Genomic DNA, 144,179 nt, shown 5'->3' on the forward strand with positions numbered 1-144,179 from the left:
GGATACAGGACTTGTCTGATCTGACCAAGATGACGAAATAAGAATGAGACGTTTGCAGCATGCTCGTCACCCCTGAATTGTCACCATGCATTTTCCACCTGCCTGTATTAGATACAAAACCGATCACTTTAATTCTAGCTTTAGCAGTGTCAACAAAAAATTGTTTTCAGCCTTCCATGTTAACATTCGTAGCATGAAAAACAAGCGAGACGAGGTTGATTTATTACTTGGGTCACTGTCGGTTGAGTTCGACGATATGCTTTTCTCAGAAACATGGTTTGGCACTGACAGCGATGTGTGCTCCTTCGATAACTATGTTTACAATGGTTTATCCAGGCCCCATGGAAGAGGGGGTGGGCTTGCTGTATATGTTAAAAAATGTCACTCACATTCTGTGATCGGCGATGTTACAATCACAAATTCCAATGTTGAATGTTTAGCTATATCTCTCAAGAATATAATCGTTGTTGCTATGTACAGACCCCCTCAGGGTAACAAATCACAATTCTTCGATTTTTTGGAAAGCCTCTTCCTTTTCCTCGACTCCACTAAGCTACCTTTCATTTTAATGGGTGACCTAAACATTGACCTATTATCGGACGCCGCTCATGCAAGGGAATTGCAGAGTCTCCTCTCTTCGTATGCATGTATTAATTATATCAGTTTACCGACTAGAATAACTTGCAACACGGCCACATTATTAGACATTTGTATCTCCAATGTACAGCTTCCGCACACTGAGTCTGGCGTAATATCTTCTGATATTAGTGACCATTTGCCGATATTTTGCTTCATACCCCTCAAAATAAATGCCATAACAAACACTGTTACCCACATGATCAGAGATTTCAATGATCTTGCGCTCAACGACTTTCACAAACGAATCGAAGATACTAATTGGGAGCCCGTATACAAGATCACGGAAGTCAATGCAGCATATTCTGCTTTCATAGATATGTTCATAACCCAATATAACACCGCCTTCCCACAAATACAAAGAAAAATTATTCCTAAGAAGTTTAAGAAGCCTTGGATGAACCAATCACTTTACTCAAGGATCAAGAAGAAAAATAGCATGTATCATGATTTTCTCAGCAGCAGAAATCTCACTCTACTTGCTGAGTATAAAAAATATCGAAATAAACTCAACAAAGATCTAAAAAACGCGAAATCGGACTATATGTAAGAAATTTCTCCCGCATTCAAAATGATAGTCGTAAAGTTTGGCGAGAGGTCAACAGCTTGACCAATAAAACCAAATCTATGCAACTTGATGAAATAATCACAGAAAATGGTAAATTAACTGGTCACGAGCTATCAAATGCCCTGAATGACTACTTTATTAATGTCGCTTCTCCAAATTCTGTCACGCAAACTCCTGTAAATAGCTCACTGAGCCTCACCACTCCCTTACTCAATTCTATAGTACTCGCGCCCACAACTCCTCAAGAAGTAGCTACATTGATCCTTTCTTTAAAAAATGACGTATCTGCAGGGTACGATGATATAAAGGTGATCCCGTTAAAGCACGTTTGCGCCGTTATAGGCGATGTCTTGTCACACATTGCAAATCTAATGCTGTCAACTGGTGTTTTTCCTGAAGATCTCAAATTGGCCCGAGTCGTTCCAGTACATAAAGGAGGCAATATAAATGAACTGTCGAATTACCGACCAATTTCTGTTCTGCCTGTGTTGTCAAAAATTTTTGAAGGTATTATCAATTCTAGGATAGCCGATTTTCTGCACAAATATAATGTGATTGTTGATTCACAATATGGGTTCACGAAAAATAAGACCACAGAGCAAGCACTGTTAGTTGTTAAAGACAAAATAATAGATAATATTGAAAACAAAAAATGTACCCTTGGCCTATTTTTAGATTTTCGCAAGGCATTTGATTGCGTACACCATGAGACCCTTCTTAAGAAACTTTGTAACTATGGGGTTAGAGGTATTGCGTTGAACCTATTGCGGAGTTATCTGAGCAATAGGTCCCAATATGTTCGAACAAATAACATATCCTCTGATATACAGGTGGTTAAGCATGGTGTCCCACAGGGATCAGTACTAGGGCCGTTATTATTCATTACATATATCAATGACCTAGCCGGCATACATAACTCTCCCGATCTGGTGATGTACGCTGATGACACTAATCTTTTCTTCTCTTCCTGTTCATTACCGGCGCTTCAAAATATGGTCAATGCTTATTTAATCAACCTTCGTGATTGGTTACTGAGGAATAAGCTTAGTTTAAATATAAGCAAAACGAAATATATTATTTTCAAGCGCATCAACACCGTGGAAAATAATTGTATACATATTCATTATGACAGTATAACAATCAATCAAGTTTCTTCCCAAAAATTTCTTGGTGTGTGGTTTAATGAAAATCTTTCGTGGTCTGTTCATGTTTCCAAACTTACTTCTGAACTAAGTAAAATTGTTGGCCTATTTTATAGGATTTCTAATCTACTGCCTGCTTGGTTAAAAGTGTCTATGTATAATGCCCTGTTTTTTTCAAGACTTTCTTATTGTAATCTTGTTTGGGGGACGACCACGTCTTCCAATTACCAAAAATTACTTGTCCTGCAAAAAAGAGCCTTGCGGGCTATTGAGGGATATTATGGTGCACCACGAAACTTACGCACGCAACCATTGTTTGTAAAACACTCCATATCAAAAGTCGACCAAGTGTATTATCTGCGGCTTCTTCAATACATTCACCAGAATCGCTTGTACTCTGTTCCTGATAGCAACATAGGTTACAATCTTCGCGTAGTAAAACTAAGAGTTCCGCGAACGCGAACAAATTACGGTGAACAAAAACTGAGTTGTCAGGTACCCAATGCGCTAAACAAATTCCCCTTTCCTGATGAGTTTTTTCTATCTAGAAACATGTTCAAAAAAAAGACCAAACAGCATCTGATTGAAGGTGAAATTCTAATGTAAAAATGCAGCTTACCGTCTTTGATATATATGCGTATGTGTATGTATGTGTGTACATGGATGTAAGTGTATATATCTATTGTTCTATCTTTTTCACACAAGTACTTAAGTCGAATGATTTACTTTATTTCATCCGTTTGTACGAAATTGAACTCGTACAAGTATCAATTTGTATTTGCCCATGATTGTGCACATGTTTTGTATTCTAGTAAGTGTTACTGCTTATATATTACTTTTGTATTTTGATTGCTGCCCATTCTATGTATTAAGTGTTTTTGCTTTTGCATCTGTACTACTTACAGGCTTAGGGTACCGAGGCCTCGTCAGGCTTAACCGCCTTTTGCCTCGGTCCCCTCTTTTCTATGAAAAGGAAATAAACTTCACTTCACTTCACTTGTGGCAACTGCTGACGAGAGAGCGCGGCGATGAGTGCGTTCCAGCCTCGCCGACACCCGCTTTTATCACGCCACGATCGCGCCACGCGCGCGCGATGCTGACGTCACGATCACGCCACAGATGTTGTTGATCCCGCGACGCGCGCGCCCCCACCTGCTGGGCGCGAACCGACCGCGGAGAGAGCGCGCGATGTGAGCGGAGAGTAGGCGAGGAGGAGCGGGGCTGACGAGAGAGCGCGGCGATGAGTGCGTTCCAGCCTCGCCGACACCCGCCTTTATCACGCCACGATCGCGTCGAGAGGGCGCACCTGCGAGCGATGCGGGCTACTACGGACGCCTAGAACGGGTGACATCGTGAGTTAAAGAAATGCTCTGCATTTATAAATAATAACGTCAACATTCAGAGTACGCAAAACGCATTAAAGGAGTCGAGCAACGCGTGTGATTTCCACCTTGCTATTGATATCTTGCCACGCTCTCTCTTGGAATGCGGGGAAACAAAGTAGGGCAGTAGGCGGGATGTGTCTTGACATTGCTTTTGACACTACCCGCGAAGTGCTTTGAGAATACTTGTGCTTCCTTTTGGCGTCCATTCGGGGCCGTGAACTTCGCTGAAAAAACAAGTTACTGCTGAATTGTGGCGGAAAATTTTTTTTTTGATTGATGTGGTGTTTAACGCGCCGACGCAAAGCAGGCGATGAGGCGCGCCGTAGTAGAGGGCTCCGGATTAATTTTGACCACCTGGGGATCTTTAACGTGCGCCGAAATCTCGAACACACGGGCGTTTTTGCTTTTCGCCTCCATCAGAAAAGCGGCCGCCGCGGCCGGGAATCGAACCCGCGACCTCGTGCGTGGCGGAAAACTTAATACCATGTTTATGCAAAACTACGGCATGCGATTCACAAATTTAATAATATCGCAGTCCGCGATGTGTATGAGACACTGAAAGAACGTTTTAGTTTTACGACCCTTCGCGTCTGCGCCTCACGTAAACGGTAATCGTGTACTCACAATTTTACTCCTTTCACTGAAAAAAAATGCCATGGCTTTCTTGCTTGACTATTCGTACCGTGCAGAAATCAATTTCTTGCGACGCTCCTTCTCCCACGTCTGCCCGGAAACCTGTACAAAACGATGTCGGGCTGCCCTTCGCTATCGTGGCAGTCCTTCACGCAGCAGTAGCGGGGCTGTCACAAATTATTTCGGGCAACATTTTTATCCTTTCGGACACTGCAACTTACCATTAAAACTATGCTTCTTAAAAAACTTACGCCACACAGCGGCGAACTGCACCCAGCACGAGTTTTCACGTGCGCTGAATGGCCGATCGCGACATCCACCGACCCAGAGTTACCAAGTGGGGGCGAGAGGCGGCGCTACAGTCGTGGGCAAACATCAGTGTCCAGTGCCTATAGAGGATATGACTCCTGCTGAAAGAGCAGGGAATTTCAAAGAAGCTTGAGAAAGGTGGCCTATCAGCACCATTATGAACAGGATCAGTCTAAGCTTATCCGAAAAGACGACGACATAACTCCGGCAGAATACAGAGTACAGCCTATCTCAGCATTAGGCGCGACTTCAACCATTTTTCTCCAGAACGGTGCCATCCTAATGGTGCAAGTAGTGTGCACATATGGGTGAAAATCATGAAGATGAGCCAGTTGTATGAGCAGCAGGGAAAGCAATAGAAAGACAAGTTTCAACAAAGAAAATTTTGCTTTGAAGAAAAGGTAAAGGAAATGGGTCTGGTATTGTGTGCATTGACTCTACGCATCTAACTACTGAGAACACTTTTCAGCTGCCTAATTTTTTGCCTCACAAAACTCTGCCTGTAGCTGAGTGCAGATTTAGACCACGTGGGAATACTTCCCTTGCATGAAAATCTGGATGTACAGGCATTTTGGGGTGTTTTTTGGCCTTCAATTGAAAGACTGCCCCTGCTGATGGGATATTATGCCTTTTTATTGTAAAGAATCCCTTATATTTACTTTACAAATTGTTTTGCTTCCACAGGCAGATGCATGCAGGCTCGGCTGCAAGTTCATGTGCTGTTTACACGATTGTTTCTTTCCTGCAGTTGCATGCTAGATGTCTCCAATTATCTGTCCTATACTGTTCTTAATGCAAGTTGACATTCATTATTTACATTTTTTGAAAGGACTGACCAATAAAGCATGCATGGTTGCAAGGGAAATTGATGCCTTCCAGTAGACAAGTGAGTTTTCTAGAAACCCCCTCTCGTCTGGTCGCAGCCTGACATATAGGTTTCCATAATGTTGAACCCAGTCGTAGAGGCTAATGCACTCAGGAGACTGAAAGAATGTGTGAATGTGGAGAGCTTGTTGGAATCGCCGAGCGGAAGCTGATTGCTTTTTAGATGCGACGCATCTCTTTCACCCGCCTTGTCCCTCCGGCGTAGTCCGGCGGCGTCTGCATCCCTCCCCCATTCTCCTCGCCACACCAGCTGCGCGCTAGCGCCGCTCTCACCGCAGCGCCATCTGCGTGTTAGCGCTCGGCCGCTCGGCTGCGCTCGCTCCGTCGCCGTGCCAGCTGTGCGTGGGTTCGGGTTAACGCATGCGCTGCTCTGCGCTGCTCTCTCATTCCCCTCACCGCACATATAAACGCGGTAACTGCGCCGCTCCGCTAAGTCGTTGCGCTGGCGCTCCTCCGATGACATCCTCCGGTGACCGCCGATGACTCGAAATGGAGACTAACAGGCCTGATATCGCGATTGTCGGCGCAACCGTAGCAAGCACCGGCCACCTCGATAAAATTTACACCATGTTCCCGCGAGGGGAACCATGGGGTAGATGCGACGCATCGGGGGTGAACATGCTGCGTAAATAGGCCACACAACAACAGCAATCCACACGCTAACATAACGGAAACCCAACGGCAACCCCGATGCGTCGCATCTACCCCATGGTTCCCCTCGCGGGAAGAGGGTGTAAATTTTTAACTTGTGCGTACTTTTTTTTTGTTTGGTATCGACTGCATGGCACAAATGTCATAATCAGTGGCATACCAGAGGCGACTTTACAGTTGCATGCTAAATAAGTTCCCCCCCCCTATTCAAACCTGTATGCTGCAGGCTTGCCTTTCTACTCAGTATGTATGCTGAGAATAAAGGTGTTGATATTTGTTGTAATTAAACTATTTCAGATGTTCCCTTCCCGAGTATGATCATTCTAGCTATAGTTATGCTGTTGTGCCCTGTTTGCTGACTCTTGGTTATTTTCAGCATGCTCCTAGGAATGGCAAGCCATGCAGCACCCTCACCACTTTCCTTCCGTGGTGTGAATGTAACTCAAAGGGAGTTGGACCGCACACAACTTTGGTAATGGGCCCAACTCTGTGTGTCTACTACTACAAATAAACAAGTTTTACCTGTACGTTTTGCCTCATGCTGTCTCTGCTACCTCTGTGCAATGTTAGCCAGGTTGGGAAATAGGAACAATTAGCGTAAGGTGCATGCTGAAAAATAGCACAAGATGACACGGCCAACAGGCAAAAGCACCAGTCAGTACCCCGCTTGGGCACTTGTTAATTCTTCAGGCAGTGTTTTGTGCAGCAATGCAAGGACAAGCCAACTGAACCAAAGGCATGAGGTGAACAATGCGCTTGTTTCGCAAACTATACTCGGCTAAAGGTGCATATGAACTGGAGTTACTGCTTAGCAAATTTTCTTGACGCATGTTGGTTGTCACATTTATTTTGAGCTACAATGACTGCTTGTGCACCGTCAGCCTTCGACCTTCATACTAGTATTGCCTTTGCTGGCATACTTTGAACCTTGTACAGTGTGTCTGGGGTACAATATATATGCTTTGCCCGTACTGTCTGCCATGTGATTTCACGAGTTCTCCGAAGCAAACGAGGGTCCATTCGATTTGCCAGCAACACGCGAACCAGTTCAGGTGGTGCAGCACTTCGCCATTTGTTTTAGCAGTGCAGATTGTGGCACCCGAACCGCACCATTAGATTTACTGGCTGTGCAGATGAGTGCAAGACATAGTGCATGGCTTTGTCTCCACTCCCAGACAAGCATGTGCAGAAACAGACCAAAAGTGCGCGTCTAGTCCCACTGCACATACAGGATTTTTGCAATGAATTGATTCAGAATTGGTGAAGGCTGAAGCGAAGGAACACAGAGAGCTTCAGTTTTCCGGGCACTTGCAAGTGGTGTTTCGCCCAAAATCAGGAACTAAGCTAACAGGCTGTTGGAGCAAATATATGCACAAATGAGCAAAGCCCGATTGAAAGCTCAGGTCGCTAATGACAGTTATTAGTTAGATTAGCAGGAAAGACTAGCCATGCAGGAAATAAACAATATCAACCACACACTCACGACTACGTTTTTATTACTAATGCACATATCTATAACGTTATCCAAACCGCCAGGGACAGACACGCGTAGACAGAAAAATCTCATCTTGCGCGCACTGCGTGTCCCCTACTGAAAGCGGTGCTGAGGCACGCTGCGGCTCGCCGCCCGAGTTCCCGACTTAATCCTAAACGTGAAGGCCCGACGGTCACCAGCCCTGCAGACGGCGGTCGCGACAGTAACAAATACCCGATGGCCATATGTTCGACCTCGGTCACAACTAAAGCCGCTCCATTGCGTCCTGCGTCCACGGTCGCTTTTTCCCTGGGCGGCGGCTGCCCAGAGCAGTGTATATTCATGGGCCGGAGTCACAACGGCGATATGACAGAACGGCGCAATGACAGCAGCGCCCTGGCTTTACGAAGTCCCAACTCATTTTCATTTTCTTCCCCTGACCATTGATTTATCCTTGCGTTATCCCTGCAGTCCTTTAACATTTAAAAATTCGCTTCCTAATATTTACACGATGTCACAGTACCTTTATGCCTGCGAGCCAAAAAAATTTGTATCTCGTTTCATTTCGAATGCAATATTTGCGTTTGAATTGGTTGTTGAAAGGAGCGCCAGCGATGAAGCGGATAGGTAACTGAACGAGGGAAAACGTAAATTCAACTCGTATCCGCCTGAATATCCATGATGCACAAAGTTGGCGAGGGTTACTCAGGGACAGCTTTACGTACATGAAGAGTTACCGCTGTCCATGAAGTACACGAAGAGTTAAAGTACATGAAGAGTTAAAATACATATTTGTTCTCGCTGCAGTTCAAGTAGTTTGCTTCATTTACAGGCATGCGACTCCATGTAACGTAGCCGCTGTTGCATGGTGTGCCCGTCATCGCGACTTTTGTTGCCCCGTTACATACCGACGCGTGCATCCATTGCTACACCCAATTTTAAAATCATCATAGCAGTGTGCGCAAGTGAAGGGCCTTCGTACGGGTGGCGAAGAAACGAACGTGCCTTTCTAGAAGAATTTTCCTTGCCCTCTTTCTGGCCTTTCTTTGAAGTTTTGTGGGCTCAAGAGTATCGTTAATTCAATGCTCAATCGATTTGGCATGACGGACGGATGTATAGTTATTTAAAAAAAACAGGCTACAGACCACAAGAACACCCGCAAACTTCCGCGCTCCCCCCCCCCCCCCCCCCCCTTACCCCACATACGGGTGCGCGCTGATGTGATTCTGCCTGGATTTTGAGCAACAGTCAGCATTACTTAAGTAACCAAAATGACCGAGGAATCATCACCGTAAACAGGAATTATCTCCTTAAACTTTGCAATTTTTTTGCCAATATATTATGCCGTAGCCTGAAACCATGCTTCAGTTTGAACATCACGGTCGCTGTCAGCCAAGCGATCGAGTGCCTAACGCTAATATTACGGTCCGTTTCGGGCTGAAACACGGTAGTCTGTAGCATTTATGTACGCGGGGCCATGCCCTTACGCATGTTTTCTTGGTGCACTGCAGGCAACAAAATGCTAACTTGTTTCGAGCATCGACCCACGCCCGAAGGTCATGCTGGCTCTGTACAACATGCTCCGTTTTTTGGTGGACCAAGGAGCTTCCCAACATAGTTTCCATTTCCCGTGTCGCTAACGAAAACTACAAAATTCCTATGCACCATACATTCCCACCCATGCTGTTTTATCGTTTAGCTTTAGAACCGACAGTGTGTACTCGGATGAACAAAGCAGCGTACGCATCCTCTAAAAAGTATGTTCTTTCATTCATGTTTCAAACCAGAATGGTAGGACCTCATTATAATTCTTTCCTCAGATCTCGCAACGAAATTTCACACGCAGCAAGATCTTGCTCAACTTGCGTAGAACATGACCAACGGCAACACTATGTTCAGACAACGCCGCCTTTGCATTAATATTTGTTCTTGCTATATTTAAAGTTCTATATAGCATTGAATAGTGAAATTTGCCGGGACTTGCTCTGCCTTATCCAGGAGTGGTACCTACAACTAAAGGGGATGGCCGCCGCAGAAAAGTTGCTGGATAGCAACCGCCTTCAGGAAGACTATAGGGCATTTATGCACGAAGCATTGAAAACTTGACAGAGAATAATGCAAGCATTTTAAAACACCAAGGGGGAGCTCATTACAGCAGAGTCTACAGTTGGGCTGTACGGAGGAGGAGGAGGAGGAGGTAAACTTTATTTAGTCAAGCTCTGTTACGGGGACGTGGTGGCCGCTGGCTTTAGCCTGGCGGCGACAATGGCAGCCCGATTCGTAAGGGAGGCTTGAACCTCCGGATCAGAGCTGCCCAGCGCCCTCTCCCAGTGCTCGTCGCAGGTGATGGAGGGAAAAGGATCATTGGGACAAGCCCACATGGTGTGGGATAAGGTGGCGGGAATGCCGCATGATGGACAGTTCGGGGAGGGAAATAAGGACGGATGAATGCGATGGAGCAGCGCGCGACAGGGGAGGCTGCCTGTCTGCAGAAGGCGCCACGTGCGTTCTTGCACGTTGTCGAGACTGACGTGAGCAGGGGGATATACACGGCGGGCGAGCCGGAAATGTGTCGCTATGTCGTGATAGCTGAGTAGGCTATCTCTAGCTGATCTGGCACCGTGCGAGGGGACGAGGCTGGGGCCGGCTCGGAAAGTGAACCCTCGAGCAGCAGAATGGGCCGCCTCATTACCTCCTAGCCCGGCGTGAGCAGGGGTCCAGATCAGTTCTACTGAGGTGGAGGGGGGATTTTGAGAGAGAATTGGGCTGTACGGAAATGTTAACCAGATTGATGTTGTTACAAAGCACCAGATTCTCATGTCCGCGCAGCGTCTCTGGAAGCTACGAGGTGGACTGCGTCACAGAATCAAAACAGAAGCGAAAATTTCAACTGACAAGGCTTGACAATACCGATGGCTGAATTATTCCGCTTTGCGTGAGGTCTTAATCCTACCATGTTCGTGCAATCAGACCAGCGCTACACATAACGTAAGTGCATAGATTCGATGTGGGCTGCACAAAATGAGCTCCATTGGCCTTACATTGAAAGCACTGAAAGCTTCTGTACGGGCGTAAAATGCTCATATATATATATATATATATATATATATATATATATATATATATATATATATATATATATATATATATATATATATATATATATATATATATACAAAAAATTTTCTTCCGCATTTTGGACAACAGCAGCTAAAAAAACTCAGTCTTAAGGCCTAGCCGCTTTATACCACACACTTTGATATAAAGCAAGTAATCACATGAAACTATGGTCATTCAATGCAATATGTCTGCACAAGGTGCCCGTGCGTGCAGTATACGTCCCTTATCACTGGCGCAGATTTGCACCACGTGGTCTGCGGATTTTTTCCCCGTTTACAACTTCACCTGGCACTAAAATACCATCATAATCAACACCAATATCTGAGCGAGACCTTACACAGCCCATTTGAAGACAGAATACAACCTTGTTAAATTTAAAGAACTAGCCTTTGGGGACTGAGTTCCATTACAGTCACAGAAGACTTTTTTCAACCGAAGCAAAGCAACACATATAAAAACTTTGCAAATTTCGCGCTGCAGCGACATAATATCGGCCGCAGTGATGTAGTTTAGGCCAGCACTAAGACGTAGTTATGAGTGTGTTAGCAGCAAGTTAAAATTCAAATGATAGGATCAATTGGACTAGAGGCCCTTCAACATTCGTGTGATCATGTTTTGTGGCGTTGGTTTAGGTCGTTGGGCGCCAATCGTACCAACAGGATCCTGTGACGTCATAGAGAAATTGCCGGAAAGTGGCTGGGGATTCGCCACTGCTTCTTAGGTTTTCTTTAATATCTCGACTATCCCTTTGAAGCTTGCGATAAGATTGGCATCATTGCTGTCCGGACAATGGAGTCTATTTAATGAACCAACCATGTATTTTGTCTTAGCCTTTAGGTACGCTTACAAACTACCGCGATTTTTGTTCTGTCGGGGGGGGGGGGCTTGAGAACAACTTCAACCCCCCCAGAAAAAAAATCCTGGCTACGCGCCTGCGCGAATGAGTGCCTTGTGGTCCGTAAAGTGCACAGTTAGGGGCTCGAAGCAATCGTCGAGTATTGCGAGAGAGTGCAAGCGTAACGCGGACGACCGTCGACTGAGACCGTCGGAGGGCGGCATGCCGCTTTATATTCACAGCGCCCGAAGGAGAGGAGAGCGCGGAGAGAGAAAGTACTGCACATGCGCAGCGCCGCCCACCGGCGCCTAGCAACGGAGTGAGAGCGCGCTGCGCCAACCCGCAGCTGTTTGGGAGAGAGTGTTCGCTATCGGAGAGAGGAGAGGAGGAGAGGCGCAGCTGTGCGGACAACGCCGGACAGACGCAGGAAGGACTGAGGAGCGAGCATGAGATGCGTTGCATCTAAAAGTTACGGGCTCTTACTAGTATTCTACTGTACACATACGAGCGCTCCTTGGTTACCTCTGTGTTCAGTTTGCGAAGGTCTGCGCTTCAGCGTGTATACTTCTTGCTGAGAGGACGGCGCTTCGAACACGCATTTGAAGAGTCGACGTAACGGGCAGCAACTTGAACCTAAGAACCACGCCGCCCTAAAGCTAATGAGCAGGGCAAATTATTCTGCGGGCGCAACTCGTCATTCGCCAGCCGTGATGGGTCCTCGAAAGCAAACTGTGGCCATGCTAACAAATCGCAACAAGCGGGATTCATACTAACACAATTTTCAGCAGGGCATCGCCGACTAAGGTACCCCACAATGAAAATTTTCGAGACAAGAGCAACACGTGCGCCTGATCATTCACCAACGCTCCACCGCCATGAGAGATCTGAACGCAAAAAAAAAGCAACATGACATCCGGTTTTCTGCTACGTGACGTCATTTAAACCGGCCAATCATGTTGCCGCGCCTTCTGTCCCGATATGCTTGTATCAGACAAACCAGAAAACGACAGCGAGGGAGCAGCATGCGCCCAGAAAAAGAAGACGTCATAATTAAGAATGGAATGTTAACTATCCGCGAGAAAGATAGCTGTTCTAAGCTGTTCTAAACTAACTGCGAGAAAGCTAGCTGCTGTCTATCAAATGGAGGATAGAGTGTCTGTCGGCATACGAAAGAGTCAATACCGGCTAATCTATAGTGTATAGCAATGTGAAACTCTATGATTGTCACTTGTATGGCGGTTTCGATGACGTCACATAATTAGTATCTGCCCATTGTTAGCATGGGATAGAAATAATTCTGGATCCTGAAACCGACAGAAAATGAATGAAAAATTCAGTGCCCTTGTGCCCTCTGAAGAAGGGTGATCAGCGAAGCTGTGGACCAAGGAGTGGATGAAATAAACTATACGTTTATTTGTGCGTTGCGATTGAGCATACTTCCTAGCCGGTTAGCTGAATGAAACTTCCAAGGACTTCATTGTAGCGGACAAGGGGATGCCCATTTTCCTCCCGCAGGGGCAGATGTGCTGATAGCAAGCGGTAATTATTAATAATTAAAACTTCACTGTGAACTCAGTAATCATGAAAATTAATGAAACTCAGAGTACGGTACATCTTAGCGGCTAGTTACTATATATTGTGTTTTGTGATAGTTTTGATCAAACAGGGGTCACAGCTGTTATCTAGTAACTATTCTATCGGAATATTGGTTCTTAATCGGTCAGCACGTGAAGCCTGGCCGCGCGTACAAACCACCCCCTCCTCCTCCCTTGCGCGCATAAATGGGTTATCGGGGATGTGAGCGTCCTCGGACTGTAAAAAACACCGGTCAAAACGTCGCTACGGAAGCCCCTCAAGGTGCATGTGTCTGCACCGCACGAACACCGACCAAAACGTACTTCCAGGAACCCTTCAAGAAGCGACACAAAGAACTAGCTCTGGAGAAAAAAAAAATTCATGGAAGCTTGCACTCGCGCGCAAGACTCGAATTGGCGCAGCTGTTGTAGGTGAGCGTTGCCGGACACATAGTTTAGTTTCAGTATCATTGTTTATTTGCATAGTTGCGGTGCTAGTAATCGCCATATATGCATCAAAGAGGTCGTCGTCTTCTTCGCGGCGAGTGGTGGATGCAAAGCCATCCTCGGAATTGTAGACTTCCACCAGCTCTTCGTCATTGACTCGAGGAAGCGGTGGCGGGATCTGCAAGTCGCCTCGGGAAGAATTGGCACACCCGTAGCCATGTCTCCAATTATCCATAACGGATTGTCGATAATTATGTGGCCTCGGTGACCTCTACCAAGCAGGCTGTCTTTTCAGCTTTAGCATTAGTGCCGGAGCTTTTTTTTTTTTTTTTACATGCACGGTAGGGCTTGATGACAGCGCTGGAGGTTTTTTTGCTCCTCCATACTGCGCAAGCCGGGGATTCGGAGGTCGAGGCAGCGCTCTCGAGCGCTCGCCGGCCACTTTCTCGCTCCTCGGCGTTTCTTCCAGATTTTTTCTTTTTTTGCTAAATCCACTGCGCGTTCCGAGGACGCTCGGCGGTCGCCGCGAGGCATGCGCTAACAAGCGCTCAGCATTTTCTTGGTATTTGTTCCCGCAAAGGCGAACTTACGGTCTGTATACAAAAGCTCCGCTGTTAAAAAAATGGCCGCATAGTGGTGCAAGCTGCTGGAGAAACAGCAGAGCTGGCGGCCCCTCTTCCTTCGTCGGAGACCCGGCTTTTGCACATCACATCGATTTCAAAACTTGCCCCTAAAATTTAGTTCTCTATGGCTGCCAGACTCGGATCGTCCTGTGTGCTGCAGTTTTCACATCTTTCCCACAGTGGGCCGCGTTATCACGCGCTAGAATTCTCGCGGAAATGTGCTTTGTGAACTCGGCCGGCCTGCAGCGCGAAGTCGGCGTCTGTGCTCCCCACTTCAGGCGCAAACGCACGTGAACTGACAGCAAGTGGGTATGCGCCCTTTTTTCGGCCACCACCACCACGCGAGAGATCATGCCATGAACGCTGGGCAGAGTGTTGGCCATCCCTGAGGTCGAGACATACAGATAACCGGGCGCTCCTCACGAGGCGCACGCTCACGTGCGCTCGGTATTCTTTCTTGTCGTTTTTGTTTGGTAACGCTGAAAGCTGAGTGCTGGTTTGGGCGTGTTTGCAGATTATGCCAGACAACCGTGACACGCGAGTGGGCACACGCAGGGCGCTAAGGGGATAAGCGCAACCAGGGCCTTGTGTGTGTCAATGAGCTTGTCCCTGTTGTCCTAGCGCTCACTTCTTGGTAAACGCTTAAACAGCGCTGACGTTAAAAATTCCGTTTTACGCCGATTTGTCCGCGCACGCTGCATTGTAAAAGCGAGACCTACTCAGGTTCGCTGTAAAAGTACTAAAACAAACCAACAAAAACGACATAAATAACTAAAACAAAGGCGTAAAAATTCAAGCACATTGACAGATTTGCCGCGAAAGTAATTTTTTAGCTTAGGGCAGAACGTAGGGCGCAGTAGGGCCAGGTAGGGCCTTTTCACCTTTTCAGGCCCGGTACGGGGCGTTGCGGTCAAAAGCGGTTGGCAACACTGCGCGCCTTCATTTTCAAAGCTCGGTCGTGTCACGCGTCTAGTGGAATTCTGCTTATCGAGGGACCTGCCTATTCCTAGTGCCAAAGGGTGAGTTTATACCGCTTAATACCGAACAGGTGAACCCATTCGCTGCGAGCGCACCTCTCGCCCCAATGTAATGACGCTTTTGGCCGTTTTTCACGTCAGTTCGCAAGGCGGTCTACGTTCCTCCCACGACCCCACTGTTTCACTACACGGTACCTTAGGGGTTGCTATCACAATTAAAAAAATGCTTCGCTAACACCCCTCTAGCATTGATTTAAAAACGCTGTTCAGGAGCCACGCTTCAAATTTAAAGGCTATTTTGCCCGCATAGCCTTTGGTGGCGCTTTTGCCGTTGCCGCCGCTTGCTACCCTCGTTTGGCGGTCTGCCTGTTCGTTGATAGGGCTAGTTTTAAGGGGGCTTTAAATTCCCCACTATCTACTAGTGCGTCTCATTGACGTGGCGTAGTCGCGATCAATTCGAAGGTGATCGCGGGAGCATTGAACGGCGGGCCTTCGTAGCTGCATAGCGGCCGATTTCAGAATTGGAAATGCAGAATAGCGCCGCCTTCTTTCCCTCGTAGTCTCTTGCATGATACAACCATGCTACAACCCGTAACATAGCGCTACTGCTTCTTTCTTCGCCACTCGAGTGATCAGCTTCAAATTGATCGCGACCATACGTTCGTGGGCACCGCCGAAACGAGGGTTTTTGCTGTGCTAGCGGTGGTTGGGGTGGACGGGGTTTTCAAAGGAGGAATGCGACACCGATACGCTCAGCTCTAGGTTCAATTCACGGATCTTCCCACTTTCTTTTTTGACCGGACAGTTCTTTTTGAGCAGTTATTCAGTATGCCCAAGCTTTATTTTGGAACCTGTAGCCTAGTGGTACGCTTGACGTTTCAACGCGAAGAGCAGCGCCCTTCTGTTCGGAGACTCTCATTTTTCTGGGCAATCACTCGTTGCTATATACCTGTATGAATAAGTGTTAGGAACTGGTGTGGAGTTGACACTGGTGCATGAATAAACTTTTTAAATTTCTGAAAATGCAGCTGGGGTACACCATATCACGTGTGTATACTCGGTGACGACTTAAGAACGGCACCGATTATGATGATGATGATTGCTATTGGTTTCCCCTTTGTATCGGGGTGATGACATGTCATCTTACAAAAAAGGACCATTATACCCATGTTTTACACTCTTGGTTTAATACTAGCGCTGCTTAGGGCAGGCACAAGAAGCTTATTAGGCACAAAATACTTTTTTTTTCCTGTTATAGGTGGTAACTGTCCTAGGCAATATTCCCCTCTCTGCTTTTCGTCCACCAACAACGATGATGATTGATGATGATTGCTATTGGTTTCTCCTTTGAAGCGGGGTGATGATATGTCATCTTACCAAAAAGGACTAATATAACCATGTTTTACACTCTTGGTTTAATACTAGCGCTGCTTAGGGCAGGCACTAAAGTTTATTAGGCCCGAAATACTTTCTTTTCCCTGTTACAGGTGGTAACTGTCCTAGGCAATATTCCCCTCTCTGCTTTTCGTCCACCAGCATTCTAATCTTCTTTTCGTCCCCTCGACAGCCTTGAAGTTAACTTCCTCTCTGATACCCTTAAATCCTAGGGCTTCTGGAAGCCCAATATTCCCTTCATGTAGATTTGGATGGATACCCTCACTTCTAACACTATGTGCCGCATAGTTTCTGTTTCTTTTCCGCAGACCACACATACCCCATCATTTTGTGAATACTTCCCCACAAAACTCTTAGTTCGCAGGCAACCTGCTCTAGCCTCAAAAAGCAAAGCACTGCCCTGGCAATTATCGTAGAAATTTTCCTTTCTGATGTTCATTTTCTCAGCCCTGTACATCTCTAACGACGTTTTAGCTTCCATTTTTTCCCTCCATTTATTCGTTTCAATCTGCCTTGCCTCTTTTTTGGTTACCTTGGCTGTTTTGGATTCTCCACTGTTCTCTCCGTATTTCATCGTTAGCCTTCTAGTCTTTCTTAACCACTGCGTGTCCACGCTTTTCAAGTATAGGTACCTAAAAAGTATAGGTACCTAACCGGAATATGCCGCTGTGCCTTATCACCGTTGCCGGATGTTTCTCCGCGCGGCGCAAGTAGGGCGTTACTGGGAATACTTTGAACATGGCGTGAGCCGTTCCCGTGATTTTTTGGACCTAACATGCTTATAAACGACTCCAGTGACGACAAACAAACTGCGTGAGACAAGGCAGACGATATCACGCATTCATAGCAAACCCCTTTCAAAACGCGCGCGCACTGACGTCACGGGTCCGGCGCTTTGGCGGAGTGATACACTACATGAGGTGGTGCCTTTCTTTTGTTGTAACCAAGTATAACATCACCCTTTTGAAAAGGAAACTTAGCTAATGACTGCAATGACACGCGGAGCGTGTAGCAGTGTTGCAAAATTTTCTTCCGCACCTGGTCTTGCGATGAAAGCTTAGAGAGCCGGCTTCTATGCTTTGCGCTCCATTCGTAGACATCGATTGCCGAGCTAATCTTGCTCGGAACGAAAATGTGTAGATGGTCTCAACACTTGTGAGTTTTGTCCCCACGGTCTTGTCTTGCTGTCTAATGGTGTGCTGTATGGGAATTCGCTTTATCTCGGCCATTAAGATTGTTTATTCAATACTACAGGATTGAGAGCTGTTCTGCTCGACGGTAGTGCTGGCACGAAAACTCCAAAAATGCAGACGTGGCCAAACTAGGGGAAGTGAATGAATTTGAAGGCAGCGGAATCGCATTAGCACGCACCTGCTTAAGCCGCTTAATTATGAAGGCAAACTGCAGTCACGCCCTACCCTAACCCACCATCCTACTATTGCTTTTCGAACTAGTTCAGTGGTTTACATGTATTTTTATTGCTTTATGGTAAAATGCCGCTTTACGTGTATTTTTTTCCTTGCCCGTGAGGGGGTCAGTGAGGATGTGCCCCTCCACGGCTGCCCGAGAACGGGGTGGAGGAGCTCCGTGATGTACGGTTTAGTAATGTGGCAGCGTATGTTGTGTAGCTTCACACTGCACGTCTTGTAGTGTCTTCAGTCACTTCTGCTAAGGGATCCACGCAACATCTGTGGTTGCGGACTACGGTAGGACTTGCATTACGAGGTAGTGACCAATGTTTGTCAGGGAATGTGATATGTGGCCGGCTTCCTCTGAAGGTTCGTCTGCTTGTTGGTGGGTGCGTACGCCACCATGCATCGGCATCCGTGTTTGCCGAGTTCTCACCGCTGCTGTTTGCTGTTAGTATGCATAGAGGAGGATGGGCTGGTGGATTTCCAAGACGCTTCCCTAGACAACTCCTTGACGCTGCTGACATTAATCAGTGAATGAGAGCTTTGACTGTGGTCTTTTTATCCAACATCGAAGTTCGTGGGTAGCCCCTATACTCTGTAACATTTTTTCTTTCACACACTCATCGAGAGCTGGAACTGAGACTCGGAGCAAAGCTGTGGTAACTTAAATACATTCACTATTTGGTAGACAATGCTTTATCAACATTTGGACGATTGGGTGATTCAGACAATCATTCACCGAGTTACCTGACCAAGAGCACTTACAGGTATTAGATATTGGAATCACCACCTTGCACACTGATGTCTGCTGTTCCTACCGCCCTAGAACAGAAAAGTGTTTATCCTACAAATAAGCCCATTCAAAGACCATTCGACACTCTCTACGGAACACAGTTGAGTGCCAGTCCTTTGTTTTTCGCACGTCGTGTTAAAGGGATCCAAGTGGTGAGCTGAGCAATGAGGGGAAGTGCTTGAGTGTGCTTACGAGTACATGTGCCATCTGTCGTGTTTGGCGTTGCTGACATCGCTTTGCACGCGGTGATTAACCCCGAGTCTTCTTCAGAGGTGTCCCGATGGAGCTGGGGAAGACGATTCCCGTTCGGGTGGCTGTTCGCTGCCGACCTCTCGTGACCAAGGAGCTCATCGAAGGCTGCCAGGTGCGCACGCGTGCTCTCCCCAATGAGCAGACCATCGTGCTAGGCAGCGACAAGGCCTTCAAATTCGACTACGTCTTTGACGAGGAGACTCGCCAAACATCGGTCTACGACACTTGCGTCTCCGGTCTGATACCGAAGCTGTTTGAAGGTGAGCCGCTTCTTCGTTGGAACCCAGGCGTTGTGCTGCTACGCTCAGGGATGCGGGATCGATCCCAGTTGCGGGGGCTGGTATTCTGATGGAGGCGAAAAGTGAAAACGCCAATGTGTTCAGATTTTGGCGCAAGTTAAAGACCCCCTGTAGGTGGTCAAAATTAATTCTGAGCCCTCCACTAAGGTGCGCCTCATCGTTTGTAGTGTCGGCGCGTTAAACCCCACAATCAATCAAAATCATGCTGCCACAGCTCAGCGCTCTTATTTAAAGACGAAGGGAACCTAACGCGACAGGGATTTGTGGCGGGTTTTTGCACCACTGTGCAGCGTTACAGCTACAGCAGCAACAGGAGGCACCCTTTTCTTAGCATTCCACTCTCTGCCTGAAGCACCATTTCTAAGTCGTCCAAAGCCAGCTTTGTGAGGCGGTGTCATTGGCATCTTGGCAGAGCAGTGTTTCCACACGTTTCCTTGCCTGTTGGCAAGTCTTGGATGTTTGCGTGTCGTGCCGCAGGCTTCAACGTCACCATCCTTGCCTATGGCCAGACGGGGTCGGGCAAGACCTTCACAATGGGAACAGCCTGCTCCTCGTCCAGTGCCGCATCTGAGGAAGTGGGCATCATCCCCAGGGCTGTGCAGGACATCTTCCAGCGCATTGCCCAGGCCAGGGACAAGGTCTTCCGTGTCCGAGCCTCCTTCCTCGAGGTGAGCGTGTGTGCGTGTCATCTGCATGTGTCCTGCCAGAGGCATTGCTTGTCATGGTTCGCACAGGTCCCTGAAAACCCTCGATTATTCTGGGGAGAATCAATGACCCTGTCTTTTCACAAGAATTTAAAGTGTTTGTCGTGGATTTTAGGTGTTAACAAATGTAAAGAAACATTGTAACAATCAATTTTCAGTGTATTGCGTGAAGTTACTAGTTTTGTGGATTTTCATCATTACGAGGCAACATTGGGAGCAGGCACTTCTCAATCCAATCCGTATCACGATACAATCCAGTGAAAGCCGGCTTCCGTTCTCTATCTTGCATCTTCCGTCTAGTCTGTGGACGCTCGCTCATTGCATGTTTGCTGTGCCTCATGCACTCCACCTGCGTCTGCTTTCATGTGCAAATTGTGCTACATAGTTCGCCCTGCATTGCAGCAACACTTGCGGATTTAGTTTCAGCTGATACTCTTGCTGACAAAGCAGGAGATGCAGGCAACATTAACTAAGTCTTGAAATCAAACAACGTGAGCAAATCACCCAGGAGGAAAAAAAGCTCTGAATACCAACCATGAAATAAAAAAATGAAGCTGGGGGAGCATTCACGAATCCGTTAGCGCCTATCTAAATGTGCACTAATGCACTTAGGTATTGTGCAATGAAGAACTTTTGCATTGTGTTGAAAGATAATCGCAGATAAAACATTAGGTGGGGACCTTGAAAATGTCTTTTCTGGTCCTTGAAAGTCCTTGAAAACCCTTGAATTTTTGCTTTTAAAGCCTGTACGAACCCTGCAATTGTGTTTCTTTCATCTCGCACCATTAAAAAAAGCTGGGAGGGTTGCTAAACCACCTGACGCTTCCTTTTTCTTGTAGGTACGTGTTTGCTATTTGTTTTTTTAGCTGTAATCTAGTTCTTGTGATTCTCCAAATGAACTTATGCAGCAAACAGGTCTAATGGGAGCTTTACTGTGGCATCAATGCAAGCATGCATCTCCCCTCCCCCCACTGTGTCTCTAGGCAACCGGTGGACTCTGTGCAGTGTGATTCTGTACTGGAATTTAAAATATGTGGGTCTTAGCTTTCAACGTGGTGTTACCAATGCTGCACATCTGTTGTTGTTTCCTCACAGTGACAAATGGAAAAGGAAATGTACAAAGGTGTGCAGTTGTTTGCTGCACAGCTGGTAATCGCGTTTTTCCAACTCTGTCGTGCTAAGAGGGAGCCGCTTGTTCAAGCGTCAACACATGGTGGCTGGAATTTATGGAAGTGCAATTTTTCTCTGGATGGCTTTCACCTAAGCGTATGCTACTTTCTTGGCACGAATGTTTCCCTCCATTTTTGCAGTGTTTGAGATTCAAACGTTAGTCATGTGCTGCCTATGTGGCTAACTGTGTCGCACCTGCTGGGAATAGTCAACGTGTGGGCTCTCCCTTCAGAAAATCTTCAGTGTTCAGATCGGTGCTTCTGCTAGCTACACTGCCTCTTCACAAACTGTGCAGTACCCAAACAAACGAGCATGTGCTAAATGTGTTGTTGAGCTCTCTTATTGAAAAGTTCTTTCCCACAAACTCCTCGCACAGATCTACAAGGAGGACGTCTTTGACCTGTTCTCGAGGAGCCAGGAAAGGGAAGCGCTCGCCATCCGAGAGGACACTGGCGGGGCAATCAAGGTCAGGTCTGCACACCAGCGGCCAGTGCCCTGGCACCCAAGGGGTTTCGTCTGTAGTGCTCACTTTGCTGGTGGCCCCTCATTGCTGCATGAAGAAATGGGGCCTTGCATGCACGTGCAGATTCCCAATTTGACAGAGTTGGCTGTGACTGCCTGCGACGAGACGATCAGGCTGCTCGAGGTGGGATCTGCCTCCCGGAGCACGGCGTCGACCGAGATGAACCTGCGCTCCTCCCGGTCGCACGCCATCTTCACGCTGACGGTGGAGCAGCAGGACCAGGGCAGCGCTGCGGCTGCCACAGTGGCCAAGTTCCACCTGGTCGACCTGGCAGGCTCGGAGCGGGCCGGAAAAACCAAGGCCGTTGGCGAGCGGCTGAGAGAGGGTCAGTGGACTCATTCTGCGGGCGCCTCTTCTTTCTTGAGCACGTGGATGCCGAGCTTGTGCTCTTCTCAATCCTTCTTTCACAGGAATCAACATCAACAGAGGCCTGCTGTCTCTGGGAAACGTGATCAGTGCTCTCTGTGATGGGAGCTCCCACGTGCCGTACAGGGACTCCAAGCTCACCCGCTTGCTCAAAGGCTAGTGTTGGCACGATGTTGCGCTATTGCATGCCAATTGGTTCTTGCCAGGGACGGCCGTGCAAGAAATGCTGCAGGACGCTGCCACGTCATTAGCTAAGGTCCTACTTGTGCCACGAGTCCAAGTGTGAGACATGCTTATCAATGCTGGGCCTAGAGATCAGAACACTTAATGCTGATTTCGTTCGTGGTACCAACACTCGTGTTAAACAGCAGGGGCAACCAGGTGGCTTTCATGATTTCCCTGGGAGAATCCTCTAGGGACCCAACAACTCCTCTAACAATTTTGGACGGATTTTGTTCTTCTCTTTTCTAGATTACACAAACAATTTCCTATCGGTACTCGTTAAACTCAAGCACAAAAAAAAACTATTGCTGCAGCATTTTAATTGTTTTCCCTTACGAAGTTTAGGGTGCACCCATTGCACGCGCTTGTGCTGTTTGTATCTCTTGGAGGTGTGACCGTTCGGAGCTTGCTACTGAGCTCATTCCTCTGCAACGCGCTCAGTTTCTCAATTTCCCTCTCCCCCCATTTTCTCGCAGACTCACTGGGTGGCAACAGCCACACAGTCATGATCGCATGCGTGAGTCCCGCAGACAGCAACCTGGAGGAGACGCTGAACACGCTGCGGTACGCAGACCGGGCACGCAAGATCAAGAACAAGCCCGTGGTCAACATTGACCCGACTCAGGCAGAAGTGGCCCAGCTTCGCCAACAGGCAAGTCTGTCTTGCTGACTGCATCAACCTGTCCTTGCTCATCGGAAAAAAATGTGCGCTAATTCACCCTATGGAGGCGGTCAGAAAACGAGGCTTTAAACGACACCCACAGCGATTACCCATGCGATGTCGCTTAAATTCACACATGTTACTGTGAAACGAATGAAAACAGACAATTACAAGCACTTTACACCCTTTATTACGTAAAGAGATATTCTTTGCTAAGGTTAAATGAATGCGTGATTCATAAATGGTGGTTGGTTGAGTTGTATTGGTGAAGCACATAAGTGGAAATTCTTCTTTCATAAAATGAAAGGAAGCTCAAATCCGGTGTCAGACGATTGCACTTCTCCTCCGTCTCTGCCGCCACCGCCGTGTGTGCGATGCCATGCGTCGCTGTGAGCTTCCTTTAATTTTGATAACTCCTAGCTCATGCGCAAGGCGCGCACGCGGCGGCTACACGTGCCGTGGGCGGAGTGCACAGTGGCGCAGTAGGTCGTGTGACGCTATCACGTGGCATTCAGCGGGAACGCACGGGGGTACCCGCAGATGTGCTTGGTGAGTGCATTGTCTGTCTCCCCCGTCTCCGCGTGGGCTCCTAGTTCAATTGGTAAGACAACGGGCCCTCGCTCTGTTTTTCTATTCGTTGCAGGTTCGATTCCTGATGGTGCCAGTAGCTTCTTTTATTTGTTGCTGGGAGTTTTCTGTGGACACCAGCGGCAAAGGCAAAAAGCTTTGCTTCCGAAACTCCTGCCCCTTGCAGCTGCAAGAGGCCCTGATGCAGCTGAAGAAGTGCGGGGCAGCCCAGGGCGACAGCGGGGAGGAGTCTTCGAGTTTGTCCGGAGACGACATGACCCGGAAGGAGCTTTCGCTGGTGCTCTCGCGCAGCGCGGAGCTTGAGTCGGAGAACCAGCGCCTGACCGGGGAGCTGCACGGTGCCCTCGACCGACTGGGCGAGCTGTCCGAACGGCTGGTTGTGGTGAGTGCCCGGCTTACCCTGCAAGTCTACGGGCCGGGCTTGCGAGGGTTGTGGCTGGCGGGACACTAGATCAGGCGTGTCGCACGCCTGTTGTTTGGAAGGGACCGTCGGTATGACTGGTGTGACATTTATGGCGACGAGCTTTGGCAGTGAGTGGTGAACGTATTCGGGGGCTCTCTTGCATTCAGGAGGGAATTGTGGAACGTTTGCGCGGTTGATAATGTTGCTTTTGCTCTTGTGGCTGTGAAGTTGCGGATATCAGTGTGAGAAACTCTCGACCTTGTGACCATGTCCCGTGCACCATGGCGACTGTAAGTTGTATCTTACTTGCCATGTGTTACCCAGAAAACTTCTTCACACAGCTTTTGTGGATCCAGACTCAAGCTTGGAAGTTAGAAAAAACACCCCATGCAGTTGTGGCCCGTCCTTTGCCCGTGTCCCAGCATCCTCCACAAAGTAATTGGAGTCTTCATTCAGCCAAAAAACAAAACGCCAGTGAGGGCTCGCCTTGAACTCTAGGGAGGGGCAAGTGCGGAACTTATGCCCACGCGGGAATACAGTTCTTTCTGATAGGTCCTGCGGTCAATAAGAGCTTACGCTTTCGCATCAGAGGGAACTCGCAGGATTTCCCAAGGAAAGGCAAGGCTCTCCTCCTCAAGGGGCCATGCTGGAAGCGAAGAGGCTCAACTGATCTGATTTGAGGTAGCGGCACATAGGAGAGGCTGAGGAATGTGCTACCGCCTGCCCGGCACTCCTTTGTGCTTCAACTAGTCTTTATAAATGGAGCATACCCCATCTTTTACTTCACCTGTACACTTCCCAGCTTTGTTGCTAGCCTTGTGGGAGCATTTCGTGTTGCCTTTTTTCCAGAAAACCCTAGAATTGGAGAAGCTGAACCAAGTGGTCGCTCAGGTGCAGCTGAAGATAGAGTGAGTGCACTGGTCTGCCCTTCTTTCTCCTTCTCTCACAAGCAAAGTGCATTAAGGGGGGACGCAGGGATCAGATTGTGAAAAGTGACCAAAAAATCATTTTTTCGGAAGTCACATTTTCGGACTGCACGTGTTATATTCTATGCGTTCACAAAGTTTCCCCGCCGCAAACGATCGCGAAGTGCCAAAGAAAAATATTTATATCGGCTGAGGTGGCAAAATATTTCCTCAAAATGACAAAAACACGACAATTTTCGCAGCGCTGTATCTCCGGAACGACGCCACCGGGCGCCGCCATCTTGGTCGCGTTAGATCGGCCGACTCTTCAACTTTCATTTTACAGTCGCTCCTTTTGTTATCGCTGGCTCATAAACGCACAAACGGCAGAAAGAGAAAGGTAGTGAAATGAAGAAACCGATAGATTGTAACACGCAATTGGCTGTCCGGCCGCCTTTTTTGATACGGCTCTCTTGATTGGGCGTCGCCATGACAGCAAAAACATGGCCGCGGCGCTGCTGCGCATTTTACGCTGAGTGCGCTCCGCCGATGTTTTCAAAGTTTTCCGGTCGACTCGGTTGCAGTTTACTCGTTTTATCTGTTGCAGTACTGATTACAGTTATTGCGGCGATAATGCTTCAGGTCGTGTGCCAGATAGGGAAGTGTGCGGCTCGAAAGATGCATCGAAAACGTGCCGTGACGTCGCCGTGGTCTGTCCTTGAGTGGGAAGCGCGGTCCGTGCGTCTACAATTGCGGTTCGTGAAGCGAACTTTTGGTTGCATTGCGGTGTTAGAAAACGCTGAGTTATTGCTGTATTTCACAACAAGCTCGCGAGCTTCGAGAATGGAATGACCGACTCGCCAGAAGTGGCAGTGCACGCTGCAGACGCTAGGCACGACGTGTTCGGGCAGCGGCCGATAGCGGGATCGGTTGCTATTGCACGCGAGTAATAATAATTGATGTACGCGAAGTGGCCAACCATAGTAAGGTTACCTAAATTACGATTGTGGGGAACAGGTGCGTAGGGGATTGATTGGAAGAGGGGGTGGGGGGGGGGGGCGGGGGGGGGGTGCAATGAACTGTCACCCAGCTTATTTGAAAAACTTTTGCCGTGGCTCTAAACTAGTTCGTACAACGAAGTCTGGGATTACAAAATTATATTTTCAGTGTTAAATTAGAAAAGATGCCGTAAGGCTGCAGCGTTTTACACTTCGATATTTTGATTGGGTTTTCTATTTTTGCAATGTTTGCAATTCTGTTGTCTATTTTGCAATGATTGAACAGCATGGTGAACAGCATGGTAGGTGAACAGCATGGTATGCTAATAATAATCAGTGTTGTAATTGTGTAAAAGAACTATATTCTGCTTTCAAATAGCTCATCTTATGCTTGTGATGCCCAGATATAACTTTTTGACTCTGAACACCCTCATGTACTAAGCTGTAGCTTCAGCAAGATTATGACACCCAGAAATCTGCTGAAAGTCTGCTGGCACATTCATATAAAACGAAACCATGCCTTACTCTTCATTTTGGAGACAGCTAGGCATTAGGCATACATCAAGCAAAGTTTAGGTACCCTAGTAGCCCATAGTGAACTTTGTGGTACACTAGGTGTAAAACTGGTGCTTCTGCCATCTGAAGGCCTGCACATAAAAACCTTCAATTGGCCAGGAAGGCCTCCCAGATGCACCAAATCGAAGGGCAAAGGTCTTTGACGTTGTCCCCAAGCAAGGACAGCAAGGACTATACTGCTGGTGCCGTTTGAAAAATCGTGAAGTCTTCGTAAACTTTAAGAGCCGTTTTCTCAAAAGTGCGTTTTATGAGTTCTTCGTTGCTCGTGGAAAGGATAACATGGCAACCACTGGGCGGATTTTGACACTGTCTGTTTTATTTTGATCCTTGAAGAGTTCTGCAGGGTATGACTTTCTCAGATTTTCATTTTAGGGACTAGTTATTTTTTTTATGTGACATTTACAGCTGAGTCAGATGTATACTACTGGGTACAGGAGAAAATAATGTTCTCTGTAAAAAAAATTCGAAGAATGTCATACCCTGTAGTGTTCTTTTGACTACAATTGAAAAGTATTCTGAACTTCCTACCATATGTCCATACCTTGCTAGGCTTTCCACGAGCAGGCAACATGTACACTTCTGTAACACAAAAACTACTGAAGGTATCATCCTGAAATTTCAAATTTCACCATTTGGAGCGTTTTTCAATGCACCTACCAAATTTCATTACTCTATGTCAAAAAATAAAAAAAGTTTGCTCCGATCCCCACCTCCCCCCTTAAACAGTGAACTCGTAATTGCTTCTGAATGTGTTGAGGAACTGTGTAGCACTTGCTTTGTAGTAGCTGTTGTTGATGTTGTCACTTTCTTTCACCTCAAGCATTTCTGTCTCTGCATGCTACCTGGGTGCAGAAATTACAAGCACAGGGGAAGCTGTGTTAGATGGCCACGTTTGCGTTTCAGGAGCAGCACGTTGGCAGATGCCAACGGCGACCACGCTGCCGTTCTCCTCCACGATCTTCAGACCTCCATAATGGAGTTCTCTGTGAGTACTGCTTCCGTTTCCTTTGGGTGTTGTTCCGTAGCTGTGTCACTGAATGGACTTGTATTTCCCCTGACAGAAAAATTCTGCCTGGGGAGGGGCGAAGCACGCAGTGCATAAGTGTATTCTTGGCGCCTCGGCGTTTTTGCCAACGGAGATCGAACCGTTGGGGCTGGAGGTATACAGATTTGCTATCAAAAGTCTCTTGTCTTTGAAGCCCGAAGCTCTCTAGCGCGAGGTGTAAACGAGTGTCCGGGTGTTGTTTCAGTACGCATTACGTTTTAGTGCGAGGCATGTTAGTACGCATTACATTCTAGTGCCAGGCGTCGACGATTTCTCCAGTGTCTTAGTACCGTGACTACATTACGACGACAGAAGACCCCAACAGCCCCTGCCCCTCAGGGGCTTGGCCCCTAAAGAATTTTCTGCTCATTTGGGAACTGCATCGAAAATGGCTAAAACTCCCAATAAGTCAATGCCCATGGGTCATGTCCTGGGTTTACTCATTCTTCAGCTGTCAGTCAGATATGTCAGCCTTGCTTGCACCAATGCTTTACGATGGGTTTTTCAGAAGAATGCTGTGCTTTTTTTCCAGCCTGGCAGCATAAAGTGAACCTTTTTTTGTTTTGTCTGAAAGTGTTCTGTATATGTACATGCAAAACATTTTTCATTGTTTTAAAGGCCTCTGAAGAGAAAAGGCGCAAGCAGCATGAATCGCTCTTCAGGGTGAGTGCCTGCATCACCTCTGCTTTGTTCGTTTGCCACACATAAAAACTTTTTCTACCTATGGACGCTGCTGGAGGACAGTGCATGGCCAGACTAAGGCTTTTTCAAAGGCGAGAAGGTACCTTCATTGTAATTTTTATTTCTTTGCTTTTCAGTAAAATGTGTGTGTGTGTGAATAAAGCTAATGCCTTCCCCAAGCTGTGCACACCGCTGCTTGTTGCTTGTTGTTGTTGCTCTCTGGAGCTTGAGGCTAAAAAAGGGAACTGAAACATCCATAAGTTGTCTCTGGCGTCTTGTTTCTCTATTTCACACTCTTGAGGCTCTGCTCGACGCTCGCAGCTTGTTCCGGCTTTGGAAGTCGGCAGCACAGCATTTCTCACATGTGCCTTGTATGCAGTGCCAACTGTGCTTTCCGCTCTATATCCTTCTTGCTGGTCATGTTTGTGGGCTTTAGCAGCGGTGTGGGCTGCCAGATGCTATTTTTCTGCTGACCAGTATCGGTGTTTCTTTGATGCTTCCTCTGCATTATGTAGGCAGCTAGCCGTCTACTTGTCGTCTATATGGCAAGGTAGCCCTTCCGTTCTGTCATTCTGTGCTCTGCAGTCGCTTGCTCTATTGACAAGAGCGTGGCAAGGATTTTGCTGACACGCCCCATCTCTTGCTCGTGTATTATTTATAGTATGGTAGCTGACTGACCTATTCGGGGAATCGTAATCAAATCTCCCAGTGTACACGGTGAACACTGTCAGCTGCAACAGGTGGCTACAGTCATCCTCCCACAAGCAACAGAAGGGCTGCATAGGGAGTGAGCGACATGTACCGGTAAACGATCAGTGGAAGTGTGGGGGAAAAAGGGGATTTTGAGGGCACAGGATTGGAGCGGTTACGGCCGACAGGAGATGCCTTTGTCTTTCGATCGGCGGCATCAGGGTGATAGATGCTAACAAGGTGTAGGCGAGCACACTATTCTGCCTTTGGTACCCCCCGGTGAACACCTTCAGTTTCGCCTGGCAGGTTGACCAAGAGATGCCCACCATCGAGGAGGAAGGGGACGAGGGGGCCACTTCGAGCGCGAGGTGTGTGTGGACGGACGCCACCATGCGCCGTGCCGCCCTGAGCAAGGAGCTCGAGGAGCTGAGCCAGGTGCTGCAGGCCAAGGAGAAGCTGGCCAGCAAGATCTCCGGCAACGACAGCCACCTCGAGGTCATCAAGAACCAGTGTCAGGTAGGGCTCCGCCTCCTCGCACATGCGCTCTTGCAGAGGGGCTGTTTGCCGTCCACGGGGGGCGGTCTTTCAGCGGTAGTGGGAAGAGCATCTGCTAATGCCACTCAATCCAACCGCCGGTGTCAGGAGCAGTTGAAGATATGGCTTTGTGAGGGCGGTTTTTCTCAAGAGGTGAGGAGGCACGAGGTTGGCGAGTGTTGAGTACTGCGAGTGACTGGGACTGCCCAACATGGTCACCGTGCCCAGTGTCGTGGCACGATGCACTAGCCACGGGATGGTCCCGCACAAGGTGCTCGCTGGGGACGTGGCGCCACCCATCACCGTCGCCCATCCATGTTATCGAGTCATGGACACAACAGTAAGGAGCAGGGTAATTGTCACCGCCGTTTATGGCTCGCCCAATCGGTCTCTCTCTCTCTCTTTTCTAAAATTTTTTTTTCCCTATGTAGTTTTCTTTTTGACATGTTGCTAGGAAGTCTCACTTGGAATTGGGGAATTTTTGGAATTATTGTACCTTCAAGCACCTGCCTTCAAAATATCAACGCGAAATTCCATCGGGAAATACTCTAAAATCATGTTTTGAAACACCTCGGGGGCGACGAAATGCCCCGAATTGGGCAAAAGTTGCTTCAAATTCCCGCGCGCCCCGCAGGCGAAGCAGCCGACCGATTGCCGCCATCTTGGTCTTGTTTTGAAGCTTGTTTCTTTGTGCGCATTTTGCGATATCTTAAAATGGCATCGCTTGAGTAGAACGACCGCCCTTGCCAGTTTTCCAAAGGCACCTTCTCGGCCGCCGATTGGCTTGAGCGGGCGCGCGTGGTTTGAGTTCGCCATACGACCCCTCCCACTGGTCAGCGCGACTGCTGTCATGGCAGTCGCCATCATGGCGTCTGCTACGCACGTCTGACGGAATCCGCTCTTCTGGCGCAGCACTCGCTTAGAGCAGTTTTTTTTACAGTTTCTAGTTCTTCCATCGCGTACTTTCGTGACTGATGCCAGGAGACGCACGTTTGAAGAAGACGACCCGTCATGCGCACAGGAAGCGAAAGCGTCGTCCGCCTTTCCCAAAGTCGCGTGGTGCGACTTCGGGCCGCTCGACTCCGCTGGATGAAAATCGTTCGCCGCCTCGTATTGCCTCGCCTGCCCCATCGCCTGACCAACCACCTCCGGAATCCATACCCGGTCCAAGCACGTCTTGCCGGCTTGACACGAGGTGTTACACGGCGGAGGAGATCGCCGCACTTAGGAACACGCAGATGAGGTCAAGCGCGGAATGGAGACCAAGTCAGCAATGCAGCGGAAATTCGACCTCCTTGAAGTGGATTTGGCGCACTCAGAGGAAGAATCCGGCACAGATTTTGTCTTAGTGGATTTTGCAATGCTGAAGGACCTTTTTGCGCACGTCAGGTGCGGCAAGTGCGGGCTGGCGGCGCCGGATTTGAGGAAGGCTGACCGGCAGTACGGCCTCGCCGTGAAGCTCGAGGTGACGTGCTCGGTTTGTGAACACCGTGTGGAACGTTTTTCCTTACCAAGGACCGAAGGATCTGGCAATATCACTCCTTTTGAAGTGAATATGAGGGCTTTGAAAAGTATTCAAAGCATCGGGAAGGGGGTGACTGCTCTGTCAGATTTTTGTGCTGGTGTGAACTTGTCCCACAGAGGCCTGCACCACAAGACATTCCAAGCGCACTTGAGGAAAGTGGTTCAGGTTTGCGAGGACACTGCAGCAGCCTCTGAAGCTGATAGCGTGCGTGCCGTCAAGGACTTGTACTCGGACCTTGGTCAGCTGCCAAACAACATAGATGTGATGTTTGATGGCACGTGGATGACAAGGGGACGGTCGTCACACATTGGAGTGGGCTGCATCATTAAAGTGTACACCGGCTTGGTGATTGATCATGTAGTCCTCTCTAACTTTTGCTTAGGTTGCACCATTTGCTTAGGTTGCGCCATCGGACCCAAAGCTTCAGATGAGGGCTTTGAAGATTGGCTGGCAGACCACGAGTGCCAGCAAAGCATTGACTGTGGTGCAGGACGCATGGAGGTAGAGGCAGCCCTGATAATGTTCAAGCGCTCGCTCTCCAAGAATGGGCTGCGGTACACAACCGTGATGTCCAATGGAGATAGCCGCCCCATGCACGGCTTGAAGGAAGAAGGCGTCTATGGGTTAATCCCCATAGGCCAAGAACGTTTGCCTTTCGGCTACATTTATTTTCCCCAAAAGGCTCTTTTGAGGGCCAACAACATGATGCATTTGCGGAAAATGCACTGCGCAGTGTCCCACCCCTGTATTCTCTCAAACTTCCAGCATAAAAACCGCGAATGAAATAGCCTCACCAAAGAACAAAAAAAGGGGGGCACCTAAAGCAAGTTTCACCCTCACACTTTTGCCGTACCCAATATTCTGGGTACCACAGTGCACTGTAATAGATGATGGCACTTTACGAAGGACTGTTGCAGTTTTCACGACGCCAGCAAGACACCACCAGATTTCACAACGCTAGCAAAATGCCAACCGATTCGAGGTCGATAAATTTTGCTAAATTTCTGGTGGGGTCCGTTACTTGGCCTTTTGTATCTCCAGTTCTAGTTGACATTTTGGGAATCCAAAGACAGATTTGAAAATGGGAAGAACATGTCTTTGTTACTGGGAAATTTTGAAGCTACACTACTGACGGTTCATCTCATAACACATGGCTAGAGCCCCTTACTTTTTGCGGTGGAACATGTCAAATTCTGCGATTCTAGATAGGGGAATCTGCAAAATTCCGCGACAACATTGAAACGGCATAAGGTACATGCAACTGTTCATTTATTAGACACTTCATACTCCTAACATGCTAGATTTCATTTACAACTGAAGGAAGCTGTTGTGGCTGAGCATCTGGTGATGCTTTGTGCTTTCTTCACCAAAAGAATGGCGCTTGTGAGGCACGATGTCACCATAGTGACTGAATGACCGACAGGTATTTAAGGGCAATAGAAGAAAGTGTTGGAGTCAGGTGTTCCATCCCAGCCCAGAAAGCCAGGACATCAAAATCTTCACCTGGTTTTTCTTGTTTAGAAAGAAATTGTGCCAAGTCCCTGTCACTAGACTTGAGGTCTTGGGCAGACTTCAGGTACACTTGCCATTTAGTAGCTAGGGCTATAAATCCAGGAACGGCCCCAAACTCTGATCTCTTCTCTGAGAGACACCCAGCTTGCTGGGGATCCAAGCACTTCACACTCTTGAAGAACTTCCAAGTCAATGTCAGAGATCTCCAAGTATGCTAGCGCCTTGCTAGCCGCATTACTCATTGCACCCTTCATTTGTGTGCAATCTGACGGGCCTCGTCATGTGCAATGTTCTCTTTCTGTGGCTATGGCTAAGCCCCTTGATTCAGGTGGAGGCTGCGCCACCTAGCCACTTTTATTATTCGATAAGGTAGGAATACGCAGATGCAAATTTAAATTTTCAACATTAAAAACGTTTCAAACAATAGAAACCATTTTGCTATTACTTTTCAGCCATATTTCACCGAATATATCGTTTTGGGGACGTAGCGCCACACTTAAACGTTTTTTTTTTTGGAATTCCGCGAAAACACTTTAATTCCGCGATTTTTCGCGGAATTGCGGAATCGCGGAAAGCTAGGGGCTCTACACATGGCCAAGCTTCAAATGCAGTTTTCTCAGTTTCATATTTTTGGTCACTTCCCTCAGCCTTACGCAGCTTTTTGGAAACTTCTTTTTGCTTCATAAGGTCAATCTTGGTACCATTTTTTTCAGTACAGCCTGAGACAGCCGATGACATTCTTAGTTTTTCTGTTTAGGCTACGCATAAATAATGACTTGCAGTTATTTTGATGAGCCAAAATATTGAATACTGCCATCTTTTGTACTTGACATATTTTTTTAGGATGCCGTTACTTTAGAGAAAAACGAAGAATGTCATCGGGTATGGGAACTCTCTGGCTATCCATTCATGTAATTAAAAGCGACAAAATGCAATGCGAAAGTTCATTAAAGCTGCGTAAGAAATTACCTAATTGCGGTTTAGACTTTGTATGATAACTTTTGAACTAACAGCACCAGCTCAAATATAACTGCATATTTGAAATCTACAGAGAAAAGCACACCCGTGTGCAAATTTTCATAAGTTTCTACCCATAAATAAAAAAGTTAGTTTTAAGACCCTCGTCCCCCCTTAAAATGCATGTCGCGAAAATTCACTCCATGAGAGGTACCGTACCATGAACAAAACATGTACAAATCCAACCACACTGCAATCTACATTTCAATCATTCTTTGTTTATCATCACTTAAACAAAACACCACTTGAAAACAGGCACGGTCTTTTTTTTCCTCGTCAGACGCTGCTGCACAGTTCTGCAAACTGCAAGAGCAGCTGCACATTCTTTTTTGCGTTTTTAGGGAGCACATCTGCATTTCTAACCTTCTAGAAAACTTATGCTGCAAGGAGGGGGAAAGCCTGGCTTATGCTGGCAGGAAGGAATAAAAAGCAAGCGTTTTTTTTTTTTTTTTCACCCCAGCTTGCCTTCGCGGGGCTGGTGACGGTTGTGGCTTGCTAGCTCGAGATGTTCAAAATGGGGAAAGGATGGTTGCTTATTAGTACGTTTTAAGAGGAATGGGGCTCGCCACGTTACGACGTGCACCAAGAGCAAGGACAGTTGTGGTTATTACGAGACCGCAAATGAACCGCACGAACTAGAGCTCTAGGTGCCTATTTTTTTCTTTTCTCTGTCAGAGAAGAGCCGCGAGCGTGTGCTGCGTCGGATGGCTGATTTCTTTTTCTTTTTTTTTTTTTTTCCTTGCGACCCTAAAACGATGCCCCAGCTGCACCGGTGGATCAGAAGACCCGCCAAAAACCTGCCCTATAAACAGTGTTGTGCCTTGGGCTAACCACGTTTTAAGCGCTGTGCTTAAAATAGCATTGCGTTCATATGGGAAGTGAACTGGTGGTCACGAAAGCCCAAGTTACATGCAGTCCCGCACTATAAGCGGTTGCGTTATTGCCTGCATTCACTGCCGAGGCGCGCATGCAGGCAACCGTGAGTGCGCCCATGGCCTCCCAGATTCCTCCGCGCGCGTTTCGCTCCGGCCGTCCCAATCGCCGCGCACCCCAGCCAAATTTTGTAAGCGTGCGGGTTCCCCCGCGCTCTGCCAGGTGGCAGCACGCACCTGTGCATCGAATGCATCGTTCAGCCCATTGGGCCGCTGTTTATGCGGCATTTCGCGGCATGTCAATGGTATTGGCACGAGTGTACTTGCGAGTTTATTGGCCGCATTTCTGCTCGGCTCCTGCCGAGGATTCTGACACAGAACACCTGTAATGGATGTGTCCTTCATTGGAACAGGCGAGAACTCGACACCTTCGAGGTGCAGGCCTACTCCCTGGCAGGTCGAGCCCCATGATCTTCATTGATTCATAAAGGGATTCCACAACTGCTCCCTTGCGCTCTTCCGCAGAGCGAAAGCGAACATATCATTGTAACATATGTTTTATGCCATGAGGCATACAATCGCATTTAGAAAAAGAGCAGCCTATCGTTGTTGGCTGATTCTAGAGCGAACCGTCGAGTACACGTACGGCACCATATGTGCAGCCCTGCATTTAACAGAAGTGTAAATTGGCGGAGTTAATATAATTGATCGCTACAAAGCGTGTATAAAGATAATTAGTCGAACGTAATTTAGAAAGAAACAAAAATACAGAAAGTAGAAAAATAAACATAGAAGGGATATTAACAAATTCAAAAATATAAACTATATAAACCTATATTTACATAAATATAGATTTCAAAGCTCCTACACGAAACATACAAAAATAAAGGAGCAGCAAAAATAATGACAAAAACGTGAATAAAACAATGCGCGAACAGTCGAACCTTGTAATGCCTTGCATTTGCACAGAAATGCATAATAGCAAGAATACAGATAATCAATCGAACGGAATCTTAAAAACAAAAAATACGAAACCTAGAAAGAAATTTGAGTTCTATACATCTCCTGTGCTAGGCGAAGAAAATAATCAAAAGCTCAAAAATTAGTGACGGACACAAGAATAAAAAAAATGAAAACTGACCAAAGTGTAACGCCCTGCATTTGTGCAAAAAATGTATAATGGGTGGAGTTCACATGTGTAATTAATCGTTATAATAGTGTGGAGACGATTGGTTGTACGGAATATTAAAAGAACCAAAAGCAGAAAATAAATTATAAACGCTAGCTTACAAAATAAAAAAAAATTACGCCCACCTCCCCTTGCGGGAACCCTGGTGTGATGCGACGCTGAGGGGGGTTCAAGCGCAAGCGGAAAGCAACCGTCGACCGAAAGGCCGCCGGAGAGTGGCACACCGGTTATATGCGCAGCACGCTCGAAGGAGAGGAGACCGCAGAGAGAGAGAGTACTGCACACGTGCAGCACCGCGTGCAGCGTCGCCCACCGGCGGAGTGAGAGCGGGCTGGGCCGCACACCCGCAGATGTTGAGAGAGAGTGTTCGCTCTCACCTGGGCACGCGCCAGCGCCAGTGCGTCTGCCGTGGCTATGACGCAACACAATCCACTTTAACCTAATTCAAAAACCAAACCAATCCAATCCAATCCAATGCCCCTCGCGAGAGAGTGTTCACTATCGGAGAGGAGAGGGGGTGAGCGGAGGAGAGTGCGGACGCCGACGACGGACGCACGCAGGAAGGACAGGGCCGCCGACAAGAAATGCTCTCAGCGTCGCATCTAAAATGCGCATTCATACGGCTCCTCCAAAATGGGAAGACTAAAATAAAAACGCGCTGAAAAGAACTACGGAAACACGTACAAAAATATCGTGAAAACGACCAACCGTATGTGTAAACCCCTGCCTTTACATAGAAGTGCATAATTGGCACGATAAGATGTTTAATATCTTCACAATAGCGTAAATGGACCTAATTATTGAATGGAACTTGAAGACAGAAAGGACAACAAAAATAAAAAATAACAAATTTTAAAAGTGATCTTACAAAATGAAAAAATAGCGGAGTTATCACATTTAATCGTTGATTTTATATGGAACCACCAATCTAGCTGAGCCATCTGCGCGCACAGGTATACAAGCAAAAAAGCATTCTCAATTGCAAACACATTCAAATACTAAGTTGCACATCCCTCGATAATTATGCAGCTTTATGTGCTGCGATGTATGTAGTTTTTACAGACCATGGTTAGCTTTTCTTAACTGCCACACAAATGTGCTATATTAGTTCACAAAGTGCTCACTAAAACCTCGCAAATACTCACTGGCACTGAACTGCAATGGACGGTGGTGTCTGAATGCATCACGGTTGCTTTGTGTCGGACTTGCATGCTTACGATTTTCTAAGCTTGCCTTAAAAAGCCGTGGCAACAAATCTATCATGACATGCATACCATCAGAAACAATCTTAATATTCCCCACACGGGGCACCTTGAGAAATCTTGGTGACGGTGTTGGCGACACCGCAAACCCCGAGCCCCCATACTCGAGCTGTAACCGACCGTGGCAATGAGTTTTAAGGTGAAGGGTAGAAACCTCAAACGGTGGCTGTCGGAGTCGTGGTCAAGCTCCGGCGGATGGGCTCCCTGTCTGTTTACCAGGCACGGAGCTCCGGGACCTCTTTGACCATCAGGGTAAAGTCAAAGAAGAAAGTACCCCCCTTCCCTGCTTTATACTATGGCGCATGGTATTATCTAAACCCCTTCTTCCAAATGATCGCCCGCACCGAAGCAATCTTTAAACCCCTACCGAACCTCGTCTTCAATAACCCTGACAACTTTTCTCGCTTCCTAGTCATGCAGACAGTTGACAAAGCCACCCCAATAACTTCGAAATCTGTGTTCCTTATCGCCAAGTTCATTGAAGGTATAGTTGGAAAAAACTATGACGCAAAGAAACTTGCATCTGGTGACATGCTTATTGAGGTCCGAACTAAGGAACAATCTGCTAACCTTCTAAAACAAACAAGCATAGGTGACTTACAGATCACTGTAACACCTCACCGAACCCTCAACAGCTGCCAAGGTGTGCTCTCGGAAACTGAACTCATACATGAAACTGAGGCAGATATTCTTGAGGGCTTGCATGAGCAAGGAGCGACTGGTGTTAGACGCATCACAATGAGGCGCGATGGAAATGAGATCGAAACCAAACATATCATCTTGACTTTCGATCGTAGTACGCTCCCCGAATCTGTCAAAGCTGGGTTTCTCCACTGTGAGATAAGGGCGTACATCCCAAACCCGCGACGTTGCTTCAAATGTCAAAGGTACGGGCACAGTAGCAACAACTGTCGAGGGCAAAACACATGTGCAAAATGCTCGAAGCCTGACCATCAGACAGATGAGTGTAATGCAACACAATTTCACTGTGTTAACTGTGAAGGATCCCACGCGTACTCCCGTTCTTGCAAAAAATTAAAAAATGAGAAAGAAATCATAAACCTCAAAGTGACCCACAACCTGTCTTACCCAGAAGCTCGAAAAAGACATTCTATGCTTCCCTCAGGAAGTTACGCTGACACTGCTCGCCGGGGGTGGGGCGGCGTCAGGTTTCGGGGGCGACCCAGTGCAGCAACGCTGACCTGGTCCCACCCCCGCCCCCCACTGGGCTGGCTTCTACTGCCCAAAATGTTGTACCACAGCCTGTGGATTCAACTGCGGCTGTGGTGGCAACGCACACTGTAGGTGGAAACGGCTTGCCTTCCGCTCCTGCTGCGCTGTCGACCTTGGGCACAGTAGGCAGCGAGGTGGGGAGCCTTGCATCCACATCTACACGCACAACGCCGCTACAGCCGCCATTGGCCCGTGCGGCAAACACGAGTGCAACTCCCGAAGGTCCACAGCAAAAGGAGGGAGATCCTGCATTTACTCCTTTGCCGTCCGATGAAGAGATGGACGTAACACCCACGCCAGCTCGGTCAGCTGTTCAGCCAAACGAGCAGCGTGGCAACATCGGCCGCGGGAAAAAACCAGCTCCGCGCATAACTGGCCCTAATGCAGGCTCAGTAACATAGATAACACCACCCGTCTGCAACACGCAGATACACGCTGCACTCTCTCATTAAACACTTATGGTAGTACAATGCATTACACAATGGAACTGCAGGGGCTTAATGAAAAACTTGGATGACATATACGAAATTCTTCATAAAAACCAATCAACCATCTTATGTCTTCAGGAAACGCACTTACAATCGAAACAAACTTTCTGAAGCGCTATTCTGTGTTTAGGAAAGATAGGAACGACTGTTCTCACTCCTCTGGTGGTGTAGCTATAGTTATACAGCATTCTATTCCCTGTCAATTTGTCCCTTTGACCACAACCTTCGAAGTGGTTGCTGTACGTGTAATAATCGCCGACCAGTTAATAACGATAGCTTCCATATATATTCCTCCTGACTTTTGCCTTTGCAGTCCAGCATTTGAATCCTTAATTAACCAGCTACCGGATCCATTCCTACTGGTGGGCGACTTTAACGCCCACAGCAAACTGTTGGTATCTGAAGGCGAAGATGGCCGGGGCCGTTTAATTGAAAGGTTCTTACTCTCATCTGGTGCGTGCATATTTAATAAAAAGAAGTTAACATACTACAGCACAACACACAACGCCTACTCGCACATCGACTTAGCAATAGGTTCGCCTATCCTCTTCCCTTTGTTTGAGTGGAATGTGGACTCCAACCCTTATGGAAGTGACCACTTCCCTGTCACTCTTAGGTGTGTAGATACACTCCCTGACAGTTCTATTTACCATAAAAGGTTTAAAGAAACCCGTGCAGACTGGGTGGCTTTTAAGCAAAGAGCACAGCTGTCCTACAGAATCATGAAACACATATCGATGAAGCTTGTAGAATTGTCACCGCCCACATTATAGAGGCTGCCAAGAGTTCAATCCCTCAAACCTCCGGTACTCCTCAAAATCCCAGAAGGCCCTGGTGGAATGGGGAGTGTCAAAACGCACGCAAAGCGCAAAACAAGGCCTGGGGGAACCTCCGAAGGTACCCAACCGCACAGAATCTAATTGCTTTCAAGCGTGCCAAGGCAGTTGGAAGGTGTATTCGCCGCAGAGCCAAACCCACAGCTGGAGAACTTTTGTGGGTTCCATTAACTCTTACACTGACGCAAGCAAGGTGTAGAACCAAATAAGAAAGTTCAAAGGGCACAAAACAACTGTACCCCTTGTTAGCACCACTGGCAACACATTAGAAGACCAGGCAAACACACGAGCCAAACACTTTGAACTTATATCAAGCTCTTCGCATTACACAGACAGATTTATCAGGTACAAAACATCTGCTGAACGTAAATCCATTAGGGACATCAAGAAATCGTCACAAGGCTCTTACAACTGTCCATTTTCCGTCCACGAGCTTAAAGGTGTTGTGCCACCAAATTTGTTGCTTGTGCATTCTTTGTTGCAAACGTTTTATATTTCTTCAGAAAGCATGATACATGCTCTCACATGCACATATTCTGAGTAAAAAATTTATTATCGCACGATTCATGTGAACAGGATTCGGTTTCGGTTTCTGGGCGCCGATTCAAGCAGTGACGTCAGTGTTGCGAGGGCGCTCTGCCACGTGTGTCTACCATGCGGCCACAGAACAGGGAGGATTTTAGAGAAGCAAAGGTCTAGCTTTGCCTGTAGTGCCAGAAAAAGCGTAGTGGCAGCGTCGTGAACTACCGAGAAAGCCCGCTTGATGGCGCTGTAAACAAGGCTTTGTAAACATGGTGGATGCTTTTTGCACAGGCCGCTTGAGCTCCTTAATAACATGGCTGCCCTCGCACGGCGGCCGCCGGCTCGCTGCTCCTGCTGGTTCCTGGCATTCGTGGCTGGCACGCTGGCCGCGTGTTTACTTGCGCCGCGCTAGTGAAGTGATGTTACGCCAGGTGACCAGATAGCCTCGACTGGCACAGACCACAGTGAGCAGCAAGTGAGAACAAATCGTTTATTGACATCCGCAAGTTTACAGAGGCCAGGACATCATTTCATTTCGATCGCTGCAATTGTACGTCACTTTCGTGACAACATTTTTTTTGCCATAACAACTCGTTTACTTGCGCTAAGATTTCGAAAGAAGGGCACACATTGCTTCCAATATTCTGCTGCCCGTATCTTTTTTTCTTTTTGGATGTCGCAACAAGTTACGAAGGACACAGACACTTGGAAATTCTCTCGGATTAAAGCGATAGTTATTGCGAACTCCATCGCTTACTGCGAACATATCTACGTTTGAACGTAGCAATGGAACTAAAATACGTGAGCGAGTGTTTGAGGCACGGCGTTTTTTTCTCTATCTCTTTTGGGGGGTGCGACAGGCCCCAAGCACGCGCTAAGCAGCATCACAAGTTTAAAGAAAAAGAAAAAACCACCTACGGCGTTAAAAATATTTATCTGACTTTTTTACCAACACTGAAAATTTTAAAAGTACTCCGGTATGCTCTGTTGCGGGAAAATTGCTAAGTAGTTAATTGCTAACTAGTTCAATTAGAGTAATGCTTTTTGCATGCCCCATTATTATACTTGATGCTGGCATAAACAGTAGCTTTACCGTTCAACAATAGGATGTACATAACGGTGGTAACAGCTGCTTATTACGCTCTAGGGTGGTTACGAATCATGTGCGGTAATTAATACTCATGAATGAGATATTTCACTTGCTGATGACATATAGAATGTAATTAATCTAAATAATTTTATGTTCATATTTATTTACACAGTAAAAATGCGACATGAAATTTAATTTCCATAAGCAAGAAAGGATAAATATGATTTCAGAACCCAGCTGCACAAAAACGTATTACGCACCCTGTGTTGACTCGCACTTGAACGTCGAAGAGCCACATTGTTAGTTCCATTACCCTGATTAACACCGTTTGCTGCAATGAGTTGAATTTCACCTCCTTAATCTTGTATTCTTCTTGTTCTCATCGTCTTATTTTTTGTATGCGTTGCAACGCTGACTATACTTCGGCCAAGAGCCCCCGACCCCCTTATGTAATGCCCTTTCAGGTGTAAATAAATGAACTGAAATGTTGAATTTTGCCAGTAGTAATGTGGATGGCCTGATACTGTATTGACAGTAAAATTTTAAAAGCACTTTTTATGCTTCAGTGATTGATAAATGCAGGGGTGAGACAGCTGCGCATATTGCACAGATTTGATACAAATTTGTTTTCCTGCGCCAGGCTGCTCCGAAAGCTTGAAAATTGCAAAAATTGCGCCAAACTGCGCCAAAATAGTCTGAGAGCGAATGATTTTAACGCTCCCGTCAGTTTCAGCGGGGAAAAATGCTTACTAGCAGCATAATTTTCCAGCACCCTCAAGGTGATGGTGTTTGTAAAGGTGTAATTGATTGATCATTTATTAAAAAATCTGCATAAAATTCCCTGAGATAGTTCTATCGAAATTCATAATGTCGGTTGCGCATGTTATATTCTGTGCGTTTTTAAAGTTTTCCCATCGAAAATCATTGCAAAGTCCTGTAGAAAAAAATATTTAGTATGTGTACTGAGGCGTCAAACTACTTGTGCAAGTTGATGAAAAAACAGCAATTTTTGAAGCGCCGTATCTCCGGAACGACATTACTGGGCGCCGCCATCTTGTTGTGGTGAAGATTGGAAAACCAATGGGAAAACATAGCCACCAGGCAAAGCAGTTGCTTGTGGTTCAGGCAGAGTGATCTTCACTGATTTCTACCTTGGTTTTGGTTATGTGAGTGGCTGGGTTTACATTTATTCGTTTGATCTGTTCCCGCTGCGCGACTTGAAAGACGGGAGTTCATCAAAAACAACGTAGTGCCCACGAATTCGCCGTGTTTCAGGCTTGAGTGTGGGGTGTGGTTTGCACTTGAATTGAATTTCGGACTCATTTCGGTGTCATAAAACGCTGAGGTATTGCTGCCTTTCACAGCGAGCTTGGGAGCGTCGGGAATGGGACGATCGACGCCGCAGAAGTGGCGGCGCAGGCTACATCGTCGCAAAATGTTCAAGCAGTGTCCGATAGCGGGACGGGCTATTATTCCACGCCAATAATAATGGTTTATTTATCGGAAGTGAAATTTAAGGCCAAAAAGGAGGTGGCTGAACATACCAACGTTACTCAAATTACGATCGTAGTGAACGTGCACCTTGGGGATTGATATGGGAGGGCTGGTGGGGACTACGACTGTCACCTCGCTTCGCGCAACTTTTGCCGTGACTCTACACTTATGCATAAGGCCGAGTCTGGGATTACAAAAATAATAATTAGGCATTCAGATGATAATAAAACTGCCTTATGATTGCTTAGTTTTTCAATTCGATATTTTCAACAGAACTCTACGATATCTATTCATAGAGCCTAATAATTAAAAAAAATGGTTTGTAAAAAGGTTGTGCAGTTCGTACCTTGCGATCCTCTGGTAAAAAAAAACTTTATTGAAGGGCTGTTTCAGTGTTATGTACGTTCTGAACCAATTACAAAGTGCACTTTGCTCGCGTAAGTAGCGAAAATTTTGATTTTTTAAGCTCCTAAGGTGACATAATAAATATCGTTCTTCTGCTCCAAATCAAGGTTCTTCTGCTCCAAAATCGAGATTTCGCTGCTCCGAAAACTGCTCCCAAATCTGATTCAGCTGTCTCACCCTTGTAAATGTGAAAAAACCATGCACATCAGTAAGCAAGACTTGCAAATATGATTTGACGCTGCAATGCATGGACTGCACTGCACAGTTCAGTACACGACTTAAAGTTCTTAGTCTCCTTGTAGGTTCAACCAATAGTATCTACTATCTTCCATTCCTTACAATTTAGAACAAGACCTGCCTGCGTGCACTATTTTTGGGAGTGACATCATGGTGCATTGATTGAATAGTTTTCACCCACTTGTGCAACAATTTGCAGTCGGTGGCTACATGTGAAATTGCGCCCTGGAGGGAACTGGGATTTTCACACGCTTACTGAGTGTAGCAGGGGCCTCCCTTGTTATATTTGATACAAAAAGCCCTTGCGAGGTATTCGCAGGCAACCCATCCAACTCGCTAAAGCAATCTGCCCTTGAGGTACAAAGCCCCACACCTCCTCATTCTTCACTTTTGCCACAAGCTTATCCCTGTTTCTAGATGACCCGGGCTACTACATCTCCAGACCTCCAAGACAAACTCTGACCCCTCACATTTCTTTGTGTACTAAGGATTAAAGGCCACCTGCAAGGTCCACACAGCGCTATTAACAAAGGAGACACCTACTCGATCACCAGAGCATAGAATCATAGTGTCTATCAGAAATGAGCTGCTCCAATAAAGCTTACTTCCTCTCAGCTTCTTGCACGAACTTGCTTTAGGCTAACAGGAGCTGTACAGTTGGTCTTACAGCAATTTTTTTGTCCGAAGTGTTGTAAATGTACAGAGAAAGTGAAGTACTCTTGAGCAGCAGTGAAAGGGAATGGAAGAAAGTAAACTAGAACCCGCATTTGCTTTTTTACATTTGCCAATGTGTACGCATCGTGATTTATTGATAAATGTTGAATTTTGGGGCTAGAGTGAGTCCAGCGGCTAGCTACGTAACAATATCTTGTAGCACATTTTGATGCGTCTCAATATTTGCAGTACACTGAAAATTCGGCCGAAGTTAAATATTTTTAGACATCGAATATCTTGTTCTTGAATTGAACAACAACTATTCCATTCATACTCAGATATATGCATATCACATGTATGAACGCATTGAAAAATGCTGACCTTCTTTTTAACATTTGGTGAAAATACCTAGCACTTTCTAACATTTATCTCCAGGCAACATAATACATTTGCTCGTGCTGAGAACTTGTAGTCCCCTTCCGGTGTGTGCTTCTTTGTTCTTTTGTTGTATCTGCAAAAAGAAAAACAAGGAATGAATAAAAATGTAATATAAATTTGAAGAACGAATAGTTAAGAAAATCATGTCATACAAATGCAGAGAAACAACTATGAGTGTAAGTTAAACATACATAAACGCTCCAGTCGCGCGCATGGCTGTCATATCAGGCAAGCACGAAGAGTTGAAATGGCCTGCCAGTCCCTGGTGCAGTTGGTTCGTGCGCCGACAACGTTGCAAATTCAGCCAGAATGTCTAAATGAACACCTACCTCTGAAAAAAAATAACGCAGTATTTTTGAGTTCACGCGTATTAACCATGACGCAAGCATCATCTGTCACAAGGCATGCTAATATAACCTAACTCGCATTACCACGTCTCTATGAAGGCAAACTTTAGTTGTAGCAAAGCGCTGTTGACTATATGCTCACTAACGCGTCAAAGCAGAAAGGCAACAGTTAGGTAAAGCTCGGGGGAATTACTGTCTTTTGGTAGCCTCAAAAGTTCCATCCGAAATAATGCCACACCTGTTGAGGCAAATGCGCCCACAACTTTTCGGGTTCTAGATAGTCAAAAATGTTCGAGAGGGGCCAGGACAGTTGAGAGTAATAAGACAATATTCCAGCGGAAGTCATGCACAAATGAGGTATTGACGACGACAACGGTTTTGTTTGCACCGTCTTTCTAGCGTAGTGCATAACACTCACCTTCTGTTGGAAGAATCAAATATTCTGGCCTCGACAGCTGTCTTCCGATGCAGAATTTCCCGCAGTTGTCACTCCACAAGCACTCAATTCCCGTGTTTTGCCAGTCCTCTCAACAACTGATAGACGCAAAAGCACATAACAGCAATAACAGTCACGAAACCAGTGCTCCGCGCACATAGAACCGGTGGGCCGTTGCAGCGGTTTCAATTTGAATTGGCGGCTTTGTGGTTGCGAATTCAGAAACGAGGTGGTGCACCAGTCGGCTGTTCGTAAAAAGTTGCGTACATTTTTGCTCAACGAATGTTTGATGCGGAACTTGTTAATAATTTTTTTAAACAACACATTGTAAGCGAACTGTGTTGGCTCTTTGAGTCACGGAATGAATGTTTTGTATTCTATACCAAAAGTAACCTTTCGCTGGCGCCGTCTGGTGGACTTGATGATCGAAAACTACGCTGTAGGTTGGTCACGTGGGGCATCGATTTTTACGCCGCCTATAGGGAAACCAGGGAACGTCCGAGCTTGAGAGGCCTGATGCGGCGCTGCGGTACGCCGCGACTTTACTGCGGCGTGTGCTCCCGCACACACGTGCTTCACCACGGAAGTAAACACGCCGACTCGTCATGTCAAGCCGCGACAGCTCCGTCACAGACTCTTTGTCTGCATCCTCGGATGCAGACAAATGAAAACTATGGATGTGCAAACCATGGAAATTTTGCAATGGGATATGAAAACCATGCCCCTTAAAAAACAGCTAAAAAAAGAAAAAAAAAGCTTCCCCCGCCGCGAATTGAACCCGCAACGTTGACCGAACGGGCGCGACGCGCGAGACCACTGCACCACCAGACAAATAGTTCTCCGTTGCAAAATAGCCAGTGTAATAGCTGGAGACACATCCTTCGAGTCGTACGTCGGTGTTTACTAGCTAGTTTACAGAATTCCTGGCTGGTAAACTGAAATTTCTTAACTAGCGCTTGCGCATCAAGGTTCCACGAAGCCCCCCGCAATAGTTGTCACCATCAACTCTGCTCCTTCGCGAAAGTGTTCGCAAAAATAAGTGTGCCCGGCTGCCACTGCGATTTTGCACTCTAGGGGTAGTGCTTGCCGTACTTTGGTTTTACGTTTTACGTGAAAAACCCTGGCCGATATTGATCTCTTATTACCCAAATTACCCTACGTAACTCTTCTTCTGCACAAAACTGACTTTCTATTTTCTAAAGGCGAGCCGATCGCACACGCATATGCAGTTTGCAGCTCCGGGGTAGCGGCGTTTCCGAAGAGCACGGCCGAAGCGTCGAACGCCAAATACGGATCGCATTAGCGCTAGTGTTGAGTTGTATGAACTTCATGGACTTTACTGAGTTTATTACACTCCAGAAACTAACAAAATAGAGCCGAATTCATTGCGGCACGAATGTTGTTGGGGCACAGTTTTCGCTTCTCGGTCAATTCCCGGCGACGCGTTGCGTGACCAGTCGGGCGACCAGTTTTGTTGGCGTCTTCGGTCAGCGAGTCAGTCACACTACGGCGACTTTCCATTGGCCGACGTGTTTGTGTCGCCGTCGGCGTAGTGTGACAACGCGGTCTGGCAATTCGGCAGTTGGGCAATGGTTTGGCGACTCGTCGGCGTCGCCGTCGTGTCGGCCTAGTGTGTCTGATACGACTACTACTACTACTACTAGGTGATTCGGGTGAGAAGGAAAGGAAGTGCACTGGGGATATGTCTGATACGACCAAGCGACCAAACAAACTGTGGTAACTGGAGTTCACATTGACGTCGCTCGAGTCGCTAACGTGGTGTGACGTCACAAACTTTGTTATGCTGGCAATTCACTGACGTCATGGTTGGTGGCGCTGGCGATGGGTCCCGATTTCCAGAAGAGCTTTTACGTACTTTTTAGAAGCGAATTAAAATATATATTAAGCGCTTGCTGTACCCGGCACTTTGTGTTGAGGGTCCTTGCATACAGAGAAAGCCTACAGCAGGCTTTTTACAGACTTAAAATTTGGTGGCACAACACCTTTAAGTTTGCCTTGGCGACTTGTAAGACATCAGCACCAGGTGTAGACCAAATCACATACAGAATGATTCAACACCTCCCCGCAGGCACCCTCGAAACACTCCTTTATTTGTTTAACAAGATATGGAGTGCAGGACATCTTCCACGGGCTTGGAAAGAGGCAATTGTGGTACCATTGCTTAACTCTTTCGTTACCACGCCTATTCAAATCGATCACCGGTGATCGATAATTTATATTGCCTATTTCGACATGTTGTAGTCATTTCTCATACACCTAATGCAGCCAGTGATTAGTCTAGGCATTGCCCTTTTAGAATCAATTTAAAATTTCCCGCTCCGGCGACATTGAGATTTCTGGCGGCGTTTTTTGCGAGCTGAGGTGCGCGTGTTTTTGACGAAGGGGGCGTGCCTGCTGCACTTGAGAAAAAAGGATGCAGGTCGTGGTTAGTGTGCATTACCATAATATGTTTTTTGTCAAAAGGCTCCTGGCAAGTCAAATACCAAATAATGGGGTCAGCTTTGTAATCCGACAGCGTTGAGAGGTGATAATTACTTGAAAATGGCCCCAGCTATTCACTAATGATCTTTGGTTCGGACAAAGGGCAGCTTTATTCTCCCAAAGCTTATTTCTGATGGTCCCCCGCATGTCTAGCAAGTGTACCTGACATTTTCAACCAGTTTCCAGCAGTTTCGGTTTCGTTTTCGCATTGCAAAATTCATATTTGGCGCTACTACGCAGTTACCCAACTACAAGCTCATTTGCCATGGCGCCTCCGTTGCCCGCTACTGCTCCTCAAAACAAGCATGCCGCTCGCGCTTCCACTTTATCTACGCCTTGCTTCTGCGATAAGAGCTTCCGCTAAAGTCAAACGATAACACCAAGTTGTCGGGTATCAGTTCAGACGAGGAGAACGCTTCCAATTGGCCTTGTACACCGCCAGCTGTTCACCGGCCAGTTTCGGTTTCATACTAGGGTATTTCCGGAAGTCTAGTGTCGCTTCTTAGTAGTACTGCTTATTCTGACAAAGTCTCCAACAGCTTTGTATTTGTTTCTTTTCGAAATTGTTTGATGGCGCTGCAATGTAGTAGGCTCGTAGTGCTGAACTCGCTTCACAGCCCGACGGCGGCTTGGTGAAAGCTTGCTGGGCATGATTCTAGCGCATCGTACCTTATTCCTGCAAGCAGGGCTACCATAGTGAGTCAGAACATGATAATAAAACGCAAATGAAAGTTCTGACTGATGAGCGATCATCAGAACGTCAACAAGCATCCACCAAAGAGTTTGGTTCTCAACTCCAAGCGGATTTTTTCACATCGCTTGCTTGCCTTCAATATTGTGCCGGTCATAATCATTGACAAGGTGTTTTTACATCACGTGGAGGCTAATTTGGGCCTTTAATAATGTCAAACCACCAGATTTCTTCTAGAGAACTATCCAAAATAGCAAAACTTGAAATAGAGGTTGAGCTTCACCACATGGCACGGGCACCACGTGTACTAACATTTTCTTTTATATCTGACAAATTGTACTGCGCAACTCAATTTTTTTTCTAGGACGGGTTTTTGAAATGTCTACCTACAAAATGTATATTCTAAATTTTTTCTGCTACATGTGGTTTATTATACACAACTTACTTTTTTTTATTTTTTCTTCGAAGCGCGGACAAAAATTTCGAATTCGATAATTTTTTTCGGAATCATTATTTAGGAAAACCCTAATAAAACTGGTGTCGTTGGAAAGCGCGTGGAATAATCTGCATTGTATGTCACTGCAATGTGTGCCTAACCAATATGTATAGCACAAAAAAATGTTTTGTTAGACCCTTCAAAATTGGTCAATTTCCCACGGTAACGAAAGAGTTAAAGGAGCCATGAAGAGAAAATACAACTTAGTTTAATTTGAAAGAACTAGGATTCAGTATCTCACTCAGCTCCATTAGAGCCATAAAAGATGTTTTTTTAACGAAAAAAAAACAAGGAAGTATTTAAAATTTTCAAATTTTGCGCCACAGTGACGTGTTATGAGCAAGAATGACGTCGTACGGGCCAACAATAAAACATAATTTTCAGTGCGTTAACTGCATGTTAGCATTCAAGTGATGCGGTCAAATGAAACTAGAGGCCGAATTAAAGAAGTCCAGTCATGCGTCGTCGCGACAGGTCAGTTAGGCAGCCGCCAATTGCACAAACAAGGTTCCGTGACGTCATAGAAAAGTTGCGGGAAATTGGCCAGGGGGTCGCCACGGCTTCACACGTTTTCTTTGATATCTCCGTTATTTCTACGAAGATTGCGATGATATTTGTATCATTGTTATCGGGCCCAGGCAGTCTTTCTAATAAATCCAACTTGTATTTTGTCTTCATGGCTCCTTTGGGTCTTTAACCTATTTTTTTATTTCTTATCCAATTTTGGTGAAACTATGCACTCATGTACAGTGTTTTGTGCTGATTCCAAATATCCAATCAGTTTTTGCAAAAAGTCGATTAGTTTTAGAGATAATTACTAATTAGCCACCATTTTTTAAGGCCTAAATTAAAAAAAAAGTGGTCCATAAAAAAAATGTTTTGAACACATGATTGGGTAGTCAAGTGCATAAGCAATGAACTAATGGGAGCACTTTTCTCAACTTGGCTTTAGTAGCAGTTTTACAGCTCATTGAAAATCGGTGTTGAGATGGTGGTTAGTGGTGGAGGGTAAAATGCAAAGTAAGTAATTATTAAAGTTCATTTTCATAAATCTGTTCCCATTAGTGCACAGTACGCATATTTAGCTTCCTGGTGCAAAATAAATTATAGCTCTACCTGCCATACATGCAGAGATATTGAGGCCTTAAAACTGAGTGGAGTTCAAAATTTGTGTTTTGAGGAAATGGCAAAAAACAAACTACATGAGATTTAATTGACAGCAGCAATTAGTATGTACATATTTATAATGATTGAGAGTTAGTACCCTCCAGGGATGTAGTCTGTTTGCTTTCCAGCATTGGTGTGCCGCTTTTTCAGCGCTCGCTGGACATTTTCAGCCGCTGCTCGCTTTCGAGCCGATTCAGCTGCCCGGCGCCTGTCCTTTTCGGCCGTCCGTCTGGCACTTTTCTGGCCAGGAGTCAGGTTCAGCTCCTTGAGAATCCCAGCAGATGTCCCCTCGTTGCCTCCGTTGAACCTCATCACAGCTTCAGCCACGGCAGCTTCCACAGTAAAGAGGGACGCATGGCGCTCCTTCGGGGCTAGGGCCCATATCATGGAGTGCAGGCTCTCATTGTTGTTCTGCGTTTGTCCCCTCTGGCAATGCTCGAGAAGTTTCCTGTACGAGAGGCGCTCATATACTGGCGGCAGGGCTTTGCACACGTGAGGTGGCAAGTTGTAGCGGTGTTTCGGCGTGGGCTCTCCCTTTGCAACAGCAGCATTTTGGCGGCACCACGAATCCGGGCCAGTAGGGCACAGGCTGTGATCAGAGACAGCATCGTTCGAGGTCACATGGTGGTATGTTGCCATCACCGCCTTCTGAGTCCCCTCCACATTGTCCTTGTGCGATTTTAGGGCCCAGCCGTAATACCGGCTCAACTTGGTGATGAGCTCTCCTGTTAGCCGTCCTTTTCCGCCAAGGCTCTCTGCACCACCACTCTTCGACTTCAGTGTATGCAGGTTAGTTCCCATGCGTTTCTCAACATGGTTGATGCAGTCTTCTTTTACGATTTTTATGTAGCCGTAAACACCAGCTTCCGAAAGAGCGAGGTACGTGCGGCAATCCCCGTCACACAAGATTGTTGTGTACCTCAGCCCATACTTCGCGAGCGACCTCTCAAAAAGAATGAGTGCTGCCTGCACCTCCATCTCCCCTGCCTTCTTGTCGGTGTTTTTCTGACACATGTGGCTTTCCTTCCATGACTGGTAGGCAGGATCATTTTTGTCCGGCGTACGTTCACAGCCAGCACAGAAATTGCTCAGAACCACGTAGTCCAGCACGAGCCCCGTAAAAAGTTCGATCACGGTCCCGACGCTAATGTGGGACGTGTGTCCACGAGTCATCCATGAACAGTCATAGGAAACGGCGATGTTTCTCTGATTGTCGATGTCGAGCTCGCGGTAAAGTTCACGAACAAACTGCGCGGACTCGATCGTGACACTGTCGGCTGCACGAGTAGCAGCAGGGGTCAGCTTTGTTTTTACGTAGTGCTGCCACGTCTTCGTATGCAGCCCACGATGGGAAATGTTCATCTCGGCAAAGACGTCGTTTAGCGCCGTTTGACGATTTCCGCTCGACTGCATCGCGCGTGCAGCCAGTACGTTCACTACGAAGGGGTTCGCCTTCTGTTCCCCTTCAACACGCGGAGAACTCCACGTCGACGACACGACTCCGCAGTTTGCGCATTCAAGGCACAATTTTACCGCAAGGCCATATTCGCGTTCACCAGTGGAGACGCTAACGTTCCTGCCGCACGTTTACACTTTACACCATTCATCAAGCCGTTCAACGAGTCCAGGCTCGCAATGACGAAGTTCGTATCGTCGACGGGGCCGGTCGCAACGTCGGGGCTTTCAGAAGCAAAGCAATCCATCTTTCTCTTCATTGCTGGTTTTGACGCAAGGTCATGTAGGCACTTTTCAGCTTTCGCTTTTTTCTCGCGCACTTCAGACGGCTGCAGCATCGCTGTAGCTAGTCGAACGCGCTGGCTCGGTCCCGGCGGACCCGTTGGGGCTGCTAGGCCTATCTGGCTGTCGGGCACATTGGCGGCTCCGTCGGTTCCAGCATTACACTCAGGGTCGCATGCAATTTCTTCAGTTTCCACTGATGCGGAACACTTCTTGAAGTTGTTCACCTGGGTCTTCTTCCTTTTCTTGCCATACTTCTTCCGTGTATGATGTTTTTTCGCCGAACCAGGCATCGCTTTGCGTTTTCGCTGCCGTTCGCACACAAGATAGATTGCGGCGGCCCATCCAGGCAACCGATGCGCCCGCGCGCGAAGAAGGCGGCCCGCGCCGCACTCGGCCAATCCAATCGCGCCGTGGCCTCGCGTGCGCCCAACGTCCAATCAGGCCTCCAGTTTTACTTTTTTTCAATGCTTATTTTTTCTTCGCCGAGTGGGCGAAGCGGGACAGCAGTGGCAGAGAATGAAGTGGGAAGAGCCATCTTTCAAATGACACCGCGATGGCGCCTGTCGCTCCAGGGGGAAAATGGCTGCGCGCCGTGACAAAAGTACCGTTTTAGCGTTCACTTTTGCGCGCATTGGGCTCGAGCAAATGTTTTGAATTGTTATTGCGAGTGAAATACTAGTTCTCGAGGTTTGAAACTTAGCAGATTTAGGCAGGAAGACTTGAGGATTCCGAAAATGCCACTTTCAAAAAATCGATTTTTTTCGCCAATTTTTGGTCCCAAAGACCCGTGTCCCCCCTTAAACAAGGGAAAGATGCCTCTTCTCCTTCTAGCTATCGGCCAATAGCACTTACCAGTTGTTTAAGTAAACTGTTCGAGAAGATGGTCAATAGAAGGCTCATGTACTTTTTAGAATACCACGGTATCTAGATAGCTGCCAGGCAGGTTTCCGTTCGGGAAGATCTACAACCGAACAGCTTGTGGCCTTGGAATCATATGTTAAAGATGCTTTTGTCCACTGGCAGCACTGTATGTCTATTTTATTTGACTTGGAGAAGGCGTACGATACTGTATGGCGCTATTGCATCCTGCGTGACCTCAAAGCTTACGGTGTATTTGGAAATAGGCTCAACACTATAGAAAGCTACCTGTCTGAGCGAACTTTTCGCGTAAGGGTTGGAGCATCACTTTCTAGAATGCACACTCAAGAAAACGGGGTCCCACAGGGTGGAGTACTGAGTTGTACACTTTTCTTTGTCAAAATGAACTCACTCCAAAAGGCACTGTCACCCACAATTTTCTACTCAGTCTACGTTGATGATATTCAAATCAGCTATAAGTCTTGTAATCCGTCAATCTGCGAGCGGCAGTTACAACTTAGTGCTAATAAACTTCAAAAGTTGGCCGATGAAAATGGTTTTAAGATTAATCCTGGAAAGAGCACATGTGTACCGTTTTCTCGGCAGCGTGGAGTCCAACCTGACCCTGAAGTCCGTATTAATAATGTAGTGATTCCCGTCAATAATGAACACAAGTTTCTGGGTATTCTGCTGGACAAAAGGCTCACATTTATCCCCCACATTAAACAACTCAAAATTAAGTGCACTAAACCCATGAACATTATTAAAACACTATCCAACCAATCATATGGTGCAGATAAGACATGCTTGCTCCGTCTTTTCAATAGTTTAGTGCGATCGCGCATAGACTACGGCAGTGTGGTGTATGGTTCTGCTTCGAAAACAGCTTTAAAAATGCTCGACCCAGTGTTGCATTTAGGGCTCCGCTTTGTGTCTGGGGCTTTCCGGACAAGCCCTATTGGCCTCGAGGACATACCGTGGCGCCACCTACGAGTGACGTCACTTGTAGGACGCCGAATCGTGTTGTCGTCTGCTACAACACATTTCCCGTGCGTATGCGGAAGCGTGTTTTTTTGTTGTGGCCACCGTGTCGCCCGCTCCTTGTGGATTTGAAGCAAATTACCAAAAAAGTTGTCTGTAAACCAAATAATTCGGGCAAGCAATCAGCGACTCGCTTGTTCCCGGCGACACCACCGCGTTTAGGTAGTTGCTACCATCGCGACCCACAGAGCCAGCTAACGCCAAGGACGATGCAACTGATGCCGAGAAAAGTACGCTGTAAATTCATTGTGAAATACTTGTGACGGGACATGTGTGTGCAAGCAAACACCTTGTAACAGCGACGGAAACGCGTCGCTTACTTATGATCTCACCACGCGAACTGCTCGTATTGCCTGGTAAATGAATGACGCGAGAACGATGATCATATTGTTTCGCCGCTGTCACCCGTTTCCTTAAATTAGGGTGCACTGTCGGAAGATATGGGGAGTCGACTCAAGAGAGCCAACAAACCCCACCGAATCCACAGGGCACAGGTGACAAAGGGGGTGGCCGTCTGATATGCGGCTTTCGCCGACTAGAGCGGCAAGAATGAGCAAGAGCCTTGAACGAAAAACCAGCACAAAGACTTATATTCAGACAGGCAAGTTACAAACACAAGCACGAGGTAACGGATCGATAATTACAGACAACTTAGATGGAATTCAAATACAAGAAACAGTCCAATTCGACAAAATGATACAAACAGGAGCGTTAACAAATGAAGATTACGAATCGGAGCAGTTAACTAAAAAGAAACGAACAGTTCGATGCATATGAGAGACAGAGTCCCAGCATATTCACCGACCGGGCCGGACGATGCACCGCTGTCGGAGGCGAGTCGGCTACCTGGGAAGCGTGGCTTCGCTGTAGGCCAGGCCGTCCGAGACGATCACGGTCATTCGAGGCCCGGGAGCACGTTGGAGTCCTCCAGGGCGCGGGTCGCCGATGGTGTGATGTACAAACTGGCAGGTGCAGTTGTCAATCACGACGTCCAAACGTAGCTGGTTTGTTTAGGCGCGGCTTCTCTTTTTATAGGCGCGCCGGCGCGGAGAAGGAGAGCACACACACAACGCGCCCGCCGCCGTCAGCGAAATAACTTCCCTCTTCTCCATTCTAGAATGATCGACGCTCTTTAGCACTGGCAAGGCCACGCGCACCTCCTCGAAAGTACTGGAAGCTTCGACGAAACCGGAGCGGCGGAGGTCTTATTTTTGTTGTTTTCTTGCCGGCGAGTCGGCGGGAGATCGTGTTACCGCCTCTTCGTTCGAGAAACCTCCAGCCTTGTCTCGGGCGAATAGAGCCGAGTGTAAAAAGAATTAGGCGCTGTACAATAAAATGGAATATTTATACGGTACTTTTAGACGTCGTACGCTCGAGTTTGTGACAGCCGCACATGCTTAAAAGTATTGTTATGGTCTGCAGTTTGGCTTAATCAGTGCCTATTTCCCCTACGATGTTTTTATAGTAATGCCCGGATTTGATTAACGATCACTGCCGTAGCCTGTACTCTGCACGGCTGATGTTTACTTTTCGCGACCTGTCAATGTTTGAGCGCTATGAACGCGAGTTTTTAACGCCTTGGAGCGGGTTCGGACAAGACTATATTCAGTTTTCATTAGGTGCTCGGCGTGGTAATTTATAATTGCAGCGTGTTTTGTATGTTTACAGTAAGCCGGCATTTCTTAAGCATCAATTTCGAAACTCACGACTGCTCACAGAAGGCGAGGATGCGTACGAGGCGAAACACGTCGTTAATGATTTCGGGTAATGGGGATATTCAGAATAGGAGAACCGAGCGTTGGGGGCCCCCAAGAAGTTAGAGGAACCCAAACGCAACACTCGCGTGCGCGACGGGAGGGCTTTCGCCAACAGCTCGCAGCCGGCTTCGGATGCACGTAATCGGATGTTGGGAACTTGAGGCTTGGCGTCGCAGCAGATATTTCATCGCCGTTAGAGTTGCGAGTGACAGGCCCTAACAGAACTTTTCACCGTGCTGGGAACTCTGTAAGCGCGGTGATTTCCGTTGAAGCCATCGACAATCAAGATACCTGCACGGCCTCTCGGCCGCTCGCCGCACCGTGCGTGAACGGGCCGGCGCTGCCGGGACCGATCTCCGCGGCCGGTCGGCGTAAATCGCGGCAGATATTTGAGCATCGATTTGAAAACCACAGCTGATGACACTCCCTATCAGAATTTTTCATCACACTAACATCTACTTTCACCAATCTAGAACTTCTTTTCCACGACTTGTGTGATTTTAAAAAGCGGCGACAAGTTGTTGCTGCCGCGACCTGCGTCAGTTCGAACCGCACCGTCGGCTGTGCGGACAGGCACGGCGGGTGCGTGTGCTTCTGCGAGCAGTTAACGCTTCACGATTTCCTGCTTTATACATTTCTTGCAAACAAGGGAAATCTAGAAACTTCACTCGGCGATCGTTGTAGTCCACATTGTTGATCGGGGAAACAAGCCGCTGCTTACGCTTCGGTCGCATGCGTAATACATCACCACGCTCATGGTGTTTGCGGATAATCTACCACAGTTGATACGGTTATACAGTCACCATTAGGTAGAACTGTGCTTGACGCACTGAGAATTAACTTCAAACGAAGGAAATTAACACGAAAATACTTTTAGAACGCGCTTCCTAAGCGAAGTGTCACGCGCTGCAAGCCAACTACGCAGCAAGATAGGAACGGTGATCCTACAAGTGACGTCAAAACGATCGCAGCGCCGGCCTCTCCAGTGGTGGGCCTCGCGGCCAATAGAAAGCCTGTATGTTGAAACCAACCAGTGGTGCTTAGAGCACCAACGCACATACATGCCATTTTTGTACGACGTGAGAGCAACGTCTATGAGGAATCACCCGTTCAATACTATTGTTCAAAACACATTCTGACAGGTTGTTTTTGAGCCGTCCTTCACTCCCTCTGCCTTTTTCTCTCCTAGTGCAAGCAGAGGCAGAGGACCTTGGTGTCACCCTGACCGACACCTACAAAACAAACATCGCTGAGTTTATTGCTCCTTGGAATCTGCTCCCTGTCATCTGTGACGTGTCTTTCAAGGAAATTGACAAAAGACACGCACCAAAGGAACTCATTCTGCAACACTTTCTACACTTACAATACAAGTACCCATACATTTCTTTTTATACCGATGCCTCAAAGTCTTCCACTGCAGGGGCATGTGCGGCACATGGTCCCCACTTTTCCAGCACAAGAACGCTAAACAGGAACACAAGTATATTTACGGCAGAGGCACATGCTATTTTAATAACTGTAGAACACATAACATAAACAAAAACACAACAATTCATTATATTCACAGACTTCTTAAGCATTATAACAGCATTACGCTCTGGCAAAAAAAGTAGAAATGCGATATTGAACAAGGTCATTAAAGAAATCATGTCAACGTATGCTTTAAAACAGACCATAATAGTGTGCTGGGTGCCTGGACACTGCGGAATTCCTGGCAATGAGCTCGCTGACCAGAGTGCCGCCGCAGCAGCACTGTGCTGGGAAATCGATGTTCCTCAGCTGACCTATCTTGACATAAAACCGCTCATTTGTAAGGCACTACGAAAACGCTGGCAGCAACACTGGGGCACACAGACAGAAAACAAACTCCACACTATAAAACCCCAAATTGGCAGCTACTACACAGAAAAACATCACAGAACAACAGAAGTGTGCATGAGCAGACTACGTATAGGTCATACATTTGCCGCTCATTCCCATCTTTTAAATGGAGCCCCACCGCCACGATGCAACAGTTGTGGACATCGTCTGTCAGTAATGCATGCTCTCATTGAATGTCCACACTTCCACAGTGCAAGAAAGAAGCATTTCCGGGAACTGTACACTCACATGATTCCACTTCACCCATCATTATTTTTAGGCGATAAACTCTTCATTCCAAGTAAACGTCTCTTTGCTTACCTTGGAGACATTGGATTCTTAAAAGGCATCTCATACCACATATGTTTGCAAAACCCCTCAGTGGGGGTAGCTTTGATTGAACACTCATTCTTTACTCTAACGTCATAACCATCTGGCTCACTCCAGAGTTTGCTTTTTAAATAAGGGGCTATACTATACACCCCACAGTAGTCTATCACGTTTTTATTTTACTTAAAATTTTACACCAGAGACGACGCAACCATTGTGTTGGCGCTCTTTGGCCTTTGTTGCCCTTGCGCCAGAAAACAAACAATCATCATCATCATCAATCTTAATATTGCATTTATGCGACTGATGCTTATGCAAGTCGCCACTCTTGTGAATATATGTTGGGTGAGGACGTGATGGGTTTTTCAACGGCACCGTGTGTAAATACACATCGAAAAAATCTAAAAAAAAATAAAAATATGGACACGAAGCCGCGGCAGAGAGTGCCAGAATCGACTGTGTTTTGCTCGTATGATTGCTGATTAAACTTTGTACTTGTGCGCCTCATATTATTAAGTTAACCGTAATAAATTTGTTGGTTATTGTCTTGTGCCTGTCATTTTAAACCCGGCTGCTCGACTCAATTTGACTACAAGCTGCGAAGACGTGCGTTTCCTCGCTTGTGCCAATGTGCAGCGGAATAGTCGATGCATAGGTGGCGAGCGCCGCGGTGCGGCGGAAGACGCAGCCACGCCCCCTTTTCAACTTATGCTCTCTCCGCCCGACTGGGACGGCCGGAGCAAAATGTGCACGGGGTGATCGCGGAGGCCACGGTGCGCCGTCACTGGTTACGTCGGGCTCCGCGGGATGGCGGTACTTGTCCGTGCTAAGCACATGACTGTGTTGCACTCTACCGAACCGAACACAAAGTATTGCATCGAGTCCAATCTGAGTGCAATTAATAACACCTCTGTTGACCCCACTGTTGAGAATCAGGTTGAAACAGAGCAGACGATGCACGCCGGTGCTTTTTTTTTTTTCTTTGGTGTGCGGGTGCAGTGGCCCAAGCCGCGCCATGTCCGTGGCGCATCGGCCATGTCTATGGCCGCTTCCAGTGTTGCCAGGCGAAGAAATTGACTGCTGAACTTTTCAATGAATACCACCTATACATAGTGGTTTGCACTGTATAACCTTTACGGACTCCAAACGTTGTCAAAGCATTGGACTTGGGCAAACGAAGGAGAAACATGTTCTCGAACCGACTTTGAACAGATGTCGGGCAGGTGCCTTACCAAGGCATAATGCCACTCTCATGAAGGGAACTTCGCAAATGCTGGCACAGCAACAATGGAACGCGCAGGCAACAAACTGCACCTTGTGCAACCCCAAATACTCAAGGGAAAAAGAAAACAAAACGACCGAAGTATCTGCATGCAGATTGCACGTAGGTCATGCACTTGCAGCACATTCGCACCTTTCAAGGAGACACGGCACGGTGTGACGCCAGTGCGGAGGACAGCTTTGGTCCTCTGTTTCAACTAAATGCTGCGATTGTGGCAATGCTAGAAAGGCGATATCTCCCAGAACTTTGCATGTACAAAATACCGTTTAATCCTTTATTGTTTCTATGTGGTAAACCCTTGATCATACTTACCTTAGTGGCTGGGATTTTTAGAACCCGCTCCACACAACGTGCATCGCTACCTCGACTGCTCTTGCCTTGGCAAGGGGAGCGTTTTGAGGTTTCTGGCACTGTTCATGTGTCATCACTTCTCGCTGTCACCATCCTCATGTTTTAAAGGGCTCTCTACTCCTGTTACCACTTCTTGGAGCCATCACGCCCATTACACTACTGTTTTAGACCCCGCATCAACACTTATATCGACCACACGATTGTGTCGGCACTCTCTGGCCTTTGTTGCCCTTGTGCCATAAACCAAGCACCATTAAAACAAGAGCAGCATGCTGGGTGCCTGGAACACTGGCTCAGCAAGCACCTGAACTAGAGTATTTAGTTAATCTCCATTTGTAGACTTTGGTTGGCCTCTGTGCACTCAGCGGTGCACACACTCCGCCTTTCAATGCAGGTCACCACGCAAGAACTGGAGCGCGAGGTTGCAGCTCTGAAGCGAGAGCGGGACGAGCTGTCGGCCACCATTCTCGCAGCTCAAAAGGACTCGAAGGGGTACGGTATCTGGCTGCATTGCATCTGTTAGTAGCTTAAAGGGGCCATGCAGACGAAGCACAAGTTTGGTTCATTCGAAAGATTGCCTCGTTAGAATCGTACTGACGCCACTTTTAACGCAGACTTCGCTCAAATAAGCTGTATACTAATCGGAGAAAAAGAAAACGGCCATGCGACCGACTAGCTCATCTCCCGTAACAGAACCTATGATGTCGTGCCCAGCTCTGCGATTGGCTGAGGCAGGTAAAAGCGAACGCAAATTATACGGGACTTACAAGCTTGCCTAACGAGCTGTTTGCGCTTAAATGCCTGTTCACTTTACAGCAGTAAGAATGGTGGGGTAAACAGTGGAAGTTACGAAAGTATAGAGGTGCCGATGCGCACTGCTGTTGGTACCGGGCGCACTATGCTTGTTTTAGCTGCACAGCGGTCTGCTGCTTTGGAGTTGTCTTACATGGTACTGGCCAATTGGCGTAAGTTTTGTTGTCCGTCATGATTCTGTTTGTGGAGCATACCCCACCTTCCACAAAACGATTACTTTCTACTGTGACAAAAACAAGCCAGGTGCAAATACAGTTAAAAATAAAGCAACGGCGAACAACAATATGCGGCTCCGTATGGTACTGCCATCTCAGAGGACTGACGGTAAACAGGGCTGCGGAGCCTAAACACACACTGGAAGTCCGGTTGAATACCCGGCCCTGTGACTTCATGGCTGACGTCACGCAAACACGTGATTTGGCGGGAGAATCAAAATTTTAACCGAAATTAATTTTTCAGTGAATACGGCGTCGCTTGCTCCTGGACAAGTACTGGGGGCACTATAAAACACAAAATCTTTTGAATAAAACAAACTTGTATTTTGTCTGCGTGGCCCCTTTACGGTGGTTGTAGTGATGTCCACTGTCCTTTTTGTAGGGAAGCTCTGGTGCTTGCAGGCCCAAGAGTATTGGGGAAGCCTGTTTTCGAAGGTGGCTTGCTAGCGGCTGCTCTTGTTGACCCTGTCAATGTGTTCTCTCTTCCTGGCAGCTCGAGTGGCAGCAAGAAGGCAGCTGAGCAGAGGCGCACACGCATCCAGGAGCTGGAGGAGCGGGTGGCGCAGCTGCGCAAGCAGCTGAGGGAGCAGTCCCGCATCATCAGCTTGAAGGAGGATGCCGAGCGCAGCGCCAAGAAGCTGCAGGAGGAGATCGTGGTACGAACGGCAGCGCCTCTTTTCTTTGTGACCACTGAGCCACCGGCCCCGCCATTTGCCGTGCTTGTTATGCTCGGTGTGTGAAAACGAAAACGTGTTCTTCCGCTCTCCCCAATCAAGCTGCTTTAGGGGCCATGCAGACAAAATACAAGTTTGTTTGCTTTTGCCAGCCTCAGCCAATTGCACAGCTGTGCATATTACCGTATTTATTCGAATCTAGGCCGGCCCCGATTCTAAGCCGACCCCCGAAAGTCCGAAGGCGCGAAAAAAAAAAAAAAACTTGCCTCGAATGTAGGCCGAACAAAAAGGCGAGGTCAGCGTTCACAAAAAGAAAACACGTTTATTGAACATGAAGATGCGGTGCTGGAACTCAATCAGTTTCTCTTCAAAATCACCGGGCAACTTCTGGGCGATTGAGGTTCGACGACGGAGGCTAAAGCCGAAGTGCTTCATGAATTTCTGTAGCCAGCCCCGACTGGCTTTGAAGTGTGCCCGCGATAAGCCTCGTTCCCTTAAAAGCTGCCTTGCTTTTGCCTGGAGTACTTCCGTCGTTACTGGAAGGGCAGCTGCTCGCTGCGTCTGAACGAAGTCAGCCAATGCCATCTCCATTTCATGGTGACGGCATTCTCGTGGTCCGGTGATTGCCAACCTCGTTGCGGCGCACGCAAATATCCTCTCCCGTTGCGTCCTCCAACGACGGACATTTTTTTCATCTACGCCGAAGTCCCGCCCGGCTTGAACGTTCGACGACAACTCCGCAGCTAAAACAACTTTTCTTTTAAAAGCGGCACTATAACGGCACCGATTCTTTTTGCGCTGTCAAAACCAAACGCCACACCGCACGCAGGCACAGAACAGGGAGGATTTACGCAGGCCACTGTCCGCACAATTCAAAATGGCGGCCTATGGCCCTTAAGTGGCTACTGGCTCGTCTAGTAATGGCTACAATACTTCCTTTTCTGGGTGGCGCTAGCTGCGCGCCACTTCACTTGGAAATTGGCGCGTATTTCAAAATCCTCGAATCCAAGCCGACCCTGGAGTTTGATATATCAGTATTTCGAAAAAACTATCGGCTTAGATTCGAATAAATACGGTAACTCATAGGTTCTAGTGCAGCAACTGTGCTAGTGAGTCGAATGGCCATTCCCCCCCCCCCCCCCCTTTTTTTTTTTCTAGTTATATAGCTTATTTTAGCAAAGTTTACGTTGAGGGGGGACACCCCTCTTAAAACTATTTCTTTAAATTTTTAAGTAAACTCTGTGAAACTTGTAAGTCTTGCTGCTTTTCCCCCACTTATTTCAAATATGGCATTATTTTTTTAGTTAATCAATTAGGTCCCGAGATAATTAGAGGTAATTAACCATTTTTGGAGGAACAATAGACAAAACTGTGTTGGTCAGAAAACTGTAATCTTTACATTTTCCAACTCTATGAACCCTGGTGAGTGCAATAAGACTCAGTTTTTTTATGCGTCGCTTGGAACTAATTTTACAGCTCATTAAACTTCAGTGTTTGAAGTTGGCACTCAAAATGGCTCCTTGCCAGTGTTGCCACCAAGGTTTAATGAGCTGTAAAATTAGTTCGAAGCGACGCATAAAAGAACTGATTGTTTTATTGCACTCACCAGTGTTCATGGTGTTGGAAAATGTGAAGATTAAAGTTTTCTTACCAACACAGTTTTGTCTATTGTTCCTCCAAAAATGGTTAATTACCTGTAATTATCTCGGGACCTAATTGACCAACAAAAAAAATAATGCCATATTTAGAATCAGTGGAGGAAAAGCAACAAGTCTGACAAGTTTCACAGAGTTTACTCAAAAATTAAAAAAGTTTTTTTAAGAGCAGTGTCTCCCCTTAAAAGTGGTGCAAGTATTATTCTGACAAAGCAATGTTTCGAATGAACCTAACTTGTGTTTTGTCTGCATGGCCACTTTAAACTGACCCTTAACACTTTCATCACCGCGCCTATTCCCGTCGGCAGTATGTTATTGATGAATACAAATTCAAATTTTGGTGCTCTCCGAGTGCTTCTGGACAACCAGCGTCATCCAAAAGGTAAAAGAGGAAGTATTTCATCAGTTTTGCTTTCGAGTTTCTTCTCTCCACTGTGGGGGGGAATTTTTAAAGGTCCTTCGCAGTCAGACGTGTTTGGTTTCGGTTGCAATTTCAATGCTGCCGGTCGGTGCTCCACGGGAATGGCGAATTTTGTCGAATTCTGATAAATATGAGCCATAATCTGTGGATGAAGGTGGGAGCACAGACACGCCAGGTGACTTTGATTCGTCAGGCTTCAGTACGGACGGTGAAATGCATCAAACCGCCCCAGAATGTCGGCAGGTATCCTCCGGCAAGTCTCGCTTTCTCCTCGGGTTGTTCTGTCGCTACCGCGCGTCAATGTAAGCATATCCGGCCTGTTCTAAAGGTCACGGCTCTTATCTGAAGGGTGTCGGCATTGTCCAGGCAAGACCACTTGGCGCTGGCTGCACAGAGTGGGGCCAACCTTGCTTCACCACATCGAGAAACTGCTTCGCGCGGGGCCATGATAGGAACTAGTGCTTATATTTTTGTATGTATATGAATAACTTTTGTACTTACAGAGCTTGTATTTGCAGCAATATTCTATAAGGGCCTCGTATTCAAAGTGTACATTTCAATTATTTTTTTGTTTACCCTGTACAAGGTAGCATTAATCAGGGTTCGTGCGGGTCCTTAATATCTTTGAAAACCCTTGATTTTGGAGTGAAATTAAGACGACGATCACTCTGTGTATGAAGAAATGTATTCCTACTCCGTAAATTTTCTCCACGTTTTTTCAAGGAAACCTTTGCATTTCAAACAGAATACACTTGGCAGATAATTTTAAACGCCTGGCTGCGCTGAAATCAGTTTCGGTTTTGAAGGGCCGGGCTGCACTGAGATCAGTTTCAGTTTCAAAAAGTCTAGCCGGATCCATATCCAATCCATCCCTGTGTGTTTCTTTTGGGACTTGCGTTGTTCTCTCTCATAGCTGGAACGTTCGGCGTGGTTTTGCGGCGTGTAATGTGTGCCGTCGAAATTACTGCACGCAGTGACTGTGAGTTAGGATAATGCCTGGTAAATCCAAGTTTCAATGCTCGTGGCTGAACAACGACAGTTATAGGCACTGGCTTGCACCAGGTCCGGCGAATCCACATCGGGCGAAATGCAAGCCTTGCGTGAAAACGTTCGACATCGCTGCTATGGGAGAGTCGGTGCTGAAAAGGCATGCGAATAGCTCCAAACACGACGGGAGCGTGAAAGCAGCAGTGAGTAGCACCATGGTTCGATTCCCGGCCGCGGCGGCCGCTTTTCTGATGGAGGCGAAAAGCAAAAACGCCCGTGTGTACGAGATTTCGGCGCACGATAAAGATCCCCAGGTGGTCAAAATTAATCCGGAGCCCTCCACTACGGCGCGCCTCATCGCCTGCGTTGCGTCGGCGCGTTAAACCCTACAATCAATCAATCGAGTAGCACCATGGAGAACTTTTTGGTTCCCTCTCAAAGCGAGCAGTCCGTGGACCCAACACCATCACAGTCGACGGATTTGGACAGTGTGTGCAAGAAGCATGAGCTAGTGACTGATGCTGAGATTTTGTGGGCACTAAAGGTAACTACATTGCACTATTCCTACAGTTCCTGCTCACAGACAAATGACATTCAGAAGAATGTTTCCAGATAGCGAAGTTGCCCGAGCCTTCTCCTGCGGAGAGCAGAAGACTAGTAACTATGTCGTGTGCCATGGCCTCAGACCTTTCTTCTTAAGTTCCCTCCAACAAGAGATAGATTTGCGCAATTACTACGTTGTCCTCTTCGACGAGTCGCTGAATGACTTCTTGCAACAGAAGCAAATGGACATTCACATAAGGTATAGGGATGCGTCACATATGGTCGCCACGCGGTACTTCATGTCCGTGTTCATGGGCCATTCAAAGGCAGAAGACATTGAAGAGAAGCTGCTGAGTGCCTTGAAGCCTCTCCCACTAGAGATCGTTCAGCTGTCGATGGATGGACCGAATATGAACTGGAAGGCCTTCAGGCTTCTACAAGAATGCCTGCAGCAGAATTATCAAGTTCGATGATTAGATCTGGGCATTTGTGGCCTTCACACTGTTCGCAATGTGTACAAAGCAGGTGTCTCAGCTAGCAAGTGGGGACTGGATTTCCTGCTCTCAAGTCTATCCATGTTGTTTAGGATTTTGTGACTGTTAGGAGGACTTTATGACTGTTACTGGGCAGACACTGTTCCCACACAAGTTTGTTGCGCATCGGTGGGTCGACAATATCCCAGTTTTTTAACGCACTTTGCTTCTTTGGCCTGACTCGAGGAGGTACCTGGAATCTGCAAAGAAGCAAGTGAACCTTCCAAAATGTGCTTCCTTTCAATGTTTGTCTGACTTTTGTGCTGATTCGTTAGTGCTGGCAAAGCTCAACTTTCCTCTTCGGGTTGCCATTGTGGAGTCTTGGGGTTGTGGAGTACCAGACTGGCAAGCACCTGGTATTCTTTCTGTCAAAAGACCTTGAAGGTGCAGTGAGAAAGCTGGTGGCGAGATTCGTTAAGTGCTCAGTACTGTGCTCGTCAAAAGGCGTCACTGGCATACTGAAGATTGACATGTACGACCCAAACATCCACATCCCCCTTGAAAAAGTGGACGTCGGCCATGCAGCCGAGCAGATTCTGAAAAGCTCCAAAGTAAGTGCAAAAGAAGCCTTTACATTTAGGATGCAGTGTAAGCAGTTCCTTGTTGCTATAGCGAAGAAGATTCTTGAGAAGAGCCCACTATGACTTCCGCTAGTAAGAGGCCTTGGTTCACTGGACCCCAGACAAATGTGTCCAAAGCCAGATGAGTGTCTGGAAGGCTTCAAGAAAGTTTTGAACTCGCTCGCTGTGGTGAAAAGGATGGGATCACCAGAGAGATACTGTACTTGCACAATATGCCGAGCTCCTGTAAGAACAAAGGCACGATTTGCAAGTTTGAAAGGACTTTGGACTCTTTAAACAAGTTTTTCTATGACCTCCTGAAGATCAGTTCATCATACAGTGACCTCTGGAAAGTTGTTGAGCTTCTGCTTGTCCTGAGTCGTGGACAAGCTAGTGTAGAGAGAGGGTTCAGTGTCAACCGGCAGGTAGCTGTGGAAAACATGGAAGAACTTTCCTGCATCTCACAACGAATTGTATGTGATGCTGTAAACCAAGCAGGTGGCATTCCTAATGTACAACTCACAAAGGAACTCAGAGTATCTGTCGCTTCTGCCAGGCAGCACTACCAAGCTTTTTTGGAAGCCAAGAAAAAGCGGGATCTTGAAGAATCGATGCAAGTGAGGAAGCGCAGCATTGATGAGGAGGTTGAATGCTTTAAAAAGAAGAAAAAGAAACTGGAGGTAGCTGTTGCTGAATTTACAGTTTCAGCAGACAGTTATGCAGAAAAGGCAGAGATTACGAGTGACCTCACCTGGATTATCAAATCCAACAGCCTAAGGAAGTCTGCCAAAAGCAAGACGCAGGAAATCCTGAACATCGACCTCGAAGTCCAGAAAAAGCAACATGAGCAACCGTGAGCATTGAATGAGTGCTTGTTTGCTGTATATTATTCTTGTTCAAAATGCGAGACATTGAAAAGGTGATGCTAATGTACTTTTACTGTGTAAAGTGAGGAACCTCTTAATATGTTTTCTTGGGCAATAAATAATACATCTTGATGCATTGAAACTTGTGCTTTGTGGAAGCAAGGCCCTCAACATGGTCCTTGAAAATATACTGGCTGGGCCTTGAAATTCCTTGAAAACCCTTGAATTTTTTTCCTTGATACCAGCATGAACCCTGATTAATGTTTTCTGTTACTTTTTCATGGTTCGCACAGACCCTTGAAATCGTTGAATATCCTTGAATTTGATAACATTAATTCAAGGGCCCTTGAAACTCCTTAAATATAAATGAGCTCCTTGTAATCCTTGAAAATTTAGCGGACTTTGTTTCAATAAAGCAAATGAACGACGTATTTCCGTAAGTCGCACTGATTTCAAAAACGCGTTTACTGAGGAATGACCGCGAATGACTCCAAGTAGCTTTGACAGAAGAGCTGTAGCAGCAAGTTTTGGTTTCGAAACCGGCAGCGCCTGTGTCGTCTGGCAACAAATGCGAACCAGAAATCCAATCCAATCCAACGCAAGTTAATATCAACGGTCGGTCGGTTCTCGGTCCGCGCGTCGGTCTCGCGCGTCATTTCTCAGCGAAAGTTCGCGTTTGTGCTGTGTGCAATGCCTGCAACTTTACTTTGACAAGATGCCAGGCGGAAAGTGCAAGTTTCAGTCTGCGTGGCTGGAGCTCAGCGAATATCGTCACTGGGTGAGGCCGCAGACAAGCGACCCTTATCGAGCGAAGTGCGCAGTATGTCAGAGGTGGGTCGACATTGCAACAATGGGGGAGTCGGCGTTGAAGAGCCATCAGAAAAGTGCCAAGCACCGATCCAAAGTTGCGGCAAGTGAGGGCTGCTCTTCCGTCACGAGTTTTTTTGCAAGTGGCAAACGTCACAGAAACGACTTCTCAGCGGGAAAACACGGAAACATCCTCTCGAGCTGGGACCCTTGACGAAGACTGCAGAAGGCATGACTCCCCTAGCAAAAATTCTGATACAAATTCTAATACACGTATATGCTTATTGCCACTAATAGACCTATCAGTTTGTATTAGTCTATTAGGTCTATTAGTCTGTATTAGTCTATTAGGTCTATCAGTGTGTATTAGTCTGGTAGGTCTATCAGATTGTATTAGTCTGATAGGTCTACCAGAGTGTACTAGTTCTATCAGAACCAGTGGCAAGTTCGAACAAAGCAATGAAGCATGGAAACACATTTTATTATCAGGGTACACAGGCAAATTCCTCTGGCTGACAGAAATCTGGCTGAGTAATTTAATGATACCTGAATTCGTAACCTGATCAAGAACGAACGAATAAATTGCAATGTGAATCCACAAAATAGCTGCACCATGCAATCAGAAAAGCTCATCAAACATGTGCGGTCGAGCCATAGGTACACATCGAGCGCATTAATGGCCGATTGAACATCATTCCCATTTCGATGGAACTTCAAAACGGCATTCACCCTTCTGCAACACGCGATTAGAATGGAGTCTCTTCTTCGTGAGGCATTCCCTTGAGAATGAACAAAGAGTCCGAAGCGGCGAGGTGACGGGTCAAAGATGGGTCGGGCGGCGGCCCGGATCATATTTGTCAATGTTAGGCGGGCGCTAGACACATCGCCAACACTTCTGGATGACGTGATGCACACGCTTTCTTCGATGTCAGGCGTTCGTTACACAGCATAGCAGACAGAACAAAGATGACCGGAGCCGCGAGGTGACGGGTCCATGATGGATCGCGCTGCGGCCTGGTTCATACTTGCCAATGTTATACGGGTGTTAGACACATCTCTAACACTTCTCGATGACGCGATGCACACGCGTCTGATGTGAAATAACGCTAGAATCCGCTTCCTTCTAACCGTCTTCTTCCCGAATGTACACACACGCCAGCAGCACTTTGATGTTGTCGCCATATGGCTACCCAACGAATGGCATGGCTTGGCTTGACGGCTTGACTTCGTTGCGGTTTTTCGGCTTAGATAGATTTCTTGCTGCTCTTCTTGCAGTCTCTTAACACTAACACTAACACTAAAAACGTTGCGGTAAGGTCAGGTAAGGTCCCAGCTCCCATCAGCTCTCTTCATGTAGCGCATTTTTTAGGAGCGAAAATGAAAAAAAAAATGTTGACCCATTTTGCATAATACTGAGATTAGAGATTTACGTTATTAGTGAACAAAATGCTTAATAATATTATACCAAATAAAATTATTGCTCAAGGGCGATCATTTCAACCTTTTGTCTTGTGATTTTCGGGAAAAAATAAAAATTCAGGAAATCGCACTTTGCGGGTTCATTTGTATTAGTTTTTATTTAAACCAATACGTCTCTATTAGTTCGTATTAGACTCAGGTCTATCAGATATATTTGTATTTGTAAACTAATACAAACTAATAGGTGTATTTGTATTAGACTAATACAACTTGTATGTGAAACTTATAAAACTGATACAAGTTTGTATAAGACTAATACATGTCTTATACACCTAATACAAAAATGTATAAGACTAATACAAGTTTCTATCAGAATTTTTGCTAGGGTCCGTTATTGAAGCCGAAATTTTGTGGACGATGAAAGTTGTGTCTTCACACTACTCATACAGCTCCAGTGGATCAGTTTCCGAGCTGTTCCGAAAGATGTTTCCGGATAGCGAAATCACGAGAAGCTTCACTTGTTCGGAAAAAAATGCGCGTACGTCGCGTGCCATGGTCTGCGCCCATTTTTCGCTTCTCAAGTCTTGGACATGACGGAGAAATCTGACCATTTTGTTGTTCTTTTTGATGAAACGTTGAACGAATACCTTGAAAAGACACAACTTGATGTTCACGTGAGACTGTGGAACAATTCTGAGGTGACAACAAGGTATGTGACATCGGCATTCATGGGCCACAGCACAGCGGACGACCTCATGAAGAATTTGACGCAAGCGCTGGCGTCCTTTCCGATGAGCAAACTTGTTCAACTTTCCATGGATGGCCCCAATGTCAACTGGAGTCTTTTCCACAAGTTCCAGCAGCACATGAAAAGTAACTTTCAAGTTCAGTGTTTGGATATTGGATCGCGTGGACTTCACACAGTGCATAATGCCTACAAAGCTGGAATGCATGCAACGGGCTGGCCAGTTGACACATATTTGTCCAGCTTATTCTCACTCTTTCATGATGCACCGGCCAGGCGTGAAGATTTTATTCGACAGACAGGGAGCAGCGTGTTTCCACTTCCTTTTGTATCTCACCGTTGGATCGAGAACGTGCCCGTACTGGAAAGAGCCCTGGCCACATGGGAGCACCTGAAGCAATACACTGAAGCAGTGAGTGGCCGCAGGCTGCCCGTGCCAAAATGCAGAGCATATGAAAATGTCAGTGCTTTTCTAAATGACCAGCCTGCACTTGCAAAACTGAACTTTTCCCTAAATGTTGCCATGGTTGTGCAGCCTTTCCTGACTGTTTTTCAGAGTGATTCTCCCAAGATGTTTTTGCTTGCCAAAGAACTTGAAAGTGTTCTGAAAAGCCTTCTGTCAAGGTTCGTAAAGTGCTCTGTAATGACAGAAGCCACCAGCATCACGAAGCTGCTGCGAATTGATGTTGAAGATGCTGCCGTTTACACAGAACTTGAAAAGGTGGATGTTGGACGTGCAGCTGAGAAGATTTTGAAAAGCAGTAAAGCGAGCGCCAAGTGTATTCTTGAGTTTAGATACGAGTGCCGGAAGTTCCTCATGAACATGATCCTGAAAGTCATGGAAAGAAGTCCTCTGAGGTACCCTGTCGTTCGTGGGTTGTCATGTTTCGACCCCACAGAGATGTCCAAGACAGACACGTGCCATGGGAAGCTAAAAATTGTGCCTAACTGCCTAATCGACGGCAAGCTTCTCTCTGAGCACAAACGAGACGTGTGCACACAGTACATTCAGTTTTGCCTAGAAAAACGGCATGAACTACAAAACTATTGAAAAGATCATGAACGTCTTGACAGTTTTTTTGTGCGGCTGCTGAAGCACGATGCTTCTTTCTTGCAGTTATGGGCTGTGCTGAAACTTCTGCTCCTGAGCCATGGGCAGGCCTCAGTGGAAAGAGGCTTCAGCGTCAGCAAGCAGGTTGCGGTCGAGAATTTGGCAGAGCTGTCGTATATTTCTCAACGAGTTATCTGCGAGGCTGTGAAAATCCATGGCGGCCAGCTGAACGTTCCAATTTCAAGAGTTGAAGACGTCAGTGCGCCAAGCCCAGCATAGGTATGCTGCATACCTAGACGAGCAAAAGAAACAATTACTGTCACGGCAAGCAACTTCAAAGAGAAAAGAGCTCGAGCAAGAGCTCGATAAGATGCTAGGGAGGAGGTCAAAGCTTCAAAAAACTCTCAAGTGCCTGCTGGAATCCGCGGACCATTTTTCGGAAGAAGCTGAAGCGAAAAACGACCTCACCTACTTAGTCAAGGCAAACAGCTTCGGTCGAACTGCTAAAGAAAAGGAGCTGGAGATAGCTTCTGTGGAAAAAGAAATCCATGCGAAAACTGTGCTGCTTTCATAAGTCTTGTAAGCAAATAAAATTTTGCTAACACTCCTTGAATTTTGCCCATTTGCATCCTTGAAATCCTTGAAAAGTCCTTGAATTTTCAGTCAAATATTCTGAACGAACCCTGCTTTTTGCTTTGGTAATTTTTTTATATTCGTAAGAAATCTGTTGTTTGCAGATAATACTTTTGGAAAGCCCTATCCTTTCTCTATCATTTCATACCCTACACTTTATTCAGCATCAGTAATTTTCTGTAGCAGAAAAAAAAAATTTCTCAAACTACCCAAAAACAGATTTTTCCGCGGTCACAAAAGTGTAATGACCTTCAGGCACTTTGTTGTAGGCGAAACTGATCATGTTTTGCCAGTGAGGAGCTGAAGGGAAAACCAATTTAGTGATGCTGGCAGAAGTCTGTGGTGCCTGCAGTGCGAGTCCTCCACGGTGTTCCAATTTGCAGCCTCTGCACCCATATGTTGCCTGTTTGCGAGATCGTTGTGGGAGCACACAAATAGGAGGGCATAAGGAAACAACTTGCAAAACAAAAGGTGGCGTGAAATGGGCAGAGAAGAGACTATTTGATGCCCAAGATGGGCTTTGAAGGGAAAGACAAACCACAAGTTTGGTTCATTCAAAAGACTGCCTGGTTAGAATAATACTGACAGCAGTTTTAACGTAAACTGCTCTCAAATAAGCTATATCATTAGGAAAAAAAGGAATGGCCATGCGACCCACTTGCTCATTTCCCACAACAACCTATGATGTCGTACCAGCCTGCTCTGCGATTGCCGGAGGCTCGCAACAGCAAACGCAATTAGGCAGAACGAGCTATTTGTGCTTAAATTTAGGGCACATTCTTTTTAAAGCAATAAGAATGGTGGGACAAACAGTGGAAGTTACGAAAGCACATGTAAACATAGATGTACTGATGTCCACTGCTGTTGGTACTGCACGCACTATGCTTTGTTTAGCTGCACATCACTGCGGGGCTTAGGGTTGTCTCAGACGACACTGGCCAATTGACGCAAGCAACGGTGTCTTGCGTGACCATATTTGTCGAGCGAGCACTCTGCTTCACGAAACGATTTTCTCCCAGAACAAAAACTAGCCTGGTTTAAATATGGTCAAAAACAAACCAAAGGCAGAAAACGGCTTGCCACGATATGGTGGCGCCATCTAGGTTCAGTAACGTAAACAAACATGCGAACCCGGCTGTGCGCAGTCGGCTGCAGTAGAGTACCTCGATTCCAGCGCCGCCGCACAGGGTGAAGACACCTTTTGCACGGTCCCGTGCCGCTGCAAGTGGGTCGACGTGCTCAATGGGTTGTTCTTCTCGTTTCCCACGACACCCAGCAACGGTAAACAGATAAGGTGATCCAAGCTTCGCCAGTAAAGTGCGTTGCGGTGATAATTTTAGCGCGGTTTTGATACACTGGCTTGCTTCGGCGGCGAGTGACCCAAAATGGCGGTGCCAGTGTATACGTGTCTCCACCCTGTACGGCGGCTGCGTGAATCGAGGCACCCTAGGCTGCAGAGCGGTCTGTTCCTGTGATGTCATTGCAGACCACGAAAACACGATTTAGTGGGAAAATCAAAATTTTAACTTTAACTGATCAATTTCTGGGCTGATCAATAAAATCGAACTAAAGTTACATTTTTATTAATTCTTTTCTGTCACTACTTAAATTTTGACTTTATTTGCATGTTGAAAATTGTGTAACAAAAAAAATGCTGCGTGCATATTTTCAATTTTGGCACAGTAGATGTGACAACTTATGTAGATGATGGGGGGAAAAAATCAGGTGGTTATCCGTGATGATGTAGGAAATAATGGCACCTATGTAATAAAAAACATTGTTTTTAGATAATTGACTTTGAAGAAAGAAAAGAGGTGAAAAACAACTTTTTTGCCACAAACACCACGAGTCATTTATTTGGCGAGCACCAGCTTCGTAATTGCAGTCACTTTTTGGAATATAGAGTGTGAGGTACAAAGTATTGTATTCGTACAATTTTAACGCTTGTGATTGTAACCTGGAAGCAAGTTTTTTTAAGGAATTCTTTTAAGAATAAATATGTGCAGCAACTGGCAAAGATACGCGCATCAAGGAATGTGCATGCCAAAATTTACTCGTGCGATAACGGATTGTTTTGGATTGGATTGAGTTGGATGTTCGAGTCCATGGCGGTGCTACTGGACACTTTGAAGGAGATTTTGGTTGTGCGCTGAATTGTAACGTGCCCACAAATTTGAAGGCTACTTTTAGCGTAAGAAAGGTCTGTGTTAGAGTTGCGGAAATACTGTACTTGCAGAGACTGGGAGTGATTGAAAAGTTATTGGGAGACAAATCACTGGGAACTTGGGAGACTTGCAAGGGCAATTGCATGCCCTGCCTGCGGTGTGGGGAATGCAGGGCCTGCGGCAGGCGCGGGTGCAGCTGATGCGCCGGCTCAAGGAGGAGTCCGAGCGCCACCGACGGGCGCAGACTGAGCGCGACCGGGAGGTGTGGGAGCTGCGGCAGCGGGAGCGGCAGCAGGAGGCGCAGATGGCGCGTGCAGAGCGCCTGAGTGCCCAGCGCATTCAGGTCATGCAGCGCCGCATGGAGGAGGCCCTGGCCGCCAAGAACCGCCTCGAGGCGGCCGCCCGACGCCGACAGGAGAACCGCGCCCTGGCCACAAACATCGACGGGCTCGCCAGCCGCACCAGGGTGATCTGTTCAGGCTTGAGCATGCACACTTGTGCTCCTAAACCCTGCGCGGCCTTTTATTTGAGAACACAATCCACATAGGCAAGGGGGAACTTTGCATGGAAATCAGGGCTCACAGTAGCTGAGCGTGGCAACTTTAAGGGGGGACGTGGCTTTCAACTTTGAAAAATGACCAAAACATCATTTTTTTTTTTGAAAGCCACATATTCGGCTTCTATGTTTCCTATTCTGTGCGTCTGCAAAGTTTTGTGCTGAAAAGCGTCGCAAAGTGGCATACAAAAATACTTTTTCCGCTGAAAAGCGTCGCAAAGTGGCATACAAAAATACTTTTGCCAGGCGCGGTGACAAAATATTAGCGCAAAAGGGCGAAAAAAACGGCAATTTTCGGAGCGCTGTATCTCCGCAACGGTGCCACCGGGCGCGGCCATTTTGATATCGTTAGATCAGCCGAGCGATCGTCTTTCCGATTTCGCTCGTCTGTTTTATCTTCCTTCATTCACAAACACACAAACTGCACAAAAGAAACGACGCACAAACGAAGCTAGAAATTGATGCTGAAGCGCTGTAGGCCCTCCGGTCGAGGCGCGCTAAAACGACCCTCCTGATTGGGTGTCGCGGTAGCAACGCAAGATGGCGGCGGCGCGAACTCTGTACTGCGTGTGAGTTCATTTTCGCTGCTTCGCTCGGCCAAGTTTCTGTTCAGTCTGTGGTATTCAACACGGACGTTATCGCGATGGGAATGCCTGAGATCACGTGCCAGATTACGGGAAGATGTGCGGCTCGACAGGCAAAGGTCATCGAACGTTTCGTGGTGCGTGTGAGTCTAGCGTCTTCAATAAAATGTGCTGTTGGGCTTGTTGGTGCATTATGAATTACGAAAATTGCGCTAAATGGACAAACGGAGGAAGGAAGACAGGCAATGCGCATTGTCTGTCTTTTTTCCTCCGTTTGTCCATTTAGCGCAATTTTCGTAAATCATGACTCTAGCGTCGCCAGACCCCGAAAAGTGACACGCGAGGTCCGCTTGCGATAGCGGTTCGCGAAGTGAACTTTTAGTCGGAGTTGCGATGTTTACATGCTTAGTTATTGCTATGTTTGACAGTGGGCTCGCCAGCCTTGGGAAAGAAACGGACGATGCGTCAAACGCTGCGGCGCGCACGGCATAGCCGTTGCGCATTGGAGCATCACATGACTGCACAACTTCAGGTTACGATTGAACGCCAGTAGTTGTAATTAAGGCCTACGACGTTAGATTTAATCTTAGCGACCTGACCAGCCATATCAGGGATAATCAAAGTACGATATGTCGCGGCAAGCGTGCACTGTGATGCGCGCGAGCCATATCGCTTTCCTTGCGCAACGTTTCCCGTCCACTTCTAATAATGACCCGCCGCGGTGGCTCAGTGGCTAAGGCGTTGCGCTGCTGAGCACGAGGTCGCGGGTTCGATTCCCGGCCGCGGCGGCCGCTTTTCTGATGGAGGCGAAAAGCAAAAACGCCCGTGTGTACGAGATTTCGGCGCACGTTAAAGATCCCCAGGTGGTCAAAATTAATCCGGAGCCCTCCACTACGGCGCGCCTCATCGCCTGCGTTGCGTCGGCGCGTTAAACGCTACAGTCAAAGTCACTTCTAATAATCATGCAAACAGGTTTGAGTTAGGAATATAGGAATAAAAATATGTTCTCTGCGTTAAAAATTTACCATTCTGTCGCAGCATTTTACAGTGAATTTTTAAGGGAAATTATTGATACTGATGCATATAATCTGTGGCTTAGGGCATACTGGCTGTGCTGCGAGAAATATTGGATGCCTTGAATGTCAAAAGTAGTAAAAAAATGCTCTTGCATTGAAGTTGGAGTTATGCAGAATATTATACCAAGCTTCAAAATAGCTCATTTGCATCCTTGTGGTATGCAAACTTTTGGCAATGAACACCTGCACATATCAGTACTAAGTTGCTGCCCCAGGCAAGATTATAAAACATAAAAAAAGCCAAGAGTCATTTTCAAATTTAAGTAAAACAAAAAGCTTCACTTGTTGCCATGGTGACAACACTGCAAAGGGAAGTTGTCCAATGCGATACAGCCAATCAGCTAACCTACTTTGCATTGAAAACCCATTGAAAACTATCTCCCCTTCCATTTGGTCTGCAAACTGGGCTATGCACTGTTCACGGAGGAGCTGAAAATGATGTTTTGTCGAAAGAGAAAGTCTGTAAAAGGCACTCCAATTTCAATGCAAGGCCTTCCAAAAGCCCCATGTTCAAAAGGACACGAAAGGACAACCCTGACGACTTCTGATAAGGGAAACCTATGTTGCAACTTCTGAAGCCGTTTTCTCAAAACATTTTTTTTTTGCCACCTCTATCGCTTGTTCCAGGGATTTATTTGTGACCGCTGGGTCTATTATGATTCCGTTTTTTGCATTACATTTCGTGATGAAAAGTTCAGGTCGTGACACTCTTGGTTTTCCAGATTTGTTTTTTGTAATTTTTTTATTCAACTAGTCATTCACAGTCAACATGCCTGTTGTACCTTAATTTCTAAAAAACTGAAAACTAAAAAACATTGCGTTGTAAAAAAGAATTCTAAGACTGTCCCGACCTCGTCCATTCATTTGGAAATGTAAAGCACTTCGAACAAGTTTTCTATCGTGTTTTATAAGGGCTCAAGCTTGGTACAAGCGGAGCAGAAAGAAAAATTAATAAAGAAGTTTTCAAAATATTACTTTGAAATTGTTATGGTGTTATCACAGAAGCATTTCCAGCTGCTGTGTCAATGTTTATCGAAATCCACAAAGAAATAAAAATGTTGATTTTGAAAGCCACGTCCCCCCTTAAAGGAGCCATGCAGACAAAACATGTTTGTCTTATTCAAAAGTTTCATAATTTTTAGTGCCCCCAGTGCTTATCCGGCAGCAAACTATGCCGTATTCACTAAGAAATTAATCAATTTAGCAAAATAAAGAGATGGGCTAGTTGGTGAACATCCATGAGTGAAACTTAAGGGGGGACACTGGTCTTGAGGACATTTTTGTTATTTTTTAACCTATGTGCTTGAGATTTACACATTGAGTGTATTTCTACACCCTGAGCACAAATATGCAGTCAGTTTTCGTCTATGGGGTGTAAGTTTAGAGTTGTGCAACATGTTATGTCACTTCGTTTCGGGCAATTTTTTCATTACGTACCTATGAAATACTCAAATAGCTTTAATTCCTTTGTGCTCTAGAAGGACCAGGGAGTGCAACTATACCACTGCAGTAATTTTAGCATGGTTTCTGCAAACGCTGTAAAATTCGGAAATGTCAGGTCATCAATTTGCAATGTTTTTGTAATACTAACGGCATAAAATCTTGTGCCAGAAAAAAAGAAATTCTGTACTTTTGGGGGTTTTATTGCACTGTTCAGTTCATAAGCTTTCGAATGCAGCAAAAATGATGTAAATGAAACCAGTACATCCCAAGATATTGTACCCGACAGCTGACCATGTGGGAAAAAAATTGGTTCTGAGAAAACAGGGCACGAAGTTTTCAAACATAGGCAAAAATGGTCATTTAGGTGACTTCAAAGGGCGACAGCTTTGTGAATACTTATGATATAGCTATGATATTTTGCAGGTACATTCTTTGGGACCTGTAGACTGCAAATAAAATTAATACAGAAAATTGATTTTTTGGCAAATTTTCGGTCCTCAAGACCAGTGTCCCCCCTTAAGCACAAACAGACACAGGGACGAGAAAGGGAAACGACACCAGCGCTTATGTCGTTTCCCTTTCTCCTCCCTGTGTCTATTTGCGCCTAAGTTTCGCTCATTAATCAATTTAGGTTGAAAGTGTGATTCTACCGCCATATCATGTGTTTTTGTGATGTCTTCACAAGAGTGGGTATTGAAACGAACTTCCAGTGTGTCATTAGGCTTTTCAGCCATCCTTACTGTCAGTCCTCCTAGGTGGTGCTGCCATAGTGAGCCGCAGACTGTTGTACGCCGTTGCTTTATTTTTGACCGTATTTGCACCTGCATTGTTTTTGTTACGGTAGAAAGTAATCGTTTCGTGGAAGGTGGGGTATGCTCCACAAACAGAATCATGACAGACAACAAAACTTACGCCAATTGGCCAGTGCCATGTAAGACAACTCCAAAGCAGCAGACCGCTGTGCAGCTAAAACAAGCATAGTGCGCCCGGTACCAACAGCAGTGCGCATCAGTACCTCTATGTTGTGGGATATGCGAGGAGTTCCTCGGGGCGACCTAGCCAGTCCTGGCGTAAGCCACCACGCTAGCTCCCGGCGTGTCAACCACGCGGGCTCCCATGCCTACGGCAGCCCAGCGAGGTTCGCCGATACGAGAACACAGTAGACAGTAGTGCCGAAGCACAGCCGTTTATTTGGGGAATCCCAAAGCATACGAGCACAAGGCTCGACGGCGTTCACGAATCACGCCGTCTGGGTTGTGACCGCGAGCGGGAGGCAGGCACTCACAGCGCGCGACAAACAACAGTTCCCACCTGAGAGACATGGTATCCGCAACCGCCGCGGTGCTCCGCCGATCTCGCCCCGACCGGGTCTCCGACGAGACTCTCCCGACTCCCGCGCGCCTATCCCCGCACACATTGGTGGTGCCATCTCTCGGGGGACGCCGACGAACCAGCGGAGCACCGGACCGGTTTCAGCGCACAAGTCTCTCCCGAAGCGCGCGCCGGCTCGGGATCGCGGGTCGCGGTTCTCCACGTTGCACCACACTCGTCACGACGTCTCAAGTCAGCAAAACAGCCACCGAACGCCACTCCCATGCCAGTCCACACCAAGGTTTGCCACACGATGCCGTCGTCGCGATGCTCGCTTCGCAAACCCGCAAACACATTGCAATGGTTCCGAGTCTCTCGCGGTTGGGCAGCACAGCAGGTTGGCAGGCCCAGGGGTAGCCTGCAGCCGCAGCCGACGAACGCCGGGGTTGCGCCATGATGTGACCACCCCCACTCCCAGCTCGAGGCGGCAACAGGATTGGCCGTGCCCACTGTGGCTGCCCGAAGGCTCGCGCCGCTCTAGTAGGCGCCAGATCCCGCCGCCTCCTGGGTTTCGTGGCCGCTTTGGCCGCAGGTCCTCCCGAAAGGTTGGCTGCCGCCCGGCAGGCCGGAGCAACTGGCGGTAGCTCCGCGGGCCGCACTCGGCCTCGCCGGTGGTTCAGCAGGCCATCCTCGCTGTCCGTGGCAGTGGTGACTGGCCTGGCTCCCGGTGGTATCCGTTTGCTGCAGGTCTCGCTCTCATCGACTGGTGCAGACGATTCCCTTACTTGAAGGCGGGAGCAGCGGGACTCCGCAATCTCCTGTGACTGGCCGGAAAGGTGCATGCCCGAGGGTGCTCCCCCTTGCACGTTCGCTTGCTCGCGGAATCACGAGTCCGGCAACTGTGCCCCAGCAGCCACCCCCGCCTGGAGGCAGCTCGCTTGACTATTACGGGTTGTCGGCATCGAAACACCCGTCCGAGCTATTTCGGCCTGGTGAATTGGTCGGCAAAGCTGCGTCAGCATCAAACAGGCGGGGCTCCTGCAACTCACTCGCAGCAATACAAGCTGCCGTAGAGCCAGCGCCAACTGCAATACCAGCGGCTTACGGGCGCACATCACCGGTATAGGTCGCCTGAGAGTCCGTCTCTTACTAAGACTGGCGATCTCTCGCGACCAACGAGCCCGCAGCCGAGCCGCGCGAAGCTCTTACTGCCTAAACGCAATCTCGAGCGGAGATTTCACGTCATCGAGACGCACGCACTCCGGAAGCGCGGAGACAACGGTCCCATTGCTCCCGCTTCCCCCCGCAGCGAGAGGAGACTGATTCTTCAGCGATCCCCCTCGCTCTTTGTCAGGCGTCAAATCGGCAAACACTCCGCCTCGGACTCGAAGCGCAGTAGCGGTGGGCTCATCGTGCGGCTTGCGAACTCCCAAACACCGCACCCTCGCTCGGTAGTGTCCGCTGCTCCTGCGGGAAACTTCAACCGGCGCCGCCGGCCCGACTGCGCGGGGACGGCGCTACGAGAAAGGCGACCCGCCGCCATGTTGGAACAAGGCCACGCATCTCCCGTTTCGCAAGCGGGCCGTGACTGCGGTGCTTAGAGGTATCCTTATGACGCACCGCCTGGTGCGTGTAGGAAGGTTCACACATTTGCCGTCACGGCTGTATTGGGCATCCTAACTGTCTGCCTGCAAGCGACTGGCGCGAGGCATTTCGTCCGAAGTCTTCCGGACAAAGGGTAGCGGGCTACGACTGCAGCGACGCATTTCTCGGGGAGCTAGCAACCTCAAATTAGCGGGCTCCCATGCCTACGGCAGCCCAGCAAGGTTCGCCGATACGGGAACACAGTAGACAGTAGTGCCAAGCACAGCCGTTTATTTGGGGAATCCCAAAGCATGCGAGCACAAGGCTCGACGGCGTTCACGAATCACGCCGTCCGGGTCGTGGCCGCGAACGGGAGGCAGGCACTCACGGCGCGCAACAAACAACAACAGTTCCCACCTGAGAGACATGGTATCCGCAACCGCCGCGATGCTCCGCCGATCTCGCCCCGACTGGGTCTCCGACGAGACTCGCCCGACTCCCGCGTGCACACGCTCGCGCCGCCCGCGCCTGTGCGCCTATCCCTGCACACATTGGTGGTGCCATCTCTCGGGGGACGCCGACGAACCAGCGGAGCGCCGGACCGGTTTCAGCGCACAAGTCTTTCCCGCAGCGCGCACCGGCTCGGGATCGCGGCTCGCGGTTCTGCACGATTCCCACAATGTTTCCGTGTACTTTCGTAACTTCCACTGTTTATCCCAGCATTCTTATTGCTACAAATAGAATGTGCCCAAAATGTAAGGGCAAATAGCTCGTTAGGCAAGCTTACGAGCCCCGTCTAATTAGCGTTCGCTTTTACCGGCCTCAGCCAATCGCAGAGCTGGCTGGTATGACATCACAGGTTCTGTTGCGGGAAATGAGCTGGTGGGCCGCATGGCCATTCCCTTTTTTCCTGATTATACAGCTTATGTGAGTGAAGTTTATGTTAAAAGTGGTGTCGGTACGATGCTAACGAGGCAGTCTTTCGAATGTACCAAACTTGTGCTTTGTCTGCATGGCCCCTTCAGACTTCATCCCAGTGCTTTGCGCAGACCGCATAGGATGCACAAATTTCTCTTCTTTCCTCGTAATTTTCGACACATTCATCCTAATGACCCTGCAAAGTGGGGCTACTGTGTTCTGTTAAGAGGGTTCAAAGTTGCTACCCAGTGGTCTTAGAAAAGGGAGCCTAGGCTTTGCTCTGATTTGCATACAAGGCCAGTCTTGCTTTGGCTGGAAGCCTTGCGAACTTCTTTACCCCTCTTCCCTGTGCAGTGCTGGCTGGAGGAAGAGCTGACCATAGTGTGCGGCAGCAAGAAGGCCGAGCACCATCTACACTCGGTCATTGAGGACCGCAAGGCCGTCGCCGTGAAGGTCCATGACCTCAACAAGCAGCTGCAGGAAGGCGACGTGGCGGTGCGTGCCATGCTGTCGGTGCTCGCATTTCGCATCGGCTTTTTCTCCACTTGTCTGCGCGGCCAGATATGTACTGTAGTTGTATGGCTGTGAAGTCATACAAGAAATGTGCACTATATATGGATTTGATAATGCTGTAGTTTGGAAACTTAGCTATACAAGGAATACAGTTGAACCCCACTATAATGAACTCCACTTCAACAAACTTTCCCCTGCAACGAAATATTTCCAATTCCCCGTCAGGCAGCCATAAAAGTCAATGCAACAAAGTCCTCGCCATAACGAACCATTTGACTGGCTTGCTATCGTTTCAACGAAATTTGCGCTAATGGGGCTGGGTTTGAACATTTATTTTACGATAAAATAAGCATAAAGCCAGCCATCTGTAGCTTTTTATACATTCAGGGCACTTAGTTTCACCGAAAATGTGCGCCGTATGCCCACACCACCACCTATAAACAAAAACTCGTAGATGGATGCCATTGTTTGCTGGTTATAACGATATGGCTTGGTGTCTTCCCGTTACGCACAGGCCCGGTTCCCCAAGCTGGAGCTACATCCAGTCCGTGTCCAGTTGAAATTGCACAAATGTGCTCTGCTGCTGGCGCGACGGCGTCATGTATGCGTTGTGAGCAGCTGTCATTGCAGTGTTCCTTCTGCAATTCTTTAAAATCAAAAGCAAAGATAATGTTGTCATGTTCAGTCTTGAACCCGCGTCGTCCTATCTAAGTTGCTAGCGTGCGGTCACGATGAGGATAATATACGGGGCTATTTTTCGTGCCCTTCCGTGGTGTGTTGGGGCAGATTTTGCCTCAACGAATTTCCACTTCTGCGTCTTGTCAGTTTTGTTGCAGCGAGATTTGACTGTGGTAAAAAAAATGTACACAGGACAGTATAATGCTATGGAAATGATCCAAGACGTAATTTCTATTGTTGCCTGTCAAGACGGAAAAGAACTGGTCAAAAAAGCATTTATCCCTAGCATTGTAGTATGTAAGAATCTCTGGTTGATCCCGTACTCCCAAAGTACAGACCTCCTTGACTACTGCTGTCACAATTGGGTAGTTCCTTATAAATCACTCTCCCACTGAGCTAAATGTGGTGGTGGCAACTGCTTTGAATGATGTTATGGCACTGAATGCCACAGAAGCCATTTAGTCTTTATGCAGCCACCTGAAATACTTCGTAAATGCTTGTCAGGACAAACATAGGAATGACTGCATGAACAGCAGTGCCACAGCCACACGGTCTGCTTGGAGGTGGCTGCTACCTTGTAAAACTGCCTCCCACAGATTCTATCTGCATACCTGCTATCTGGTACCCTTGGACATGGCGGGCTTGCATATGGGAAACCTCCAAGTAGAGTACCAGCCCTCCATTGCTTTATTCTCGGGTGGCTCTAATGTACAGAAAATGTGTGATGCAATGAACAATCTGGTTCCGAAATTCTTTCTCTGAGGAGGGTGTCTTGTGCAACTGTCCACTATTGCATACTGGTTGCAGCATTGGTGCCGCTTAATTATACCTAGCCTCGTATTCATGAGGCAGGGTTCGTAGCGGTCCTTGAAAACCCCGTAATTTTAAAATAGCATTGTCAAGGCCTTGAAAACCCTTGAAATTTTTTAGGTCCTTAAACTTCCTTGGATTCGTCAATAGGCTTCTGTTCAGCCAGTTTGCAGTGGACGCCTCTTAAACGCCTCGCAACTATGTGCTGGAGCCAACAAGGCATCCAGTCCAATCCGCTCCTGTAGCTCCTGCGCAGTACGACAGTCTAGCGTGGTTACAGCGGCAGCGACGACCAAAGCTAAGCCTACTGGTGCGTGGATAGTCCAAGTGGTGTCTTCTGCAGCTGCAATTTGCCGGGGAAGTGTAATTTCCAGCAGTCGTGGTTGAATAGTGCTGCTTGTAAGAAGTGGATTTCACCGGATACACTGAGCTTGCATCGGGCTGAGTGCAAGGCATGTGGGAAAACATTCGGTGTGTCATCAATGGGGTCATCTGCTCTCAAAGGTCGTATGAAAAGCGCAAAACACATGAAGAATATGAAAGCAGCCAGAACGCGCAGTACTGTGCGGAGCCACTTGACGACAGCTGTTAATAAGCAACACATCGAGCCAACTCCATCAACGTCGTCGGATCTGAGCAGCCTGTGCAAAGCTCACGGGAGTGGGACCGACGCGGAGATACTGTGGATCCTGAACATGGTAACATCGCACTATTCCTACAAATCGTCAGCACATACAGGGGACTTGTTCAAAAAAATGTTCCCGGATAGCAAAATCGCTGAGGCATTTTCCCGCAGTGAAAGGAAATCTGCATACGTGGTGTGCCATGGTTGGAGACTACTTTTTCTCATGCCTAGAATGCGAATCAAAGCAGCCTGATGGTTACGCCATTCTGTGCGACGAGTCTTTGAACGACTAGCTGCAGAGGAAACAGATGGACATACATTTGCGGTACTGGAGCACAATGCCCAAGCAGGTAACCACGAAATTTTACACACTGCTGTTCATGGGACATTCGACTGCCGAAGGCCTTCAGGAGAAGCTTCTGGGGGCCCTGGCAGATTTGCCGCTTGCGAGAGCTGTCCAGCTGTGTATGAATGGTCCCAATGTAAACCTAAAGTGCTTTGTAGGAATGCAGGAATACCTGCAGCAGAACCATCAAGTTCAGTGTTTGGACCTGGGCACTTGCGGACTTCATACCATACATAACTCGTTCAGGGCGGCTGTTCTTGCCAGCAAGTGGGGCCTAGAGAATCTTCTTTCAAGCCTCAGTGCCATTTTTCATGATGCGCCAGCGCGAAGGGAAGACTTCTCTGCTGTGACAGGCCAGGTGACATTTCCCCTCAACTTCGCTGCTCATCGCTGGCTGGAAAATGTTCCCGTCATTGAACAAGCCATTATGTTGCGGGGCAACGTGCAAAAGTTTGTGGCATGTGCAAAAAAGAAAGAGGTGAACTTGCCGAAGTGTGCGTCGTTCATCCAGCTCAGTGACTTTTGCCAGGACCCACGGCTGTTGGCCAAACTGAAGTTTGCTCTGGGCATCGCGATTATTCTAAAACCATTCCTCACAGAATATCAACTGGACGAACCACTGGTGTTCTTTTTGAAAAGCGATCTCGTGTGCTTTGCGAGATTCATCCTGGGTGCTGTCCGCTTCCACAGGAATTGTCAGCATGCGCAAGATGGACCTCGTGGGCCCAAATAACCGTGTATCAGGGCGTCTACCAACCGGGAAAACTGGGAATTGTCAGGGAATTTGGGCACGTCTGGAAAAGGCAGGGAATTGTCAGGGAATTCTTCAAAAATGTCACCAAGTCATGGAAACTGAGGGAAATTTGGCTCCCTCTGTCTCCCAACTGACACCCGCTTTCAACTGCTGGCGCGTCCCTACGCGCGAGCTTCATAGTGTACAAACGCCGGTCTGGCGACGAAGGGCCACGAAAGAATGTCTCCACCCTGCAGCACTCGCACCATACCGCGGGGTGAAGTCTGCAGATGCTCGGAGGCTGCTGCGAGCAGAGTTTATTATATATAATAGAGGAAAATCTGGCACTGTAATAGTGCCCCATATTTCCCTAGACACTGTTATAGTGTCTAGACGAGCAGCGCTTCAGCAATCGTGGCGTCGTGTACCGCGGAGAAGCGTTCAACCATTATTTAGCATGGCTCGCCAACAAGCTGAAAAGGTCCCCGCGGCTGCAAAAACCTAAATATTGTTATAAAAGTTATTTGAAGGTATTGTATCAACGAAACAGTAATGCTAATATTTTTTTCTGGCATTTTTAAAAGCTTTGCGAAACTTGAACAAAACAAAAATAGTTTCCACTGTTGCCTTGATCGTCAGGGGACACAAAAGGCACGTTGCAAGGCAGGCCAAGCAAGCGAGGAATGCTTCCAGCTGAAAATTATATCATCATGGTTGCGACCATGGCCTCAGCGATCAGCTGCCTGCGTCCTGCACGCTGTAGCAGCGGCGCCCAGCAGCTGATTGCGGAGGCCATGTTGCGAGGTTGTGATAGCTCCCAGTAGCGCGGGTGGTGCGGGTCGGAGAAGCGCTGTTTGCAAGTTTTGGCCGCGGGAGGCGCTCGCTACCGCACCAAAATGAGGAGCGTACTTGGAAGTTGTTGCACGCGTTTGTAGCTCCTCCATGCATGCCTCCATGCCTCTATGCCTCCATGTTGCCGTTGGGACCGTTGTGGCGGTTGTTGTCTTTTCTTACCTTGTATGAGTTCTTTCGTCGAGTGAGGTGCTATGCCACCTTCGAAAAAGTGCTTACCGTATTACCCGATTCTAACGCGCACTTTTTTCCCAAAACAATAGGCCGAAAAATCGCATGCGCGTTAGAATCGGATATAAAACCGAAAATGCCGAAACAGCGGAAATTTCGTCCCACCCATCGCCATCGCCATCCCAAGATGGCGCCAAAACTTTTAGCAACGATTTTTCGGACGCAGCAAGTATAGTGAACTAGAATACTTATTCTAGTTCACTATAGCAGTAAGCCTAGGGGCCTAGACTTTTCTATCGGCGTGCACACAAATCGCCAAATCGTTTAACTTGCGCGCTTGATAACAGCAATGGCAGCAGCGGCTCCCACGCGTTCAAAACGAGCGGTCGGCTGTAGCCTGCACCTCTGGATGAGCTCTCGGGATGGGCGTGCGAGGCATGGGCCACGATTCCATCGACCATGGTGTAACGTTCGTTCAGAAGTGTGGTATCGCGAACGTGCTTGAAGGCACCGAGGACGAGATGTTGTGGTCAGCGGAGAGCGACGAGGAGCGAGATGCGTGAGATTACTTCGGGAAATAAATCGCCCGTTTCTCTCGCATTCGTTTGTCTGGGTCACAAAGTCCCGTGCGCGTTACAATCGGAGGTGCAAGTTTTTTCGGTTTTTTTTTCCAGGAAAATGGGTGCGCGTTAGAATCGGGGGCGCGTTAGAATCCGGTAAATACGGTATTTAACCTGGATTGGGTCAACGCCAACGTTTCTGAGTGCGCGTCATGAATTAGAGCAGTGCCGAACGACGCAGGTAGGGCTCACTGCGCAGCATGCCAGAAGACTTTCTCACTCAGCAACATGGGGAACACTGCAGTTGCCAGTCACGCTGCAAGCAAGAAACACCAAGCCGCTGTGAGCTCAACCCAAAGTGCTTCCCAGACAAACCTCCGTGCTTTTTTTAGTATCGGATCCAACTTGCCGTGTTCCGCTACTGGTGATAGTGATGGTGCCGCGGTAGTGCCAAGCCCGAACACCGAAAGTGCGCCTGCCAAGCGCGTGGTTGTTGCGCCTGATGGAAAGGCATCTTTGAGTGGTTTTCTTGTGAAAAAAGGTGTCACAAAGGCAAAAATTCTTTGGTGTCTGAACACCATAGGGACACATGGATTATTTCGTTCAGCAGTAGCGTCAGCAGCCCTTTTTCCGATCATGTTTCCTACGTGTAATATCGCAAAGAAGTTGCAACCTGGAAAGGACAAAGTCGGCTACACGATTTGTTACGGTATTGCTCCGTACTTCCGAAGCAGGCTGCTGACCAAGCTAGGTGGTGTGCCACACGTGGTCGTGGCTTTTGACGAGTCTCTGAACAAAATTGCCCAGAAAGAGCAAATGGACGTTTTGATCAGGTTTTGGGACCCTGAAGACGACGTCGTGAAAACGCGCTACCTGACGTCGTGTTTTTTGGGCCATACTCACACAGAAGATATAGCTGCTTCACTCAGAAAGGCTACAGAGAATATTGAGCAGGCCAAGGTGCTACAAATTTCTATGGACGGCCCCAACGTCAACTTGAAGCTGTTGAGATCCTTGAAGGAGGAGTTTGCTGCATCGGGTGGGAGTCAAAAAATGCTTGACATAGGAAGCTGTAGATTGCACGTTGTGAACGGTGCATTTAAATCACGCCACAATGTGACAAACTGGCACATTGTAGTGTTTCTTCGAAGCATCTACAACCTTTTCAAGAATGTTCCCGCACGTTGAGCAGATTACGTCAGCCTCACTGGAAGCACACTTTTTCCACTGAAGTTCTGCTCATTTCGTTGGCTGGAGAACAGCAAGGTAATTGCTAGGGCTCTTCAAGTTCTGCCTAACTTGGTCACATATGTTGACCACTCAGTAAACGAAAAGAAAGCACCAACCTGCAGCAGTTCTGTCGCTGTCAAGAAGGCTATGGCCGACGAGGTGCTGCCAGTGAAGCTGGGCTTTATGCTTTCAGTTTCGGAAGAACTCGAACTGTTTTTTGGCTGAGTTCGTCAGAAAAGCCAATGCTTCCTTTTCTTGCATCAGCACGGGATTGCCTGTTGCGCTCCCTGCTGAGTCGAATAGTATTGAAAGAAAAGCTGAACGCTGCTGACACGTTCTCGAAACTATTGAACATTGACCTTGACAACTCCGACAACATGATTCCTGTAGCTGCCTTCGACATTGGACTTGCTGCAGAAAGTGAGCTTAGGAAGTTGCCTAAGCCATCGCACATTGCCGTGGTGAATTTCAAGAGAGAATGTATTTCGTTTCTTAAGGCGTGTTCAAAAAAGATAATTGAAAGGTCACCTTTGAAGTACAAGCTGACTAGGGGCGCCAACTGCTTGAACCCTGCGGTTTGTGCTACATCAGTTGGAGCTGGCCAGAAGCAGATGAACATTGCACTTAAAGTGCTTATAGAGCACGGGTGGCTCTCAGGGCTACAAGCGGAGAGGGCAAGTCGCTCATACGTCCAGGTGTGCTCAACCAGCACCGCACAGCCTCTCATGCAAAACTTTGATCGCACAAGGCAGCGCCTGGAAACGCTATGGGTTGAACTAGAACTACTTCTCTTTGTTAAGATTGTGCTTTGCCTTTCGCATGGCAATTTTTCTGTGGAGCGCGGATTTTCAGTGAACAAGGATTGCCTTGTGGAAAACATGGAGGAGGAGCCGTTTGTAGCGCAGAGGTTAGTCTATGATGAAGTGTCCGCAGCAGGAGGTGTTGCAAAAGTTGATGTCACAGACGAGATGATTGAGATGGTCCGTTCTGCTAACATCAGATGGAAAGAAGAATTAGAAAGGAAGAAGCGGGAGCGGTTGCAGTTGTCAGATGTTGAAAGAAAGAAGAAAAGAACTGCTGCTCTTGTGAAGGAACTCCAACTGAAGAAGCAAAAGATCATGCAAGATGCTGAACATTGGGCTTCAATGCTGCAACAAGAAATTGAATCGCTGAAAACGTGAAAGGTGCTCAGACTCTGTTTGTAAATGCACAAAAGTTAGTCTTTTTAATGTTGCATACTATAAAATAATCCTTTCAATGTATTGTTATAAAGGAGTTTCTTTTGCAGTTGTGCAAGTGCCCTGTCTTTTCTTACCGCTAGATGTTTCACTTTCTGTGCACAGTGTCTGCTAAACAGGCCTGTTAGTCAGGGAATATGCTTAGAATAGTCAGGGAATTTTGAGAAGTAGAATTGGTAGATACCCTGGTGTATTGTCAGAGAAAGTTGATATTGGGCACGCTGTTGCCGCGAAGGTGAGCGCCAAAGGTAGATTTGCCTTTCGGATGGAATGCAGACACTTCCTTGTAAGCACAACCAAGAAGATTCTGGAGAAGAGCCCGCTGACGTAGCATCTAGTTAGGAACCTGTCATCGCTTGATCCCCGTCAAATGGCCTCAAAGTCAGATGACTGTCTTGCAGGCTTCGGAAAAGTCCTAGACGCGCTTATTGCAGTTGTTTGATTGAGTGAGCATGGGTGCGATTCTGTTCGATTGGGGAATACACAGAACTTCTGCAAGAGAAGAAACACAAACACAACCTGCGGGAGTTTGACAAACACTCCCTTGGCCTAGATGAGTTCTACCTTGAGCTGTCGAAGGGTGACTCATCCTACATGCACCTGGGGAAGGTTGTCCGACTTCTTCTCGTCTTGAGCCACGGGCAGGCAAGTGTTAGAAGAGGCTTCAGCGTCAACCGTCAGGTCTCTGTCGAAAACCTTAGGGACATCTTGTATGTGTCACAGTGAATCGTTTGCGATGCTGTAAGCAAGGCTGGTGGCGTCCTGAGCATTGAAATAACGAAGGAGTTGCGGAAGTCTGTCACAGCTGCACACAACCGCTATCGGGCCTACTTGGAGGATACAAAAAAACAAGTGATGGAACAGACAAAGGCATCAAAGAGAAGCCGTATTTAAGAAGAAGTACAGAGCATCAAGACAAAAAAGAAGAGGGTGGAAGCAGCCACTGCTGTTTTAACAGCCTGTGCCGACAACCACGCTCTGCGGGCAGAAGCCACAAGCAACATCACTTTTATTGTAAAGTCCAACAGTTTAAGAAAAAGAAAGTCCCTGAAGCTTGCACAGATGGATGAGAGCCTTCTGGAACTTGGCTCTTTCGCTACCGCCCGAAAATTGACTAATTTTAGGGGTCCAAGAAAACATTTTTTTTCCTGCTAAAAAATTGGTTAGGCACTAATTGCAGGAACACAAAATGCATATTATTTAACGGCCTTTCCAATAACACCAGTTTTTTAAAGGTTTTTATATATCATAGTTGTAATAAAAGTTTCAAAATCAAAATTTTTGTCAAGTTGTCGAAAAAAATGATAAAAAAGGAGTTGTTTTTATCAAACCACCGGTAGTAGAAAAAAATTAGGATATACATTTTGTAGGGAAACATTTCAAAAACACGCCCTAGAAAAAATGTCGACTTGCGCGGAACAGTTTGTCAGATATAAAAAAAAATGTTAGCATGCACGGTGCTCGTGGCATGCGGTGAAGCCCAACCTCCAATTCAAAATGTGCAATTTCGGGTGGTTTCCTGGAATAAACCTGGCGGTTTGTCATTATCAGAGGCACCAATTTGCCCCCACATAACGTAAAAACATCATGTCAATGGCTGACTTTTCATTTACAGCGAGCACACTATTTGGGACTAGCACGCGATGCGGAAAAAAACATGCATGAAGTTGAAAACGGAACGCCGTGGCTGATGCTTGTTGTCGTTCATGGACAGTTATCTCTCAAAACATAAAGCTGAGCTTTATTATCATCTTCTTACTCACAATTGTAGCCTTGCTCGCAAAAATGAGGTACGATGAGCTAGAATCGTGCCCTGACGATTGAAAATCGTTTGCTAGTTCCCCATTCACGCCCTGATAGCAAAAAACAAGCGCTGGTGCAGAGTAATTACGAGTTGCACGCATTCTTCGTTGGTAGCAGTGACGCGCGATAACCACGCCCCTTTTCCACACCCAGGTGATTCAAAAGCGTGTCAAAAATCACGTTTCCGTAGCAAAAATGAAAACAAAACTGATTTTGAAAGGTCATTTTCTGATCTAACTCCGAACAGCTTTACTTGTTCGAGAAATGCCTGGAACGCTATGAAAAGGCGCTCCCAAAAGTATCAATCAAATTCATCGATTTTGATAGGCGCGGAAAGCCTGAAAGCAAGCTTCGGGTACTTAAACGAGCCATGAAGACAAAACACGTTTGGTTAATTCAACAGACTGTGTCGTTAGAATCATACTGACACCACTTTTATCGTAAACTTTGCTCAAATAAGCTATATAATCAGGAAAAAAGGGGACGGCCATGCGACCCACTCGCTCATTTCCTGCAACAGAACCTATGATGTCATACCAGCCAGCTCTGCGATTGGCGGAGGCCGGCAAAGGAAACGCAAATTAGGCAGAGCTTATAAGCTTGCCGAATGAGCTATTTGCGCTTAAATTTTGGCACATTCTTTTTAAAGCTGTAAGAATGGCGGCACAAACAGTGGGCGTTACGAAAGCACACGTAAACATAGAAGTACCGATGCGTACTGCTGTTGGTACTGCGCGCACTATGCTTGGTTTAGCTGCACAGGTCTGCGGCGCTTTAGGGTAGTCTCAGATGACACTGGCTGATTGACGAAGCAACAGTGTCTTATGTGACCCTATTTGTCGAGTGGGCACTATGTTTCCCGAAACGATTATTTTTTACCTGAACAAAAACAAGCCAGGTTCAGATACGGTCAAAAACAAACCAGAGGCAGAAAACTGCTTGCCACGGTATGATGGCGCCATCTAGGCTCACTAAGGGTAAACAAGGCTTCCCAATCGGCTGCCGAACGGTCAGTTCCTGTGATGTCATTGCAGACCACGAAAACACACGATTTAGCAGGGAAATCGAAATTTTAACTTAAATTTATTAATTTCTCAGTTAATAAAGCATCGTTTGCATCAGTACAAGCGCTGGGGGCACTGTAGAACACGAAATCTTTCGAATAAAACAAACTCGTATTGTGTCTTCGTGGCTCCTTTAAAATCTCGAGTCCACTCTTTGGAAATGGGCCCCTTTTGTGTGTGTGTGCAGTACATCCAGATGGTGATGTTGAAGTCAGCAGAAAACAGTGCAGTGAAACCAGCATTAATGTGGTTGCATTTTCTTTCTTGCAGTGAAATACGTGCTTCCATGCTGTGAAAGATGGTGTCTCTTTCTACGATCTCGAAAAAATGTTCTCGTCCTTGAAAGTCCTTAAAAACCTGTGAATTTTTTTCTTCATGGTCGCTACGAACCCTGTGAGGGAAAACTGATCTTGAACTGAAATGCAATTAGTAAAGTTGTTATGAATCATAAATTAGAGGACATTTGTAGTTTTACGTTCAGGTTGTACACAAATTTTGTTTTTGTGTAATGCAGTTGTCCTTAAATTAAGGTTTCTAACATGAACCTTGTCGGCTTTTGAAACAAAACGCAGTGATGGTACCTCTGAACGACACACAACTCGAGGATTGCCATAAAATTAACATCAGTCGGTCTTGCAACAGAACTTATGTCCATTTGAATGTCTGGCTGGAAAAGTGGAGAGCAGGAAAACTGGTTCTGCTTTGTTGCGACTTGTGCTGCAACACAGTTGATGATGATGATAGTCTTATTGCTATCCTTGAGCTGTGCACAGTTCACTGATGCCATCTTCAGTAGCATCTCTGCAGCAGTTTATTTTGCAAAAGCTGTGACAAAAATTAAATCTAGATATCTGTAAATTCGAAAATACATTGTTTTGCACAAACGATTTATATCTAATGTAAAGTAAGAAAAACTAAATTTCGTGATGAAAATTCGGGGACATATGGAGTTACTGACCTAAGGCCCTGATGTGGTGAGTTATTCAAGTTACTAAAAGACCTCAAAGATCACCCACCCCCTAAGATCGCGCTAGCTGGGACGCCTGCGAATGCTCGGAGAGCTCCCTCCGCAACACGTCCCCTGGCCGCGAACACCGCCGACGCCTCCGTTTTCAACAAGAGACGCTACCTGTCCGGCTTTCTCCACAGTTTGGGTTGGCGGTGCGGCCACAGTGTATCGCACCTGACCTGAAAGTCCGACCCTCCTGTATTTTTTCACTTGAAACCTCTGTACTTTGGGTGGGTGTTCTTTCGGAACTTTACGGTAGGCGGGGGAAAAGAATTGCCTTCTATGCAAATAATTACAATCGCTTTGTTGCATGTGTAGTGGTGTTCCCTTGCAGATATATTATGCCCTCCACTATCTTTCCACCATTGTGTAGGAAGAAGAGAAGGCTGATGCTCTTGCACGTCTACAGGAGCTTCAGCGTCTGCTCCAAGATCGCAACGAGAAGATCGCCGAGCTCCAGCAGCATATTCTCGATGTAGAAGCAGGTGAGCTGAGAGTTTAGAGAAGGCCGTAGACCAGGTTATTGCATCTTTGTTTAGGTCCCCGTCAAAGCGGGCGCAAAATTGGCGGTGAAAAAAAAAAAGGCACGTTCAACGAGTCTTGAGAGTGGCTGATATTAATTTTTACTTGCACATCAGTTTACCCACCATCATCACCCGCAATAAAGAATTGATTTCGTTCTTTCTTAAGTATTTTCCTGTTTCTTGGGGCAGCACAAATACGCCGAGGGTCACCATTTGTGTGGTACGGTTCAGTAGGATCTGTAAAGAGCAGTCGTCAGTGTGATAAAACGATCCCTTGCCATGTATTTTCGTCTTTTTTTTTTTCTTCTCGGCGTGCTCATGTGCAAGCGTTTCCAACCCATTTCCAGACAAGCGCATAAAGCGCTTTGCGTCGCACGTGAATGACCTTTTCGAGGCCAAGATCGTTGCCTCATGCAGCTTCAAAAAGGTGAGCCTGGGCTTCTGTTCATGCTTTGTAACCTTCGAATGCAGTTGCCCTTGTCTGTCTCACTGAGAACATTGCATGCCTCGAGCAGATGCCCGATACATTTCTGTAATCTTAACCAAATGCACTCTGCATTGGTAGATGCCGTGTTTTCACATTTATTGTTACAGCGAAAGCAATTTCTGGGAGATCTTCACACCAAAAAAATCTGTGCAACAAAATGATCTCCCCAGCTCAAATCTCTAATTTCACTGTTCTCACCCTCAAGGAATCGCACCACACTTGTCCACAGAAAGTAAAACCGGATTAAGCTGGGTATGTCAGCAATGCCTGTGATTGTATCTTCAGTACTTCCAAACTGATTATTGTAACTGTAGCTGATTATTTTAAGTTTGAGATTTCGTTGATTGGGTCTGTATTTAAACACATTAGTATTATGTTTACCTAACAGAAGTGTTGGATTGCTGGCCAAAGACGAAGTTAGATTTCATTCCACAAGCCATTTCAACGCATGGTATAAAAATATCTCCGTCACTGCGTGGGAGGAGATCTTTCTAGGTCAGACTTGCGCTGCCTAGCCGTCCTAGTCAAAATCACTGTGCCCAAGCTCGTTTCTGATTGCTTGATGCAACCGCACAGTAGGGCAGGTATTGTAAGAGCTCCTTGATGGTGCACCTGTCCATGCCTGATGGTGGATAAAAAGGTATCGGCACAATCCTAGCTTCCCCGCTGTGCAGGTGGTGTTAACTCTTTCACGACGGCACCATAGGCAATCGGAAGCCGGCGTCTGATGATTTTAAATCTCCCGCAAAATCTGAAACCCGCGCTCCACAGACAACTATCGCCATCTGGTGTGTTCATTGGCATCTTCTCTTTCGATTTCGGTTTCGTTTGTTTATGTGTCTCGTGTTGTGGCGGCGTAGCAAGAGAAATTTGAATCGAAGGGGGAGGGGAGGAGGAGGAAAAATGGCGTCGGGTTCGCACCGCGCTCCGCACGATCGGACTGCTGTAGCAAGCACTTCGGCAGCTCCTGCTGTCGATTTTTCTGATTCCAGCAGCAGTGAGGGGTCAAGCAATGATGTGGGATCTTCAGATTTTAGTTAGGACGACGAAGCTCCGGTTCAGGTGCCTCGCACTTCAACAAGCGCTGGCAGGTAATTTCGTTGTAACTCCGCGCTGTATTTATAAACAAAACGTGCTTCTTATCTGATTACTGTGGTTTTGATTTTGTGTTTAGGGTCTCGACAACATACGGCCTGGATATTTTGCCAAATGCACCGCGCCATATCGCGCTATCACCTTCAAGATAACCTGGCGCTCGTGTCAGATTAGCGCTGCAGCGTTCAGGAGCGACGCTTGTCGAGAGCGCTGGATTTTTTTTTCTTGTTTTTTTACCACCGAACTGATAAAGATTTTGTGCGAGGACACAAAATAGTATACCGTAATTACCCGATTCTAACGCGCACCCAATTTTCCTGACAAAAAACCGAAAAAACTTGCACCTCCGATTGTAACGCACACGGAACTGTGTGAGCAAGAAAAACGAATGCAAGAGAATCGGGTGATTTATTTCCCGAAGTAATCTCACTCATCTGTCCCCTCGTCGCTCTGCGCTGACCACAACATCTCGTCCTCGGTGCCGTCAAGTACGTTCGCGATGCCACACTTCTGAGCTAACGTTCAACCATGGTCGATGGGATCGTGGCCCACGCCTCACACGCCCATCCCGCGAGCTTCTCCAGAGGCGCACGCTTCAGCCGACCACTCGTTTTGAACGCGTGAGAGCCGCTGCTGCCATTGCTGTTATCAAGCGCGCAAGTGGAACGATTTGACGATTTGTGTGAACGCCGATAGAAAAGCCTAGGCGCCTATGCTTCCTGCGTCCGAAAAATCGTTGCTAAAAGCTTTAGCGCCATCTTGACATGGTGATGGCGATGGGTGGGACGAAATTTCCGCTGTTTCAGTTTTGGTTTCGTATCCGATTCTAACCCCACATGCAATTTTTCTACCTATTTTTCCGGAAAAAAAGTGCGCGTTAGAATCGGGTAAGTACAGTACTTGGATGCACATTTTACAGAGACTCACTCACCCTGAGTGCCCTCGCGGCGTGGCACCGCCGTCAGTTGCGTTAGGTTGACGGGCCCTCAAAAATCCAAAACTTGGTGTACACTGTTGATTTATATATTGGTTCATAGCCAAGGAACGTAGGAACAATTTGTATATCTTAAAATACCTGAAATAATTTTTAGTCTCTGTAAAAGTGCCAATTTGTGTTTTTCGTATACTTTTCTTGAGGGCTTTTTTCTGATTACTTGACGAATAAACTGTAAGTAATTGTACCTTTAACAAAACTGCTGCTTTGTGTTTGGAAGAGCAATCTATAAGCTACAATTTCATGCATAGCAAGGCTACGTGTGTCCAGTAGCTCGAGAAAAAAAACGTTTTTGTGGAAGCACCTAAAATCGGCCGTTTTTCGCCGTAACGAAGGAGTTAAGGGGGCACTGCTCTTGAAACAACAACTTTTAATTTTCAAGCAAACTCTGTGAAGCTTGCCAGGCTTGCTGCTATATCCCCACTGCATCAAATATGCCATTGTTTTTTGAGCCAGTCAATTAGTTTCCAAGATTATTAGAGACAATTGGTCATTTTTGGAGGAACAATGGGCAAGACAGCGTTAGTCATAAAGCTGTAACCTTTACATCTTCCAGTGCCATGAACCCTGGTGAATGCAACAGGACAAGTGGTTTTTTGGTGCACCACTTGGAAGTAATTTTACGGCTCATTAAACTTGGGTGGCACCAGTGGCAAGGAATCGTTCCGAATGCCCCTTTCAAACACCAAAGTTTCATGAGCTGTAAAATTAGTTCCAAGCGGTGCACCAGAAAACCACTTCTCTTGTTGCATTCACCAGGGTTCATAGCACTGGAACATGTAAAGGTTACACTTTTATGACTAATTGTCTCTAATTATCTTAGGAACAAATTGACTGGCTCAAAAAAAAAGGTGGCATAGTTGAAATTAGTGGGGAAATAGCAGCAAGCCTGGCAAGTTTCACGCAGTTTGCTTTCATTGAAAATGAGCAGTTTTGAGGTTGCTGTGAACTGCGCTTGCTCCTCCCGCCCTGGCGCATGCACAGTCGGTGGAAAAAGACTTAGAGGCCTACCTGGCAGCATCCAAGCTGGAGGAGAACGCACGAGCCCTGGCGGAGCAGCAGGCCCTGGTGGAAGAGCTGCAGGGCAAGGTGCAGCGCACCGAGCGGGCCTACCAGCTGCAGTTGGCCCAGGCTGAAACACGTTACCAGGAGGAGGTCAGTAGCTCTCCTTCCCCGTCGTTGCTGGGTCTAGCCGTTTCTCTGTCCCTTGCCTAAACTTCACGCACCGCGGTGGCTCAGTGGCTAAGGCGTTGCGCTGCTGAGCACGAGGTCGCGGGTTCGATTCGCGGCTGCGGCGGCCGCTTTTTTTTGATGGAGGCGAAAAGCATGAACGCGACCGTGTACGCGATTTTGGCGCACGTTAAAGATCCCCGGTTGGTCAAAATGAATCCGGAGCCCTCCACTCCGGCGTGCCTTATCGCCTGTGTTGCGTCGGCGTGTTAAACCCTGCAATCAATCAATCAAACCAATTGTTTAAACTGCTTCACTGTGCTGAATGAAAAATTGGATGTAACTGGCGATTTAGCATTGGTTCTCATCATCGGTGTGCAAAGGGAAAATGTGACACATTTTAAGCTGTATCACGGCTCAGTTTCTCTTCTTTTTTTTTTTTTCTTTTCCTACGTACTTCTTTTGCTGCCTTTTTTTTTTTTCCTATTACATAACTACAATAGTTCTCAATATTAGGTTTCAACATCCTCTATGTGAGGCGCTGAATTCTGCTGTGCGTACTGTGATTGTCGTGTAGTATGCGCTAAATGTGCTTTCGCCTATGGCATCCTGTGTCATGCGGTGCCTTTGGACACTGGGTGCAGCATCAAAATGTGTTGCAAGGTTCCACTGGCACAATGAGGTGCCCCCTGTTCTTGCATGTGTGTGCAGCAGTGCTGTACGGCAGTGTAATTTCGTTTCTGACTGGAGTGTTGTGTTGTCGCCACCTGTGCAGAAGCTGTGCCTTTTAAAGCACACTGCACACGGGGCGATGTTGAACCCCGACCTGGACAACTCTGTACTCAAGCAGCTTCAAAAGGAGGCAAGTTCTCTTTTTTCATGTGTACACCATTTGCTTTTTTGGCGTAGTAGAAAACGTTCATATCAGTGGGGACTGGTAAAGGGGAGGTGGAGGGGATATACAATCTACCGTATTTACTCGCGTAATGAACCCCCCCCCCCCCCCCACTTTTCTTCTTGAGAATTTACTTTTTTGTCACTTTGAACAGACAATGCAGAGAGAATGTGCTTTTATCTCAGCATGGTTGCTGATGCCGTAAACTATCGCAGCAACTTGATGTCACGCTACAGTACGGGCAGAAATACTAAAAGCGCATTCGAACAAAAAGAAATCTCAATGGTAGCCGGAGACGTGAGCGCAAAGGCCGTGGCTCACAATTTAAAAATTGTGCGCTTGCGTAGCGCCACCTGCTGAACACAAAACGGACCTTCTTGCGCCATGAAAACATTGTGGTGTGCAAATAAAGCACAAAACGTACTCCGCACTCCTTCCCTGCTCTTTGCTCTAGCAGCTGGTTCTGGCGGCGTGCAAACAAAGCACTAAGCATACTCCGCACTCCTCTGCTCTTGCTGTTCTGCGATGCCTCCATTACGCTCCGTGATTTTACTGTTCAGCTGTGTTCCTACCTTTTTTTTTTGTGCTCCTGGAGCGTGCCGTACAATGGGCTAGTACGTGAGCTACACAGGCGGTTTTAAACTGAAGGTAGTGGAGCATGCGTTGACGCACATGGAAACCGCGTGGCTGGGTGGCACTTCAATGTTGACCTGCGTGCGAGACATTTTTGGGCAATGAACAGGGATCCCTGTGTGCTTCGTGGCCTCAAAGAAGAGAAGTTTCCCAGTGTGGGAAAAAAAAAGTTTTAGCGTGCCCTGAAGGCGCGGAAGATTGTGCTCTGCGCGCCGACAACGAATGTGAAGCCCTAAGCGACTTGAGTGAGGACAGCTCCACGGCGAGTAGGGGGCCACTAGCATGTTGGAAATAAAAAAGAAATTTAATTACCTACATGTTTTTACAAAAATGGTAAGGCTCTGATAGCGCCTTCTCTTAGCAGCTTTATTGTATGAAATTTCAACTTTTAAAAATCTGTTGAAATTTTTTCCCGCATAATGAATCTTTTCCCCAAATTCATGCCAAATTTTCTTGAAAAAGTGGGTTCATTACGTGAGTAAACACGGTAGTCTACTTGTAACAATATTCTAGTGCGAAGGAAATACTGTTGCTATAACCGATGATAGGTATAAGCAGCTTGTGAAAAAAAAAAAATTATTTGCATGCAAGCATAGTCGTACTACAGTTAAACTTCAATGTAACGAAGTCGTACTTGTGGGCAGAAATTTCGTTAAATCGGGAATTTCGTAAAATCGAGGTTTTGATTTTACAGTTCATTTAACCAGTTATTGACGTTTCAAAGCCTTGCCCATCGCCCAGAAACAACTGCTATGTAGTTACCTCTCGACTTAAAGCGAAATTTGTACTAAAACTGGCCGCGAAAATTGTGTGAATTAAGAGTTTCAACACTTAGGCTATGTAATTCGGATACCCGACGGTAGTTCATGTGTCGTCGTAAAACCGGTACTTTTTCTGCAACGCCCCATTAAATGTGATGGCAAACTAGGTTTCCACTTTTTATTTTTTTTTCATTTCAGTCAGTACTAAACGCTGCTGTTAGTCAATTGAACCCGCGTCCATGCCCCATGAACTTCACCCCGGCGAGGTGCTGGTTCGAAGTTACGCCTCTTTTCGTCCGTTCAGTGGTAGGCTTAGGCGTGGCGTTGAGGGGTGCGGCGGGCCAACAGCGGAAGGGTGCTATGAAACTTTCTAAAGACTTTTTTCATGTACAAAAACTCTGCAGTATGGGCGCGTGATGCAACCACGACACTCGAGATAAAGCCATGATTGAGAGTACACGGACCGCTTCACTGTGTGGAGCAGCGCTTACGTGCTCCCGCTAAAGCGGAAAGCTTACATTAAGTATCTTCTGGCAAATTTCGATTAAGCAATTACTTTTATGCCGCTGAGCCCTAAAGAAACCGATTTCTCCGCACCACAGCTGTCTAATCAACACGGGTGAAACGAAGACGACCACGTTCAAAGAGAGCAATTTATTGCCACCAGCACTTGATGTTTAAGCCGTAGTGAAGAAGTCCGTAAGCAGTGCTTAGCGTTTCTTGACGTCGTATGCTGACAGTGCTAACAAGGCTTGCTCTCACACATTCGCCTGCGCCTGCGTGCCTCCGCAGAACGTCGATGGCATCCATCACTTCGGTGGCCGTCGGTCTACCGTCGGTTTTACCGACACTTCCTCAGGCTCTTGTTCGGAACACTTTTTTTTCTCTTGGAGTGCTCACGCTGCTTACAAGACTCACCTAATGATGCACGAACAAAATATTAATGTGGTTATCGGCGAGCACAACCTAGAGCAGCAGCACCATGAGGAAGGACACGTAGAAATAAAGCTTGAAGTAGGCTTCGGCAGCCTAAGCATAGAGGGTGCTGGCGTAGGCAATGACGGAGACGTCAAAATGGTGGCTGCACTATTCAACCGTCTATGACCACTAGCGGTTTCAGCAGCTTCTTTCATCGCTTTGAATTGTTGTCAACTGCAGATTTCACCGCTTTTCTTTCATTTTAGCCGTTTAAGAGTTAATGCGAGTACTGAATGGTTTCAATGTAGGCTCTGAGAGGCAAAATAAAACGTGCCTCGACCGGAATTTCGTTTTTTCTTTCTTGCCATGACTTCGTTAAATCGGAAGTGCCGCATAAAATTACTTCGTAAAATTGAGATAAAAATACATGCATTAGCAAAATTTTGATAGAAAACTTGAAAAAATTCATTATATTGCGAATTTCGTTAAATCGAGGTTTGTTATATCGAGGTTCAACTGTACTACCTATTTGCAGAAAAGAAGCCATAGTCGGTCAGCTTTGTTGGCTTCGCGCGAAGCTGGCGCCCATATTTTTCAAGAGCATCCAGGTGTTTCACATAGCCAACTAAAAGGTCCTTGACGAAAGCAAAATCTGAGGGACTGTAACATGCGCTGGGCCTCCTGCGAAGCCACTACCTGCAGCCCTTATCTGTGCAACGATCGCCTTTTGAGTGAGGCACTTGGATGTTTCCAAAACATTGGCCCCAACATCCCATCCACACGAAAACGGAAACACTTGAGAGGCATCCACAGTGATGCTACCGCTGCGCCAATTGCGCCAAACTGCGCCCAAGTGCTCTGGCTGCTACATCCTGCTACATTTCCTCTAAATTTGGCGATTCTGCGCCCGACCTGCGCCCAAGGGTGCACGCCAACTTTCAGAAACGAAACTAACTACTGGAGGTTTCCCACTGAAAGCGACATCGCGGTACACCTGTTTTTAGGCCGCATTCCGAGCCAAGCCAAGGCAAACTGGCCCTTGTAGCGGTGACGGTAGAGTGCCTGGAATATTTCTGAAATATTCTAGGCACTTTGGTAACGGTGATGATGCGTTTTGCGCATGTAGGCGCACAACGCCAAATCTCCCCCCTTACCAGAGACCTATTGGGTTCGCGAGACCGGTTGCCGCCGTCGCGACTGTCCGCCTCGCGGTCTTCGGGCCGCGATATGCGTCGTGATATCCGTGCCGTACTCGTTAACCTCGGCAACAACGTCAGGCGTCGTGAAATTGCCGTACTCGCTCGCCAACGGGCCCCGACAGCAGCGTACGCGTAGACCGGGTGCCTGCGGAGTTGTGCTGGAAGAAAAGTAGGCAAGAGATGTGGACGCAGGAGTTGTAGTTGCAGTGGAATCTGGGTGATACGAATTTCCGATTAGTCTCGGCGAAATTACACTGTTTGAAATGGGAAAAGTTTCGGCTCCTACTAACAAACCTGCGGTGCCCGGCGGATAATAAGGACGAGTCTGCGAGGCGCCCGACTGCCGAGCGAGCAAGCTATGGCGACGTACGGGCCCTCTGCCCTCTTTGTCACTCTTTCCCCAGGAATGGCCAAGCTGTTTTCTCCTCGCGAAAACGCGCCGTGCACTCCACAGGCACGCTGACGCCGCTGCGAAACCACCCGCACGCTGCGCGGCGCACGGCCGGCCGCGGCAACATGGCGGTGGCTTCGGTCACGAAGTGGTGCGGGACGCTCAAGAGACCGCTTCTAACCGCTCTTTAAAATGCCGCTCAAAGCACACACGAAGTTCCTTGTGCGGTAAATGAGCTAACAATGTGAAGGAAAACCGTGCTATAAAACAACATCCGCGCCGCTAGTGAAACCGCCCATGAAATATCTGTCGGGGTGCTAAGCCTAAACATCTCCGGCGGAGCCAGCCGGCTGTCTCAAGCACTTCGTAACTGACGCCGTGAGGCGCACGCCTTCCCATTGGCGCAGTCGTCAGGCTCCTCCCACTGCCATGCTCGTCCGCGGGCGCCGAATCGCCGACGTGGGCGTGAGCGCGCACAACGCCGACGCGCACGAATCGCGTGCAAAAACGCCCCTGCAGTATAGAGGCTACAAGGTTACCTGCAGTGAGTGAGCTTTGGCACCGTGAGTGGAGATGAAAGTCCAGAAAGGACCGCTCGGCGACATGGAGATTAAAAAAAGTCAGAAAAACGTCACGGATTTCGTCACGCTGAAGTAAGAAAAGAAATAATCGAAAATTTGTTTTAGTGCGTAGTTTTTTGGTCTGTGTTGTTCACACGAATTTCGGATGATACGAACATTTTTCGCGGTGCCACGAGATTCATATCATCGAGATTTTACTGTAAACAGATGAGAATTTACAAAGTGCAGGGGGGAGAAAATAGTATGCAAGGGCAGGAAACGGTGACATAGTTCGGGCCGCGCGCCGGTGAGTGAGTACGGCAATTTTACGACGCCTGAATTTGTTTCAGAGCTTAACGAGTACAGCAGGCATATGACGGCGCCCGTCTTAGATTTCACGTAGAGTTCATAGAGGCATAGAATTAACATATGGGGAAATCGAAGGTGAAATGCGCGCATGTGGCCTCGCAGGGAATTAACATAGTCTTGGGGTAGGAGGGGGGTGGACTAATGGGCTACCTTGTCATTAACGGAGGCGCTTTGGTTGCTTGCGGCAAACGTGTCGTAAAGGGGCAGAGTTCAGCCTGGTGCTGCATGTTGGTTGCCAGATATGGCTGCCCGCTCAATAGCACTGCTATTGGTGGCTTGTCGTTTTAGACCCTTACAGTGGCAGCGCTGACGCTGCTAAATAGTGATGCATGTGCAACATGAGGAGGAGCGTGATGTTCAATTATGCAGTCAAAGCCGTGGCGCTACTGACGTTATTGGTCAGTGCTCCCACGATAGCCTTCCAATAGTGCTTGATTTTACATAGCATGTTTGTTGTGACGAGCAATTTTTAGTTTGTTCATATTAAATCTGCTATTGTGTAAAAATGAGAGCTTGTTTTTTTTTTAATTTTTGTTGTGCAGGCCGCTGCACAAAGTTCAATGCAGAAAAATGGGGACAAAATATTAATGTTCTGGGTTCTTTTCATTTTTATTATCGTTGTAGGGCGTGCTTTTAGCGATTATCTATCAAGAATGCAATACGCGTCTTAAAATTGCTTCTATCAACACCTGCTCCGAAAGCTGGTTTTGCTTCTCCGAAACGCATTTTTGCCTGCTCCAAAAGCTGCTCCAAAGCGGCCTAAGCCGGTAGCATCACTGCATCCAGTCACTCAATGTTGTGCGCACACAACAGGCAAATTTTCGAGCGAGCGGTTCGAGGTTGCACGGAGATGAGGCCCAAGTGGTGGCACTGGGAGGGGGTTTGGGAAGAAAAGTACTCTTCTCCTCTCCCTTCCTCATAAGCGGCACAGTCGACTCATTTTCCGATAAGTGGAAGGGGTGCGAGGCATAGGGCGGCTCGCGTGGCATGCTGTTGGCACACAGAGCCAGTGGCAGCTCGCATTTTTGGTGGAATCGGGCAACTTTTTCACTTCGGAGCTGCTTGCTTTAACTGGAGTCAATCGTTATATCCAAAAGGATGGCACTGGAGCATTGTAATAACCGGTCTATTTTGGTGTAGAATTCACACAAAAATGGACAGTGCCATAGTTGTTCATCGTCACATCTGATATATTGTTATGAACGCTATCATTATAAGTTCACTTAACTGTAATGCTAGTTTTTCTATTCGAGTTATTTGGGAAATACTAGTTATTCTGTAAAGTAACGATGTTCCGCTTGCTCACCTGTGATGAGTACATTGCGGAATGGCTTATTTAGTGTATTTAAGATGTACTAACATCAGTAACGCATTTTGTAAACCAAACAAACACTTATTGAATAAACTTTGAAACCTTGAACCTTGAAGAAGATCCAAGCCCAACACAGATTGAAGGCGGGCCAGTTGGTACATAACTTATAAAACAGAGCTGTCTGTGTGCCCTTTCTGTAGTCCTGTTTCTAGCGCTGTTTTATAAGTTAATCCAAGCCCACTTTACCCATTTCATTGCTGTGCCTGTTACCCCGTTCATGGAGATAACTGCAAGTGCCCAGCTGCCTCCGACCACAGATGTGGTCCTCACGCTCGTAAAACTGAAACGTGGGTTCTCGTCTGTGGCCTTCCCACACACTGCGCCTCGTAGCCTAGTTGCAGATTTGGCACATTGAGTGCTGCATCAAACGCGTCCCTTTGCCTACCCAGGTCCAGAACATTTCGCAGCTGCAGGTGGTGCACGACGAGCTGCGCCGGAAAACGGAGGAAGTAGAAAGTCTGGAGAGGGTACGAGTCTCGAACATTCTCAGAGCTGTGATCCTTTTATTTTCTCCTTAATCGACATAGCTGTCGTTCAGCCCTGTTAGCAAACGTTCAGTTCCTATTTCGTTGCTGCACTGCATCATCTCTAGTGGATTCCTCTCATCATGCCCTTTCAGGAGCTGGCCTGTGCAGCGATGGCGGGCCGCAAGCCGTTCTTTCCAGATTTGTCTAGCAGAAAGCCCAGGACGAAGCCAAAGAAGGTGAGATTTACTGTTGAGACTACGTGTTGCCCTAAAAGTTCTCTAGACTCAGTGGCTAAGGCGTTGCGCTGCTGAGCACGAGGTCGCGGGTTCGATTCCCGGCTGCGGCGGCCGCTTTTCTGATGGAGGCGAAAAGCAAAAACGCCCGTGTGTACGAGATTTTGGCACACGTTAAAGATCCCTAGGTGGTCAAAATTAATCCGGAGCCCTCCACTACGGCGCGCCTCATCGCCTGCGTTGCGTCGGCGTGTTAAACCCTACAATCAATCAATCAAAAGTTCTCTAGACACAGTAGGGGATGGCAGTGCATTGTGTTGATCGGTGGTCGGCCATGGCTCAGTGACCTAGAAGCTGCTGTTGCCAGACTGCACCGGTGCCTCGCTCCTACTTTGTGACGCGGTGTCACATCGCGAAAAAATGAAAGGGAAGCGGGAGAGAAAAACGCAGGTTTTTTTGTGGATTTCTCGGGAAATAATGCATCGTTGCTCGTCGAACAAAGGCTGGGAGTGCTACAAAACGTATAATCTTTCGGTCAAAACAGAATTTTATTCGGCCGTTAGTGTCCCTTAAAGAAGCTTGAGAAGCAACAGCTGTAAGAGCAAACGAAGCAAGCTGTTTGCTAAGTGTACACCCAAGTGAGACTGACACAAGCAAGACTGCATGGAGGCGAAAAGCAAAAACGCCCGTGTGTACGAGATTTCGGCGCACGATAAAGATCCCCATGTGGTCAAAATTAATCCGGAGCCCTCCACTACGGCGCGCCTCATCGCCTGCGTTGCGTCGGCGCGTTAAACCCCACAATCAATCAATCAATCAATCAATCAATCAATCAACAACCGAGACTGCAATCCGTTTCCGCAATCCATTCAGTTAGCCAGTTTGCCGGTGTAAGCGAGTGTGTGTGTAGGCGTGTGTGTGTGCTGACCTTTCGGTGTACTGCGCCTGCGCTATGCATGTTACGCTACACACGTCAGTGGTGCTGCTCAGTTTCGAGCTCCAGAAGAGTTTACAAGTCAGTGCCTGCCGTCAAAACTGCAGCGCTGACAAAATTGCCACTGTATAAGGTCTTTAAATGGACAGCTTCAACCTTCTTGCCAAAGCTTCATTGTTTAGAGCAGCGTATGGACGTGGTATACGGATGCCCATGGTACTGATACCAGTGAATGGTCATTTTTTTAGGGGGTAGCTCATGCATCACTTAGTTCAGTTGGCGAAAAAAAAAAGCGCATCCCAATATTCCTGCGGCCAGCACTTTCGCACGATAAAGAGTTTGGCGCTATAGTCCACGCTGGAACACTGCATGGGCCTGATATTAAGGCCCGAGCCCGAGCCGGGCCCGTAACACCAAGCCCGGGCCCGGCCCGGCCCGGGCCCGGTCCGGGTTTGGTTCACTGTCTTCGTAGCAGGCGCTGAGACGGAGCATTTTAGTCTGTAGAAGCACGTCATGAACTGAAGCGCGAAAAATAAGGGTTTAAAAGTGCACGTAGTGTAGCCTACACCGTCTGCAGTTCACGCCACATCGGCGTAATAATAGCTCGTATTCTTACACGAGAGACACCATCACCTTTGATGACCAGACTCTTGGCAACTTCACGTGGTTTTCTCGGCCACAAGTTGGTATTGCTGAAATCTTTTGCTCCGCATTTGAATTTACGAGTATGTACATGCGTTGAAATATTTTACCTGCAGTGGTTGCTAAGTGGTGGTATTTCTCTAGCACGCAAGTTTGATCCCCGGCCACGGCAGCCGCATTTCGATTGGTGCGACATCTTAAACACACGTGTACATAGACATAAGTGCAAAGCTCCAGGTTGTCTCAATAAATTCCTTCCCCACTGGGGCATTCCTTGTACAGAATCGTTTTGGTATATCATACATAAATATATAAAATCTTGATGAAGTGCTTGAAATGTCATTAAAGGGACACCGAAGTGAATTTGTCAAGCTCCCATTTTTGCTTGCACTGTGTAGACTGGCTCAAATTAGCACACTTTTCATCGTTTATCCGGTTGACAAATCGGTAATTATTTTACAAAGCGCGAAAGAAGAAAAACTACCATGCGCGGTTTGCGGCGGCCGCACAAACTGGTAAGCTGTGACGTTAGGAGGAGGGGGCGCCGTGATTGGACGATGCCCAAGGTTAGCAATCAAACAAGTTTCGGTTTCGGTTTCGGTCTGTAAAACAACATGTTTGACATTCGATGGCGTCGTTGGATGGGCATTCTCAATATCCCAGTTATCGTAGTACCGCGCTTCTGCCATGTTGTCGGCTGTAAAATGCATAAGATAAGCCTCCCAGGACGGCTTGAAATCGTAGCATTCACTATCTGAGGCCTACGCAGTGCATGAACGCCCTCCGCATCCCCGCAGACGCTCAAATGCATGCGCTTTTCCCCCATATTTGGAGCTTGCCTCGCTCATGCCTGTATCGTAAAAAGCGTGTTCGCACCAGGTTAAGGGTCTGTTGATTCTGGCCTGTGCCCACTGCCCGCAAGCAGTCGGTGCTTATGGCAACAGCACGCCAACGAGAACTCGCTAGCGCGGCAGTGCCAGCCTGCGCAAGTTCTGTGGACTAGTTCGTGGAGCAATGAACGTTGCGGCCCAAAAAAAGGTGAACTCAGCATAGAAAACATCGGCGAAAAACAAAAAAGTTAACTCATAAAAAAAAAAAAAAGCATGTACCCGCGGCTATTCGAACTTGTGACTGGCAAAACACTTGCGGTGACATACCTAGCGCACCAGATGACTAGGCCACAGGGGGCCGCTGGCGGCAATAGAAAATATCAGGTATATAATGTATAACCAGTTTACACTTTTATTTAGTTTTAGTATTTCAAGCAGCTTAGGTGACTATTTGTTGTATTGCGCTCGTACAGTAAGCGTCCCCCGAGTTTCCACAATAGCTCACGTCTAGCAATTGCATTTCGTAGACGGGAAAGTGTTCGCAGATGCGTAGTCGTGCTCCTGATCGCTCTGCTTGTTCGCCCAGCGCAAAAAAGTGCTTCCCGCACCCTAGTTTTACGCTGTACGGTAAAAATATCAGTTGATTTTATTTCCTTAGTACCTATATTGACTTCGCTCACTCTTCTCTCCCTTCAAGAGGCCTTATATTTTCCTACTGGCGTACCAGTCAGCGAACCGTCGCATGTGCGCTTGTGCAGCGCTTGTGTGAAGAGACCTTGACTTGGAGCTAGATACAGTGTACAAACTAACGAAGTAAAGAAAGGCGCATTCTTCTATTCCCAAACGTGTTGTGGGTTAGTTTCAACTGATCGAACGAATTGCGACGACCCGCCGGCGGACTAAACGGTGGGCCGACTGACTCGGTCGCGGAAGGTCGGTGAGCCGTGCAGTAGCGCAGCCAATTGTCAGCTCCTCTCCTGCTGACGTCACACGAAAACGCCACAGAAAATGGGCGAGCGTAAAGAGAGGAGGACAGCATTTTCGAATTGATTTTTCTACTAAATAAATTCGCGTAAACGCGCACAGAGTGGTCGAAACAGGGCCCAGGGACTCCGGACTACAGTTTGCGCTCGTAATCCCGCATTGTTTATAAATCACTTCAGTGTCTTTTTAAGGGGGGAGGCTACCCTAGAAGGCTAAGTTTTTTGTTTCTCGAGATATCTGAATGAAATTTTCAGGGTATTGTTATAGCATCAACACTAGAAAAAGTGCAAAGTTTCATCGAGCTACGGAGGTTAGTTCTCAAGTTATGAGGGTATACCACGGTGGTTTGTATGGGCTTCTTATCCCAGTCCTGGAGAATTAGCCAAGTGTGCTGCGACTATGAAATTCATTATGGTTATTCCTGAATGCGTACCTCAGGGCAAGACAGAGCCCTTTCTCTAAATTTTTCCCCAGAAAAATTTTAGCACAGCACTAAAATTAGTGTTGCTGATCAAACATGCAAACATGATTTTGTTTTGATTTTTTAAAAATCAAGAGACAAAAATTTTCAAAAAACGGGCTTGTCTTGCCTTCTCAAATTTAGTAAGGAACAAAATGAAAAAATGGGATGCAAATCTGACGAGCACTTCTTGAGATATCACTGGGATAAGCAGTCACAAAAGGGAAAAAGTTCATTTTGAGAAAACGGCCTTAAAAGTTTGTGTACACATCTTCACTTCTAAAAGGACCCCGTAGCATAGCTAGAGGGGTCTTGGCGCACTGTCTTCCTCTTCTGTTGCTTTTCCGTCTTCTCCTGCTTTCGTTTGCTGGCCTTGTTCATGCGCAGGGCGTCTTTTTCAGCAGCTCGCTGGAGGGCTAGATGGCCTGGTGTGATGAGCCCCACAGACGCGGATATTTCTCGAGTAGCCCTGTAGCAGCCCGCATTGTACCTCAGCATGGCTTCATGCAGTGCTGTCTCGACAGCAATCGATGAAACATGCTGCTCCATGGGCATCAGGGACCAAAGGACTATTTGCATTTGCGCTAAGCGAAACTTTCCACCTTCACCTGTAACGATGGCAGGCACAGGGTAGGGCTCCGTGGCTTGGAACATCCTCTGGGTCGCCGGCATAGCACCAAGTTCGTTTTGAACAGCAGCACATTGTCTGTTCGCTGCCTCGACCTCCTCGCGTGTCAGGAAATGTGTCTCCAAGTGAACTGTACGTGACACGTTCCCACTTGTCAAGTTTGATGCGAGACCGGAGACGGAGGCTGCGGTTGCCGAAGTCGATGCGCTCGAGACGCCGGACACACTCGCAGCATCGAAGTCTTGCACAGACAGGGCAGGAGATATGTCGTTGGAAGCGCGGACACCCTCGTTAGCGATGTTCTGCGCCTCCTTCTTCTTGGACATGCGAACGAGCTTCATGGAACGCTTCCGCGCACCGAACGCATGTAGCGTCCTGAACTTCGTATGTGTACGTGATCGTGTCCGATCACGTACACGATCTGACAGGCTACTCCGAACTATTGAAGTACGTCAGCGATTGTGAGCATGGCAAAAAACTACGTTGAATGAACGGACAAGCGAACGAAAAGGTGGTAAACAGTGAGGCAGAACAACAAAGGAGCGGCGAAAAGCAGACGATGGCGCAGGGAATCTGGTTTTTCCGAGCGGCGCAGGCCGCCGGACGGGAAGAAGCGCGCGTCATCACGCGCAGCAGCCAATAGCATTCGTGCGTCAGCTCGCTTGCCTGAGTAGCGCGCGCACGGTCCAATCGTAGCTTCGCACATGGGATGCGGGAAACTCGAAAGCAGTGCAAGTCCCCCAATCACAAGCGTATCACGCCTCGGCCACGCCTCGGCCGCCAGCAGTAATGGCGGGAAAAAAAAGCACAAGAATTTACAAACAAAACGAGATAAAAATGGCGGCTCTACGGAAAGCGGCATGGCGGCTGCGTTCGCGCGAAATTTGGGTCTGTTTCGCATTTGCTCGCTCCTCGGGAGATGCCACGGCTGGTTATATATCCGTTTTTTGACATTTTTACGATGAATTAGGAGCTGATAATTTCAGAAAAGCTAGTTTAGGACATATACAACCCAAATACATGGTTTTCCAAAAATCGCTTATTTCGTGATTTTTCGGTTTTCAAAGGCCGCGTCCCCCCTTAATAGTGACTATGAGACCTAGCAAAACGCGTTCTTAAAACAATGCGTACAACCAAAATCAAGAAGCGTGTAAAAATGAACTCAGAATATTCATTTTAATGCTCTTTTCTGCACTTCATGTCGGAACAATTAACGGCCGGGCCTATGAACCCAAAGCCCGGGCCCGCCAATAATTGACTTCAGGTGGTGGCCCAGCCCGGGCTTTCGGACTGGCCCGGGCCCATGCGGTGCCCTGGTCCATGCTCAGTCTGAGTCTCCAGTGTTGGCTTATGCTCCCAAACAAATGAAGCGAGGGGAAGGAGAAGTCAAAATATGCCGATGCACCGACAAGCATGCTCGGTGATCATGGTTCAGTGCACTCAACCACAGTACTCATGTGAAGAAATGAACGGTAGCAAAGGCATATCTGTAGGGGTGTGCGAATATTCGAAAATTTCGAATATTACTCGAATATTAAATGTGATATATTCGTAATCGCTTTGAAAACTATGTATTCGAATTGTTTCGAATATTCGAACGGGTTCGAATAATCGGCTATTATCGAATATTTTGGTTGAATAGTTTAAGGGGGGACGCGTCTTTCAACTTACGAAAAACGTCGCAAATTTGTGGCACAATGTCAGTGCAAATGGGCGGTGGCAAAATGTCAGGGCTAATGTACGAAAAAACGGCAATTCTCGGAGCGCTGTATCTCCGCAACGGTGCCACCGAGCGCGGTCATTGTGGTACCATTGGATCGGCCGAGCGATCCTCTTTCCGGTCCTTACCGTCTCTTTTATCTTCGTTCATTCACAAACGCACGAATGGCAGGAAAATAAAGGCACACAAACGAAGTGAGATATATATGCTGAAGCGCGGTTGGCCTTTCTGACTGCACGTGTGAAAACGGCCCTCCTGATTGGGCGTCGCTGCGGCATTTCAAGATGGCGGCCACCTGAATTGCGTAATGCGCATTTCTGGGTTCATTTGCACCGCTTCGCTCGGCCAAGTTTCTGTTCAATCATGGTGTCTGCGGTGGTATTCAACAGAGACATTATCGCGATGGGAATGCCTGAGATCACAAGCCATATTACGGGAAGTTTCGTGGCTGGAAAGGCGGATCAGTCACCCAACGCTTTTCGTGGGGCTCAATACTTTACCCTGGAGGGGGAAACGCGGTGTGCGCGCTTGTGATAGCGGTTCGCGCAGTGAACTTTTCGCCTTATTTGCGATGCTTACACGCTTAGTTATTGCTAAGCTTGGCAGTAGTCTCGCTAGCCTTGGGAAAAAACGGGCGACGCGCCAAAAGCTTCGGCGCGCACGACGTAGCCGCTGCGCGTTGGAGCATCGCCTGACTACGCAACCTGGTACGATTGAACTCCAGTAGTTGTAATTAATGCCTGTGATTTTAGATTTAATCGTAAGAGGGACCTGACGGGCCATGTCAAGGGTAAACAAAGGATGACAAGTTTCGGTGTACGAGCGCCGCGATGAGGGTGAGCCATATCGCTTTCTTGCGCAACGTTTCCCGCGCACTTCGGGTAATCATGAAAACAGGTCTGAGTTAGCAATAAGAACGTGTTGACAGCGTTAAAAATGTACCTTACAGTAGTTGAATTTTAAAAAAATTGGTTTTATTTATTTTTTAGGGAAATTATAATACCAATGCACACATCTATAGTTTAATGCATAGTGGCTGTGCTGCGAGGAATATTGGATGCCCTCGATTTTAAGAGTACCAAAAAATGTCCAAATATTGAAGTTGGAGTTATGAAAAATATTATACCAAGCTTCAAAGTAGCTCATTTGTACCCGTGTGGTATGTAAACTTTTGGCACTGAACGCCTGCACGTAAGCTGCTGCTCCAGGCAATGATATGAAGCATAAAAGAAGTCAAAGCTCAGTTTTCGAATTGAAGGAAAAGAAAAGAGTGCTTAATTTCTTGCCATGGTCACTGCAGAGGGAAGTTTTGCAGTGCAGTACAAGCAACCGGCTAACCTACTTTGCATTTCAAGATGGAGGCGAAAAGCAAAAACGCCCGGGTGTACGAGATTTCGGCGCACGATAAAGATCCCCAGGTGGTCAAAATTAATCCGGAGCCCTCCACTACGGCGCGCCTCATCGCCTGCGTTGCGTCGGCGCGTTAAACCCTACAATCAATCAATTACTTTGCATTTCAAGCCGTCTCCCCCCCTTGGTCCGCAAACTGGGCTGTGTACACTTCAAAGAGAAGCTGCAATTGATGTTTTATGGAAAAAAAAAGGATGCAAAAGGCACTCCAATTTTAAGGCAAGGCATTCCAAAAGCCCCGTGTTCAAAAATTATGAAAGGCTACAACCCTGGCGACTTTTGATGAATGAAATCTATTTTTCAACTTCGGAATCCGTTTTCTCAAAAGGTTTTTTTTGCTACCTACGTCTCTTGTTTTAGTGATTTCTTTGTGACCTGTAGGTGTATTTTTGATTTGCAAAGTGTTTTGAACAAGCTTTCTATCATGTTTTATAGGCCACTCAAGCTCGGTACAAAGTGGACAGAAAGAAAATTTTATAAATAAAGTAGTTTTCGAAATACTACTTTTAAATTTTTATGTTGTTACCAAAAAAGAATTTCCGGTTGCTGTGCAAATTTTCATCGAAATTCACAAAGAAATCAAGAGGTTGATTTCAAAAGCCACATTCGCCCTTAATTATTCGATATTCGATTCGATATTCAAAGCTAGATATTCGTATTCGATTCGAATTCGAAAAATTTGATATTCGCACACCCCTACATATCTATCACGCCGGAACTGAAACTGAAAACAGTTTACTAGGAGCTACTTTGGCTCAGTAACACAAAGTGGTTAGCTCCCCCTCCCTCCTCTTCCCATAGCTTTCTCTCCGTTGCCACAGAAAGTTCTCCTTAAGTATCGTGACAGAATTTTTTTCTTTCACTATCTTTTAAGTTTGTGGTTAAGCCCACAAGTCTTTCTGCTCCGTGTGCAGAAAGACTTTAAAGGAGCCATGAAGAGAAAACAAAAGTTTGTTTTATTCGAAAGATTAGGTGTTTCATAGTACCCCAAGCGCTTTCCCGGAAGCAAATGATGCTTTATTCACTGAGAAATAAGGCAATTTAAGCCAAAATTTTAAATCTCCCGCTAAAATTGCACTTTTCGTCACGTGAACAGTGGTGCCATACGAGCCGGTCCATGAAACAGATACTTAGTATGTCGACTTTATATAGCACCCACACGCGGGAGTCGACCGAGACGGCGGCCATTTTAAAAATACTAGTAAAACCTAGTGCACCCGCAGCCTTAGTCATGGAATCGCCTGATCCGGAGAACAAAACTCTCGCCGAGGAGCTCGGGCTTGCATTTAACAACCTCACACCACTTGAATGCTCAATGCTTCTAAGTGCACGAGCGGCAAGAGTTGTGGGATACGCGGTGGACGAGAAAGCGACCATTCCGCGATAGCCACAACAGACGAACGCCCAGCCGTCGGCACCGCTGCCTCGTCAGCCCCGTCGCGACGGACGAATACAAACTGGTACGTATGTGCCGTATACAGCACATGCGTACCAGTTTGTAGCAGTATCGCTTATGCCAGTTGGCCGGTGTCGTGTATGGAAAGCCGTTCGCTCGAGCTCTCTGCTCCGACCAGAAAGATTCGAGCGTCGATGTGCGGTGTGTACGGCAATTTTTTTCCCCAAGGTCAGAGCGCTTCACCGAGGTTCGTCGGTGGGCCGGTTGGGCAGCACATGAAAGGAGATCTCACCGGCGGGGATGTCGCACTCCCTCGACGATTTGCCCGTACTACAGTCTACGCCCGTTACAACGGACCCTCTGAATCCGGAAAAAAACGTCCGCTGTAGCCGAAGTATGCAGTATCCGTCCGACCGGGGGGGGGAGGGGGGGGGGGCTATGAACCCTACAGTGGGTACTTTGACCGATATTGCATGCATAGTACATACACTTTGTTCTTTCTACACGCCTGCAGCACCTCTGCACAGTGTTTGCGCGAGGGCAAAGAATCGCGTAAACACTGTTTCCAAAACTTAGCGCCGGCACTTCGAAAAGGCCTAGCGCATGTGGTCAAGCGTGTAAAGACGCAAGATGAGCTGAGCAAATAACGCAAGAATATAACTAGGCGCAATTATAAACCAGCTATAAAACATCAGTCGTGCCCATCAGCATTAGCTAGGCTCTTTTAAATCTCCTCACGACGAGGCAGGTTTTCCCGAAACCGTTCGTCAAACAAATCGGATCGCTGCCTGACGTTCCCTCAAGGCAGATTCCACATTTTTAGCGATTTTATTCTGGTCATTGGAACAGATGTAATGAAATAATCTGATGACAGTCAGCTGTAAAATCGAAAGTTAGACCAGTTGGACTGCGCACGGTTACCGGCAGATTGCACACAATGGATGGGGAACAACCCCTACTTGAGGCATTTCTTACCTTTTTCACCGAACGGAACGGGAACGATGCATGCGTGGGAATAATAAAAGCCGAACTTCACTGAACCCAAGTTTTTTATTACATAAAAAAACTGACGAGGGCAGACTCGCCTCCGAGTGCACCATTTCGAGTATTCGATTGCCCTGTTTTCAATCTCACCGGAGTCGCGTTTATCGGCAGCGGGCCTGTTCTTGACGGTACAGCGGACACTGTGCTTAGACAGGCCTGTACTTCTGGCGATGTCAGCCTGTTTTTCCTCGTGTTCAACAGCGTTAATTACGCTTAATTTATCCGACAGTGAAATCAGCTACCCTGCCGCTCATGCCGCTGGTCGCACAAAAAAAAAAGCCACTGGCTTGGCTTGGCTGCACCAACGACCCGGCTGCCAGCAATGTTGCCAGACATAATAGTTTTCTTGCCAAAATAAACGAAAAAGCACACCGGGCGCCGGCCCCGCGGAAGTCCGCTATAAACGTTCAGTCGAAACAATTTTCGCCTAAAATTTAGTCTGTTGTAGCCGATAGTCTGCTCTAGCCGGCTCCGTTGTGAGCGGAGTGGACTCCATTTAAAATGCATGGGTACCAGACAAACCAACAGAAATGGTCTGTTGTAACCGAAAGTCTGTTGTTGCCGGATCCGCTGTAACGAGCGTAGACTGTACATAGGCATTTCAAAACGCAGCAACGAAATTTCATTGTAAAGTACTCGAACAAACTGAAGTTTTCAGTGGTTGTAAACTGTAAACGAGCTCGTAACGACAGCAGCAAGCCAACACGACCTCCATACCGAAACCTGTGCGACGAGTGGCACTATCTCGTTGCTGCTCTGTGTTCCTTACTCCCCTTGTTTCTATTTTTACCTTTGCTGGTTGGCGATATGACGGCCAACCTCCTGTGAAGGGATTACGATACCAAGCAAGGTCGCGGCTGTGCGTGCTGGGACGGTTCGTTGGCCCCGAAGAGCCTTGTACCCTAAAATTCGTCTGCGCGACGGTGGCGACGGCGAGATGTCGAGTTCGGCTGGCGGTAGTTTCGTACGCATTGGCATACACGCTTGCGTGTTCGTTCGGAACTTCCAACCGTTTACACCACTGTTCTTTGTCATAAAAAGAATGTGCAGTGTGTTTCACGGGCATTTAGCTCACTATGCAAACTGTAAGCCCTGCCTAACATGCGTTTGCTTTTGCCGGCCTCCGCCAATCGCAGAGCATTCTCGAGTGACATCATAGGTTCTGTTGCGGAAAATGAGCTGGTGGGTCGCATGGTCATTTCCTTTTTTCCTAATTATGTAGCTTATTTGAGCGAAGTTTGCGTTATAAGTGGTGTCGTTATGGTTCTAACGAGGCAATCTTTCGAATAAACCAAACTTGTGTTTTCTCTTCATGGCTCCTTTAAGCAGTGCCGCGGAAACCATTTCAGGTGCAGCCGATAGCGGAAATGCCAGTGTGAAAGGTGCAGGACACACACTAGTGGACCCCGGGTGATCTCTATTGCAAAGTCCTTCCTTGCAGCTCCGGCGTAGCACCACCACAATAAATCGCGGCGTTTTTTCACCCTCAGCAGGTGCCGCTAGCTTATCCGCTGACGAGCACTTGTGACATTATCTGGCCACACTAGGGAGCGTCGTTTCCCCTCCTGTCTTGTTCTTGCTCCGTGGCTTTAGCGCATTAAACCCCAAGCTTAATCACGGTGAATTTGAGTACTGGGGTGCACTGTTGTCTTGACTGGTGTGGTGGGTTGCCCCTCGGCTTTGTTTCAGGGCAAGGGCAGCCAGGAGCCCATCCCCTGCTTCGCTGAACTACAGAGTAGCAGCGAAGATGAAACTGACGTGGCCAGCAGCGAGACCGACAGTGAGGTGGGCGAGGTAACCATTAGTTTGCAGTGGTGAAGGGGCGTCTGAGTGCTTAGGTCAGCTTGTTTGGGACACGTTTGTGTATCATGAAGCACAACTCAACTGACCCGCCGCGGTGGCTCAGTGGCTAAGGCGTTGCACTGCTGAGCATCAGGTCGCGGGTTCGATTCCCGGCCGCAGTAGCCACTTTTCTGATGAAGACGAAAAGCAAAAGCGCCTGTGTACGAGATTTTGGCGCACGTTAAGGGGGGAGGTGGGTCTGTAGAAATTTTTTTTATTATTAGTGCCAGCTAGATGCAGATTGGCAGTCCGGATCAGTTTTTAACGCTGATTGCAAATATGTAATTGGTTCTAACATAGCTGCATTTGTTCAAGAAATACAGCACTTTGAAATTTATTTATTCAGGCATTTCTTAGGGGGTTTAGGGCAATTTCGCTTTAGCAAACTCAGTGATGATTTATACGGACATAACGCCAAAGGTCTACTCTGGGAGGCTACGCTATTTTTATTCATTTCGAAGACTTTTGCAAAGCATGAAAAGGGTGAACATTTATATCAACAATTTATATGAAAGTGCCTCAATTTTATTAATTTTTGCAAATAGGTAAACAATGACAGAGCAATAAAAATAGCCTCACCCCCTAGATCAATTCAGTACAAATAAAATGGTACCAGTCTCTTCATCCCAGCCTAAAAGCAACATTACGAAACCCCCCCGTAAAGCAGAGCATGGTCTTGCAAAAAAAGAAACTGAGAAATATGCATCTGAAGTTTCAGATTATGGTAACTTTTGCTACAGCATAGCTAAAACAATATAAATAGCATCATTTTGTAGCTCTGTTCTTCACCAAGAATAGCACACCAAGTATATGACTGTAACACAAGAATAACTCTGGAAAGATTGACGTAAATTCACACGAATACTGTACAAATTGTGAAGGAAAATAAATTTTCTACTGTTACACTTCAGAAACTATCGATCTTCATTCACCTTTTTTCTCAGTGTCTTATCAGAATACAGAAAGGCACAAATACCATGTGCTGCTGTTATTTTTGTGCTACCAATGAGACTAAAGCACAGCAGCCACCCAGAACTAGAGATTGTCCTGCAATGCATCTCAAACCTACAGCAAGACTGTAGGTGAAATGCACTTTGGTGATCAATGCTTCAGTGAAACAAATAGCATCACCTGCTAGACCAATTCAATACAAATGAAATTATACCAGTCTTGCTTTCCTGGCTCAAGAGTAAGATAAGGAAACATCCCGCAAGGAAGAGCGTGACCTCACAAAATAAACTGTAGAGCTGCATGTGGACTTCAATTTGGCGATGGATACCAGAGTGATACAAACAACATCACCTGCTAGATCTATTTATTGCAAATTAAATTATACCAGTCTTATCATCCTAGGTCAAAAGCCTGATAGTGAAACACTCTGTAAGGCAGAGCATGACGTCGCAAAATAAGACAGAGAAAAATGCATCTTCAGTTTAACTCTTGCTACAGCATAGCCACAATATAAAAAGCACCGGGCCACTCTGTTCCTCAAGAAAAAAAAACGAAGTATGCGACCGTACCACAAACATAACCCGGAAAGCTCTATGCAAGTAATGAAAAACATCTGTAAACAGTGCTGGAAAACTGCACTTTTTGCTGAACTTCACGTATGGTAGTTCCTACTTTGCACTTCCTTCAACGTCAATCCAAACTAAAGAAAAGCACAAACATATTGTGCTGCAGACTTTTTTTTTTCACAAATAAGACCAACGCACATCAGCTAACTAAATCTGGACGTTTCTACGCGGCGCTTCTTGGACCAGGTCCGTACGTGACAGGCGATCTTGGCACCGCCGTCTAAGGCGTCTTCCATCGTGTTTTCATACGCATGCAGCGCGTAGTTCCTCGAGGTAAAGGTCTCCGGGCATTGCGGCATGAGACATGAAGACGTGACAGAATCGCGGTCAATAACGGTAGAGAAAACGCACCCTAATTGAAAATACCACGGCAGCGAACGCAAGCCTGCAAAGACAAAATGAAAAAAAAAAAAAAAAGGCAGCTCAACCGCACCGGCCAATCAGAGACGCGGAACGGGGGCTCGACTCGTGCGCGCGTGCTCCTGCCAATCAGCGGCTCAAAAACGACCTTTGGAAAATCGCCGGCAATGCTTGTTCTCCTCATGCGACGCCATTTTGAGATGGTGCAAAATACCCACAAAGAAATCAGCTACAAAGCGAGCCCAAGATGGCCGTCGCCGGCAGTCTGTTTCGAGTGTGGCACACGCGCAAAGTTCATGCTTTTTCAAGTTCCCGCTGCGTTTTCAAAGTTGATTTTGAGATTATTCCCTATCAAATTCGGTGAAACTTTTAGAGTAGGTGCTTGAAGGTATAAAGACTTCAAAAATGTGTTTTTCGCAAAATGCGTATTTTCGCGATTTTGGACCATTCTGAGACCCCGCGTCCTCCCTTAAAGATCCCCAGGTGGTCAAAATTAATCCGGAGCCCTCCACTCCGGCGTGCCTCATCGCCTGCATTGCGTCGGCGCGTTAAACCCTACAATCAATCAATGAAGCACAACTCAAAACTACGTTCTCTTTTCTTCCTCAGTGATGCAAACAAAACCTTCACCTACTGAATGGAGTCAAGGCCTTAGTTTTTGTTTTTGTTTTTCATGCCACCGCTGCCATTTCATCGGCTTGTAAACAGTTAAGCAGTTCCTTGTTAGTGATTATTTCCCCAGCATCTTTGGAATAACCTTGTTGATGGCAGAATGCCAAGAAATACCAACGGCCTTGCTAATGTGCTCTCAAAAGGTGTAGTAACAAGTGTGCTAGCATGTGTGGCTAGTATACTAAACTGCCTGCCAGATCGCTGGAGTAGGGGTGTAGTGATTTCCACCCATGCTTTTCTTCACCAGGAGTCTACCCGGAAAAGGAAGTCCAAGGATGAGGAGGGGTCGCAGCCAAAGAAGGCAAGTTCTCGCCTTGTGTTGCCGCCTTCCTATCCTGCACATCGTGCAAGGCATTTCACCTACCGTTTCTACATTTTCCCTCTCTCGCTCTCCTTCTCACTCTCCTCCTCTCTCTTTCTCTGCAGCTTTGTGGTTAGTGGCCGGACCAGTGCTGATTGTTCCATCTCTAATTTGAAAGCAAACTGATCTTGATCTTAACACATCAATAAAATGTGTGTGCTTCCCTCCCTCATTCCTTTCTTCTTCCATCTGCATTAGTAGTTATTAATGCTCAGATTGCGGGAACAGCATGCCTAAAACTCTATGGTGGTGCTTCGTGTGAGCACGCGATGAGTGCCTGAATCCTGAGCGTGTGCCTGCGGGCATCTCAAAAAGTGCTCAATTCTGCACACTTAAAGGAACCCTGCAACACTCACAATCGAGTACTAGAAATGTATTTTGGGGGAAAGTCTATTGTCCCAGCAATACCCTTCCGCAAGAATTGTGAAAATCCGTTCACTATCACCGAAACTACGCGTGATGAGAAATCGCGCATAATCGTTCCCTCTCAATTCGACCGCGGCCAATGCGACGAAAGCTGTGTGCTCTCTCCCTGCAAGGGGGTGGCTCGCGGCGTTGTCTGCGGCGGCCTTCGATATATCACAGGCGCGGGAGTTTTCTCCTTTTCTCCACAACGTGGAGGGGCCTATTTCCCGTCCAGTGCCACAAAAAAGCAGGCATGGGTACCTGCTCGCAAGCGCGCGCTCGGGCAGGTATGGCGTTTTTGAAGCAGTAAACGTTTGTTGACGAGTGTTCCTGTTGAACGGGAAGTATTGAGCTTATCACTCAAAGTATGCACGCACTCAAAACATAAAAGAAACGGCAAAACTGTGCCTACAGGTTCAGGCATAGAAGAGGCCCGTACACAGTGCTGACGACGGCGGAAATGGGAGAAATTAGCCGAGAAGTTGACCAGTGACAGCCTATCGGACAGCCATGGCCTCAGTGACGTCGCTTAGGCCATGCCAGGGTTGCATAAGGAGAACTGAAGAGAGCGCGGTTGGTTTTTCCGCGTCTTTCACGGTGATTTGCACGCTCACCGCTTCACGTGCATGTGTAATATTGGGCTCAGGTATTCCTGGCAGTGTAGTATAAACGTCGCGCAGGTTTACGTGCACTGCTCAAAGAGTGTTGCAGGGTCCCTTTTAGGATAAGATGAAGTGAGCCTCTGTGCCTCCAGTCTGCGGTTGCTGCTAAATTACAGCTTCCTCATCACTGTCACATCCTGGTGCTAGGGTACAGGCTGCGCACGGTCAGCTTTTTGCCATCTGTAATGCTATTGGGTTGCCACATGCCATTGCATAACGTCTTGAAGTGGACAGATTCAACCTTCTTGCCAAAAACAACTTTGGTACTGGTACCACTGAACGGTCATTTTGTCAAAGGGTAGCTCATGCATCACTTGCCTCAGTTGGCGAAAAAGCGCATCCCCATATTCATGTGGCCAGCACCTGTGTGTAGCCAAAAGCCTCTCGTAAAACCTTTCACTTGCCCGATGCTCGTATGTGTCGGCTGAACATCTCCGTTGTCTCTGAAGGGGGGTATGGGCTGGCCTGATGTCCCCTTTGGGCATGCGGCAGTCAGGCGTTGTGGGGATCGCGACTTGCACGCGAACCCCTTTCTGGCTAGCTTCCCATCACGGCCGGCGTTGCACAATGCGCCTCGGTCGCGCAACGGGAGCCATACGGGAGAGCGCCAGCGATCGTAGGGTTCGTTGTCGCCAGGGTGGAGGCGTTGACCCTTTTCCCCTCTGCCTTACCCGAGAACCAGTTCTTCCTCTCTACTAGCGCCACCAAATGGCGAGGTGTGGTGGGTTGTCGCATGACGAGAGGATGGGCTCTTGTCTTGGGGATGCGGTAGCGCGCAGACGTTTTGGCATGCCGTTCAGGACCTGGGGAACGCACCACAAAAAAGACGCGTCCGGGCGAGCTGAGAGGCTGCACCCGCGCTCGCACGTGCGGCGCCTCGCTGCTCCGGTATTCCATTGATGAGTCGAACCATCTCGATCTCTAGCGTTGTTTAATGCCTCGCTCCCAATGTTACTGTTATGGCCTACGATTAGTCTGTATGCAGTATACTTGATTTGCACTTTGCAATAATGCTGCCATTGGTGTTTTGTCCTTGTCGCCCCTGCCTCTGTCTGCCTCCGCAAACAACGGACCCGTCCGCAGCTGTCGCTCGCAAGCCATGTTTGCTGATCGCGATGGCTGCGGGGTGGGAAATACCTAGTTTGTGAAATGTAGAATCCCACATCTGGTGCCCCAACTTGAGGCCTTGTTTGCGGAGACGAGCAGGAGGCACGGCAGCATCCTTTGTTCTGCCATTGGACGATCCGAGCATAGACAGACTTCAGGCCTAACTGATTGGAGCGAGTTATTAGCAGAGGCGACCTTTCCTGAGAGTGAGGCAAATTATTTATTGCTGTGGCGTTTTTAATTTGTTAAGCGCCGAGTTTGCAGCAATCGTGTATATGGCAGGACATCGCTGCCAGTTAACATGTGGTCTCAAAATTTTTGTCGGGACGTTGTTGCTTATGGAAACGAGGGTTTTCGAGTTTGCATCCACGCGAGGCCAGGGAGCCCGCGCCGTTCTGTCAGCCCGAAGTGAGTGTGTACGGAAGCTGCAGTTTGGGTCCGAGTTTTCTTTTTGTTTTTTCGACTCCGGGAGTCGAGGCTCTGGGAGCCGTGTGGCTGGGCCACGTGTGCCTCAAAATGCTAGCTGGTATTGGAGCCCGGCACAGGCGCTCCGATACCGCTGATTGCGGTAGGCACCGTTCGCTCATAAGCTGCTTGTGTTGCAGCGAACGTGTAGGACCCTCAACAAAGCATATGTCTCCTCACAGCTGCACGTACGGGCACGTTCGGGGTTTCTTTCGTTTGGTCTGTTTTGTTTTGTTGTGTTTTTGGATGCGGGTCGTTTGCCAAAGTGAGTGACCCGAAGGCTTTCACAGCCGGTCCTCCCGGAGAAGGCACGACCTTGGGGACAATGCGAGGGGGGCACGGCGTGCTCCCTCTCTTTTGTTGATCGCCTCGCACGAGAGAAAGGAATCTCTCCCGCCTCAGGAAAGACTGTTGCTTTGACCCCTGCGCTGCGTGAAAAACTCCTTTTTTCCGCAGCGTAGCTGTTTTTGTTGTCGCGCCACGCGGGCGACGGGACTGACGGGGTGCCTCACCCCTCCCTGTTTTCCACTAATGGGAAGAATTACGCGGGACAATCTTTGCGCCCGCTAATTGTAACGTCGCACGAGCCCTCTTGTTCGGCTCGAGAGGCCAAGCTCTGTTCACGTGAACTATGCACCAGTGTGTTGAAATGCATTTCAGCATTTTTACACAAGCGGTGTTCATGTGTGTGAATATAGGGCTGCCGTTGGGAGCAGATACTGTTTCCGCGTTCATGTGTATGAATGAAGTGTTACTGATGCGAGCAAATACTGCTTTCGCAATTGTGTGGTTAAGGATCGCGCTGGGTGGTCGATGCGATCTTGAGTTATTTGTGCCCTGTACGATACAGGGTCAGAGCAGATTCTCTAGCTCTGTTGACATTTCCAGAGCGGTTGCATTGCTGAAAAACCTAGCAGCTGAACCATCGGATTGTGTCACACTATTGATGCAGTCGAGTTTGTATTCACCCTAACCTACACGCTGCAGGGTTAGGACAATTTGGCGTGCTTTGTTGACGCTAACAAGCTGGCAGTTATGCCGAAGCCATGGCGATTGTGATATTCGACATTGAACAACGTGATCTATGGGATCAAAGGGCTACTGCAGCCTGTTTTTTCCTGCCCTATACATTGTAGGGCTTGACATTAACAGAGTGAAGGCAATTGTCATTACGATCGCGCCACAAAGGCGGTGCGATCGGAGGGCTATTTTTCTGCCCTACGCTGAATGTAGGTGCTGTGAGTTTCGTTGTGCAGCTGAGCCACGCAGGATTGGACCACATGACTGAGCGTGTTTATGCTGCTGACTACTGTTCCGGACGACGGGTCGTCTGCAGCTAGCGAGCCTGCTGAAGCGGCACAGTGTGACATGCTGCCGCCAGCCCGGCTGAGGGAGTCGGCAGTCTCTGGTCACTTTGCGGCCACGGGCCATCACGGATGTCCCGCCACTTGAGCAACGCTTGCTTGGGCTGGCTGGTGCCAGCTGGTGACGAGCGGAAGCCGGCGCACGCAACACTATGCAGTGACGAAAGATTTAATCGGCGAACGAACTTTTTGTCGCCTCTAGTCTTGTAGACGGCTCTCGCTGGCATACGCAAGGAATTAAGGAGGGAGGGATGTGGGGATCGCGACTTGCACGCGAACCCCTTTCTAGCTAGCTTTCTGGCCGGCGTTGCACAATGCGCCTCGGTCGCGCGACGGGAGCCATACGGGAGGGCGCCAGCGACCGGAGGGTTCGTTGTCGCCAGGGTGGAGGCGTTGACCCTTTTCCCCTCTGCCTTACCCGAGAACCAGTTCTTCCTCTTTACTAGCGCCACCAAATGGCGAGGTCTGGTGGGCTGTCGCATGACAAGAGGACGGGCTCTTGTCTTGGGGATGCGGTAGCGCGCAGATGTTTTGGCGCGCCGGTCAGAACCTGGGGAACACGCCACAAAAGTGACGCATCCGGGCGAGCTGGGAGACTGCACCCGCGCTCGCACGCGCGGCGCCTCGCTGCTCCAGTATTCCATCGGTGAGTCAAACCATCTCGATCTCTAGCGTTGTTTAATGCCTCGCTCCCAATGTTACCGTTACAGCCTACGATTAGTCTGTATGCAGTATACTTGATTTGCACTTTGCAATAAATGCTGCCATTGCTGTTGTGTCCTTCTCACCCCTGCCTTTGTCTGCCTCCGCAAACAACGGACCCGTCCGCAGCCAGCGTTCGCAAGGCATGTTTGCTGAGCGCGATGGCTGCGGGGTGGGAAATACCTAGTGTGTGAAATGTAGAATCCCACATCGTTAACCCTAACATTGTGCTTGAGGTCTAACATCTTGAACTGGTACACTGGGTATGTTGCTAGGCCCACACTCAGCTTAAGGAGGGACGCGGCCTTTGAAAACCAAAAAATCGCGAAATAAGCGATTTTTGGAAAACCATGTATTTGGGTTGTATATGTCATAAACTAGCTGTTCTGAAATTATCAGCTCCTAATTCATCGTAAAAATGTCAAAAAGCGGATATATAACCAGCCGCGGCATCTCCCGAGGAGCGAGCAAACGCGAAACGGACCCAAATTTCGTGCGAACGTAGCCGCCATGCTGCTCTCCGTAGAGACGCCATTTTTATCTTGTTTTGTTTGTGAATTCTTGCGCTTTTTTTTTCCTGCCATTACTGCTGGCGGCTGAGGCGTGGCCGAGGCGTGATAAGCTTGTGATTGGGGGACTTGCAGCGCTTTTCGAGTTTCCCGCGTCCCTTTCGGGAAGCTACGATTGGACGGTGCGCGTGATGACGCGCGCTTCTTCCCGGCCGGCGAGGTCGCATCTACCAGATTACCCGCACCATCGTCTGCTTTTCGCCGCTCCTTCGTTAGTCTGTCTCACTGTTTACCACCTTTTCGTTCGCTTGTACGCTCATTTTACTTGGTTTTTTGCCGTGCTTACGATCGCTGACGTACTTCAATAGTTCAGAGTAGCCTGCCAGATTGTGTACGTGATCGGACACGATGTGCGGAGTGAAGTTCATAACGCTACACGCGTTCGGTGCGCGGAAGCGTTCCATGAAGCTTCTTCGCATGGCCAAGAAGAAGGTGGTGCAGAGCGTCGCTAACGAGGGTGTCAGCGCTTCCAACGACGTATCTCCTGCCCTGTCTGTGGAAGACTTCGATGCTGCGAGTGTGTCCGGCGTCTCGAGTGCATCGACCTCAGCGACCTCGGCGACCGCGGCCTCCGTCTCCGGTCTCACATCAACCTCGACAAGCGGGAACGTGTCGCGTACAGTTCACTTGGAGACGCATTTCCTTACATGCGAGGAGGTCGAGGCAGCGAACAGACAACGTGCTGCTGTTCAAAACGAACTTGGTGCTATGCCGGCGACCCAGAGGAAGTTCCAAGCCATGGAGCCCGACCCTGTACCTGCTATCGCTACAGGTGAAGGTGGGAAGTTTTGCATAGTGCAAATGGATGTTCTAAACGACCTGCTCGCCGGCACTGCGTGTAAACATTGCCACGCGGCTGGCTTGACAGTTCAAGAAGGCACGCAGCTCGGACTGGCAACAAAGCTTCACGTGACATGCCCTGACTGTGGAACTGTTGCAAGTTCTTGGTCCTCTGCACGCCAGAACGAAGCAATGGCCTTTGAGGTCAACATCCGAGCCATTATGGCGGCGAAGCAGATTGGAAAAGGGCAGACAGCCCTGAATGATTTTTGGGCAGCTATGAATGTGTCCCATCGTGGTCTACACCACAAAACTTTCCAGAAACACCTCAAGAAGACATTTCGCGATTCAGAAACGGAATGCGTGGATAAGTTTTATGCAGCATCGGCTGCTGCAGTCCAGAAGGTGTACAAGGAGATGGACCAAAGCTTCAGCAGAGACGTTGCTGTAGCATACGATGGGACATGACATAAGCGTGGACACGCGTCTCACATCGGAGTCGGGGCAGCCATCGAGTACCACACGGGTCTCATCCTGGATGCCGTCGTTTTGTCAGACCAGTGCCTCGGATGCCAAATGGGACCCAAGCCTGGGGAGGAAGAGTACGACAGCTGGCTCAAGAACCACGTGTGCCAGAAAAATACGGATGTCAAGTCTGGGAGGATGGCGGTCGAGGCAGCTCTCATTCTTTTCTCACGCTCTGTATCCAAGCACAACTTGCGCTACACGACGCTGGTTTCCGATGGGGACTGTGCCACCTACTCTGCCCTTGTGGAAGACAACGTCTACGGGCTCATCCCTGTTGTGAAAGAAGAGTGTCTCAACCACGTCCAGAAGAGGATGTGGAGTGGACTGAACAACTTGGTGCATAAGAGTGACAAGCCTCTTGGAGGAAATGGTAGGCTGACGAAGGTGCTCATCGAGAAGCTAACAGACTATTACGGCTGGGCACTCCGAAACAATTCGAACGATGTTGCTGCAATGCAACGTGCGGTGATGGCAACGTTTTATCATGTCACATCAACTGATCAGGAGGCTCACCATGACCTCTGCCCAGAGGGTGCAGACTCCTGGTGTCGTCATAAGGCTGCCGAGGCAAAGGGTGAACCCCAGCCTAAGCACAGGTACAATCTCCCGGGCTATGTTGCTGCAGCTATGCTGCCTGTTTACAAGCGCCTCTCGCAAGCTTCTCTGCTTCAACGCTGCTTGGGAGCAAAGACACAGAATGCCTCCGAGTCATTTCACTCTGTCCTGTGGTCCCTGATGCCCAAGGAGCAGCATGCTTCATTGATAGCTGTTGAGACAGCACTGCATGAAGCCGTGCTGAGGTACAATGCGGGCTGCTACAGGGCCACTAGAGAAATATCCCCGTCTGTGGGGCTCACACCAGGTAATCTAGCTTTCCAGCGAGCTGCTTAAAAAGACGCCTTGCGCATGCACAAGGCCAGGAAACGAAAGCAGGAGAAGATGGAAAAGCGACAGAGGAGGAAGACAGTGCGCCAAGACACCCCTAGCTATACTGTGGGGTCATTTTAGAAGTGAAAATGTGTCAACAAACTTTGAAGGCCGTTTTCTCAAAATGAACTTTTTCCCTTTTGTGACTGCTTATCCCAGTGATATCTCAAGAAGTGCTTGTCAGATTTTCATCCCGTTTTTTTTTTATTCCTGAGGGCAAGACAAGCCCGTTTTTTGAAATTTTTGTCTCTTGATTTTGTAAAAAATCAAAACAAAATCATGTTTGCATGTTTGATCAGCAACACTAAATTTAATGCTGTGCTAAAATTTTTCTGGTGAAAAATTTCAAAAAAGGGCTCTGTCTTGCCCTCAGGCACATATTCTGGAATAACCATAATAAATTTCATAGTTGCAGCACGCTTGGCTAATTCTCCAGGACTACCCGCCGCGGTGGCTCAGTGGCTAAGGCGTTGCGCTGCTGAGCACAAGGTCGCGAGTTCGATTCCCGGCCGCGGCGGCCGCTTTTCTGATGGAGGCGAAAAGCAAAAACGCCCGTGTGTACGAGATTTCGGCGCACGTTAAAGATCCCCAGGTGGTCAAAATTAATCCGGAGCCCTCCACTACGGCGCGCCTCATCGCCTGCGTTGCGTCGGCGCGTTAAACCCTACAATCAATCAATCAATAATTCTCCAGGACTGGGATAAGAAACCCATAAAGACCACCGTGGTATACCCTCATAACTTGAGAACTAACCTCCGTAGCTCGATGAAACTTTGCACTCCTAATGTTGATGCTATAACAATACCCTGAAAATTTCATTCAGATATCTCAAGAAACAAAAAACTTAGTCTCCAAGGAGCCATGAAGAGAAAACAAAAGTTTGTTTTATTCGAAAGATTAGGTGTTTCATAGTACCCCAAGCGCTTTCCCGGAAGCAAATGATGCTTTATTCACTGAGAAATAAGGCAATTTAAGCCAAAATTTTAAATCTCCCGCTAAAATTGCACATTTGGTGACGTGAGGAATGGCGTCACACGGGCCGGTCCATGAAACAGATACTTAGTATGTCAACTCCATATAGCACCCACACGCGGGAGTCGACCGAGACGGTGGCCATTTTAAAAATACTAGTAAAACCTAGTGCACCCGCAGCCCTAGTCATGGAATCGCCTGATCCAGAGAACAAAACTCTCGCCGTGGAGCTCGCGCTTGCATTTAACAACCTCACACCACTTGAACGCTCAATGCTTCTAAGTGCACGAGCGGCAAGAGTTGTGGGATACGCGGATGGACCGGAAAGCGACCATTCTGTGATAGCCACAACATTCGAACGCCCAGCCGTCGGCACCGCTGCCTCGTCAGCCCCGTCGCGACGGACGAATGCAGACTGGTACGTATGTGCCGTATTTTTATTACGGTTAATAATAGTTCAACTTCAGTAGCAGTATCGCTTATGCCAGTTGGCCGGTGTCGTGTATGGAAAGCCGTTCGCGCGAGCTCTCTGCTTCGACCAGAAAGATACGAGCGTCAATGCGCGGTGTTTACGGCATTTTTTCCCCCAAGGTCAGAGCGCCTCGAACCCGAAAATTCGTCTGCGCGACGGCGAGATGTCGAGCTCGGCCAGGCGGTAGTTTCGTACGCATTGGCGCACACGCTTGCGTGTTCGTTCGGAACTTCAACCGTTTACTCCACCGTTCTTTGTCATAAAAAGAACGTGCAGTATGTTTCACGGGCATTTAGCTCGCTATGCAAACTGTGAGCCCTGCCTAACATGCGTTTGCTTTTGCCGGCCTCCACCAATCGCAGAGCTTAGCTCATGTGACATCACAGGTTCTGTTGCGGAAAATGAGCTGGTGGGTCGCATGGTCATTTCCTTTTTTCCTAATTATGTAGCTTATTTGAGCGAAGTTTGCGTTATAAGTGTTGTCGTTATGGTTCTAACGAGGCAATCTTTCGAATGAACCAAACTTGTGTTTTCTCTTCATGGCTCCTTTAAGAAATCCGATTGTGGGCCTAGCAGCATACCCATTCGGGTGGATTGGCCACTGACGATAACAGCCTTCAGGGGCTTGCAGCTTGTTTGCCAACTCCCATGTGGCAGCAATTTCAACATACCCACCTTTGATTCTCACGTACCCACTGAAGGGAATCGGCCAGTGGCAATGTCAGCTGCGGTGAGAAGCTTGTGGCCATTCCACCACTTACCATTGGGCTATGACGTCAACGTAACCCGCCACAGGCGCGTACCCATTCAGAGGGACTGGCCAGTGACAGCAGTTGGAGCCTTATGGCCGATTCACCAGTTCCCAACTGGGAGCGACGCCAACACACACCTACCCACCTACACACATGCTTTCACGGCTCAACAAGACAGTGATGCTGACACATTCTCGGATCGTAACAGAAGGCTTGGGTGCCCCGTAACGTTTTTGACTTTTGGTATACTTGTCTCGCCATGTCCGGCATTGCTGCTGGCATATAACAATGTACAGTAAAACCTCATTACAAGAGACACTGAAGGGATCCAGAAAACACGTCTCTTGTAACCAAGGTCTCTTGTATGCAATGTTGCTAACATGGTGAACATAGGGAATCTGACCAAACAGACCTCATTCAAATGTCTCTTGTAACCAAGTGTCTCTTGTAACAGTGTCTCTTGTAACGAGGGTTTACTGTACATAGACCATATCTGGGTGAGTGATTCGGTACCAGTACCCAAGCGGTTAGCTAACTTTCTGTGCCTGACTTATGCCATGAGGTGCAGTCAGCTTGGGAGCGAGTGATAGGTGCGTTACCGGTAAAATTTAGCATTGTTACAGCTACAGTTACCTAAGCCAAAAAGTAACTGTTACAGTTACCGAATTTCCAGCAAGTTGTGAAAAAGTAATGTCGTTACTTTAAAGTTAAAGTATAAAACTAAGTAATAGATCACAAACAAAATGAGTTTATTAATAGAAATATACGAAGTCATGCAGGTAGTCGCAATTGCACGTGGTAAAACCCTACACAAATAGAAACTCTCAAGCCCATTGCAACTCCACCATTCGTGTACACCTCATTTTGTTGCTCTGTGTACCTTTTAAAGTCCATAGCCTTTCTTGGGCTACTTAAGCGTGAAATATTTGGTCTCTCTGTCAGTCCATCAGTCCTTTGATTTAGCCGCCCAGCCAAAAGCTACAAGAATTCTTGAGACGTTTAAATGGGCGAAACATTCCCAGGCCGATTCATCTTTTAGGAGCATAAGAAATCTGGTGGCAATGTTCATACTTGTCAACATTGTTGAGCATAAAAAACTCTTAGGCCTATTTGAGGCAAAGCATCTATACATCAGTGATATTTGCAGTTATTTTGATGAAAAATATATGGCTGCTTGAGTTTTGCGAGAGCGGATAAAAATAAACGCCTTGAAAAAAATGATTGGACCTGCTCACGGCGCCTTGTCGTGGCGGCATTGCAAGAAGTCCAACAGTAGTAAAAGGTTCCACTAGATGGTGCGTGAGCAGTGTAGTGCAGCCAAATTGAATTGAACTGAACTGAATTGACTTACGCTAACCTCCACTATGTTTATCGTGTGAGGCGGAAGAGAACATGATGTGAGACAGAGAGCAATTGCGCGGCAAAATTTTGTTTGTGCGCTCGGTTTCGGGGATTTCGTGCAAAAATCATTTTAACTTAGGATGAGCTGTTTCTCAAATCTGGCACCCAAGAGCTTCTTTCTTTTCAGAGTTTAGTAGTCTTTTTTTTTTTCTTGTTTCTGTTCGACTCCAGATGAACGAAAAGTTTTTAGAAATCACTCTTAAAACCGACCTTAGACCTCAGTCTTTTGTTAAGAAGAAAATCCTCTTAGTGACTTCCTCTCCTAAACTGCGAGAGGACTTGCTGTGTTGTGGAACAAGAGGAAGTCCAAGAAAGTGCAAAGCGCAAACTGTACGTCGGCATTTAACGAGTGTTGCTGTTGGAAAATACCTTTCTAAAAAGTAACTGTAATGGTATTTCCTATTACAGTTAATGTGTAAAACAGTAAGTGTTAGTTACAAGGCCTGCTAACTTGAAAGAAACGAGTTACAGTTACAAGCTGTGGAAAAAGTAACTATTTACTGCTAATTCATTTCTAGTAACTAGGTTCTGCTGACATGTCTGTGGAGCACGGCCTGGCAGCAGTGTTATAGGTCAGGCCCCTCTTGATGAGCTACCGTATAACACATGCACTTTGTAAGTATAGGCATCTCTTGTATACGCATCAAGCTTCGCGGTCGCTGTGCCACCTGCCGCCGCTTCTCCGCGGCGTTTGCGGGATGGGCGCTGTGTGACTCACAGGGGCCATGCAATGTTTTCGTTCTCTTTCACTTCTTTTTGCCTTTCTGCACCCTAAACAACTTGCTATGGCCACGTCTTTTAGCATAGTGCATTTGGGGCACTTCCAAAAGCAGCTGCGTCTTGGTAGAGTGCTCACACGCCAACGAGAACTATCGGGGGACGCGGTGACGGCAGCAGCATATCACCAGTGTCACCTCCGAAACGTCAAGCACCAGTGAACTCTACTGTCGCCTCGTTTAGGCCTGATATTAGCACGGTGCGAGGTTGATTTTGTTTTGCAGTGCGGACAAAAAATGGGGCTTGGTTTCTCATATATTCGTCGTATAAATTATGTTTTGTGGATGGGATTACCGAAAACCTGACAATATCTGTTTTTATGGGAATATAAGCTACAGGAAAATTTTAAATATATTACAAGGCACTGTCATTAAGTATGTGCACACTCGCGCCCTATAGCAAAAACCAAGTAAGGGTTAGTTAAATTACGGAAAAATAAATTGTCTGCAAGTCGGGAAGAAACAGAATAGCTCGTATGGGTATGCAAAACCCAGTGAAGCTTGGGCAATGCTGAAGAAATTCACCTAAACGTAGGCCAGGTAGGGATAACCAGAACAATTAGGTGCGAAATGCACTGCAATATCGAAGGACATGGAGGCATGGTCCATAGAGCCCCTAGCTTTCCGCGATTCCGCGAAAAATCGCGGAATTAAAGTGTTTTCGCGGAATTCAAAAAAAAAAAACGTTGAAAGTGTGGCGCTACGTCCCCAAAACGATATATTCGGTGAAATATGGCTGAAAAGTAATAGCAAAATGGTTTCTATTGTTTGAAACGTTTTTAATGTTGAAAATTTAAATTTGCATCTGCGTATTCCTACCTTATCGAATAATAAAAGTGGCTAGGTGGCGCAGCCTCCACCTGAATCAAGGGGCTTAGCCATAGCCACAGAAAGAGAACATTGCACATGACGAGGCCCGTCAGATTGCACACAAATGAAGAGAGAGAGAGAGAGAAAGACTTTATTTGAGGCCAGCAGGGAGTGGGAGGTCGGGATGCGCAGAGCCTCCACATCCCACCCACGTTCACGACGTCCTCGGGACTAGGCCCCGCCGGTGTCGGCGTGAGCGGTGCGCGAAAGGTACTCGGGAGTTCGTCCCTTTCCCCCCCGTCTGCGACTCGCTCCGCTTCTGCCTGGCGAGAGCAGCCTCGAGCTGCTGGACGGCTAGAGTTTGTGCGTTCAGGTCCGTCGAATAGACGGCACTCGTTATGGTGTCCGGCAGCCGGCCGTAGAGGTCGGCAGCTTCCACGGGGTGCACTGCACAGTCCCACAGGATGTGGGCCAGAGTTGCGCGATGTTGCCCGCACACACTACACACGTCACTGGCGTACACGTCCGGGCACACGTGACGCGCGAGCGCCGGCGTGATCACTGACTGTGTTTGTAGTTGGCGTAGTAGCCCCTGTTCTGTGGTAGTAGCACTGCCTGCTGTCGTGTTAGTTCCGGGTGGGGCGCCGGAGCAGTGCGCCGGCCGAGCCGGTACCACTCCAGCACCTCCCCGTACGTGAGGAGGGGCTCCGGGTCCCACTCCACGTCGTCGTTGTCGTCTTCGTCATCGTTGTCTTCGCGATGGCCTCCCTCTGTCGCGGAGCTCGGCAGGGGGGAAGAGACCGCTGCCGCGCGGTTGGTCAGTCCTCGCGCGGCTGCGTCCGCCGTCTCGTTGCGGTTGGGGAGACCGTCGCCCACGTTGCCTCTGATGTTGGTGTGCGCCGGGAACCACCGAAGGTGGGTGGCCGGCACCGCTGCACTGATCACCGCACTGCACTTTACCGCGCGCACTGCACTTTCACATACGTTGTTCTTGGCGTAGTTCGCGATGGCCGTGCGCGAGTCACTGAGCACTGTGGTGCACTGCGGATCCGTCAGCGCCAGCGCGATCGCCGTCTCCTCCGCCTGGCTGGCGCACGGCACGCGGACGCTGCAGGCGCTGTATATTTCTCCCGTGGTGGCGCGGACCGCCACCGCTACGTAGGCGTCGGGTCGGTCGGTGTACCGGGCGGCGTCCACGTACAGGGCGCCCGTGTCGTTGGCGTGCGTTGCGGCTAGCAAGGCGCTAGCATACTTGGAGATCTCTGACATTGACTTGGAAGTTCTTCAAGAGTGTGAAGTGCTTGGATCCCCAGCAAGCTGGGTGTCTCTCAGAGAAGAGATCAGAGTTTCGGGCCGTTCCTGGATTTATAGCCCTAGCTACTAAATGGCAAGTGTACCTGAAGTCTGCCCAAGACCTCAAGTCTAGTGACAGGGACTTGGCACAATTTCTTTCTAAACAAGAAAAACCAGGTGAAGATTTTGATGTCCTGGCTTTCTGGGCTGGGATGGAACACCTGACTCCAACACTTTCTTCTATTGCCCTTAAATACCTGTCGGTCATTCAGTCACTATGGTGACATCGTGCCTCACAAGCGCCATTCTTTTGGTGAAGAAAGCACAAAGCATCACCAGATGCTCAGCCACAACAGCTTCCTTCAGTTGTAAATGAAATCTAGCATGTTAGGAGTATGAAGTGTCTAATAAATGAACAGTTGCCATGTACCTTATGCCGTTTCAATGTTGTCGCGGAATTTTGCAGATTCCCCTATCTAGAATCGCAGAATTTGACATGTTCCACCGCAAAAAGTAAGGGGCTCTAGGCATGGAGGAGGGGGAGGGGACGCTTAACTATCGTTGTGTACCAATGCGAAGCAAAATCAAGAAATTAACGTTTTAGTGATCCCACACAGAAGCTGCGCGTTCAGTTCATTTCTGTTTTTCGACTTAAACGAACAGCTGATCACTCGGTGGTCGCATCTTTTAGGAGCATAAGGCAGGCAGTTCACAAACGATAAAAAGTGCCGTTGGAAGAGTGTGGTATCTGATAAAGCCCTGTGATTTCAGTTTGTGCTAGATTCTAGAGACTACCTGTGTCATAAGACTATGTTTGGAAGAAGCGTTCAATCGCGGACGTGGATTACTCTATAAGCCTGTCTCCGCACTGCTTGGGGAGGATATATGCAGCAGATAATAGATGTTTGCCGGCGCTCACCTCATGACAAACGACCCAGCATAAATGGTTTGTCGTGTGCGGATCCCCGAGAAAAATTTTGCACTGTTCGTCGTACTTATTTCGTAGAATGTTTGTGAAATTTATGCCACACTGGTTTGTCCAGCGTACATCTGAGGTATGACATTGGCAAGCGTAACTGGCAGGTTGTCAGGTATGAGCGCTCCGCTAGGTTATGTAACCGCACAAAACCGATTTACATAGTAGTGTATAGCCGGAGCATGACCATCTGAGAAAACGCTGCTTGCGGACACACTGTTAATAGATTTTAGGACAGTAGAATTAGAATCAGCTCCATGCATATGCCGGTTTCACGACGCCGGCCTGTGGCACACGTGGCACTTATATATTCCGAATGAACCCCACGAAGATCGCGTCAGAGATATTTACGCTCTCGTAAATGCTTCTTATTTGCGAACAGAGTGACTGCTTCACATAAATATGCATTTCCAACGCATGCACACGGTAAATCTCAATCATGAACGTGCCGGAAAAGCATCAGCGACAGTGGGGAGTGGGCCGGATCTCCCGCAGCTGCTTTCGAAACGGGCCACTAGGGGGATTTCACGGGCGCCCCTACAGGCAGTGCTCGAGGCGTATAGCCATGCTTTCATTTCTCCGCCATCTTCATCTCTCTCATCCGCTATCCACGCTCTTCCTTCCCCTTCCCATGCACAGAATAGCTGGCCAGAACTAATACCATCAGGCCAACATTTCTGTGTTTTTTCATTTCAATAAAATCTGTCTCTAGTTACTGCCCAAGACTACATGGTAGTGTATGCTAAATACTGTCTTCAGGGTCCCCATAGTTACTTCAGTCTTCTGCGTGCTTTCTTCAAAACCAGCTGTGTGCTTATGTTCTTGACCTCTTCTACCTCTTCCTGGAAGAATGGTAGTATGCGGGAAGCAGTACAGTAATTCGGCATATAGCTGCACCGTCGGCAAGTTGAAAGATGGCATATAGCTGCACCGTCGGCAAGTTGAAAGATGTATGTGCCACACAGTGCAGGCACAATGTGAGTTACACTGCGTGCATTTAGTGCAGCCAAATCAGCAACCTTCATCACGCAGATAAGCTGTACCTATTCCATATGGCATTTGAGTCCTGCCACTTGAACATGCGCAGTGAGTACCCAGCCTAAAAAAACCATTGGCCGACCAATTGGAATTCCAATGGGTCGGCCATTTGGTCAACCAATTGGTCGGCCAATAATGTATTAGGCACCCATTGGCGTCCCCATTGGCCGTCCAATTGGGCGACCTATTGGCCGTCCAATTGGATGACCTATTGGCCGACCAATTGGAACGCCAATAGGTCTTCCCATTGGCCGCCAACTTGTTGCACTTTTAGTTGGTTCTATCCCATTGCTGCAGCCACTCCATCTGAGCTGCCGCTGCAGTGCGTTGGTTACCTGCATCACAAATAGAACTCTTGGAATGGATGAATATCTTTATTGCTCTGTTTGTATACACATACTGCAGCATGCAGACAGTTCGTCCTTTAAGCAATTTTCCACAGGCCATTGTCCATGCCGTGCTCCGCTCGCCGCAGGCTGGCTGGACCTTCACAAAGTGAGTGGCAAAAGCGAACAATGGGTTAAGTTTATAATAAACCGCAGTTTCGCGCATTAAAACAACAAGGCACTGAAATGTTGAGTGGCGTCAGCTCACCTCTTCAACAACGTCCCATGCATGGCGAACTCCGTTGCGTGGCGATGTCGTGAACCCGGCAATCGTAACATGAACAGCCCTGAAATACATTAGGCAGACAAATTAATTCTTAATAATACCGCTCACGCTATGACGAGTGAAAATGGCAAGGAAAACTGAACCAGCTATGTTACTCACATAAAAAGAGGCACTCTTCCTTCGGTGCGAGGCTTAGCGGCGTTCAGCGTAAAGATGCATCTTGAAACACACTGCTATGGGTGTGCGATATCGTCGTCGCCACTTCTCACACTCTTGCAGACCAGTTTACATTTCCAATGCAATGCAGTCAGAGAAGACTGCGTGTGCAACCGACCAACACGCCTACACTACCTACACCGGCAGCACCACGTTGAATATGCCACTTATCCACTGTACGTCTATGGATTGGATTCGATTGGATTGGATCGTGGTTTTATTGGTTTTATTTCAAAACAATTTTGCTACTCGTGTCAGAAAGTTTTCTTTAGTGTTTGCTTGTTTTTTTTTAGAACTTTATCTTGAATTGCTGATTGTAATATCAAAATTAATTGCCTAGGTCATAAATATACATTTGTAAAGGTTGAAGTCATAGAGTTTCATACTAATATATACTAGAGGGAAATCTGGCGCTGCATTCGCGTGCCGCCGTGGGCGGCGCCATTGCAGCTAGCGACGTTCCTCGCCTCCTTGGCTTGGTTAGCCACATGGCTTCTTTTTCGTCTTGAAGCCAAAAGGGGTAACATTGTTTTTCTGTTCATCTTTCACGAAGCTTCTAAATAATCCCTGGCAAATAAATCTTTATGGAGCTTTTATTTTTTAATAACAGAACAAATTCGATTAATTTTCTGCAGTAATATTGTTGCATTTTTGCAGCCAAAGCCAACTTTTCAGCCTGTTCGTGAGCCATGCCAAGGACAAGTGGAACGTGCCTGCCCGGTACATGACGGCACGCTCGCCGAAGCGCGGCTCCCCTAGACGGTGGCGCCACATTTCCCTCTAGTGTATATTAGTATGAAACTCTATGGTTGAAGTTTTGAACATTTCTGAAGGTTTCATAGCATCCTCGATTAACCGCACCGGTGCACACCGGGGCACACCGGTGCGCCTTTTCATCCTCGATAAACCGCACCGGTGTGCACCGTCCGTCCTCGATAAACCGGGTTGCACCGTCGCGGGGCAATTTTTGGTTGCACCGCCGCGCACCGAGAAAGTCGACGGTGCGCCGGCGTGCAGTCCCGAGATGCATCGCGGACGATGCCGGCGAAGGAGCTTCCTCCGCCGTCTGCTGCAGCGACGGCGCATCGCCGCACTCGTGTCAAGGCGGACGGAGTTGTGTATTGTTGCTGGCAAGGATGGCTTGCTTGTGAATTCATCGGGCAACGATGCGACAGTCTCCTAACGGGCGGTAACAACGGCCAGTGATTGTAAATGAGGACGCGAACTTTGTGTACTTCAAAGACGGCTGCATGCATTGCCAGAAAGTTGGGGATTGACATTCGTTTCGTTCGATCGAATTATCATGAACTGTTACCGGAGTGCCTAGACGATGAAGACCTACTTGTTTTGCTGTAACGGAAGGGCGGAACAAAACAGGCACTCGCATTATGGTTCAAACGAAGATTAGAAGCAGCTTGTATGTAGCTGTTTAGTGGAAACGTTGTTCCGCATGTGTGACGGATTTAAGTTGTGCGTACATATAATCATTGGCCTTCAATAAATACCACTTTCAAATAGCGCTGTGTCATATAACAGTGCTGTATTGTTACTTGTGAACGTTTTTATGAGTTGATTTCTTAGATTAAGAGATGGCGCCTTGGTAGAACCGCCCCGTTTGTCCTCGATCAACGCTCCGTGCCGGTACGCACCGTCGTGGGGCACTGTGCACCGCGCCGGTTTTGGGGGCAACACCGGTGAGTGTTTATCGAGGACGCTATCAAATTAAGGGTGAGAGAGAGAATTAAATTTCAGCAAATGGTTGTCGTAATTGAATACTATCCAAATACTATCCAAAATGGCTCCCCGATTGGGTCATCATGTTGGAGCAGATTAACTTTATGGTTGGAGCTACAGTGAACTAGAATGTCTTGATCCAGTGGCGCGAACGGGAGCGCTTTGCAGCGTTCGGGCTGAAGCAAAGCGCGTCTACCGCCGCCAGGGGCGCCACTGCGCCTTCTTCGAAAACGGTACCGCGGTTGCACGGGCCGTTCCTTGGGGCGCTCGCCAGCTATTGCCGCTGCCGTTTTTTACTGTGGTACAGTAATTAACCTTTATGGAAGAAAGATGCTCACTTTTGTTGTCCCTGTACTTTTCTAAGAACGTTTTGTTGCCCATCAGACCCGTTTGAGCCATCGGGCAACGGCTACAAACAAATCGTCTGCTAGCGGCGCAGACGATACGAGCGGATGTGCGATACGTTGGCGGCGCGCGGTCGGACAAACTCTCCGTCGGTTTATGGCTGAGGCCGGCCTTTCATTTTCTGCGTGTTTTACGTTTCCGTGATGTTCCACAGAAGCAAGAGGTATACAATCGTCAGGAATATAGTTATTGCGAGTGCTGTCGAATAGAGGTTGGCCAGGCCGGGTACGCGATGTCAAAACGAAGGACGGACACCTATTGCTTTGCTCCGGGTTGTCACAGTGGTTACCCTGCAGGTGCTCCCAAGGCGTCTTTGTTCGCCGCTCCTTTGGACGATGAACTGTGCAAAAAGTGGGGACAAAATTTGGGAAGACTGGACAAACTCTTGACCATATCTTCAGCCGTTGGTGAGCGCCACTTTGAGCCCGAGTGCTTATTGCGTGATTACATCCACGTAATAAACGGCTGTAAAGTGTGACTTGTACGCGGGAAGCTGTCACTGGCTCCAGGTGCTGTACCTACCATCCTGCCTGACTGTGCTTCGAATTCTGCGCGGAGCATGCACGCGGAAGCCGCAAAGGAAAAGGCGGACAAGAGTTTCAGTTTCGGCAGCCAGCAAGCAAGCTGAAGAGCCGAAAAAGATGAGGTGCACCAGCCACAACACGAGGCTCTCTCTCCGCAGTGCTCACCAAATGAAGTCGCAAGTTCTGTGGAATGATGCTTTCACAATGAGCCATCTTCAAGAAGTCAAGCTTCCTTCAAAGCTCTGGTGCCGGCTAAATTGTGCCGACGATCGAAACGTTCGTTTCGCTATACGACATCGATACGAAAAAAAAAAAAAAGCTAGACATTTTCACGAGAAATCTGTGCTCTTCTATCCACATGACGACAAAGTGTCGTCGCAAACATTCTTTTCGTGGTGTGTTATGCGGAAGCGGTGACATATATTCCCTAGCTGTTGCGAACAGTGTGCTTCAAGAAGCTGACAGCAGTTCGGCCTGCAAAGGGGCCATGACGACTAGGAGGTTTAGTGATGTATTACACGTGCTAACACAGAAGCTGCGATCTCAAACGACACATTTGGAGACGCTGCCTTCAGCACTAAGTGCCTGGGGAAAGTTTCCTCTGAAGGTAATTTGTTTATTGCAAACTTTGCTGCTGAGAAAATCAGCCGGGTGCTACTGGACGCGTGAATACTGGGTATAATTTGCTTTTGTAGAGTGAAATTCTCAAGTAGGTTCATGCCGGGACTTTATTACAGTAAATATAAAAAGTAAATCCATTCGTAAAGAATTAAACATAGCAGATTGTCCGCCGGCAGCACATCGAACGCGTACGCTCGCATCGATCGTCTGCGCAGGTAGCAGACGACACCAAACAACTCGATTTATAGCCGTTTCCCTACAGCTCAAACGGGCAGATTTGCAACAAAACGTTCCTAGCAAGGTACGGAAATGCCAGACGCGAGTAGCATTTTTTTTTAAGGGTTAATTACTACCCAACATCGGAACAGCGACAGCCTGCCGCTGCGGCGCCTTTCGAAGATGGCGCAGCAGCGCCACCTGGTGTTTTCTACACAGAAGAGCACGCCCCTTCCTCGCCGTTCGCGCCACTAGATCATTCTAGTTCACTATAGTTGGAGCCAATGGGTCCAATTGGGCCAACTGGCCATCCTAATCGAGCCAATGGGCCCAATTCGGATCGCTCCAATAGGTCCAATTGGCCCCATTGGGTTTCCATTTGGACCCATTGGGATTCCATTTGGACCCATTGGGTGGCAAAATGGACCAATTGGTCGGCCAATGGTTTTTTTCGGCTGGGTAGGCTTGCCTAGCTCACTTGCTCCTTCGCTGTAAAGGGACACTGAAGTCAAAATACAAGTTGCTCTAGACCGATCGATTAGCTCACCGAGAACACAAATATACAACTCTTACTTGTAGCCCTTTTTAAAGTAAGGTAGAAAATAGTGAAAACATTGACACGTGCTGCTCCCGCTGGCTATACTGCGCAACTTGCACCGGGAGTGCTTTAAATCGTCTAGTGTGTGCAATGTCTTTCCTAGCTGTTGCCAGATGGCGCGACTCATCCATACTGGGGGCGGTGGTACCACTTTTTGAGGAAGCATGCAAGCTACGCACAAGCGGTTGGTTCAACGCAAACGTTCATGGGGCCTCAAAAAGACTGTGTGTTCATACAACACAGTGTCAGTACTGACCACTGGTCCCATGAAGGAACATTTTTCTTAGTGGTCCGGAGCTGCAACGGATGTGGGAGTTCGGGAAAGCACGACTGATTTGACCGAAAGGGACCAAACCACTCGGCACGTGGTACCGTTGTGTTCACTTGCATCTGTACCGCTATGCATCACCACTGCCTCGCCTGGTTCTGGTTTATCGTGACGCAGACAGCGAATGCATTCGCTGTCTTCGTCACGTTTGATCAGCGTTCGATTAGTGATCTCTCAGTAATTAAGGCATCTTTTGGCACTGAACTAACGCTAAAATGGCTATGGGGAGGTCAGACTTATGTTTTAAGGCTGTGGCTAACCCTCCGTCCACACGGAACGATATGCAAGTGCTGAAGTTTCGTCCAGACGGAACGGAGCGTTGTGGGTTATCTTTCCGTCCAGATGGAACACAACTGAGAGCTTAGCGTTCCGTCCAGACAGAGCCGGCATGGAATTTGTACAGTTCCGTCCAGACGAAAGCAAAACCGGCTGATTAGACACTATGTTCAGTCTTCACATTTGGTGCAGAGGTTGCGCCTCAGATAATTGCACTAATGTAGTCTGTTCGATTCCCCCCAGACGTGTTTTTTTTTTGTTTGTTTTTTTTTTTTTTGTGGTTGTGCCAGCGCTTTGTAACAGCGCACTTCGCGCCCACTTTACTATTGACGCGGCGAGAGCAGTCGGTCTTGATTTTGCACTCAACCGGCCGCTCCGCTACTGCTCACTAGAGCCAAGACAGACATATCCATCGCCAGAGTTCTGATCATCGGTAGTTCGTAATGGTGATTACTAATTAACGGTTATTCTGGCTAGTCAGTGAGCGGAAACAGTTCGTTCGGCTGGGTAAATATCAAGAAAGACTGCTCTCGCTGCTTGTTGTGAAGCGGGCATGGTCGAGGTAGCGGCTTGGAGTTCCGTTTGACGGAGTTAGAGTTAGTCCGATCGCCTTTCTTGAGTTTCGTTGATTTTTACCCAACCGGTCAAACCGCTTCCGCTCATTGACTAGCCAGAGTCACAGTTGATTAATAATTACTTTCAATGATTACAGATGATCGGCCGTCAAACGAACCACCAAGCTCCCACGCCCGCTTCACAACAAGCAGCGAGAGCAGTCTTTCTTGATATTTACCCAGCCGAACGAACAGCTTGCACTCATTGACTAGCTAGTATAATCGTTAATTAGTAATCACCATTACGAACTACAGATGATTGGAACTCTGGTGATGGATATGTCTGTCTTGGCTCTAGTGAGCGGTAGCGGAGCAGCTGGTTGAGTGCAAAATCAAGACCGACTGCTCTCACCCTGTCAATTGTAAAGTGGGTGCGAAGTTAGCTGTTACAAAACAGTGGCACTACCATGCAAAAAAAAATACGCAGTGTCTAGAGTTACATCTGATGGGACTTGTAACCCGCCTCCAGAGTTACGTCCGACGGAACCCAGAATTAAAAGCTAAAGTTATGTCCAGTGGAACTTTAAGCCAGTGTCTTGAGTTACGCCCGGCTTAACCTGTAAATGATAGAAGTTACGTCCGACGTAAGTGAAAATTAAAGAAAGGTACGTTGGACATTTGCCGACTTCGAAAATCTTGCGGTACGTCGGAATAAAGTCCCTTCTCCGATGAAAGGACCTTACGTTAAATGTACCCAATGCCCAGAGGCTAAAGAAAGGCACGGCAGACTTGGCCGGTGGATGACTGTATACAGGCCTGTCGGATGCACCCGCAGGTGTATCCTGAGGTTGTGCTATGTGGTTGTGATCAGGTTGTGCCTCTGGAAATGCAAATCCAGTGCCACGGAGGAAGAGCCTCCTGCGTGATCTCATGCGATTTACATCGGACGATATTACTGCTGGGATATTGGCCACTCGAGTGTTCGTCTTGTTAACCCCTTAAGGGCTCATTAAACGAAAGAATTGTGTTATAAAATGGCCAATTTTTTTTTAATGATGTGATATGCTTCAGTAACGTGTTCAAAACAAAAAGATATTATTTAAAATATTTTACGGCATAAAATAAAGTTTTATTCGTCATTCTCCACTCCATGTAATAAAGTTCAGGAAAGTATTGGTTTGGGCGAGTTGGTACATCTGGCATATTGAAGCGCAGCAAAGACGAGGACAGGAACACAGACAACGACACACAGAGCGCTACACACAGAGCGCGACACACAGACACACACATAGCGCTCTGTGTGTCGTCGTCTGTGTTCCTGTCCTCGTCTTTGCTGCGCTTCAATACGCCATGTAATAAGCTATAGCTGGGACACATCAAATGTATTCACAAATAAATTTCTGCACCCCCACAAACTAAGGCTGGGTTTCAATTGCTGCGCAGAAAACTAACTTACTATTCCTCGACAGTTCACCTGAAGCTAGGTGAGGCTACCACCTGTGTGGTAGCATTCAGAGCGCAGCACTACGCAGAGAGCCTCCATGGGGTCTATGCGGTACCATTCATGGGAGCTTTCCATCGTATCATAGCGGCTGTCTTCCCCTTCGGAGCCGCTCAGACACACAGCTGATCCAACAGCCGATCAAATCAAACACACAGCTGATATCCTCAGCACTCTCACTTTTATCATCTGAAGAAGACAGATTTTCCGCACCAGAACGCCGCACAAATGAGGCCATGTTTGTAAAACGTGCGGGAAAGAAACCACCCGTTCCGCCATCTAGCGTGGAAACTCTCTTTGAATACAAGCGCCAATGGTGGAACTCGTGCTGCCATCTATGTTGTAAATAGAAAAGCACTGTTTGACGAGCTGGGCTCGTCAAAAGCCTCTTGTAGCATTGCAAAAGACCCGTGACGAGCTCAGCTCGTCACAAGCAAAACACTGGCAACTGCTCATGGCGAGCTCAGGTCGTCGTAAGCCCTTAAGGGTTAAGCCTCTGTTCAAAATGCGGTCCGGTCAGGCTTTGTGGCGACAAGGGACCGCCTCGCGCTCGTGAACAGAAGACCTAGGTTCGAATCCCGCAGCCCCAAAACTTTCCTTCCTTCCCTTTTTTTTTTTGACTCAATGACCATTGCTATGAATTTCTGCATCATGTTTGGAAGATGGACTGCAGTGGCAGGTATTGCGCTGCTTTCATTACACAAAGCACTGCAAGGATCACTCGATTTCTGGAGGCTGATGTGGAGTGGTACCATTTAGCTTATGGCCCACACAGCATAAAAAATACGGTTTAAATTTCAAGGAACTTGAGACAGGCCCACCATAAACTTGTTACGAAAGAGGAACGAAAGTTCAATTTGTTACAGAGCACACAGAGTGAATGTTTCACAGTTGTGGGTTGTCGATGAAATACTGTTTCGGCTGGTGACCATGACCATTGTCCGTTTGATATATACTTCCGTTTCCGTTTGATACTTCCGTTTGATATAACAATTTTCTTTCATGGAACCCGCCGTGGTGGCTCAGTGGCTAAGGCGTTGCGCTGCTGAGCACGAGGTCGCGGGTTCGATTCCCGGCCGCGGCGGCCGCTTTTCTGATGGAGGCGAAAAGCAAAAACGCCCGTGTGTACGAGATTTCGGCGCACGTTAAAGATCCCCAGGTGGTCAAAATTAATCCGGAGCCCTCCACTACGGCGCGCCTCATCGCCTGTGTCGGCGCCTTAATCCCTACAATCAATCATCAATCAATTTATTTCATGGAGACTGAATGATGCATCCTGAAGAAGCAAATGCTTGATTCTTTGATTTCAGCAAAAACAAGTGAATTATACTTACAAGAGAGGTTGTTTTGTCACCATTATTACAGTTC

The 144,179-nt window shown here is 47.6% G+C and overlaps 1 protein-coding gene and 4 pseudogenes across 1 annotated transcript; all 5 read left to right on the forward strand.

The window, feature by feature from the left end:
* Positions 1–15,212: 15,212 nt before the first annotated feature.
* Positions 15,213–119,353, forward strand: LOC144166164 (chromosome-associated kinesin KIF4A-like). Its single transcript, XM_077695787.1, has 24 exons — positions 15,213–15,301; positions 19,130–19,371; positions 19,888–20,078; positions 21,661–21,750; positions 21,871–22,132; positions 22,218–22,328; positions 22,872–23,047; positions 23,811–24,026; positions 24,897–24,955; positions 27,430–27,511; positions 28,190–28,234; positions 29,249–29,458; positions 59,503–59,600; positions 60,630–60,792; positions 73,368–73,661; positions 81,022–81,162; positions 92,673–92,784; positions 93,171–93,250; positions 96,384–96,554; positions 97,345–97,431; positions 104,057–104,134; positions 104,287–104,370; positions 116,105–116,209; positions 119,114–119,353. The coding sequence occupies exons 2-24, from the start codon at positions 19,140–19,142 to the stop codon at positions 119,351–119,353; spliced, it is 3,327 nt and encodes a 1,108-aa protein (XP_077551913.1). The 5' UTR covers positions 15,213–15,301; positions 19,130–19,139.
* Positions 66,860–70,479, forward strand: LOC144173995 (uncharacterized; annotated as a pseudogene).
* LOC144174003 (uncharacterized) lies at positions 83,025–89,578 on the forward strand (annotated as a pseudogene).
* On the forward strand, positions 85,419–88,366 carry LOC144174012 (uncharacterized; annotated as a pseudogene).
* Positions 119,354–125,209: 5,856 nt separating the features above from the next.
* LOC144163784 (uncharacterized) lies at positions 125,210–126,700 on the forward strand (annotated as a pseudogene).
* The last annotated feature ends 17,479 nt before the right edge of the window (positions 126,701–144,179 follow it).

This window comes from Haemaphysalis longicornis, unplaced genomic scaffold (assembly GCF_048455015.1).
Source record: "Haemaphysalis longicornis isolate Haplotype H1 unplaced genomic scaffold, Haemaphysalis longicornis Haplotype H1 scaffold_1, whole genome shotgun sequence".
NCBI classification, from domain to species: domain Eukaryota; kingdom Metazoa; phylum Arthropoda; class Arachnida; order Ixodida; family Ixodidae; genus Haemaphysalis; species Haemaphysalis longicornis.

Bases quoted from the DNA above. Each gene is read 5' to 3' on its own strand.
- LOC144166164 (XM_077695787.1), top strand. From the start codon at position 19,140: ATGGAGCTGGGGAAGACGATTCCCGTTCGGGTGGCTGTTCGCTGCCGA. The intron at 19,372-19,887 runs GTGAGCCGCTTC...GTCGTGCCGCAG, and splicing joins GATACCGAAGCTGTTTGAAG to GCTTCAACGTCACCATCCTT. The intron at 22,329-22,871 runs GCTAGTGTTGGC...ATTTTCTCGCAG, and splicing joins GCTCACCCGCTTGCTCAAAG to ACTCACTGGGTGGCAACAGC.